Source organism: Notolepis coatsorum (genome assembly GCF_963971535.1).
Source record: "Notolepis coatsorum genome assembly, chromosome: 8".
Taxonomy (NCBI): domain Eukaryota; kingdom Metazoa; phylum Chordata; class Actinopteri; order Aulopiformes; family Paralepididae; genus Notolepis; species Notolepis coatsorum.
In genome coordinates this window covers 101,982,084-102,126,262 of record NC_140172.1, presented here as the reverse complement: position 1 = coordinate 102,126,262, position 144,179 = coordinate 101,982,084, and the positions used below count along the sequence as shown (strand labels likewise).

The 144,179-nt window shown below is 44.4% G+C and overlaps 2 protein-coding genes across 5 annotated transcripts; one reads left to right on the top strand and one right to left on the bottom strand.

Moving 5' to 3' along the window:
- Positions 1 to 7,634: 7,634 nt before the first annotated feature.
- LOC311233521 (trafficking protein particle complex subunit 14-like) lies at positions 7,635 to 41,880 on the top strand (the record flags this gene model as incomplete). Its single annotated transcript, XM_084320487.1, has 14 exons — positions 7,635 to 7,833; positions 9,066 to 9,251; positions 11,380 to 11,549; positions 18,479 to 18,574; positions 29,091 to 29,220; positions 31,204 to 31,290; positions 31,793 to 31,913; positions 33,035 to 33,182; positions 33,482 to 33,564; positions 35,213 to 35,364; positions 36,160 to 36,296; positions 36,862 to 36,940; positions 39,716 to 39,830; positions 41,724 to 41,880. The coding sequence occupies 14 exons, from the start codon at positions 7,635 to 7,637 to the stop codon at positions 41,878 to 41,880; spliced, it is 1,860 nt and encodes a 619-aa protein (XP_084176613.1).
- Positions 41,881 to 49,528: 7,648 nt separating this feature from the next.
- LOC311233195 (polyunsaturated fatty acid lipoxygenase ALOX15B) lies at positions 49,529 to 131,090 on the bottom strand. Of its 4 annotated transcripts, none has more exons than XM_084320116.1 (16): positions 131,012 to 131,090; positions 118,096 to 118,280; positions 115,906 to 116,062; positions 115,468 to 115,539; positions 110,343 to 110,424; positions 106,537 to 106,626; positions 104,826 to 104,941; positions 104,249 to 104,421; positions 88,337 to 88,480; positions 87,482 to 87,685; positions 87,226 to 87,312; positions 73,006 to 73,175; positions 66,506 to 66,633; positions 62,629 to 62,729; positions 59,901 to 60,071; positions 49,529 to 51,040 (listed from the first exon to the last, which is right to left on the bottom strand). In XM_084320116.1, the coding sequence occupies exons 2-16, from the start codon at positions 118,276 to 118,278 to the stop codon at positions 50,861 to 50,863; spliced, it is 2,058 nt and encodes a 685-aa protein (XP_084176242.1). In that variant the 5' UTR covers positions 118,279 to 118,280; positions 131,012 to 131,090; the 3' UTR covers positions 49,529 to 50,860. The 4 variants fall into 4 exon arrangements, with proteins under 4 accessions (XP_084176242.1, XP_084176244.1, XP_084176243.1 ...); XM_084320118.1 differs by having other exon boundaries at positions 66,512 to 66,633; XM_084320117.1 differs by having other exon boundaries at positions 88,337 to 88,477.
- Positions 131,091 to 144,179: the final 13,089 nt, after the last annotated feature.

Here is a 144,179-nt window from a genome sequence, read left to right as displayed (position 1 = left end):
TGGGGGGGGGGAAACACTGTACAAACAGGCAAAACTGTACATTGGAATATTGACAAACCATACTAGGTAAATTACTGTACATTGGAGGGGGTTGGGTTAGGACATTTACAGGGGCATCTTTGACAAGGCAACACGCTTGTCATCCGCAAGGCTCAACTTGGCCCTATATTTTGTTTTCAGAGCTGTCATGGATGAAAAGCCAGCTTCACACAGATATGTGGTGCTGAATGGTATCAACACCTTAACTGCTGCATCATGAGATACTTGGTACTCAGCGCCACACTCTGAAACTAGCTCTCCAGGTGGTATCAGATGAGATTTCAATGAGTTCTTCCAAGAGTTTGGATGGAGATGTGTCAGAAAGCTTTGTCTCAATGTTGTCTGTAAATTTTTTTTTATCCAGAGTAACTTGGTGATCCTTTTCTGTGTTTTATTAACACCAAGTTTCATAATGATTTTCAGATTTTGAGAAATGGTCAAACTTATCCGAATATGCTATTTTCATGAAAAACAGTGCAGCTGCAACAGATAGCACTTTAGTGATAATTTTCTGTAATCCAAAAATAATTTAAAAAAAAAATGTATTTATTTTATAATGTTTTTAAATCTCAAGGCACCCCTGGCAGCTCTCTCCGGCACCCTAGGGTGCCGCGGCACCCCTGTTGAGAACCGCTGGTCTAGACCCATATTTTGAGGGTCAAAAATCATAATAAAACTATTGTCAGAATGATCACCTGTTTGTGGCGAGCTAGTATGCAAATTAGTGGCACCTTTACAAAGAATAAAGCATTTTTACCAATAAAGACACATCATATAGGCGCCCCAGTGGCAAACCACATAACGCGCTGAGTCGCGGCACGGCCGACCTGGGTTTGATTCCCGGACCCGTTGTTATTTGCCGAATGTCTTCCCCCCCACTCTGTCTCCCGTTCCTCCTCTCTCTCTCTCTACTGGATTGCCCAGTAGCAAAAAGCAATAAACGCAAAAAAAAAAACATAAAAAAAAAGACACATCATATTGTAGGTGACTGAACAAAAAAAGATGTGGACTCATGTTTTGAGGGTTAAAGATAGTAATACAATTTCTGAAGTGGTCACATATATCTCTGGCATGCTTATATGCTGCTTTCAATGCCATTTCTTACGTAGGACTACATGTATGTAATGCGGTAAATACGTCCTCTGTTCTGGATATCTTCTTTGTTGACACAACATTCAAGTATTTTTTTCTATTTGTATTTTGTGCCCTAAACTACTAATCATCATCATCACTAAAACAATTGTCAAAGTCTATCGCTTCGATCTCCATCTCTTCCTCTGCCTCATCACCTCGTACTCTCCATCCTCCTCATCCATGTTATTTTTTGTTACATATATACTGATGATCCTCCTCTACCAGCATGACCAACCTCTCTACATACTGATGATCCTACCATGTCAGCATGACCAACCTCTCCATATACTGATGATCCTCCTCTACCAGCATGACCAACATCTCACATACTGGTGACCCTCCTCTACCATGTCAGCATGACCAACCTCTATATACTGATGATCCTCCTCTACCAGCATGACCATGCTTTTAATATAAGTAAAAGTATATTCTATATTGTAATATACTAAATTATGTTATATCTAGTAAAATTAATGGAAGAACAAATATAAATGTAAGGGGGTAGGGATCAATAAGCTTAGCTTCCCTCTACTCCTTTTTTGGACATGTCTGCTAACCAAACACATTGCTCTTGACCTTTTGTTTATAATTCCTTTTTTTTAATGTTTTTTAATTTGTTGTTATGATTGTTTAGTTTGACGGAGCAAGAGACCGTGAATTGTTTGGAGGAATATGGAGAATCACATGTTCAAAAATAAACGTTTCATTCATTCATTCATTCATCCATATACTGATGATCCTCCTCTACCAGCATGACCAACCTCTCCATATACTGATGATCCTCCTCTACCATGTCAGCATGACCATTGACCAACCTCTACACATACTGGTGATCCTCCTCTAACATGTCAGCATGACCAACCTCTATATACTGATGATCCTCCTCTACCAGCATGACCAACCTCTCTATATACTGATGATCATCCTCTACCATGTCAGCATGGCCAACCTCTCTATATACTGATGATCTTCCTCTACCATGTCAGCATGACCAACCTCTATACTGATGATCCTCATCTACGATGTCAGCATGACCAACCTCTATATATACTGATGATCCTCATCTACCATGTCAGCATGACCAACCTCTCTATATACTGATGATCCTCATCTACCAGCATGACCAACATCTTATATACTGATGATCCTCATCTACCATGTCAGCATGACCAACCTCTCTATATACTGATATATGTATGTTGTTGGACCCCAGGAAGACTAGCTGCCGCTAAGGCATCAGCTAATGGGGATCCGTTTAAATAAACAAATCCTCATCTACCATGTTAGCATGACCAACCTCTATATACTGATGATCCTCATCTACCAGCATGACCAACATCTTATATACTGATGATCCTCATCTACCATGTCAGCATGACCAACCTCTCTATATACTGGTATATGTATGTTGTTGGACCCCAGGAAGACTAGCTGCCGCTGAGGCATCAGCTAATGGGGATCCGTTTAAATAAACAAATAAACAAATCCTCATCTACCATGTTAGCATGACCAACCTCTATATACTGATGATCCTCATCTACCATGTCAGCATGACCAACCTCTCCAGATACCTGGACCACGGCACTGGCTCCCCGACCACGACACTGGCACTGCAAGCTAATACATGTGTCCGAACTGACTGAGTCTCTGGGCTCAGAGTACTGCAGCACTCTGCTGGGATACTATGACTTTTCTGGGGATGACTGTGCCAGCGCTTTAAAAGGAAAGAGACAGGTGAATCCGTTGAATAAGCTGCAGAAGAACCCTAGATTCCAGAAGGTTTTTAGTCAGCTTGGCGCATTGTCGCTGGTAACAGATGAGCTCCAACAGGAGATGGAGTCCTTCACATGCATTATGGATGGCCATGGTCGGATGAAGTCAGTTGATGCTGTGTGAACCAAGATGCTGCAGAAAATGATGGGTGCTGATAAAGTCCTGGATGCAATCTCCAAAGTAGACCTTGAACGCCTGCCTCCTCCCAAGGTCTGTCTCATCCCACATGTACAGCAAGCCAACTTCAGGGTCGCCTGCTACAGAAGAGCAGAACAGCCAATATTCAAGAGGCCCAAAGCCTATGATCAAAGTATGGACTGGGAAAAACAATGGATGAGAGGAGGTGTTAGAGCCTGTCTGGATGGTTGGACCCATCCTCCGTCCTTCTCTTGTTGAGGTACTGGCCCAGAAAGTGGAGTAAGAAGAGCAAGAAGCTCTTGATAAGGAGGCAGATTATGCAGAAAATAACATGGATGAGGAGGATGGAGAGTACAAGTGTGATGAGGCGGAGGAAGAGATGGAGATCGAAGAGATAGACTTTGACAATTGTTTTAGTGATGATGATGATGATTAGTAGTTTAGGGCACAAAATACAAATAGAAAAAAATACTTGAATGTTGTGTCAACAAAGAAGATATCAGAACAGAGGACGTATTTAAGATTATACAACGGCATGCAAATTTCTCGATTCTGATTGGCTGAAACAGTCATTTTACACGTCTTTATTGGCAACAATTCCACGCTGCTGGCCCAGGACCCGCCCACAACCGAACCACATCACATCACTCCGCCGGATCACAAGAAGGTGGACAATAATCTTTACAAATGGATATGTTGATAGCGACTAAACAACTAAATATCAAGCGATTCTGTCACAGCGAATGTCTTAGTCGTTTAAACAATGTTAATTGATGGGTCTTGAATCATTCTGTAACAAAAGAAAAATCGCGGATTGATTGATTGATTCATTTTCAATTTTCTTTTCAATTTCTTTTTCCTTTTGACTGTCAGCGCTCGCTCTAGTCTCCACCCACCGCCACCCCCCCCCCCCCCCCACACACACACACACACACACACACACACGCACACACACACACGCACACACACACACACACACACACACACGCACACACACACACACACACACACTCTGCCTGCAACGCGGGGGATAGTCAGAGAGCTGGGTGCTGCGCTGTTCTAAGTGAGCATGGCCTATTGAGTTGATTGATTGATTGATTGCTAATTTTATTACTGTACGCTTGGTTTCCAACTGGTTAAGTTTAGGCCCTCTACAGTAGGTTTAAAAAAATAAATAAAAGAATAGGGTGAAGAAAACGTTTTTTTCCTATAGGGCAAAGAAAACTTTTTAATTTGTTTTACCTACTTTATATAGAAGCATCTAAGAATGAAGTTCTATGGAAAGTAGGTCTGCATTCCCTTAACAATTGTGTGTATTGAGCCGTACTGTATTGTACCCATTCTGCATCTGGTAATAAAATGTTCAATCAATCATTCCAATAATACACAGTTGGATGTGTTAGTTGGTTGGATGCACTTCAAGCTGCTTCCACATGAGGCAACTTCTCTCAATCATTCCAATAATACACAGTTGGATGTGTTAGTTTGGTTGGATGCACTTCAAGCTGCTTCCACATGGAGGCAACTTGTCTTTTTTGTAGTTGTGGGAACTACTTTTTCTGGCGGATGGTTTTTTCAATAAATCTTCGATTAATGTGTGTTTATTGTATAGAAATAAGGTTGGATGAATCTGGCAGTTGTATAAAAGCTTTACACCACTTGCAGTCGTGATTTGTGAACAATAAACCATGCCCAGGGGGGTCTAACTACCCTCGGCTGCGCCTCGGGCCTAACGACCACCCCTAGGCATGGTTTATTGTTCACAAACCACTCCTGCGCGTGATGTAATGCTTAATAAGATAAGATAAGATATTCCTTTATTGATCCCCTTGGGGAAATTCAGGCATCATAGCAGTATGGGGGGAGGGGGGGGGGGGGGGGTACAGATAGTAAAACAACACAATGTACAGGTAGTAAAAAACAACACATGCAGTGTAAACAATTTGATCAATATGGTCAATATAATTTACTATCTGACTAGCTGAAGAAATATTCACATTATTCACAGTGTCACATAAGGTGCAGTATATGCAGTATATGATAGTGTTATAATTTACTATCTACTGAGTATACATTATTCACAGTATCACGGTAATTACCGTATTACCTACATGTAGACCTACGTAAGAAATGGCAGTGAAAGCAGCACTCTTGTATATAAGCATGCCAGAGATATATGTGACCACTTCAGAAATTGTATTACCATCTTTAACCCTCAAAACATGAGTCCACATCTTTTTTTGTTCAGTCATCTACAATATGATGTGTCTTTATTGGTAAAAATGCTTTATTCTTTGTAAAGGTTACACTAATTTGCATACTAGCTCACCACAAACAGGTGATCATTCTGGGAATGATCAAAATATGGGTCTAGACAACCTACTTGTTCAGTTATTTGCAATATTGACTGAAATAGCGACATTCATTTTTTGATGATGGCGTCATTAATTTGCATATAAATGGTACATGGGACACACACAGATTTTTAACATAGCCTATCATTTTCTACACATATTTTCCTATCTAGAAACACTGGTTAAAAATATATTTCTAGGGGGTGCATGATAGTATCCGCTTTCCTACTCAACTAATTAGTAAAAATGTGATTATTTTGTATTGACGGCACAGATTTGCATGGGCAAAATTACATAGAAACATGTGATCACTCTAGGGATAGTGTTATTGTGATCTTTGACCCTCAAAACATGGGTCTACTCTAGACACCTCATCTGAGATATATAAACAGATTTTTTTGCGATTTCTTGATAATCGCGTCCTTAATTTGCATATAAATGATACATGGGACACTCTGACAACTTGTTAACATAGCCTATCATATTTTTCACCTTTTTTCCATTATAGAAAGTCTGATTAGAAGTATATTTCCGGGGGGTGCATGATACCCCCCTCTATCTACTAGACTAGATCCACAAAGAATGGATTGCATGGAGCAAGTTGCACCCTTACTTACAATTCATTATGAATTGAAAATGGGGGACAATGATGTAAATGAGACGAAAGTCTTTCTCTGGTCTGCATTCCCTTAACAATTGTGTGTATTGAGCCGTACTGTATTGTACCCATTCTGCAATCTGTTAATAAAAATGTCCTTCAATCAATCACTGTGCAGATTGATTGAATGAAAGTTGTATTAACAGATTGCAGAATGGGTACAATACAGTACGGCTCAATACACACAATTGTTAAGGGGATGCAGACCAGAGAAAGACTTTCGTTTTGTTTACATCAGGGTCCCCCATTTTCAATTCGTAATTAATTGTAAGTAAGGGTGCAACTTGCATCGTGCAATCCATTCTTTGTGGATCTAGCCTGTGTTTTACTCTGAAACACTTTCCTGAATTTCCCCAAGGGGATCAATAAAGGAATATCTTATCTTATCTTATCTTATCTTATCTTATCTTATCTTATCTTATCTTATCTTATAACTACAGGCTACAGATACGATGTTCCCTGATCACAATTATAATTAATGGTTAGGTTCGTTAGCCTCATGAACCGTGTCCAATCCATTGATTATGGATGGAATAGTTACAGTTATGTTTGTGTGTATCCTGACATTGCACTGTTCATCTTCAATTATTTGGTTAGGTTGATTTGTGACCATGGAAAGCAAGATTTCATCCTTTCATATACGGCTCACCCGATATATGGATGTAAACAGGCTCAGATGGAAGCTGAAAGTCTCCTCTCTAAATGAGCACTGCACTGAAAAACAATGCTGATTTATTTTGCCCATAATCTCATGCATGTCCAAAAAGTTAAAACTCTAAAAATGTTTTGCAAACATTTATTTAGTTTGACACCTATCGAGAGTAAATTTGTTTGAATATGACCACCAGTGATGTAATCAGGAACATTGAATACTTGTGTTAATTACAGATCAATTACATTATAAGGTTACGGATACAGTCCCTCCCCATAAGTCCCTATCATTTCATGGAGCTGTAATTGACCAAACACAAGGATTATAGCCCTGATGACATCTCTGGTGGCCATATTCAAACAAATTTACCCTCAATAACTGTCAAACTGAATTAATGTGTGTAAAACTTTTTGGGTGTGAGATGATGTGCAAAAAGTCTGCTGGAACAGAGCCATATGTTTCACAGTGTACTCAGACATCCGGACTGCACTATACCTGAACTAAATTATGTCAATAGGCTACCTTAAAAAGTAAAACAGGCTGCCACAGTAGCCCAGTCTAGAATACTACAACAAGGATCCACGTATCTCTACCTCCAGCATCCTCTGGAGTCTGGTCTCCATCGCCTCCTGTTTGCGCATATCGCGTGGTCTGGTTCTCACTGCAGCCAATCAGAACAGAAGGACGATGCACGGGGGCGACCTAGTCAGAGAGATCCATCCTAATTATGCAACTGGTCTGAGTGAGAATAAGGAAAGAAAAAGAGTATATATATAGCGGTGATAATGATAGTCTATTTCTAAGCTATTTATTTATCACTGATTTATTCGTCATCCATTTTTTAATAGGCTACCGGTAGCCTAGTTCGCTTCTTTTGAGCGGCGATATGGTGCAAATGATGGAGTCGCAATGCGAGTATTTCATGTATTTCCCGGCGGTGCCCATCTCAGACCTCTCCGACCCGGCCCGGTACAGAACGCTGCCGCGCAGAAGTCACCTCTACCTGGGAGAGACGGTGCGCTTTCTCCTGGTACTGCGGTGTAGAGACGTGTCGAGTGGAGTGACACCGACGGATGATGATTCCGGTAAGGCCATGTAGACTATTGAACAGGGGTGCGACTGGAGACAGGACAAGAGAGGGTGCTGCCTATCCTTTTTGGCAAAAATAAGCTAATGATACCTATAGGAGGACTACATTTGAGGGGGAAATGTCATGTCCCCATCATACTAATTTCAAGACAAACCGTTCATCGTGCGCACAGACACCAATGCCCAAAACCTGCCTCATAGCCTGGATGAAATTCGATTTAAATGATAATATATAGCGAGTGCAAGAGTGTGCATTTGGAAAATACACTGGTAGTATAGATTACATTTCTCATCTAGGCATTTCACAAAGTTAAACATGAACCAATAATAGGCCTATATGTTATCAGACAATATCCAGAAACTCACCATCACTGTAACAGTGGGTGATATCATGAGTTCTAGATGAGATATAACCCAGGTCACAACAACCGCCCCCCCCCCCCCCCCCCCCCCAATAAAAAAAAAACATCAGTTGCATGCAAAAGCAGGAAAACATTATCCTGATACATAACATAACCCTAGTGGCCGACTAGCCTAAATTTGCTGCATCATCACTGGGACTTTGTTTTCATTTCAACTTCAACTCTGATCCATGTTACCAACCACTGTTGATTGTAGGCTAATATGTCAACGCGCACTATGATTTATATATTAAATACTAGCTGTGCACGGCTGACATAAGGGGTAAGAAGGTATTATTGTGTACACTTGTGTGAAGCAAATATACAAATATACCATGCATTAGCATTCCCCTGTATAGATATACCATAAAGAACCTCTGACCATAAGAGAGCCATACTGTAATCTAGGCTTGGGGCCTCTCCTGCCTGAGTCTTCTACCCTCAAGCCCCTGACAAAAGAAAATATGAATTTCCCCTCTTTCCACATCTGCAAATGTCTTTATGATCCATTATGATGATAATGTTTTGTTTCCCCCGCCTAAATTATTAAATACATTTCTTTAGGGTATCCTAGGCTTTTATCTGCAACTGCATGGAAACCCCCCACTGAATTAACACACTATACATAATAAATAATGTATATTGCTTAACACATGTGTGCATGTGTGTTACATGTGTGAATTCAGCATTCGAATACCTATCTGTAGGTTAAGAAAGACGATTGGAATTATTTGGTACAGTAAGATTTCCAGAGAGATTTCCTATTTTCCCTGCTCTTCATCATTATTCCCTAATACGTGGTCCTGAACACACCACTGCCTTCACAGCGGGGGGTAGCGGCTGCCCGCTGACGACAGCCGGGGGCTTTGGGACGGAGAGCCCCAGCAGCCAGGCCTGGAGGCAGTTGGCAGGGTCTCTGTGTGCGATAGCCAGCGTCAGTCCTGGGGAGAGCAGCAGACACCGCTCCCATCACCACCACCACCAGGATTACAGTGGGGAGGAGGGCAACCAAGGTAAGGACTGCTATTCCAGTATTCCAGTATTCCTATTCCAGTATTCCTGCACTATTCCAGTATTCCAGTAAATTGATTCGTCAACGGCTGTTATGTGTCTCACAGATGTTCTTCAAGATTTTCTTTGTTGTTGTTTGTTTTATAAGTTGTATTGGGTGTCCTGTAGGTCTATAGTGGTTTGCATGCTATGGACAAGTCGAGGAGGTGTATTACCTGCAGGGGCCTTCGGTCTGTCACACTTCCAGTTCCCGTGAGCTGCTCCTACCAACACCCAGGATATGATGTAACTCAGAGAGAGTAAAGCTGTAGGAGCAGTCAGATGTAACAGACCTGGGGGAGGGCGGGGTGACTGTTGGGCAGTGCAGAGAGCAGGACTGTCACTGGAGTTATCAAGCAGGTTCCCCCCATCACAGAATTGAGTTTGGCCCAGGACACCTCAAGAGAACACTGGCTCCCCATTGCTGCACGAATCTGCTTCAAGGCCCTCAACCTGGCATACCGTGCGGCAAAGGGAACCGCTCCCGCCTACCTCCGGTCAATGGTCTATAACTAACTACACACCCTCAAGACCCCTACGCTCTGCATCTTCTGGCCGCCGTCATCAAGCAGAACCTTGGAGAACATCAAGGAGAACATTTTTCTCAGTCCTTGCCCCACAATGGTGGAATGAACTACCCACCCCAGTTAGGACAGCCGAAACCCGTCCAATCTTTCGCCATCGACTAAAGACGCACTTCTTCAACCATTATCTGATTTTTATTTTTATTTTTTTATCTAACCCTAACTAACCTTACTGTCATGCACTTGTCCTAATAAACTAACCTACACTGTAGCACTCAACACTTTGATGAACATTGTTACTCAGCTGATAGAGTTGTGCCCTTCCTGAAGACTTGTCGTACATAACTTGTAAGTTGCTTTAGATAAAAGCGTCAGCTAAATGACTAAATGTAAATGTAATTGTAAATGAGGACTCAACAGTGAATTCCAGCATCCTAAAACCACCCTCCTCCACACCCACTCCCAGCAGGCCCAACACCACCCTCCTCCACACCCACTCCCAGCAGGCCCAACACCACCCTCCTCCACACCCACTCCCAGCAGGCCCAACACCACCCTCCTCCTCACCCACTCCCAGCAGGCCCAACACCACCCTCCTCCACACCCACTCCCAGCAGGCCCAACACCACCCTCCTCCACACCCACTCCCAGCAGGCCCAACACCACCCTCCTCCACACCCACTCCCAGCAGGCCCAACACCACCCTCCTCCACACCCACTCCCAGCAGGCCCAACACCACCCTCCTCCACACCCACTCCCAGCAGGCCCAACACCACCCTCCTCCACACCCACTCCCAGCAGGCCCAACACCACCCTCCTCCACACCCACTCCCAGCAGGCCCAACACCACCCTCCTCCTCACCCACTCCCAGCAGGCCCAGGTCCACTATTACAGTGGTTCTCAACATGGGGTGTGGGGACCCCGAAGGGCCCTTGAGGATGTTTCAGGGGGTGCACATAAATCATCTATATTTTTTTTAACCATAAAACCGTAAAAAGCCTAATTGAGATTACAAATAGTTTTTTCAAGAGCCCAATGAGAGAATATACTCTAAGAGACTCTAAAAAAGAGACTATGTTTTATTTATATAACTTTCTCCACTGTTATCCTCAGCTACAGCAAAGATCTTCTCTGATGGGGGTCCCTGAGACAAAGACTTCTGCTGCCTAATGTTTATCAATTTGGGGGTTCCTAATGTGTATCAATGTGGGGGTTCCTAATGTGTATCAATTTGGGGGTTCCTAATGTGTATCAATTTGGGGGTCCTAATGTGTATCAATGTGGGGGTTCCTAATGTGTATACATTTGGGGGTTCCTAATGTGTATCAATTTGGGGGTTCCTAATTCAATTCAATTTGGGGGTTCCTAATGTGTATCAATTTGGGGGTTCCTAATGTGTATCAATTTGGGGGTTCCTAATGTGTATCAATTTGGGGTTCCTAATGTGGATCAATTTGGGGGTTCAATGTGGGGGTTCCTAATGTGTATCAATGTGGGGGTCCTTGACATGAAAGAGGTTGAGAACCACTGTACTGAATGACACCCTCCTTGTTTTCTGCCCCTAGAAGGCAGTGAGGATGTGGAGGAGGACTACATAGCGGCGGCAGCAGCAGCTATTGCGGCAGTAGGGAACAGGGTGGACCCCAGGTGCCGAAGCTTCAGGGACTGTAAGCCACTCCTCATTCACAACACCACAGGGAATGGCACTCGGGAGTTCCGCAGGGCTCCTGTTCAGGTACAGTACACACTGTTGCTCATGTACGCATTCAACAGCATCAATACCTCCACTGCTGGAAAATTACCCTTTTTGCTAGAAGATAGATAGATAGATAGATAGATAGATAGATAGATAGATAGATAGATAGATAGATAGATAGATAGATAGATAGATAGATAGATAGATAGATAGATAGATAGATAGATAGATAGATAGATAGATAGATAGATAGATAGATAGATAGATAGATAGATAGATAGATAGATAGATAGATAGATAGATAGATAGATAGATAGATAGATAGATAGATAGATAGATAGATAGATAGATAGATAGATAGATAGATAGATAGATAGATAGATAGATAGATAGATAGATAGATAGATAGATAGATAGATAGATAGATAGATAGATAGATAGATAGATAGATAGATAGATAGATAGATAGATAGATAGATAGATAGATAGATAGATAGATAGATAGATAGATAGATAGATAGATAGATAGATAGATAGATAGATAGATAGATAGATAGATAGATAGATAGATAGATAGATAGATAGATAGATAGATAGATAGATAGATAGATAGATAGATAGATAGATAGATAGATAGATAGATAGATAGATAGATAGATAGATAGATAGATAGATAGATAGATAGATAGATAGATAGATAGATAGATAGATAGATAGATAGATAGATAGATAGATAGATAGATAGATAGATAGATAGATAGATAGATAGATAGATAGATAGATAGATAGATAGATAGATAGATAGATAGATAGATAGATAGATAGATAGATAGATAGATAGATAGATAGATAGATAGATAGATAGATAGATAGATAGATAGATAGATAGATAGATAGATAGATAGATAGATAGATAGATAGATAGATAGATAGATAGATAGATAGATAGATAGATAGATAGATAGATAGATAGATAGATAGATAGATAGATAGATAGATAGATAGATAGATAGATAGATAGATAGATAGATAGATAGATAGATAGATAGATAGATAGATAGATAGATAGATAGATAGATAGATAGATAGATAGATAGATAGATAGATAGATAGATAGATAGATAGATAGATAGATAGATAGATAGATAGATAGATAGATAGATAGATAGATAGATAGATAGATAGATAGATAGATAGATAGATAGATAGATAGATAGATAGATAGATAGATAGATAGATAGATAGATAGATAGATAGATAGATAGATAGATAGATAGATAGATAGATAGATAGATAGATAGATAGATAGATAGATAGATAGATAGATAGATAGATAGATAGATAGATAGATAGATAGATAGATAGATAGATAGATAGATAGATAGATAGATAGATAGATAGATAGATAGATAGATAGATAGATAGATAGATAGATAGATAGATAGATAGATAGATAGATAGATAAAAAAAATCTAATCTACGAATTCCAATCTGGCTTCAGAACATCCCACTCCACTGACACATGCCTTCTCTATTTGAACGACCACATCAAACAAGAGGTGGATGCAGGCAAATACTGTGGCATGGTCATGCTGGACCTACAAAAGGCCTTCGACACTGTCAATCACTCCATTCTGATTGACAAGCTAAAAGCAATTGGTTTTGATAGTTTATCAGTGAGCTGGATGCAATCCTACCTGGAGGGGAGAGAACAGATGGTGGAAGTAAACGGTACTCTATCCCCCCTTCCTCACAGTGAGCTGTGGTGTTCCACAAGGAAGCATACTAGGACCACTACTGTTCCTAATTTATGCTAATGACATGTCGTCAGTTTGTGACTGCAACTTGTTCCTGTTTGCGGACGACTCAGCCCTGCTGGTCTCTGACAAGAACAAGTTGTAAGTTGAAAAAACCCTCAGCTCCGAACTAGGCAAAATCTGCATATGGCTCGCTGATAATAAACTATCATTACACATGGGCAAAACAGAGTCCATTCTCTTCGGTTAAAATAACAAACTCAGCAAGACCGACGGCTTCTCAGTTACAGTGGGTGACAATATTGTCACAAGGAAAGATGAAATTACCTACCTGGGTTCCATCCTAGAGGCAAATCTTTCCTGTGACAAAATGGCATCCAATGTAATAAAAAAAGTCAACAAACGAACTAGATTCTTGTACCGGATCTCCTCTCTGGTAAACAAGAATACCCTGAAGAATACTGGCCACCGTAAATGTCCAAACCCCCCACCCCCACCCCCTCCTAATAGACAGTCTCCTCCCCACCGCATGTATATATTCTCTCCCACCCACCCACCCCCTCCAAATGTACAGTCTCCTCACCACCGTATGTATATTTCTCTCCCACCCACCCACCCCCTCCTAATGTACAGTCCCCTCCCCATCATATGTATATACTCTGTCAGGATCTATGGGTAACAGTACTGTATATTTGAATACTGTATATGTCACAAATGTATCAGTACTAAATACCTGTATGTCCCTATGCCATAAATGTCATGTATGTTGAGTATGTCATAAATGTCAATATTAATTGAAAATGGGGGACCCTGATATAAACAAGACAAACGTCTTTCCCTGGTCTGCATCCCCTTAACAATTGTGTGTATTGAGCCGTACTGTATTGTACCCATTCTGCAATCTGTTAAATAAAATGTTCATTCATTTATTTATGTTAAACCTAGATTCGGCTCAAACAAGGGACTAAACACGTTTCGCAATTATGCCACATCAATGTGGAACGCCCTACCCAAAGCTGTAAAGGAATGTGAATCACTACCCACTTTCAAAACCACTCTCAAAGAGCACCTACGGGAGACTGCAATTCGAAAACTGGCCCCTGTAAATGTCCTAACCCAACCCCCTCCAATGTACAGTAAATGTCCTAACCCAATAATACACAAGACCCTTTTCTTGGGACCAAATAAGGTTTCGTCGATATTCCAATCTACAGTTTCCCCCACCCCGCCTACCTACCCCCCCCCACCCCACCCCACCCACCCAACCACCTCCAATGTACAGTTCCCCCCCCCCACCCCACCCGACCTACCAAACCTCCTCCAATGTACAGTTTCTACGTCAAATGTATATACTCTCTTTTTTAGATGCTTTTTGTATCACAAACAGTACTGTATACAGTACTCAAAGGACAATGGCTGCCATACACTGGCACCAGGCACACTACACAATGGCTGAACGGCTCAGGAGACAGGGATTGATATCAGCCAATTAAGGGGAAGGGATGATTAGGTGGCCTTGATGTCAGAGACCTGATTGGGAATTTGGCCAGGAACTTCGGGGGAACCCCCTACTCTTTGCGATAAGCGCCCTGGGTTCATTAACGACCGAATTCAGTCAGGACCTCGGTTTAGCATCTCATCCGAAGGACGGCACTCACAGCAGTGTCCCTATCACTGTAACAGGGGCATTGTTACTGACTAGTCCTGAGGACAGAGTGCGCCCTGCTGGACAACAACACCACTTTCCGACAACGGCCTAGACCGGGGCTCGAACCGGTGATCTTTCGATCATGAGTCCGGAGCTCTACTCATGTAGCAACGCTGCCGGACACTAGGCCGGGTACTCAGGCCGAGACTGTGGTACAAGGGAGAAAAACGAAGTTACAACTCAAACTCAAAACAGAGCACAGAATATCAACTGGTATCTCAATATCTACTCTAGCCCTCAACAACCTGGCCCCCTCCTACCTCTCTGACCTCCTTCCCCACCACACGCGAGAGAGAGACAGAGAGGGGAAAACAAGGGAGCCTGGTGGCTTGGAGGTGCATGACAAGAATGATAGGTTGGTATAAGACCCTCTTAACTCATTCACTGCCAACGACGATTATACTCGTTATTGGCCGCCAATCGTTGAACGCCAACAACGAGTATACTCGTTATTTGATCGTTATTTCTTTTATTCGATATTTCTATTCATTACAGGCCCACTGACTCGGGGTTAACATTGGGAATCGCATTGAGAATGCCTAGGTGCAATACCGGCAGCATCACGCTAGACGGCGGTATCGAGCACCCTTTCTAACATTGTATCCTGGGCTGTGGGATGGCCAAGGGTTTCGGGTTACATTTTTCATTGTCGGGCAAGACGAACGGTTCTGCCGGTTACATTGAAGCCTGTCAAATATGCCCGATCCATATGTTATGGTGGATTATGCCATCGAGCAAATGGACATTGGATGTACCAGATGGCGATCAAGAAATTGGAATATTGTTTTTGGAATACTCCCGGTCGCAGGTAAGGACAATTCGACGTCAATTTTAGCTTGATCCTGCAAGGCTTTTGTACCGATCGGGCTGCGTTTTTAGTGTTGAATATGAATGCCATTACCGACAATCAAATAATCAGAAACGACCCCCCCCCCCCCCCCCCCCTTTCATGCATTCATGATGGGACATAATACCTATGATGTGGATTTGATTCCGGAACAATAGCAGGTTCAGGCAAGAAACGGCAACGTCTACAATGGAATCGACGTGTACTGCCATAACTAAGCATTTCATGAATTACCCTAGACCGCTCTAAAACCATACTTATATTCACCACGGTATAACACAGGAACATATGGATGGAAAAATTATCTCTACTGGCAGCTATGGGCAAAGATACTCTACCAAGTATTCTTTTAATACTTTAGAAAGTAAATGAGATTTTCTGCACATTCATTCAATCTTTATTTATACTCCATAATACACTGAGTAATTAAACTAATTTACAGTGCCGTCGAGATGTTACATTCACAAGTGGCACAGTGCGTTCATAAATATAAAGACATCAGACAATCAGAATAATTAAGAGCACATTATAAAATACATAAAAAAAAACGTTTTAACCTCTTCCACCCGTACCGCAGATGACATCACGTCATAAATCAATCTGTCTAGAATGTATGACATAATGTTTTTTTCCTCTCAAATGTATCCAAGAGTAAACATCCTAACCATGTCACAACAGCAGTCATAGTGTATATTTTCAGCAAAACGTTTGTTTACCAATAGGTTAACACATTGGGTGCCACGTCCCTTCCGGGAAGTGCATAGGCCTTGCCGCCCATTAACCCCATGTAAGCGCTCACCTTGTTTGTAGAGCTAAACTGATATTTTATATGGATCTAATAACGCCATCGATTGTCAGTGGGTTTCTTCCGGTCAACGTGCAAAAAACAGATAATTTTTTCATCTATACATTTCCGTTTTATACCGTGGTGAATATGAGTATAGTTTGAGTGATTCTGAGTAATCCCAGAAAAAGACACAAAAACTGCTTTTTTGTGTAATTCAATAAACACGTTGCCATTCTTCGCTTGGATCAACAATCAATCTGAAATCAACGCTAGAAGATCGGTATTATCTTTCATCATGCACGCATGAAATGGGGGTTGGAGCGGGGCGCACCTCCGTGCCGTGATGTGACCAACGCCACACACACACAGACACAGAGCGATCGCGGGGAAAAGAATATCGGATCAATGCAAGATTGGTAATATATAGTCCTTACCTTGTATCTGGTGTACTGCAAAAAGAATAATCCAATTATCTGATCGCCATTCCAAATACTGGTCGCGGTAGTCTGTCCCACGTTATCCAGCATTGCACATGGACGGGCGTGCGGATGAATTCGTCGAGGCAACCGTGGTGACCGCTTGTCTTGCCGGAGTCTTTAGAACCCGCCCCCACGCCGCAGCTCGGTAGAGAAAACAAACTACATAGTTTCAAATGGAGTGTAATACCGTCCGCAAGGCGTTAGGCGGCGGTATTGACCGTCTGCGATCTCAGACACATTCAGTACAGCATGCACAAGGTGCCTCGATGGATTATGAATGGCAATAGCGAATAAAAGGAAAACCGAGACAAAAACGAATGATGATGATTTGTAGTCATATGAGCACAGGGCATCCAGAGCTCTCAATGAGCGTTGAAATTTAGAAAAACTACAGTACCCAGGAAATTCTAGCCTCCTGCAAGCAAATTACTTGTGTATAAATTAATTTTATTTCTCTTATTTCTCAGGATACTATATCACAAAACTGAATGTTATTGGCATAGATTGGAGCACAGTTAGTTTGTCTACCTTCTGTGAACATTTAGCAACCATCTGTGTTGAAATCCGATCCAAAATGGTGGAGGCATATCCATTCTAAGAATCGAACTGTACATACAGTAGATTTCATTCTTCATTCTCGATGCACGCCTGGTGATACTAAATCCAAATTGAACTCTGCCATTTGAAAGAGGAGATTTGGCCCGATCCATAGATGTGCGAGTTGGCTATAATAAGGTAATTTATATGCCTCCTATTCTATATTCTATAATAATATTTCAAATTGCATGGGTCCGGATGGCAGAATTCAGTACTGTATCTACAAAACCTTCTGTTTAATCATCTTCTTTTTATTCATTTCCTTGTATTAATTTTTTTGTACATGTGATCTCAAGAAGGTATACAATGTCTGGTCATTGTTAGCATGGTGTTATTCACTGTCAAAGATGCAAAGAAAAATCATAATTCATATTCTCCTTTGTTTCATCACAATTTAAGCAAGCCTAGTAATAGACACAATATTTCTGAGACTGGGAATACTGAGGTCCATAGATGTCCCTAGATACCAAGAACATGCAAATGGACCTTGTAGAAGTGGAGCAATCTTCCATTTACTTAGGTATGTATTTTATGCGGATTTTCAGAAAATAGGGCTCCGGGCTTAAGAGGTTAAAAGAATAAAATAGCAAAAAATTAAAACAGAGGTAATAATTCAAAAACAATTACATATTGTGGTAACCTGATTGGTCATTAAGGTTCTAAACCGACCCATAGACACTAGAGGAAGCATATGGGCCCACCTGGTAACCAGTCACTAGATTACATTTTGAAGGAAACCTTCACACGACTTCACAACTGCCTTTGCATGTCTTTCTATCTCTCTGCAATATAGTCTCCGCTGGATGAGCCTGTGGTGTTGACCGACGAGGTCATCTTCCCCCTGACTGTGTCTCTGGACAAACTGCCTGTCAACACCCTCAAAGTCAAGGTCTGTAGGTCTGTCTTTGTGTCGTAGGAAAGTCTGTTTCTGAGCTATGAAAGGAATACAAAGGTGACAATGGACAATGGACCTCATGATCGAACAGACTTACGAGAAATAAATAAACACAACAATATTTGTATCATAATAATAATACATTTTATTTGGAGGCGCCTTTCAAAACACCCAAGGTCACCTTACATGGCATAAAAACAAAAAGAGGCAGTCAAAGTAAAAAATTGTGGTATTGGCAAGTTAAAGTTAAAAACAAAACAAACAACAGGAAGTATAAAACAGTGAAGTTAAAAACAAAACAAACAACAGGGAGTATAAAACAGTGACACACAGGTTACAGTGAATATGCCAGTTTGAACAGGTGGGTTTTTAGTTGGGATTTGAATATTAGTCAGACTGTCATGTTTATTGTTTATTTATTGTTTATTGTTATTTGCACTTACAAACATACATTTTGGAATAAATTAAGTAAAAAAAGAACAGTTAAAATGTGCAGGAAAGGTAAAAAAGCCCAAGGGCTTATAAGCAACCTCCCCTCTTAAACCTATATAGGATAACTACACAGAACCCCCCCCCCCCACATTATGCACAAACACACATGCGCATATCCCTCTCTCATACACACAGATACATACAATACAGCATTATACAACAATTATAACGGTCGGGGGGGAAAAGACTGCTCACAAATACACATGGATACTACACACTACAGGATCTGTAGTTCTTTTTTAACACATTCAGTGCCAGCCATGCGGGGGCGCTAAAGGGCTCCGTATGCCAGCGTCCACTTCAATGATAGAGCACTCATATTTGCATGTCTTAAATTCAAGTTTCACGTTTCAAGTTTCTTTATTAGTTGTCATACAGAAGTACAGAATACTTTTATACAAAATGCTTCTTTCTGTTACGCTCCAGAGACTGTGCTAGACAAAAATAGATTAATAGAGTATAAAATAAGTATAGCAAGTATAAAATAGAAGTCAAGTACGTAGACACAAGTGTTCAGTATGTATATACAATGTTCAATGCAGAGTAGAAGTAACTGAGTTACCATACACAGTGCCGTCTGGGAGAAATGCGAGGCCCTGTGCGTGATTTAAATAATTTAATAATTTAATAAAGTATGAGGAAAGAACTGTGGAAACATAATAAATAAAAGGCCAAATCAATCAAATAAACACCAAAATATATACTCTCTCTATTGGAATGGAGACTTTTCAGCACAGGATAAACTGCCCACTTTATCAACCAAAAACACACTTCTTCAATATCAGAATTTTAACTAATAATAACTGTCTTACTGCATTTTACTATTATGCTACCATGTCTATACTACCACCAACTATGCTAATATGTCTATACTACTACAGTATGTACTCAGAGTATAACACTCAAGCTCGATACTGCTAGACAAACAATACTAAGTATCCTTGGCTGCTAGATATGTACCACTCCTGCTGACTTGTTGTACACAATTTGTAAGTTGCTTTGAATGAAAGCGTCAGCTAAATGACCAAATGTATTTAAATATGTAACTCACAAAACATTCCATGGCCCCAAAATCATGTGGGGACCCCCCCTGGAGGTCCTGACCGACCCACAGGTTGAGAACCACTGCTCTAGGTGATCTTTTCCCTCTAGTGTATGTATTATTTATGTTAGTTTGTTTTTTCTTTTCTCCACCCCCATAATATTGTTCATTTTCTGCCTACAGTGAAACATGATAGCAGCTATCTGTTAGTTAAATCTGTTGACAAAAAGTGCACTGACTTGTGTGCTGTTTGGGAACAGTTGACAATGTTTATGTAAAGCTTTTCATCAGCTTACCTGAATGTGTTCTCAAGTTAGTGCTGGACGTGTGGGATTTTTTGGGTACAGGGATAATAGTGGACTTCTTCAGACAGGTGGGGATGACAGCCTGTTCCAAGGACAGGTTAAATATGTCAGTGAATACCGGGGCCAGTTGGTCGGCACAGACTTTTAGGACGCGGCCGGGGATACCGTCCGGTCCTGCTGCCTTCCTGATATTCACTTTCTTAAAGGTCCTCCTCACCTCATGTTCTGTTACCCTGAACACTGAGTCTCCATCAGCAGTGTCCCCCCCTCCATTGCAGTGGTTTGTAGGCTGGTGTTGTTATTCCCAGCCTCAAACCTCGCATAGAAGGTATTGAGATCATTTGCTAAGGAGATGTCACTGTTCAGCTTGAGGGAGGTGCCTTTGTAATCTGTCATCGTTCTGAGGCCCTGCCACATAGCTCTAGAGTCAGCCTGTTCATATTGAAGTTCAATTTTATCCCTGTAGCGCCTCTTTGCTTCTATTACTGCTCTCCTGACGTTGTATCTCGCCACGTTGTGGTCATTCATGTTGTCTGCCACAAGCCCGGCGTTGTATGCTGAGGTGCGCGCTTTCAGAGCCTCACGGACGGATTTGTCTACCCAGGGCTTTTGGTTTCGTCCAGTATCTGTGAGTGTTGGTTTACTGTACCAGAATGGCGTGTCCATTGACGGCGGCCTGGATATTGTTGCTCCATTCCCCGACGTCCTGTGGTGCTGGGTCCGACATCTGGTTGCAGTGTTCTGTGAGGAGGGGGGTTTTGCGGAGCCCAATAGCAAACACAGGAGGAGAGAGAATGGAGCGGTTTAGGGTGTTTTAATCGTTCTCCCCAAGCAGACAGAAATGACATCCAGAAATGTACAACAGACAGGAATAGGGAATGTTCTTGGGGTTAGTACAGGTGCACTCCTTGTGCAGTACGGGAGAATGTTCTTTAGGACAGGTGCACTCCTTGTGCGGTACAGGAGAATGTTCTTTAGGACAGGTGCACTCCTTGTGCAGTACAGGCTGTGTCGGGGGTGAGAGCAGGAACTCCTTAGTCAAGCTCCAGGGGTCCAGACGGGCTCGCTGGAACGGAGGTCCTGGGCACAAGAGAAGGAATGTTAGAACAGGGAATAATAATACAAGAGTGTCTAGCAGGTCTTCGGACTGAGGCGTCGTACCTAGGTAGGCAGTTTAACACTGCGACGAGGGACGACAGGATTCCCTCACAGCCGCGCTGATTGATGCTCGTCTGGCAGCGTGGGAATGCTGCAGCAGGAAGCTGCCCATATATGGGCACGGCAGGATGGGGACAGAGGAAGGCCCGAGCCCTGACCATGACAATATGTTTTGCAAGACATGGTCCCACATTCACGAAGAAGTTGTTAAAACTATTTGCAATTTGGGATGGCTCTGTTATCTTATCCGTACCATCCTGAAATTCAGTTGTTGATGGAGAAGAGGAGTGTCTCATATTGAGTAATGTTTTCAGGGTGTCCCATGTCGATTTAATGTTGTTTGAAGAGCTAATAAATTGGTCACTATAATAATCCCGTTTGGCATTTCTAAGAAGATGATTATGTTTATTCCTGTGTCTTGTATGAAGCATACTTTAAGGGAGTAGGACTTTTTTTTTTTGTATTTTATTTTTTTATTATTTTTTAAACAAACATATAAACAAACATGACAACACACAATAAGATATACAAGCATTATTAACAGTGCACATCCAATGAAATCACCATATAGTTAAATGTCTTATACAGGATTACCCTACACACATATGCTCTAGCTCGTACCCCCCCTCCCGGACCCCCCATTGGATAATACATCCATTATCCCTCGCTCCTAACCAGACACTACCATTATATGCTAGCTTTTATTTTCTCCACCACTTCTAACCACATTGTCATTTTGGATTCATTGAGACACAAAATTCTTGCTGTAGATATTTCTTGATAAATCACATCGAGATATGTAATAATCCAGACCTTTCGGCAAATTTTTTCCGGTTGGAACCATCGTGATGCTATCAGCTTTTTAGCCACTGTGATACCCGATAAAACCAATCTCTTTAGCTGTGGATGTACTGCACACTCAAAAACATCATTCAGCAGTAATACAGAGGGGTGTACAGGTATATTCAGAGTTAAGAGATTTGATAATTGCTGGGTCACCTCTTTCCAGAATATCTTAACTGGTGGGCAGTCCCAGCAGGCACGTGCATACATAGGGGTGAAGGGGTGCCCGGGCACCTGCCTTTTTCATTTCTCATTAGAAAGTGCCCTTTTTATGCCACCCTCTTTTTTTTTCTTTTTTACAGTTGCACATATATATATACTGCCCTGCCCTTCCAAATGAAAGATGTCACGATAGAATCTAAATATTAGGTAAAGAAAGTGAGAGAAATGCCACCCCTCTCGTAAATAATAGGTCCTTCCAGCCAACATGTAAACCGCGCAGGGCCAGCAGTGCACTGAACAGGAAATTGATATCCAGCTGTTGTTGAGCTCACAGTGCCCTCACACTCGAGTCGAGACCTCTTTTTTTACAGTTACTATTTCAACTAAAACAAAGCAAGAGTACACATCAGGTAAGGTATTTGCCCAACAAAATAAAATGTCGGGTTTGCAGTGCACTGTATATTTTCGTGAAACACGTCGCCAGCCCCTCCCTGTCTGCTGCTGCTAGTGCAGGAAAATCACGCAGCTCTCTCTCTCTCTCTCTCTCTCTCTCTCTCTCTCTCTCTCTCTCTCTCTCTCTCTCTCTCTCTCTCTCTCTCTCTCTCTCTCTCTCTCTCTCTCTCTCGCAGCTGTTGGTCTGGAGCGCATATTGTGTTATTAAAGGGACACTATGTAGTTTTGGTGACATCTATCGGTGAAACTGAATGTACCATGATATACTTGTATTAACCCCAAAAATCGGGCTTGCGCGCTGCGCGCGCTCGCATTACATTTACTAATTAATGCCCTTTTATGATTCCGGGCACCTGCCTTTCTAAAGTCTTGTGCACGTCCCTGAGTCCCAGTACATGTCCATAAATGTCCCCTCGTCCCCATTTGTAATAGGAGCATTTGGAGTCTTGTTTAAGACCCATTTTTCAGTCTTTTGGAGTCAAGTATGTCCTGTGAATATAGTTAAGATTTATTTGTTGATGGTCCGGGTTCCTTGATGTAAATCGAACATTTGCCCAGGCTTCTTGCCAACCAAAATCACTTTCCAGGTCACTTTCAAGGGAGTAGGACTTTGTAGATATTTTTTATATAATACATTTTTCTTTAGAGCAGATTTTCAGTATTCTTTCTTTACTAGACTCCACTGATTGATACTCTCATTGATACTATGTTTGTTTCTGACTCAAAGTGTGTGTGTGTGTGTGTGTGTGTGTGTGTGTGTGTGTGTGTGTGTGTGTGTGTGTGTGTGTGTGTGTGTGTGTGTGTGTGTGTGTGTGTGTGTGTGTGTGTGTGTGTGTGTGTGTGTGTGTGTGTGTGTGTGTGTGTGTGCGTGCGTGCGTGCGAGCGTGCGTGCGTGCGTGCGTGTGTGTGTGTGTGTGTGAGAGATAGAGAGAGAGAGAGGGGGGTGAGAGAGATGAGGAAGGGGCAAGAGAGAAAGAGAGCTGGGAGAGTGAGTGTGTGTGTGAGAGAGAGGGGGACGGGACGGGGGTGTGAATCCTCAGCCCTTGTGTGGGTGAATGTAACAAGTTCCTAAAGTTTTATTTCCCCTATTATTTCATGCACACTTTATTCATTGTTTTAAATTATTATTTTCTTTTAAGTTATTTTGTGCATCACTCTGTTTTGAATTTGATGCAAATTTGCAATGCATGAGGGTCATCCTTTTGTGCTGCATAAAGCAAGCATTTGTCGACTCATGTTGATAAGAGTATTAAAACTTGGAACTTGAAAAATATCTGTTTAAGGTAGAAAAAAAGGTTGCGAGTTAACTATGGACAATCATGCGATTAATCACATTAAATATTTTAATCGATTGACAGCACTAGTTTAGACATAATTGACTTATCATGGGGGGCAGGGAGTTCCAGAGTCTGGGAGCTGAGCGGCTGAAAGCTTGAGCACCCCTGGTGCTGAGGCGTGAGCTGGGGATGGATAGAAGTCCAGTAGAGGATGAGCGGAGGGTGCGGGAGGGGGTGTACTCCTGGAGTGATGTAGATAGGGGCTAGATTGTGGAGGGCTTTGAAGGTGAGTACAAGGTTTTTGTAACCGATCCGGTAGTGCACAGGGAGCCAGTGTAATTGAATGAGAATGGGGGTGATGTGGTCGGATGAGTTGGTGCGGGTGATGATCCTGGCGGCAGGTTCTGGATAATTTGGAGTCTGTTGAGGAGTTTGGTGGGAAGGCCAGTGAGGAGAGTATTGCAGTAGTCGATCCGGGATGTGATGAATGAGTGGACCAGGGTTTCAGTGCTAGATTGGGACAGAGATGGGTGGAGTCTGGAGATGTTACGGAGGTGAAAGAAAGCAGCCATTAACAATTACGTTTCACATTTATAGTAATGACTCAATGAGGCATTGTGAGCACTACACAAACACTGAAAATTACAGTGAATAAATAAATAAGAACTAAACCCAATCGTGCGGATATAGCTGTAGTAGAATAGACTTACAGACTCATACAGAAACAAGCATTTCATCATAAAGTATTCTGTATTTTGTTGTGACAAATAATAAACAAACTTGAAACTTGAAACTTGAACTTGACTTAGTGTTGCTTTGCTTAGTGTGCACATCGTAAGAGCCAGTGGAGAAACATTCCACTGTGCATCTTACTGTTCACGAGTTGAACCCACACAAATGACAACAGACACAAAGGATACGTTTAAACGAATTCCATATACAGTAAATCAATAGTTTATTAACGATGCAGCAGCCTGATGCAGGCGGCTTGGTGAGGATGCATACGGAGCACTCCTGGGAAGCTGCGCTCAGCGCGCACACACACACACGCACACACACACACACACACACACACACACACACACACACACACACACACACACACACACACACACACACACACACACACACACACACACAATATGGCATATCTATTGCTGCTGGAAGATATCGCTGATCGCACTGAGGAGCCCTGTGCCACCACACGTCCAGGTACTGTCCACCTTGGGCACATCAACCACCTGCTGTACATGGTCTCACGCTTCCCAGGAGGTGAACATAACTCCTACATCTTAGAGAACAGACCTGTGGGTGTGCACCTCAAGCAAGGAGATGCTGGAGACCCATGGCTAATTGGTACGTACTGTATATGTGCGTAATTAATCGTTCCCGCAACAGCAGGCGTCGATTATTCTAATGACTTGTTTTATTAGGAGATTGCGGATATGCACTGTCCCCCTGGTTCATGGCCACACTCAACAATCGTAGTAGAAAAGACTCACGCACATCCAAAGTGTAGTCACGGGTGCTTGACTCAAATAGATATGTAAAGTTGTGAAAAAAAGCCCCAGCAGCATCAGTTTCTTGGATGTTTTGGTCATCAAGGAGGGGAACACTATACATACTGATTTATTTCGCAAGCCTACTGACAGAAAAACTTTACTACGGGGTGACAGTTTCCATCCCACCCACCTCATTAAGAGCCTCCCGGTCAGCCAGTTTCACCGAGCCAGGAGAATCTGCAGCCTTGATAGTTTATATCAGAGACAGTCCACAGACCTGAGCAGGAGATTCCAGGAGAGAGGGTATCCTACAGAATGGATAGACAAAGCTGCTAACCGCTTCGATGTGGCCACACAGGACGAATGCCTGCAACCTAGCATTAGACCCACTAAGGACCAGTCCCTGCTGTGCTGCACTACATATTCTCCTGTAGGTTTTGAATTCACAAAGATCCTACATAAACACTGGCACATCATCAACTCTGATCCCAAACTCCAATCTGTCTTCAAGGAACCTCCCACCGTAGTCTACAAATGCCCCCCCAACCTGAGAAACCAACTAGTGAGATCCTACAGCCCACCCACTGCTCACAGACCCATGTGCCTAACACCCCGGATGGGAACTATAAGTGTGGTAACTGTGCACAATGTGGGTATACTATTAAGAGCAAGACCTACACACATCCACTTAATGGTAAAACCCTCAGAGTTCGTGGCTTCATCACCTGTAGCTCCACTCATGTCATCTACCTAATAAAATGTCCATGTGGCCTGAGCTATGTAGGCAAAACCAACCGGCAACTCAAAACACGCATCAGTGAACACCGCAGCAACATCAGATGTGGTGATGAACATAACCCGGTTGCAGTACACTTTAGACAGGCAGGACACAATATCAGCACATTAAGATACACAGGCATTGAAAAGGTAGAGAGACCAGCCAGAGGAGGAGACCATGGCAAACTACTTTTGCAGAGAGAGACCTACCATATACACACCCTGCAGACTATGGCCCCTCTTGGACTTAATGAAGAGTTTGACATTAAACCCTTGTCGGGCCTTACAAATAAATTTGATTTGATAATTGATTTAAACCTTGACCTGGTTCATCCCCTAATATGTATATATACCCACCCCTTTTCACATGTTGGTGACACTTGAAAAAGGCCACAGGCCGAAACGTTGCGTTATATTAAACTTGGGAACACGGCAGACGGTGTGCTGACTTTTTTTCACAACTTTACACACTCGACAATCCCCAGACGGAGCAGGAGGTGGCCTTGAGAGCCAAGCGCAGCATCGGACTGCTGAATCTTTTTTTGGACTGATTTCACATGAGCCCATTTCTTTTTCACTTCAGCTGCTGTGCGCTCCTCTCCTGTGAAAGATTACAGCATTGACAGCTTCCTCGTTGATTGTTATCACCGTCCGTGAAACCCCTGCGTTGTGTCTTTAGTTGTTGATGATGGTTATTTTACTGGCAGTCACACACTGTATCACCCTGTTGATGCATCCGGGCCAAATAATCAACTTTCTAAGTATTTATTTTCATAAACAAAAGGTCTCGTACAGAATGAAACAAATTGAAAGTATTTAAAAGGTGAAGAAACTAGATGAATTAATTCTATCTCTCTCTTTGTTGTTTTGCGGCCTAGCTCACTAGCTGAAGCCTGATCTGTTAGCCGGTAGCTATCTGCTCCACTAGCCGAAGCCAGCTCTGTCCTCATGGTCGTGGCCCTCCCTTCCCCCTCCCAACCCTCGTCCGAGAGCCGGGAGCTCAGCTCCTGTCTCACTGTCTCGCTTGCTATCCAACACACTTCTGTCTCTGTCACCGGAAGAATGATCAGTTAGTTACGTACACTTTCGATTATGAGGTCCAATGATATTAAAGATGTCTTCCCCATGTAGTCTATGATGTAATTTTGTCCTCCTCATTTTACCCTACAGTGCACAGCTTAGATCCTTATTTATAAGGCTATCCTTGGACTGCTGCCAACTTACCTACAGATGTACATTCTCCAAAAAAGTTATGGTCTTCGTTCCCAGGGCTTATTTTTATTAACTGTCCCTCGGGACCGTACTGAACTGGGAAAAACGGTGTTCAGGTATGCAGCTCCCTCCACCTGGAATCAGCTACAAAACCACCTGAATTAGCATGAGCTGGTCTCACTGGTTGCTTTTAAAACACTTCTAAGTGATATGGAATCCAGCACATCTTGTCCACGTGTGGTGGCACAGGGTTTGAGCGTCTGGTCCGGCTCCTCAGTGCGATCAGAGATATCTTCCAGCAGCAATAGATATGCCATATTGTGTGTGTGTGTGCTTCCCAGGAGCGCTCCGTATGCATCCTCACCAAGCCGCCTGCATCAGGCTGCTGCATTGTTAATAAACTATTGATTTACTGTATAATTAATTCGTTAAACTTATTCTTTGAATTCTGTGAATTGTCCTTGTTTTTTGTTTTAATTGCTATTATGTTTGTTTTTTAAATAGTTTTTGTCTGTAAACTTGAAATTGTAACTGTGCTGCTGCCTATCTTGGCCTGTCCTCGCCTAAAGAAATTTTTAGTCGACTAATAGTCATAGAATTTGTCAACTAATCAATTAGTTGATTTTATCAACAAAATAAAATGTAAATGTAAAAAAAATAAAATACATTGTCACATGCCATTATGCAGAAGCACCACTTTAAATCGCATGCTTACCAGAACCATCCTTATCATTTTTAAGGATATAACTCATTCAGAATGGTGAAAAGCATAAAAATCAGCACAAGAATGAGTATTTGCTGGGGCGACAGTGGGGCTCAGGAGGTATAGCAGGTTGTCTGGTAATCAGAAGGTTCCTGGTTCGATTCCGGCAGCGTGTGTCTTTGAACCTTTGACTGCTCCTGATGAGCACCTTGTCACCGTGCATGTGTCCCTCCGCCGCCGGTGTGTGAATGTGAGGCATAAGTTGTAAAGAGATTTATAAATGCAGGCTACCGCCTGTTACTGACTAACACTAGCTAACGTTATCATAAAAGAATTAAACACTACCAAGCACAGGACATAACCTAATGTTACTAGTTACCTAATGTCACTAGTGTTACATTTAACCATTCTAGTATTTGCTAGTAGCTGATTGAACCGTAAACTGTGTTTCATTGCACTTTGGGCTAGATCGGGAGGGCTGAGTGACATCAAACACGAGGGAAGAGATCTTTAATTGTGTTCATTGGCAAAACACAACTATCTTAGTCATTATGGGCTCACTATCTACTCTGTGTGTGTATTAGGTGATGGTGACGGTGTGGAAGAAGGAGGCAGAGAAAGAAGAGGTTCAGGAGCACGGTTACCTGAGCATCCTGCAGCAACACGTTCCCACACACACCTTCAGACATGACCTGAACACCTTTAAAGCCCAGGGTACAACACACACACACACACACACACACACACACACACACACACACACACACACACACACACACACACACACACACACACACACACACACACACACACACACACACACACACACACACACACACACACACACACACACACACACACACACACACACACACACACACACACACACACACACACACACACACACACACACACACACACACACACACACACACACACACACACACACACACACACACACACACACACACACACACACACACACACACACACACACACACACACACACACACCTTCAGACATGATCTGAACACATAGCCGGTGGGTAATCTAAGCCTTCCCAAATGTTATGCTGGGAATTCTGAAAATTATATATAATAATTATGTGCACAGCATTATATAGGCTACTATATTGTGTGTGTGTGTTGTCGCTGCAGACCCCTGGTGACAATCAGGTGATCATTCAGCAAGGTGATTATGGCTTAGGTGAAAAAATAAAAGCCATTCTATGTAGCCAATCACATCTTGATCCCACCACAAAGCATAATACATTTTTTGTAAACATCTGCATTCCGAATTTCCACCCGCCAATCGCTTTGTAGCGAACACCAGCGCGCTATTTTGAGTAAAATTTCAAAAAGCTAAATGGATATAATACAGTCTTTTTTCAAGGCAAAAGATAAACAAAGTAATTCAGAAGCTGCCAGCAGCAGCACCAGCGACCGGACCCTGCAGCCACACCCCAATAAATTGGTTAAAGTACAGTACGCTAAATAACTCATTGTGTGAAAAATATTATTTTGCGCGACTCCCAACTATAGCCTCGCCTAATGTTCAGCTCACCCGCTGCCTAAAGCCCAGGGTACCACACACACACACACACACACACACACACACACACACACACACACACACACACACACACACACACACACACACACACACACACACACACACACACACACACACACACACACACACACACACACACACACACACACACACACACACACACACACACACACACATGATCTGAACACATTTAAAGCCCAGGGTACAGGACACAAACACACACATAAATGCATACACTTTCCGATACCCAGTCCTATTATTGTATTTAATAACTCTGACAATGAATGAATGAATGAATGAAAACTTTATTTAACAGATTGCAGAATGGGTACAATACAGTACGGCTCAATACATACAATTGTTAAGGGGATGCAGACCTGAGAAAGACGTTTGTCTTGTTTCCATCAGGGTCCCCCATTTTCAATTCATATAGACATTTATGACATACACAACATACATGACATTTATGGCATAGGGACATATAGGTATTTAGTACTGATACATTTGTGACATAAACGGTATTCAAATATACAGTACTGTTACCCCTAGATCCTGACAGAGTATATACATATGATGGGGAGGGGACTGTACATTAGGAGGGGGTGGGTGGGTGGGAGAGAAATATACATACGGCGGGGAGGGAATATATACATGCGGTGGGGAGGAGACTGTCTATTAGGAGGTGGTGGGGGTTTTGGGCATTTATGGTGGCCAATTTCGAATTGCAGCCTCCCGTAGGTGCTCTTTAAGAGCGGTTTTGAATGTGGGCAGGGATTCACATTCCTTTACAGCTTTGGGTAGGGCGTTCCACATTGTTGTGGCATAATTGCGAAACGTGTTTAGTCCCTTGTTTGAGCCGAATCTGGGTTTAACATGATTTGTTGAGCTTCCTCTGGTGTAGTGGTTGTGGTATTCACAGACCTTTGGGAAGTATTTTGACATGTACATGGGCACCCCGGTCGTATAGTGTATCTTGTAGACCAGGCCCATTGCAAGTTACAACCCTTGGTTCCTCTCCTTTGTACAGTCAGCACCACTCAGAGCGGCTCGCCCCACAGTCACATTATTATATTGTATAGTTTGTATTATTGTATGGTATCTGTTTGACTGTGATTCTCTCTACAGTCAGCACCACTCTGACCGTCCTGCCCCCTCCCACAGTCTGCTGCAAACAGATGACAGTATCTGGGAAGCACCTCACTGTCCTCAAAGGTACCTAAAGAGATACCTACACCTGGTTCTCTCTCTCTCTCTCTCTCTCTCTCTCTCTCTCTCTCTCTCTCTCTCTCTCTCTCTCTCTCTCTCTCTCTCTCTCTCTCACAAATTCGTTTTTGACTGGCTCTCTGACTACATGGTTAGCTCTAGTTATATTTAGTTTGTTCTGTAACAAAGAAATGCACACAAAAGACTTGAATTATCTCACTCTCTCACACTTCTCCCTCCTCTCTCTTTGTCTGTGTGTGTGTCTCTCTGTGTCTTTCTCTGTCTCTCTTACATCCTTTCCCCTCTCCTCCCTCATCTCTCTCTGCCTCTCTCTTGGTCTGTGTGTGTGTGCGTGTGTGTGTGTGTGTGTGTGTGTGTGTGTGTGTGTGTGTGTGTGTGTGTGTGTGTGTGGTGTGTGGTGTGTGTGTGTGTGTGTGTGTGTGTGTGTGTGTGTGTGTGTGTGTGTGTGTGTGTGTGTGTGTGTGTGTGCCCCCCCCTATCTCTCTGTCAGTATTGAATGAATGCTCTCAAGAGGAGGTTTGTGTGAAAGATGTGAGGATATTACCAAACTTCAATGCCTCCTACCTTCCCATGATGCCAGATGGCTCTGTACTGCTTGTTGACAACGTGAGGTAAGACATCAAAGCAGCCTGTGTGTTTCTGTTTGTGTGTGTGTGTGTGTGTGTGTGTGTGTGTGTGTGTGTGTGTGTGTGTGTGTGTGTGTGTGTGTGTGTGTGTGTGTATGCGTGTATGCATGCGTGTGTGTGCGTTTGTATGCATGCATTCATGCGCGCGCGCGTGTGTGTGTGTGTCCGTGCATGCGTGGATGTGTGTGTATGTGTGTGTTCTTACCAAAAGGCTGTAGTAATATGTGATTGCCTATGTGTCTAGTTAGACAGGCAGATATATAGATGGATGGATGGATAGATAGATAGATAGATAGATAGATAGATAGATAGATAGATAGATAGATAGATAGATAGATAGATAGATAGATAGATAGATAGATAGATAGATAGATAGATAGATAGATAGATAGATAGATAGATAGATAGATAGATAGATAGATAGATAGATAGATAGATAGATAGATAGATAGATAGATAGATAGATAGATAGATAGATAGATAGATAGATAGATAGATAGATAGATAGATAGATAGATAGATAGATAGATAGATAGATAGATAGATAGATAGATAGATAGATAGATAGATAGATAGATAGATAGATAGATAGATAGATAGATAGATAGATAGATAGATAGATAGATAGATAGATAGATAGATAGATAGATAGATAGATAGATAGATAGATAGATAGATAGATAGATAGATAGATAGATAGATAGATAGATAGATAGATAGATAGATAGATAGATAGATAGATAGATAGATAGATAGATAGATAGATAGATAGATAGATAGATAGATAGATAGATAGGTGGATAGATGGATAGATGGATAGATGGATGGATGGATGGATGGATGGATGGATGGATGGATGGATGGATGGATGGATGGATGGATGGATGGATGGATGGATGGATGGATGGATGATTGCCCTAGTGGTTATTTCCACCCTGCTGCACACCCCATCATATCAGAGTGCCTATGATAGCACCGCCAGAGAGATGCTCTGACATTACAGATTGGGCAGAATGGTGGAAATATCAACGACTAGGGCAGCAAAATGAACACGTGTTTAGTTACACTTTAAAATAATCTAAAATAAGTTCCTCTCTCCTCACCAGCCACCAGTCAGGAGAGGTCGACATGGCCTCCTTCTGCAGGATGGAGAGTGTGGCCTGCCACCTACCCAGCATGCTCAGCGCCCTGGAGGAACACGACTTCCTGTTCCAAATGCATCTCAATGACCTGCCGCTGGATGACTCCAAAGAGGTGTGTGTGACGTGTGTGTGTTTTGCGATACTTCCATGCTACTGAATATATATACCTGTAATATTAAAGACTCATACTAGTATCAAAAGTACTAATGTTTACAATATATCATGTGTGTTTATGAGAGAGAGACAAAGAGAGAGAAGGGGAGAGAGAAGGAGAGAGCAGGAGAGAGCATGAGAGAGCAGGAGAGAGCATGAGAGAGCAGGAGAGAGCATGAGAGAGCAGGAGAGAGCAGGAGAGAGCAGGAGAGAGCAGAACTAAGACATGTTAATGCTGTTATCTGGTTGTGTCTTCAGGGGCTGGAGGTCCCCCTGGTCGCAGTGCTTCAGTGGTCCACTCCCAAGATGCCTTTCACCAACTGGATCTACACACACTACCGGCAAGTACATAAAGGAGATTAACCACCCAGTATAATAAATCATGCATGCTGTTCCTATGGGATGGTCCAATCAGTGTTTGTGAATATCAATTATTTTCTCCCAAAGCCAGAGACTGGAGAACACGTTGTACCTGTGATCAAGATGTACAATCTGGAGCTGCTCCATAGAAGCATACTAGACGTGAGGGTGATTATGTGATTGTATCCAGACAGTGGGATGTTCTGATTCAGACCTCTCCTATTCATTGTCTATAGGACCAGCTCCAGATTTGAGATGTTAAAGGAACACGCCGGCATTATGGGAAATGCATTTACCATCCTCTCCAGAATTAGACAAGAAGATAGATACCAATTTCCTGTGTGCGTTCAGTAGAAAGCTATCCGGATGCAAGCTAGCCTAGCTTAGCACACATGTGCTGGTTTCCTAGAGTAGCCCTGACCCCCTGTGCTGGCTTCCTAGCCCTGTCCTCCTGTGCTGGTTTCCTAGCCCTGACCCCCTGTGCTGGCTTCCTAGCCCTGACCCCCTGTGCTGGTTTCCTAGCCCTGACCCCCTGTGCTGGCTTCCTAGCCCTGACCCCCTGTGCTGGCTTCCTAGCCCTGACCCCCTGTGCTGGCTTCCTAGCCCTGTCCTCCTGTGCTGGTTTCCTAGCCCTGACCCCCTGTGCTGGCTTCCTAGCCCTGACCCCCTGTGTGAATTTTGGAAATAGGTTTATGTTAACTATGTGGCTGATGTTGACAATGACATGAAGTAACACTGGTATGGTCCTTTCCCTTGGTTTTTCCATTTGATAATTTGGGCTGGAGGGGCCCTTAGTTGTTGATCTTCCTCAGATGCACTCTAATTCTATGGTAGAGAAAGTGCCCCATCATTAAAGCTGCAGAATTAGACAAGAAGATAGACCAATCTCCTCTGTGTGCGTTCAATAAGTTCAGAAAGCTATCCGGATGCAAGCTAGCCTAGTTTAGCACAAATTAATGTTGCTTACATTAATAATGAATGAATGAATGAATGAATGAATGAATGAATTCATTCATTCATTCATTCATTCATTCATTCATTCATTCATTCATTCATTCATTCATTCATTCATTCATTCATTCATTCATAGCTATTATCTCTGTACAATGCATTAGACTTCATGGACATTATGGATATTAATCAATCCAGTCGTTGTTCATCATATTGGACTATGTGGTAATCTGATGTGTGATCAAACTGTCAAACTGACACGGTCATATTCAACTGATTCTCCTAATTCTCAAAGTTTTTGTGAGAAACTTAATATGAACTTTTCAGCAATTTTGTATCTCAATTCCACACGGTCAGACAAAACACACACTACGATACAAGGTTAATCATGTGCATGATCAAATCTTCATGGTTGATACACATTTATTGTTAAAACATTACTAGATCAGGTAGTTAGTTCAATAGAGGACTTGACTTTCTCTGGCCAGGAGTCTGTGAGCTTGCCTCTTAAGCTTTCAGGGAAAAGGGGGCGGGACGAACAGGTAAGGGGTAGAGGAAGGGGAGGATTCAGGGGGCAGAGGCCTTAAAGGGAACTTTCACAGTATGTTGCCCAGCCCTAGTGACAACCCTACTTGATGACTCTGAGTTCTCTGGTTCCTCTCTCCATGTGGTGACCAGGCTGCCCAGTATCCGTCTGGACCGCCCTCGGTTTGTGATGACAGCCAGCTGCCCCGGCACGGTGCGGGTAAAGGAACATTTCCGGGTCCGATACGTCCTGATCAACAACCTGCAGGACTTTCTGGCTGTACGCCTGGTCTGGACTCCTGAGGGTACATAATACTGGATTTATCTGTGTATGTTTGTCTGGGTCTGTGACCCAGATAGCAAAGTGCTGTTGATTCAATATTGAAATTACATCAGAATCATCATTTTGGTTGAGGTTGAAAATTACATTTCAGCAAAATTTCAACGTTGATACTTTGACGCTTCAACATTGATCCAACGTTGTTTTTATGTCAGTTTGCTATCTGGGAGGTGATCATGAGTGCTGAGTTTTCATAGCATTTCCTATGAATTGGTGAGTTCTCAACTCACCCCCCTAGTCCCAACCCTAACCTTAACCATAATGTTAATTTAAAGTCACAGAGAAGCGGCAGCCTGACAAACCTCAGGAACATGAGCTTTCCGCAGTTTGTAGGATATGTATGCAATCGGTACTCAACTACAAATCGCTCATGAGAATACATTGTCAAGGGACATCATGCAAATTGTAAAAAGAAAAAAGCCTACTACAAGTTGTACTCTACAAGGACATACAATACTCGAATAAGATACAGTAATCAAATAAAGTTAGTACAGTAGCTTTAAAGGAACACGCCAACTTTATGGGAAATGCGCTTACTGTCTTACTGTCAATTTCCTCTCTGTGCGTTCAGTAGAAAGCTATCCGGTTGCAAGCTCGCCTAGCTTAGCACAAATTAATGGAAATGGATACGGATCAGCTAGCCTAGGTTAAAACTCTGGGAGAGGTGTTTTTGGTCAACTAGTTGATCCGTATCCGCTTCCTGACTGCATTTCCCATAATGTCAGCGTTTTCCTTTAACAGAGATGTTTGTGTATCGCAGGCCGTGGTCAGAACGAGGACGCAGCCCTGGGAGCCGTGGTCTGTCACTCCCCTCTCAGTAACCTGGGCCACTGTCGCAAAGGCAGCACTCTCTCCTTCACCGTAGCCTTCCAGATACTGAAGGCAGGACTCTACGAGGTAAGAGCCACACACTGGGGGTGCTCCAGTAGCACACCATGTTACCGCGCTGCGTTGCGGGACTCCGTGCTGCGTCACGGATCTGGTTGACTCCGAGTTCGATTCCCGGACTCGCCATCATTTGCCGAATGTCTCCCCCTGCTCTCTCTCCCGTTTCACCCTACAACTGTCGGTCATGCTTGACCAGAAAAGCGATAAACGCTAAAAAATAAAGTAAAAAAAAAAAAAGAGCCACACACTGTGTTCTGTAGAGGAATACGGAGTGAGAGACTTTACTGCTGCTTACATAAACGGGCACCAAAAAGAAACAATGCTCATTTATTTCACACATAATCTCACAAACATCCACATAATTTTGAGAGTAAATTAGTTTGAATATGGCCAACAGTGAACCCTTGTGTTTTGTTACATACGGCTCAATGAAATTATGTGGATGAAGAAATAGCAATACCTTGCCTTATAGGGACTGCTACCTTATCATTTCATTGAGCTGACTCCTTTTCTTGTTGCCCTACCATCTCTCTTCCTCTGCTCCATCTGTATCCCTCGTTCCTCTTCTCTGTAGCTGAGTCAGCATATGAAGTTGAAGCTGCAGTTCACAGCCTCAGTGGCCAACCCACCTCCTGATGCCCGCCCCCTCTCACGTAAGACCATCAGTCATCATTAGTGGGTAGTTTGATTTATTTATATTTAAAATCAACAGGTGTTGGTGAGCAAGTCAATTATTGTTAAAGGACCATACCAGTCTAATTTCTGAATGAGCAGAGATTACCCCTATCTTCAACAGACTTTGTGTACATACCACAGTAGACACAACCATAGTAGATCTCAGCCTACTGTACATTATTAAACATCATTCACTGCACTTTATATTGAAACGCTGTGTAAAAACGAATGTTGCCAGGTATAGGTAATTCACCCTTTTGAAAATCACTACTTTGTTTGTTTTATCTAAAACTACTGTATTACTCTAATATATATACAAATTCTAATAAAAATGTGCTCATTGATATCAAAACACCTCTACTTACTGAGTCCTGTGGAGTTCTGGACGGGGTCAGAGCAAACTGGGAAGCTTATTAAATGGTATTGAACTACCACAGCCTTGAACCGCAGCACATGCAGCTCCTTTCTTCTTTCCAGCAGAGCGCCAGTCCAACTTCCTCTTCCTGTGTTTACAAATTCACACTCGTCTGAGGTGTAACTTTCAGCTAATCTGTCATGACTGCCTCTGCTATCTACTATAGCTGCAGTACCCTTCCTCTCCTGCCGTGACCCAGGGTTCTCTCTCCCTTCCTCTCTGGCTGTCTCTAATTTCACGAGTGGAGTCAGACCCAGTCCAGATTTCACTATGCTGCCAGATCATAGACTCAGCTACCCCAGTTAGTCGTGACCCTTTTGATTCCTGTTTATTTTGTGTGCCAATTTTTTTTGCCTGACTCCTGACGCCTACTCTGCTCCTATATTCTCCGCCTGCCCTGTCCCCCTGTTCTGGTTTCCTAGCCCTGTCCCCCTGTTCTGGTTTCCTAGCCCTGTCCCCCTGTGCTGGTTTTCTAGCCCTGTCCCCCTGTGCTGTTTCCTAGTCCTGTCCCCCTGTGCTGGTTTCCTAGCCCTGTCCCCCTGTGCTGGTTTTGCTCTATTGTTGCCTTGAAGTGCTATTCAATTATTTAAAAAAATGTGTTCACCAGATTCTGTGCTTGTGTTCTGCTCTTGGGTTTACCTGTACATCCTGACACAACCGTTGACAAAACATAAACAAACACGATATCTCAGAAATAAAGCAATTTTGGAAATAGGTTTATGTTAACTCACTGGAGGCCAAACCCGAGATAGTCTGTGTTAACTCGCCATGCTCTGGGCGCCAAACCCGAGAAAATCCGGGTTTTAATCCATATTTCTTTTATTTAGCGATATCCATTCATTTTTCATCCATCCAGCCTGATGTTATCATTGGGACTGAGTCTGAGCTCGCAAAGGGCAAATAACGCCCCCTATCGTCTCCCGGATGGTATTGCACATCATTGGATTGGATTGAGTGGGACAGTGCAGCAAGAAAATTTGTCCGGTCAAGGTTTTACTTCTCGGGGATGCAGCTGGATACCATTGCATTGACTGGGGACACTCGGAGCAGCGTGGATCTATGTAATTTTGGATATAACGTTGGATCAATAAACGCGATCAATATTTGGAATGGCAATCAGGAATTGGATTAATCTTTTTGCATGACATCAGATGTGAGGTAAGGCCTTTATGTTACAAGTCTTGGGGTAATCAGATGTTCCTATCACCGCCATCGGTGTGTGTGTGTGTGTGTGTGTGTGTGTGTGTGTGTGTGTGTGTGTGTGTGTGTGTGTGTGTGTGTGTGTGTTTGTGTGTGTGTGTGTGTGTGTGTGTGTGAGGTCACGCCGACCAAAGTACGGAGAACCGATTTTTCAGACCCGCTGCTCTTTGTGCATAAGTACACATATAACAGCGATAATCTAGCATTTATTTGAAAACGATTCATAAATCAAGCGACAAATGGCACGATTTCTAAGGAAATACATTTAAGCTCACTTTGCTGGCGTTTATTGAGATGAGACAGAATGCTCTAGAAATATATTGATATTCATCACGGTATAAAATGGAAATGTATGTATGAAAGAATGATCTGTTACGTGCATGTTGACTGGAAGCAACTCATTGACGACCACACATGTTATTTAGATCTATTGCTATTATATTTTATATGTTTTATGCACTCGCAAATAAGTCCTTTCCGCCATTGGATACAGCGCTGGCCCAGAAGGGCATCAGCAGAGGGTGCTGTTGGCCCTGAAAGAGTTAACTATGTGGCTGATGTTGACAATGACATGCAGTAATGCAGTATGGTCCTTTAAGCTGTTATTTCCCTTGGTTTTTCCATTTGATAATTTGCGCTGGAGGGGCCCTTAGTTGTTGATCTTCCTCAGATGCACTCTAATTCTATGGTAGAGAAAGTGCCCCATCATTAAAGCTGCAGTAGGCAACTTTGTAGAAATGAATGAGAGTTAACCTGCCCAGCAAAAATACAGTATGCTCTGCATGACTTGATGTGTCTGACATCTTGCAAATGTCTCAGAAGTTGCCTACTGCAGCTTTAACTTCAAATACACAGCAGACAGTGTTGCCCCTATACTGTCTTGCAACGCAAATTTGCTCGATTGTTATTACAGCTGACTAATGTTAGCAGTCCACTGAAAAAGCTATAATTGTGACCGCTGCGTCTTGATTGGCTTGATGACCAACTGTGAAGCGAGTGAGTCAATTCTGGATGAAATATTGGGGGGAAATTAGGCCATACTTTAGGCAGGTGAATTTCTAAAATGGCTACAACTGTAGTCGGATGATAAAGAGCCGAGGTATTCCTAACATAACGTCTTGCTGTATTTTTTCTCCAGGTAAGAATAGCCCATCCAGCCCTGTTGTCAGAGACCTGTTGGACCGCCACCAGGCAAGTCTGGGTCGATCTCAGTCCTTCTCTCACCAACAACCGTCTCGCTCGCACATCATGAGGTATACACACAGTCCTGTCCACAGACACTCACATATCATGAGGTATACACACAGTCCTGTCCACAGACACTCACACATCATGAGGTATACACACAGTCCTGTCCACAGACACTCACATATCATGAGGTATACACACAGTCCTGTCCACAGACACTCACATATCATGAGGTATACACACAGTCCTGTCCACAGACACTCACACATCATGAGGTATACACACAGTCCTGTCCACAGACACTCACACATCATGAGGTATACACACAGTCCTGTCCACAGACACTCACACATCGTGAGGTATACACACAGTCCTGTCCACAGACACTCACATATCATGAGGTATACACACAGTCCTGTCCACAGACACTCACACATCGTGAGGTATACACACAGTCCTGTCCACAGACACTCACACATCATGAGGTATACACACAGTCCTGTCCACAGACACTCACACATCGTGAGGTATACACACAGTCCTGTCCACAGACACTCACACATCGTGAGGTATACACACAGTCCTGTCCACAGACACTCACACATCATGAGGTATACACACAGTCCTGTCCACAGACACTCACACATCATGAGGTATACACACAGTCCTGTCCACAGACACTCACACATCATGAGGTATACACACAGTCCTGTCCACAGACACTCACACATCATGAGGTATACACACAGTCCTGTCCACAGACACTCACACATCGTGAGGTATACACACAGTCCTGTCCACAGACACTCACACATCGTGAGGTATACACACAGTCCTGTCCACAGACACTCACACATCATGAGGTATACACACAGTCCTGTCCACAGACACTCACACATCATGAGGTATACACACAGTCCTGTCCACAGACACTCACACATCATGAGGTATACACACAGTCCTGTCCACAGACACTCACACATCATGAGGTATACACACAGTCCTGTCCACAGACACTCACACATCATGAGGTATACACACAGTCCTGTCCACAGACACTCACACATCGTGAGGTATACACACAGTCCTGTCCACAGACACTCGCACATCGTGAGGTATACACACAGTCCTGTCCACAGACACTCACACATCGTGAGGTATACACACAGTCCTGTCCAGATGTTAGCACATCATGAGGTATACAGTCCTGTCCAGATGTTAGCATATCATGAGGTATACACACAGTCCTGTCCAGATGTTAGCCCATCATGAGGTATACACACAGTCCTGTCCAGACGTTAGCATATCATGAGATATACACACAGTCCAGATGTTAGCACATCATGAGGTATACAGTCCTGTCCAGATGTTAGCACATCATGAGATATACACACAGTCCAGATGTTAGCACATCATGAGGTATACAGTCCTGTCCAGATTTTAGAATATCATGAGATATACACACAGTCCAGATGTTAGCACATCATGAGATATACACACAGTCCAGATGTTAGCACATCATGAGGTATACAGTCCTGTCCAGATTTTAGAACATCATGAGATATACACACAGTCCAGATGTTAGTACATCATGAGATATACACACAGTCATGTCCAGATGCGAGCACATCATGAGGTATACACACAGTCCAGATGTTATAACATCATGAGGTATACACACAGTCTTGTCCAGATGCTAGCACATCATGAGGTATACACACAGTCCAGATGTTATAACATCATGAGGTATACACACAGTCTTGTCCAGATGCTAGCACATCATGAGGTATACACACAGTCCAGATGTTAGTACATCATGAGGTATACACACAGTCTTGTCCAGATGCTAGCACATCATGAGGTATACATACACAGTCCTGTCCACGGACACTCACTGTGTGTTGTGTGTGTGTGTGTGCGCACACATGCGTGTGCATGTGTATGTCTGTCTGTTTCAGGACGGGTAGCGCCATGGAGCGGCGTGCGATCACACCTCCGGTGGGGTCCCCTGTTGGCCGTCCCCTCTACCTGCCTCCCCAGGATAAAGCTGTTCTGTCTCTGGATAAGATTGCCAAGAGGGAGTGCAAAGTCCTAGTGCTTGACCCTATCCACTAGGAAAGAGAGAGACAGACAGAGACAGAGACAGATGGTGGTAAGAAGGAAGTACTAGTCCTTGACTCTGTTAACTGGGAGAGAGTGAAAGAGACAGGGGGAGACAGAAGGAAGGATGGAAGGATAGAAGGAAGGAAGGAAGGAAGGAAGGAAGGAAGGAAGGAAGGAAGGAAGGAAGGAAGGAAGGAAGGAAGGAAGGAAGGAAGGAAGGAAGGAAGGAAGGAAGGAAGGAAGGAAGGAAGGAAGGAAGGAAGGAAGGAAGGAAGGAAGGACGGAAGGAAGGAAGGAAGGAAGGAAGGAAGGAAGGAAGGAAGGCATGAATTAAGGAAGGAAGGAAGGAAGGCATGAATTAAGGAAGATATAAAGTACAGGTTGAACCTGTCAGCTTAGAGAGACAGGGCAGCTACGAAAGAGAAAGAAGGAGAAAGAAGAATAAAACAGAGGCCATCAGACGACTGTAAATTCCGCTTGCCTGCCAGTTCCTAAGCGCTTGTAAAATCGTAATGACATCTCAGTTACCTCAACCAGTACATACTGTGGTATGACCTTCTTCTTCTCTAGGTCAAGGTCAGGTTCTCATTTATTTATTTACATTTAAATATCTCCCCTGAACATTCTGTGTTTTGTTTCATGGCTCAACGATGCACAGTTGGACAGACATGTAAAAACAAACACAAAAACATCTCTGTGCATGGGGTGGAAACAAACAAACAAACAAACAAGACAAAGGAAGAAAAGAATATGATGAGGAGGATCAAGGACAAGAAGCTTCTTGCAGGGCAAAACAACAAGGATAACCATATCCGAGCATCTCTGGGTCATGTTGACAACACCATCTTAACCCGCTGTAAGACAAGAGGACAAATGTGTGCAAAATCACTTGAAGTGGCCACTGGCAGCCATCTTGTTCATCAGGGGACATGGTCTTTGTACGAGCTGGAGACGGCACCGACTGAGTTGATAGTATTCATGTTTTCAGGAGTACAATCTCACATTTGAGATACAATTTTGAGAACAACATACATCTATGTGGAATGAAAATGTAATTGTTGTTATTTTATTGTTTACATACAACCCTCTGAAACATAAATGCCACTATAGCTTGTGAGTTGTGACCACCGGTTATATAAGCCATTAGAAATATACATGTATTGCAGTTGAAATATTATTTAAAGGTATAATGGCATTGAACAGTGACCTTATGAGTCATGCTGTATCAGGGGTTCTCGACTCCCCCCACCCCACCCCACGGCTTGGCCAGGGAGTGAGGTTCTTGACCCACACAGCTTGGCCAGGGAGTGAACACAGGTTCTCGACCCACACGGCTTGGCCAGGGAGTGATTTGATTTGATTTGACATTTAAACAAATACAAGATTCCAGAAAACATCAAGGATGCAACACAAAAAAGTCAAGACTTATTTCCATTGTGGTCCTTGGTCTCAGACAGACAAGCAATACAAAACATGACCACAAATAACAATTTGACAAACTACATAGACATGAACATTTTAAATGCAGTACAAACATAGCCACAGACAACAATGTGTCAGACAACATTTGCATGCATTTTAAAATCTAGTTTTTAACATTGTCAAGGAGCCATGGTTTAACTTTTTTATTAAATTGTGTCGGCTACTAATGCATTTTAGCTGTAAAGGTAGCAAATTCCAATTTGTGGCTCCCCAGAATTTAAAAGAACATTTGCCCATATTTGTTTTGAACCTTGGAATACACAGGTCTGCAATGCTGGCTCTGGTGTTGGAGTGAGCACAGGTTCTCGACCCACATTTGCCAGGGGCAGGTGTGCCTTTGGAGCGTTGTACAGTAGTTCTCAACCTTCATATGAAAAAGGTTGAGGACCACCGACGTAGTTGATACATAAAATGTGAGCTCAATATATAGATGGTTTGCTAAGTAGCCCTATATATCATTGGATCAACAAACCGTTACTGTAGGCAATAACAATTCCATCAAAGCTCTGTTTGTGTAAAACTAAGTAAATATTCCATCTCGCCTAACATAAAAGAAAATGTCTAAACCACTCAACCATCATTACATCCATCCAAGTTGCCTTTATTAAACATGATTTTGGTGGTGTGTGAATACGTACCACTAACCAGATACTGTTTTAATCCTGTTTGTGGCTAAGAGGTCCACCAGTTGCTGTTCAATTATGTATGTGGCCTGCAAGTCGGTCAATTCTACCTGTCACTTTGGCAAATAGCCAGCTTGCCTTCAATCAGTCCACTTAAGAGCTGATCTGGCTGCTGTAGGAAATTAAATCGACTGGTGAAATGTTCAAAGTCGCTGTGGACAGTTGACAAAAAGAAAACAAGAGCTGAGCTCCATGCCCTGGTGGTTTAGCAGTATTTATATATGGGATTATTTCCACCAAGGAGAATGCTGTGTCTAAAATGTATGTGTTCTCTCTCTTTTTTTCATTGACAGTATTGCAGTTTTTGCACTTTATTTTGTGTCACATGGTTGTTACAGTGAATGCTGTATTGAATGCTTTGCTGATGACACTGATGATGAAGGCATATCTGAACCGTCTTGAATTTCACTTAATCTGCAGGTACAGAAGAATACTTTCACTTTTCACAATGTTTTGGTTTGGACGGTAGTCCAGGCTGTCTTTGGGATATGGTGTCACCACTGGTATCCAGCTTTGCTCCTTCCTCCAAACTGTGTCCTATTCTGGGTTGGTTTGGATGTGTGTGTGTGTCATTGTAATTCAACTGAATTTCCATTAAATGGGGATATTTTAATCAAAACATGCCACAAGACCTAGTGATGCCTTATTATGTGTCTTTCCCCCAAAAATAAGTTCACTATTATAAACCAAGATTCTTTAGAAAGAAAAATTTGGTAAAGGAAGCCACCTGGTTGCTGGTTCATTTCCTTGTTACTGATTGTGCCCCTGGACATGTTTCAAGTTCAAGTTTCAAGTTTCTTTATTAGTTGTCATACAAAAATACAGAATACTTTTGTATGAAATGCTTGTTCCTGTTCTGCTCCTGAGAGTGTGCTAGATAAAAATAAAATAGATAAGTTAAAAATAGAACGTAACAAGTGTAAACAAAAGTGTTCAAAACAAAAGTGTTCAATATACATATACAGTATACAATACAGAGTAGGAATTTTTTTTAACTGAGTTACAATACAATATAAAGTACAATGCAGAATGGGATGAGGTACAACTTAGGTAAGGTGCAATCTCTTTACCAATAAATATAATATAAAGTGTCTGAAGTGGGTAAAGTGAGTGTGTGCGTGTGGATGTGTGTGCTGTGAGTGTATTTGATGGTTTTTTACATAGTGTTATTGTCGTTGAGCATCCTGATGGCCTGGGGATAGAAGCTTCTTCTGAGTCTCTCTGTACTGGCCATGAGACTCCGGTATCGCTTGCCTGAACGCAGCAGTTCAAAGAGGCAGTTGTTTGGGTGACTAGAGTCTTTGATTATTATCTTAGCCTTACCCATGCAGCGCTTGTTGTAAATGTCTTGGAGAGTGGGAAGCCCACCTCCAATTGTGCGTTCGGCTGAACGGGCCACTCTCTGTAGTCTGCTACGGTCTTGTGCGGTGCTATTCCCAAACCAGGAGGTGATATTGCCGGTCAGGATGCTCTCTATTGTGCATGAGTAGAAGTTCTTAAGGATCTTCTGACTCACTTTGAACTTCCTTAGGCGCCTAAGGAAGTAGAGGCGTTGCCGTGCCTTCTTGATTACACTGTCAATGTGTGTGATCCATGTCAAGTCCTCGGATATGTGGACTCCGAGGTACTTAAAACTGCTCACTATCAACCGGTGCCCCGTCGATGCTGAGGGGGCTGTAGTCCCTGACCCCCGACCTCCTAAAGTCCACAATCATCTCTTTTGTTTTGCTGACGTTCAGGGAGAGGCAGTTCTCCTAACACCACCTCGCCAGATTCTTTACCTCATCCAGGTAGGCCCTCATCATTTGCAGAGATCAGGCCCACCACTACTGTCATCAGCAAATTTGATGATTGTGTTGTTCCGCTGTGCCACACAGTCATGTGTGTACAGCGAGTAGAGGAGGGGACTCAGAACACAGCCCTGGGGGGCCCCTATGTTGAAGGTGATGGATGAGGAGGTGCAGTTGCCTGCTCTCACCACCTGGGGTCTGCCCGTCAGGAAATCCAAGACCCACTGGCAGAGGTCATAGTTCAAGCCCAGGTCCCTGAGCTTGGCTATGAGTTTGGAGGGGACTATGGTATTGAATGCTGAACTGTAGTCAATGAACAACATTCTCACATAGTTCCCCTGCCTCTTGTTTTAATGTGATGCTGCTGTGAATACCGGGGCCAATTGGTCGGCACAGACTCATGGTCCTCCTCACCTCATGTTCTGTTATCCTGAACACTGAGTCTCCATCAGCAGTGCCCCCCCCCCCCTCCATTGCAGTGGTTTGTAGGCTGGTGTTGTTATTTACAGCCTCAAACCTCGCATAGAAGGTATTGAGATCATTTCCCAAGGAGATGTCACTGTTCAGCTTGAGGGAGGTGCCTTTGTAATCTGTCATCGTTCTGAGGCCCTGCCACATACCTCTGGAATCAGCCTGTAGCGCTGTTTTGCCTCTATTACTGTCCTCCTTACGTTGTATCTCGCCGCCTTGTGTTCATTCATGTTGCCTGTCACAAGCCCGGCGTTGTAGGCTGAAGTGCGCGCTTTCAGAGCCTCACGGACGGATTTGTCTACCCAGGGCTTTTGGTTTGGGTAAACTCTAATTGTGGTAGAGGGGATTGTTTCTTCTACCAGAGTACAAACAAAGTCCAGCACTGTTTCAGTGTAGTCATTAATATTGTCTGTGTTATCGCGGAACACATCCCAGTCTGTGCATTCAAGTGCAGCCAACCCCCATGGAAATGTGTACAATATGCAACAGGCCATTTGCAATAATTGTCTGGTCTCCAAAGCTGGTCTCCAAAGCTGTGTAATCTGAAATCAGGAAACACTGGACTAGACCTTTTCAGAAGGATTCCATTGCTATGGGAACAGCTTAATTGTCACCAGTTTATTTGCAACAGGAAATAAACAGGGGCCCTATCTCTCTACGTGCTTTGGCGTCAACATCTAATATCTAACTTGACATCCTGTACTCTTGACAACCATTGCTCAGTGAGGCTGCTGTTGACAAGAGAGATGCCCCGACCTGTACTTGTGTTTGCTGCTGTCACTTATTCTTTTTGATAAGGAGTGGGAGGTGATTTCCCAAAGTGTTGTGTCATCACCATTATCATTTCAGCAAATGCCATTAAATGTTAATCCACAGGGGCGCCCAAGTGGCGAACCATGTAACGCGCTGCGTCGCGGCACGGCCGACCAGGGTTCGATTCCCCGACCCGGCGTCATTTCCCGAATGTCTTCCCCCCACTCTGTCTCCCGTTCTTCCTCTCTCTCTCTCTACTGGACTGCCCAGTAGTAAAAATCGATAAACGAAAAGAATTTTTTTTTAATCCGCAGTGATTGTTTGCCTCGATGGGTCTGTGTCCAGAACCCAGAGATTGGCAGGGTTGTCAGGATGCAAAATGGGTCACTTGTCTGTCTCTGATGGGTCAAGAGACAGAAGTAGGCTACCATGTTTTAATATGACTGGGTCTCTACTTGATTACCCATATGTTTGAATGTGACTGGGTCTCTACTTGATAAGAGTACCAGTATGTAACTGGGTCCTACTTAATGAAGAGTATCATTATGTTTTAATGGGACTGGGTTGACTCTTGATAAGAGTACCAGTATGTTTTAATGTGACTGGGTCTCTACTTGATAAGAGTACCAGTATGTTTTAATGTGACTGGGTCTCTACTTGATAAGAGTAACAGTATGGTTTAATGTGACTGGGTCCTACTTGATAAGAGTACCAGTATGTTTTAATGTGACTGGGTCTCTACTTGATAAGAGTACCAGTATGTTTTAATTAGTGCTGGCACGATTAAAATATTTAACTCGATTAATCGCATGATTGTCCATAGTTAACTCGCGATTAATCGCAAATTAATCGCATTTTTCTTTTTAATTTCTTTTTTACCTTAAACAGATCTTTTTCAAGTTCCAAGTTTTAATACTCTTATCAACATGCGAGTCAACAAATGCTTGCTTTGTGCAGCCATTTAACACAAAAGGATGACCCTCATGCATTGCAAATTTGCATCAAATTCAAAACAGAGTGATGCACAAAATAACTTTTAAAACAATGAATAAAGTGTGCATGAAATAATAGGGGAAAGAAAACGTTAGGAACTTGTTACATTCACGCACACAAGGGCTGATTAATCACACACCCCCCTCTCTCCCTCACACACACACTCTCCCAGATCTTTTTCTCTTTTGCCCCTTCCTCATCTCTCTCACCCCCCTCTCTCTCTATATCTCACACACACACACACACACACACACACACACACACACACACACACACACACACACACACACACACACACACACACACACACACACACACACACACACACACACACACACACACACACACACACACACACACACACACTTCAGAAACAAACATAGTATCAATGAGAGCATCAATAATACACCTGAGTGAAGTCTAGTAAAAAAAATGTGTAGTTAATCTTGAGTCAAAAAAATTAGTGGCATTAATAGAATCGGGAGTTAACGCGATATTAACGCGATATATTTGACAGCCTTAGTTTTAATGTGACTGGGTCCTACATGATAAGAGTACCAGTATGTTTTAATGTGACTGGGTTGTCTCTTGATAAGAGTAACAGTACTGTATGTTTTAATGTGACTGGGTCCTACTTGATAAGAGTAACAGTACTGTATGTTTTAATGTGACTGGGTCCTGCTTGATAAGAGTACCAGTATGGTTTAATGTGACTGGGTCCTACTTGATAAGAGTACCAGTATGGTTTAATGTGACTGGGTCGTGACTGGGTCTCTACTTGATAAGAGTACCAGTATGTTTTAATGTGACTGGGTCTCTACTTGATACGAGTACCAGTATGTTTTAATGTGACTGGGTTGTCTCTTGATAAGAGTAACAGTACTGTATGTTTTAATGTGACTGGGTCCTACTTGATAAGAGTACCAGTATGTTTTAATGGGACTGGGTTGTCTCTTGATAAGAGTACCAGTATGTTTTAATGTAACTGGGTCCATACTTGATAAGAGTACCAGTATGTTTTAATGGGACTGGGTTGTCTCTTGATAAGAGTACCAGTATGTTTTAATGTAACTGGGTCCCAGGGTTAGTGTCAGTGACATATTAGAAAGCGACACTTGATTAATGCAAGCATGAATCCTTGCTTTATTGTTTTTTTACCCATGCAAAATTGAGTGCTAATGAGAATAAAATACAGAGTATTGGGGGTTAAATTGGGATGGGCCAGTTTATTCAGTTTGAATCCATTGCTGGAGAGTTTTAAGAACCCCTGGTCCAAGTTGAATGGTTACTGTAACCAAGTGTGTTTCTGTGTATACTGTACCTCAAAGAATACTGAAAATGTAGCAAAAAATAGCTAAATACTTTGATACAACACAGCAGGCAGGAGGTTTGTAATAATACAATGTCAGGGCAGTATATTGTATGTCCTTGTAAAAACGAACCTCACATACACACAATTGAGTAGAACAATTTATTGTTATGGTCCAATTGAAAAACCTCAAAGGTATGAAAACAAGCATGTGACCCTCCATTGTGCAGGAGCTCTCAGAGTAGCATTGAGCTTAACAGAATTGTAAGACCATCTCTACAGCGGAACTCTGCTGAGTCCAATGATGCCTTAACATGGCTAAATGGTGTGCGTGTGTGTAGAAGCAGTTGTCTGTACCACTTTTAAAACCAATTCAGTGTATTTTATTTGTATGTGCATGCGACCCCATTGTGCCCTGGGTTGCCATGGTTACTATCAGTGATTATCTGCACCTGCCCATATACACAGAAATCACAGAAAATTTTCAAAACCACACATCAAACAAACATGAACGACGCAAAAGAGAAACATGGCATTGTATTCAAAAACAGGTTTTGATATATAAAAAGAAATCTAGTTTGTGTGAAAACTGAGTGACGAGTTATATAGTTTATGTAGAATATAAACTGCCACATTCTCTTTTTGGTACATTCAGCTATTAACTATTTGGTACATTCAGCTATTAACCTTTCACAAAGTAACAGCACACCATTCCCAATGAAGCCGCTCGGTGTGCGAAGGATTAAAATGTTTTGAAATGGGATGGACTGACAGACAGACCAACAGACCGATTTATACTAGCTGCTTGGTCACAGCAAAAACAAATCTCATTCTATGTCCATTTCATACACAAAGCCAATTCTTAATCTGATTTCTTTCAGACTGATATATTCAAACCAGATTTGCCACTTTTTTGTTGCAGTGCTATTACAGTGCCACTCAAAATTTAGATTGGAGCCTAAGCCCTTTACCCACATTTTGCTGTTTGCTAAAATGGCATAGTTGAGATGATCCTCAAAACCTGGAGAAAGAGAGGTGTGGCCTACTTGAGAAAGAGAGGTGTGGCCTACTCTAGAAAGAGGTGTGGCCTATTCGAGAAAGAGGTGTGGCCTACTTGAGAAAGAGAGATGTGGCCTACTCTAGAAAGAGGTGTGGCCTATTCGAGAAAGTGGTGTGGCCTACTTTAGAAAGAGAGGTGTGACCTACTCTAGAAAGAGGTGTGGCCTATTCGAGAAAGAGGTGTGGCCTACTTGAGAAATATTACAATCTCTATTACATATAAATTGTAAAACCAAGTATGAGAAGTAAACGTTTTGCTGTATGTATCCACAGCAGATTATACTGTATCTGCTAGAATATGAAGATAAAACCAATGTACAGCTGTTAATTTTCACAAAGCTTCACAAAGTGGGCGTAAGGTTGTTGAAGACAAGTGTTGCTGATCACAGACCCCAGATCAGCACTCCTACTACCAGGCTTTGTGAATACGGGCGCAACTTCAAACAGTATTCTCAAATGGCCACGCTATTCTCAATGCGATCAGGTGACAGGTATGTGTACGGAAGCTCCAGTTTCTTGTTCCTGTCTGTGATGTCATCAGTAATGGCCTTGAGTTCAGCCTGCACCTCCTCCACCAGCTTGCGAGGGGCGCCACAACTGAATACAGCCTCACGGTAATGACACAGAGGTACCTAAGGATGGAAGGGGGAAAAGGAGCAACTTTAGTGAAGGACAAGGTGTGTGTATGTGTGTGTCTATACACCAAAAGTGCGAATGGGGTGAGAGAATCTCAATTGTTCCAATTCAACTGAACTTTCTTGAACCAAGTGACAATATATTGAAATTAGGATGGTCACTCCTTCAGTTTCAAGATTATTTAGCTTGTTTTGAGAAAATTAAACAAGCCTGTTTGTATTAAAACAAGAAAGAATATCTCACCATACTTGGAAAAGATGCATCTATAGTCTTAGATCTTAGATTACTCTAAAAGTTATGATATTTAGACCGGTATGACTTTCATTACCTTGACGTTTCGACTGTGAAATCGAAAGTCTTAACAAGCATCACTGGTGTTGTTGTGACGTCATATAGCAAGAAGACCAGTCTGACGGCACATGTCACAACAGCACCAGGGTTGTGGAAGACAGACTCCAACGCTCTGGCAGAGCTAACACCTTACTATGAAGAGAACCACCTAAGTGCTGCAAACCCATCTAAGACACAGGTGTGTGCCTTCCACCTGAGAAACCGTGAAGCCAAGCGCCAACTGAAGGTCAACTGGTCAGGAACCTCCCTTGAACACTGTGAGCACCCAGTCTACCTAGGGGTAACCCTGGATAGATGCCTCTCTTTTAAGACCCACACTGAGAAGACCAAGTGCAAAGTGAGTGCGAGGAACAACATCACCCGCAAGCTCACTGGCACAACCTGGGGTGCTGCTAACCCACAGACCCTAAAGATAACCGCACTAGCTCTCTGCTACTCAGCTGCCGAGTATGCCTGCCCAGTATGGGAGCGAGCTGCCCATGCCAAGAAGTTGGATCCTGTCCTCAATGCTAGCTGCCGCCTTATCACAGGCTGCCTGAAATCAACACCTACAGACTGTCTATACATCCTGGCAGGCATAGCCCCACCAGAGATACGACGAAATGCAGCAAGCAAGCAAGAGCGCCAACAGCAGTCTATTGACCAAAGACATCCTCTCTTCGGCCATGTGCCAGCCAAAAGCCGCCTTAAATCCAGGAAAAGTTTCCTGAAGAGCGTCCCGCCCCTCGAAATACCGAGCACAATCAGTGAAAGAGTCACTCGGTGGGAAGAAAGACTTGACAACCTACCACCAGCAACAACAATGACGCTAAAGGCGAGCGAGGCACTGCCTCCTGGGCAAGCCACCAACTATGCAGTGTGGAAATGCCTAAACAGAATAAGATCTGGTGTTGGATGTTCAAAAGCCACTCTCGCCAAATGGGGATACTTAAATGATGGGGATGTTGTGTGTGATTGTGGCACTGAAACACAGACCATGTAGCACCTCCTGATATGCCCCCTGCTAGAACAGCCCTGCACAGCATCGGACTTGGCAGAGTTCAATGAGAAGGGACAGCAATATGTGTTCAGCTGTGGTTGAACCACAGCTAGCCAAGCCTTGTCATTGACTGTCTTGTGGACACGACAAGAAGAAGACCAGGGATACTTCTGAAGAAGGCGGCGTATAAAATGCTTGAAACATCACACTAATGAAAATCACACCAGTCTTTGTTTACATGATACTGTGTATATGTCTGTGTCTGTGTATCTGTGTGTGTTGATTGATTGATTGAAAACATTATTAACTTGTAGAATGGGTACAATACAGTACGGCTCAATACACACAATTGTTAAGGGGATGCAGACCAGAGAAAGACTTTCATCTTGTTTACATCAGGGTCCCCCATTATCAATTCATAATGACATTTATGACATACACAACATACAGATACAGATATATCATGACATTTATGACATACATGACATAGAGATATACAGTACTGTTACATTTGTGACATACACAATATGCAAATATACAGTACTGTTAAACAGAGATCCTAACAGAAAATATATACATACGAGGGGGAAGATACTGTACATTGGGAGGGGGTGGGTGGGGGAAGGGGGGGGTGCAAGGTGCAAGCATAGGGAGGGGGGGGGGGGGGGTTTGGACATTTACAGGGGCCAGTTTCGAATTGCAGCCTCCCGTAGGTGCTCTTTGAGAGCGGTTTTGAAGGTGGGTAGGGATTACATTTTTTTTTACGGCTGTGGGTAGGGCGTTCCACATTGATGTGGCATAATTGCTAAACGTGTTTAGTCCCTTGTTTGAGCCGAATCTGGGTTGAACATGATTTGTGGAACTCCCTCTGGTGTTGTGGTCGTGGTATTCACTGACCTTTGGGAAGTATTTCGACATGTACATGGGTACCTTAGTGGTGTAGTGTATCTTGTAGACCAGGCCCATTGCAAGTTGCTGTACTCTGTCGTCTACTATAAGCCATCCTAGGTTGTCAAAATGGGCGAGGGGGTGAGGTGGATTCTAGGAGTAAGGTCAAGCAGTAGTCTGACCAGTTTGTTTTGTGATGTTTGTAATCTTGTTTTTAGTGCCTTTGAGGTGCTTTGGTACCATGAGGTGCAAGCATAGTCGTAGTACCCTTGAATGAGTGCTCCTGCCAGAGTCTTCAGGGTATTTTTGTTTACCAGAGAGGAGATCCGGTACAAGAATCTTGTTCATTGGTTGACTTTTTTGATTACATTGGATGCCATCTTGTCACAGGAAAGATTTTCCTCTAGGATAGAACCCAGGTATCGCTGCTGGCGGGACAAAACCTCATAACTAAATTTTTTAATATATATATTTTTATATATAAATCAACTCCATAGATCATCCTCCATATGTGTGTGTGGCTTTTACAAAGTTTAAACAATGGGAAAGCATTAAACCGATCATCTGTCTAAACCTCCTAACTCTATTCAACCTCAAATCTGTGTTCGTTTTTTTCATCTGCTGAAAAGTTGGGTTTTTGGAGTTATGAGGTTTTGTCCCGCCAGCAGCGGTATGTAATTTCATCTTTCCTTTTGACAATATTGTCACCCATGGTAACAGAGAAGCCGTTGGTCTTGCTGAGTTTGTTATTTGATCCGAAGAGAATGGACTCTGTTTTACCCAGGTGTAATGATAGTTATATTAGTCGTACTGGCGAATCGCGTCCTGCTCTTCGCCATCGAGATATACCTCATCTCCAGTACCTAGTGTACTCCATCAACGAATAAAAAACAATACACCCAGCACCTGCCAGGCCCCGACCTAGTGCTACGTACTATATAGCACTAGGCGTGGTCACCACTTGCTCTTCCTCTATTTTCGTTTCCATCATAGCGGATGCGTGCACCCTATGCAACTAGTTGTCATGAAAAGTTTAGAGAAATTAGGTTGAGTGCTTACCGAAGATTTGCCTACCCCTGGAATCTTCGCGGCATGTTCTGACGGTGCTCGTATGGGTCCTGCGACTCTGCAGCGGGATGCATTTCGATGCATCTCAGCGTCGAGTCTGTAGTCTCCTCGTCTTGTTGACAGCAGACAGAGGGACGGCGTGTGAGGTGTAGCTATCGAGCTATCTCACACAAGGTAGGATTTGCGCCACTAGGCATTATCGCTGGTGTTAGTAAATGCTGCTTGTTGTTTTGTAGACAACCGAGTTGTATATCGGCGCCAGGGGCAGGATGTTTGGGTAAACGTCCCTCTGAGGTGGACGTTTCCCAGGCTGTCCTGGAGCGCGCTGCTAATACTAAATGCTATAATGCTGGGTCACTGTTCTACTGTTCCCCGCTGTGGGATGTCACTAGGCATGACAATGCTGGCGTTTGTGATGTGCTCGAGTTGTCCCGGGTGACAACCGAGTTGTGTATTGGCGCAAGCGGCGGGATATCTGGGTAAACGTTGTTGTTTTCCCCGTTATCCTGGAGCGCGCGGCTAACGCTATGCTATGTTGGGCTACTGTTTCTGTTTTGTCTTCCTGCTGCGGGAATGTCTGTCTACACTACAGTCTTCCCTCCTCTCAACCATTCATGCTGACGGTCAATCGGTGTCTACTGGGGGAGCATCAGTGTTAGCATCAGTCCTTTGCTTTTGACATATTGAAACAGTGCCCCGCCCGGCCGACGCCATGAGGTGGGTCGGCCCGGCGAGTGGCTGGTGGGCTGCTAAAGCCTGTACCGCCACGGCACAGTGCGGGCTTCCCCGACCTCGCCTTCGCCAGGCCGGGTATCATGTTGGTGCCTCCCACTCCTGAAAGATTGGCAGTGGTCTCGCAGGCGCGCGTGATTTGGGTGCTAGTAATATCACTTCAGGGCTACGGTGTGTAGGAACCCATGGGGGCCTCACACCTTGCATGTCCGGCTGCAGAACAACTCCTCAGCATGTTCTGGAGGGGTGTTCAGTGGGGGAGCTTTTGTCACCTAGACTGATGTCAGCTTCCCCCGTATCAAACCGGCCATTTCTGTTGGGGTCCCCCCTTGGGTGCGATTGCCTCATGGATAGTGTCAGGGTCAGATGTCCCGACACGGAACGCTCTGCTCGCACGGGTCCAGGGTTGGCTACGCACAGCGGGTGGGACCGGGCCGCCTATCTACAGTTCCTAGCGGACCTGTGCCACATGGCGGCGGGTGCGTTGGGAGTGTCATCACATATGGCTACAGCAGTACCATATGTCGAGGTGGATGGAGAGAACGCTGAGGCGGGGACTTGTATTTACACAACCCCACCCGTTTTCGGGTTTGGTACAGACCCTATTGTCAGGGTCACCAGCAGTGACAGCTCTGGTCAACGAGATCCAATCTCTGTGGACGAAGCAAGCCACCGTCGTGGCGTTTTCCTCCCGGTGTTCTCTGGTGCCTGAGAAATCGGGAGGGGGGGTGTCAGACCCATGCTGGACCTGTCCCATGGGAAGGTTCAGCATTTTTTGGATCGTCTCCTACCTGTTGAACACTGTCAGGTGGGGGTCTGGTTCTCCTCCATAGACCTGTAGGATGCGTGTTCGCATCCCCGATCTTCCGTCCTAGGGCTTACCTACGCTTCCTTTGCAGGGTTAGCGTATGAGTAGCAGGGGCTGCCGTTCGGCTTTTCTCTGGCTCCCCGCATCTTCACCAAGTGCGTGGAGGCCGCACTGGGGCCTCTGCGTCGTCAGGGGTTACGAAGTGTATTCTGCCCTGACGACATTCTGGTCCTTGGCGGTCAAGGTGGATCGTCAGGTCTCATACCAGGCAGGTTTCCTACCAGCCTGGGGTTGCTGTAGACTGGAAGTAGAGTACTCCTCTTCCCAGTCAACGGGTGGAGTGCTATGGGCATCCCTCTCAGAGCGTGTTGCGACACGCTCGGGAGGTTCCGTCCTAGGACGGTTACGGCGCTGTCCGTGATACGCCTGCTCGGTATGAGGGCATCTGCTCATTCCGTGGTCCCTCTTGGCCTCCTCTTGGGTTTTTTTCCAGTATGGAAATAGACCCGGTGAGAGGCAAGTGGAAGCGGCTAAGGTTCCCGTGTCAGTACTGGGGGACCTCGCCCCTGGGGAGGGCCTGGGGTCCTCACCAGGGGGGTCCCCATGGGCAGTAGGCTGTCACACGTCACGTTTTTCACCGACGCCTCCCTCGCTGGAGACGCGTCGGGCCAACGCAGTAGGGGGCAGCTGGCAAGCCATGCTGCCCGGTTTGCGCTACGTTAAATGTGTTGGTATTGAAAGCGGTCCTTCTGGTCCTCAAACGGTGTTTGATCAGGACGGACAATACGACGTCAGCATCGTATATCGACAGACAGGGAGGAGTACGCTCCCCCCGTCTGCACCGGGCGGCAGGCGGCTGGCTATGGGCGTTCTCCATCTGCGCGGCCTGAGGGCTCTCCACATCCCTGGCAAGGTGAATGTGGGTACAGGTGTAATGTCGCGGGCGTTCCTCGCCCTGACAGGTGGGGATTACGTCCGGACATAGTCAGGCAGGTCTGGGACCAATGCCGTGCCGCCTGGGATTCTTTCCCCCATACATCTGTTAGGTCAGTTGTTGGGGCAGGTACGTTGAGGAGCGCAGGTCCTTGATCCTGATTGCGCCGGACCGGGGCGCAGCTGTGTGGTTCCCGGTCCTGATCCAGCTCTTGGTATCCCGTCATGGCCTGTTCCTTGGTCATCGTGGGCCCTCTCTAAAGCGCACGGGTCTCTGTGTTAGTTCCCTGTGCTGGGCCAGCTGCTGATGGTTTGGCTGGTGAGAGGGTGAGTCTGGAGAGGATGGATCCTTCTGTGGTTGGTACCATCCGGAACGCGCATGCTCCCTCCACTATCGCGGGTTACGCGGGTAGGTGGCATATTTTATGGCCACCCTTGTGTAAAGCGTTTCCTGCTTGGCGTTCGACGCCTTAAGCCGGTGACACGCTCTCTGGCTCCGAGCTGGGATCTTCAATTGGTCCTCGGTCGGTTGTCCTTGGCCCCGTTTGAGCCTCTTGAGCAAGCGCCGTTGGGACAGCTGTCGTTCAAGACTGCGTTCTTGCTGGCCATCACCTCCGCTAAACGCGTGGGTGAGCTTTGTGCTCTCTCGGTGCGGCCCGAGTGTCTGTCTATTCGTTCCGATAGCGGTGCCACTCTGTGGCCTAATCCAACCTTCGTGCCAAAAAATATCCGGAGTTCTTTCCGCTCCAGGGATATTATGGTTCAGGCGTTTCATCCGCCTCCTCACGCTAGTGAGTTGGAGGCGGGCCTTCACCTGTCATGTCCGGTCCGGGCTTTGGGGATTTACCTCAGCCGTACTCAGGGCCTCAGGGCTACCAATCAGCTCTTTGTCTGTTACGGTGGCTCTCGTGCTGGTAAGGCACTGTCGAAACAGCGCCTGTCCCATTGGTTGTGCGAGGGCATTGCCCTTTGCTACACGTTGGCCGGGCTGGCTCCCCCTGGGGGCGTCAGGGCGCACTACACTCGTGGGGTGGCGGCCTCTGCCGCCCTACTGGGTGGGGCCTCGTGGAGGACATCTGTGCTGCGGCTTCATGGTCCTCACCGGGTCCCTTCGTAAGGTTTTACCTCATGGACATGACCGGGGGTTCTGTCTCCCAGGCGGTTCTGAGGTCTGGGACCTCTCCTGCTTCCCGTCCTTTGGTGGGGTAGCAGGAGTGTGTGGGTGTGGGCCACAATGTGTTGAGTCACATGTGGTTCCGCCTGTGCTGTGCGTTCAAGAGGTTCTAGTTCCCTCTTGTTCGCACTCAGTGGAGTTGACTGCCGCCCCCTCTTCATTAGGAAGGATGGGGTGACGGGACTCCCCTCCCCCCTGATGTGGGCTTTCGGGTCCTCAGGGGGTGCATTTGTCGGTCCTCGCATCTGCTCTGTCCCCATATCTCGATGGCGAAGAGCAGGACGCGATTCGCAAGTACGACTAATATAACGATGGGTTGTGTATATAACCTAGTTATATGAGTACTGGCTGAGCATCCTGCTCTTAGCTTGCCCTGAGGTCCCTTGGGGAAACTTTTCTTGTGAAACGTTTTTTTCCGAGGAAGAGCGAGTGGTGACCATGCCTAGTGCTATATAGTACGTAGCACTAGGGCGGGGCCTGGCAGGTGCTGGGTGTATTGTTTTTTATTCGTTGATGGAGTACACTAGGTACTGGAGATGAGGTATATTTCGATGGCGAAGAGCAGGACGCTCAGCCAGTACTCATATAACTAGGTTATATACATAACCTATCGTTTGTTATCAGCGGGCCAGGTGCAGATTCTGCCTAGTTCTGAGCTGAGGGTTTTTTCAACCTGTAACTTGTTGAGACCTGCCGGGCTGAGTCGTCCGCAAACAGGTACAAGTTGCAGTCACAAGCTGTCTGTCTGTGCCTGTGTATCTACATTTGTACATTTACATTTACATTTAGTCATTTAGCTAGCGCTTTTATCCAAAGCGACTTACAAGTTTTGTACAACAAGACAGCAGGAAGGGTACAACTCTATCAGCTGAGTAACAATGTCCATCAAAGTGTTGAGTGCTATAGTGTAGGTTAGTATATTAGGACAAGTGCATGCATCTGTGTGTCTCTGTATCTCTGTGTCCGTCTATCTCTGTGTCTGTGTATCTATGTTTCTGTGTATCTCTGTGTCTGTGTATCTGTGTGTCTGTGTATCTGGGTGTATGTGTGTCTCTGTGTCTATGTATCTGTGTGTCTCTGTATCTGTGTATATCTGTGTCTGTGTATCTGTGTGTCTGTGTATCTGTGTGTATGTTATCTGTGTGTCTGTGTGTCTGTATGTATGTGTATCTGTGTATCTGTGTGTCTGTGTCTGTATGTCTGTGTATCTCCGTCTGTGTATCTGTGTCTGTATGTCTGTTTATCTGTGTGTCTGTGTATCTATGTGTCTGTGTGTCTGTGTATCTCTGTGTCTGTGTATATGTGTGCACAGAATGTATATTTACTAGTGTCATGTGATGCATAACCGATGAGATCCTAGAATACAGTTGAACTTTTGTTCTGTTCTGTAACCATATTCAAATGTTTTTTTTCCCACATACAAATTCTAGGCCACACATTCAGATATATTATAGGCTCTCAGCTCCTTTGGTGTGTGTGTGTGTGTGTGTGTGTGTGTGTGTGTGTGTGTGTGTGTGTGTGTGTGTGTGTGTGTGTGTGTGTGTGTGTGTGTGTGTGTGTGTGTGTGTGTGTGTGTGTGTGTGTGTGTGTGTGTGTGTGTGTGTGTGTGTGTGTGTGTGTGTGTGTGTGTGTGTGTGTGTGTATTTGCATGTCTGTGTGCTTGAGGTGGTCAGACTGACATTGTATGTGTCTGTCTGTCTGTCTGTCTGTCTGTCTGTCTGTCTGTCTGTCTGTCTGTCTGTCTGTCTGTCTGTCTGTCTGTCTGTCTGTCTGTCTGTGTGTCTGTCTGTCTGTCTGTCTGTCTGTCTGTCTGTCTGTCTGTCTGTCTGTCTGTCTGTCTGTCTGTCTGTCTGTCTGTGTCTGTCTGTCTGTCTGTCTTTTTGCATCTATCAATCTATATCTATCATCTATTGTGTATCTTACAAAGTCTGGAGATAAATTGGCAAGCAAGGCCAAGATGATGATGACACCGCAGGTGGAGTTGACGTCAGGGAGGAAGGAGAGGATGTTGTCATCCGTGGTGAGACCCTTGGCCTGGGGAGGGGGACGCACCATGGTGGCCGGAGTGTTGGGCATCCACAGGCCAAAGTCCAGCTGGAAGACAGAGAATTCCTGTTAAGCCTTAAGTTCCCCCTATAGGGGACTTTTCTTTTCTTCATCATAAATCGATCAATAGAGACCGTATTAGATCCCCAATTATCATATCATGGGGTATCATTGGAACGCCACACTCATTGGCTACAACCCTGTGCAAAGATCTTCGAGATCGCCAAATGATTGACGGAGCTAGAGCCCCGGGAGTCGGGGGTAGTAATGTGTACTTTTGCGTACTTTGGGGCACGACTCACATATCGGCATGTAACTTGAGAACAGCTGAACGGATCTTGTCACCTGAAAGGGCAATCGACAGGCAACAAATAGGGCTTTAATTCTATCTATATATTGTATTAAAATAAATGCACACCCGAGCCACTAGAGGTCGGCAAATAATCGTCCACATGTGGGCCCTTGGATGTTAAGAGGTCAATGTTTTTAAATACAAAAAAGTGTAGCCAAGAGTAAAGACCATAACCCTATCAAAAACAGTAGTCAAAGTGTATATTTTCATTTTTACCGATGTTTTATACGATTTATCGGAAATACAAATTTATCGAAAAATGCTAATTATCGTAAAAACCGCAAGGAAATTACTAAATCCAGATTCAACCCTGCCATTGGAAAGAGGAGCATTTTCCCTATCCATAGATGTATGATTTGGCCATAATAAGGTCAAGGTCAAGTTCAAGGTCAAATATGAATTTATAATTTAAATCGATTATCATTAATTACTGTATCTACAAATCCTTCTGTTTAATCATCTTCCCGCGGTTAATTTGCTTAGATTTCTTGTACACATGATCTCAATAAGGTGGTGAATGAGCTCAGTGAGCATTTTCTCCTACCCATATCAATTTTTTATCAAAGATGCAAAAATCATAAATCATAATTTATATTCTCCTTTGTTTCATCACAATTTACTCAAGCCTAGTAACAGACACTATTTCTGACACTGTAAATACATACCCCCAGGTCCCTAGATGTTCCTAGATACCACATGCAAATTGACCTTGCAGAAGTAGAGCAATCTTCCATTTACTTAGGCATTTAGGCTAAATACGGCTTACAGCTTATCAGGTTAAAGGGGACTTGTTATGGAAAATGGGTTTTGCCTAGTCTTTATATGGATTCATCAGTCTGAAATGTTATTTAGGCACTGGGGGGGAAGTGACATAGATACTCCTTGCCGGATGTTACTCTTGGGTGTGGGGCAGCCAGGCAGGGGCGTCCATTTGGTATGGCAAGGTATGGCACTCGCCATATGTTGATTTAGAATTCGAATGTCAACATTATGAACGAAGCTTCGAATTATTCGGTACAGCCCTAGCATGTTTTGATATTGTCAATTATCTCACTTTTACTAGGTGACTTTTACTGTGACTAACTGAAATATGCCCCAAAAAAAAGGAAAATGGACATAGGGACGTTTTTTAATCAAAGGGCAGCAGAGACAAGTGATACAGGGACACAGGTAAGGTCTGGCTTAGTGATTATAACGGTGCAGTTCAGCATTCAGTAACCCATACTTTTTGTGAATGTGTTTTTGATACTACATTCTGTTGAACACACACCTCAAAACCGTACCTAAGGAAAATTGTCTCAATTGCAAGAAAAGTAATAGACAGTTATGATATTACATTCTGCATAATTCGTATGCAAAATATTGTGGTTCCCTGCTTTAGTCTGTTGACACATTTCTATACTAAAAATGCTTGTGTAGTCCTGTGTCATACCTAAATGTCATATAACTGAATTGTATAGAAACAACTCACCAAAAGTGACTATTGCACAACTGATTTGACAAAAAAAATCCACCTTCACAACCCCCCGTCCCCCCCCCTCCTCGGCATACCTTGCCTTTTACTGAAATAACGCCACTGCAGCCAGGCAGGGAAATAAGTTATTAATTTAAAATGTGGTGTGTTGCTACATCCACCAGAAACAACATGTTCAATACAAGGGGATATAAATAAATAATTTAAATTAGATTTAGACTATTTTCTTTGCATAGAAAACTTAACAAACATGTTCCACAGGTTCAAAGACATTATATAGAATTGTTGAAAAGATACATATGTCCCCTTTAGAGGATAACTCCACTTTTTTAAGTGGCGTCCATAAGTGGGTCCTATGTTGTTCTTGCCTCCGTATGAACTCATACATCAGACTTTTGTTCAATATCCTTTTCCACCGGGCGGTGAGATATGTGGTAATTTTGTGTATCAGATACCTTTCATACACATCATCATGTGTTGGTCTATTGCTTTGCATACTAACATTAAATAAAAACAAACATTGATAGATAGACAGACAGACAGACAGACAGACAGACAGACAGACAGACAGACAGACAGACAGACAGACAGACAGACAGACAGACAGACAGACAGACATACAGACAGACAGACAGACAGACAGACAGACAGACAGACAGACAGACAGACAGACAGACAGACAGACAGACAGACAGACAGACAGACAGACAGACAGACAGACAGACAGACAGACAGACAGGCAGACAGACAGACAGACACACGCACACACAGACAGCCACCTGGGAGAAGTTGACGGCTGAATGTAAGGCAGAACAGCTGAAGATCATCATGGTGACGAATTTGCTCAGTTCTGATTTGGTCTGGAAGAAGCGAGGAAACCCTGGGGAGGCAGAGATGTAGATTATAGACCTGGTCTAACTTGACAATATGGACATTCTAAATTAGCCCAAGTTTATTTCCTTCAAAGCGAACAATAAAAGGCTAAACATTTATTTCCTGTTGCAATCAAGACATCAAGGAAAGAGGCAGAGTTTGAGAAGAGCTTCTAATGCTGCTCAGCTGATTCTAGTACTGTGTGAATTAGAGAGAGAGAGAGGAAGGAAGTAGCCAGGCAGTGACTGTGACAGTACCCCCCCCCCCTCAATGGGTGCCACCCGGCGCACATCTGGGAAGATCAGGATGCTCCTCATGAAAACTGGCCACGATGGACAGGTCCAGAATCAGCCACTGTGGAATCCAGCTGCGCTCTTTGGGACCGTACCCCTCCCAATCCAACAGGTATTGGAGCTGCCGACCCCGACGGCGCACATCCAGGAGCCGACGGACCGTGTAGGCGGGGTGGTCATCGATAATCCGAGGGGGGGGGGGGGGGGCAGAGGACAGGAAGAAACAGGCTTCATCCGGGACACATGGAAAGTCGGGTGGACACGTAGGGAGCACGGTGCCCACTGTAGGACAGCCGAACGAGCGGAGTCCGGGACAAACAGGCAGTTAGGCGGACCATTGCCGGGTCGGGTTGGGAACGTTGTGCAGCCCTGACAGTGCGTTCGATGTCCCAGGTGATGGCCGCTATAAAGCAGGAGGTCGACAGGATGGGGTCAGGGTTGGAACTGGACTCCTCCGCCAAAAAGAGACGGGTCAGGGCATCAGGCTTAACATTCTGTGAGCCCGGGCGATAGGACAGTGTGAAGTTGAACCTCCCAAAAAACAAAGCCCACCGGGCCTGACGAGTGGTTCTTGTGATCGGTCCAAACAATAAAGGGGAGAACCGCTCCCTCCAGCCAGTGGCGCCACTCCTCTAGCACCAGCTTCACAGCCAACAGCTCCCTGTTGCCGACATCATAGTTCCTCTCCACTGGGGATAGACGTTGAGAGAGGAAAGCACACAGATGCAGCTTATTTTCTGTATGGGACCGCTGGGACAGGACAGCTCCCTGTAAGTCTGTAAGTCGGGATCGGGCTGGACCAAGAAGCAGTCTTCCACTCGTCATCCTCCCGAATGCGAATGAGGTGGTAAGCGCTGTGCAGGTCCAACTTGGAGAAGACAGTGCAGAGGACCGAAGGCAGAGCTGATGAGGGGCAGCGGGTACTTATTATTTACCGTGATGTTATTAAGACCCCGGTAATCAATACACTGTCTTAAGGTTCCATCCTTCTTGCTGACAAAGAAGAACCCCGCCCCCCCGGGAGACGACGAGGGACAAATCAAGCCCGCCACCAAAGATTCCTGGATATACTTTTCCATCGCTTCCCGTTCCGGGCGCAAGACATTATACAGACGACTGCTGGGCAGGGGAGCCCCCAGCAGGAGGTCAATGACGCAGTCATACGGCCGATGGAGCGGCAGAGACATCACCTGTTGTTTGGAGAACACAGCAGCAAGGTCATGATACGGCCTGGGAACGGAAGACAAATCGGAGACCTCAAGTGGATAAGACAGAGTATCAGAGAGGGAGCGCAAACAGTTAGCGTGGCAGTAGCTGCTCCAAGACATCAATTTCCCCGAGACCCAGTCGACTTGCAGGTTGTGTCTTCTAAGCCACGGATAGCCAAGCAGCAAGGGTGAAAGAGGGCAAGAGATGACAAATAACTGAATCTCCTCCCGATGATTACCAGACAATAAAAACGTAACAGGCGGTCTGAAACTTGATCCAAGCCAACGGCATGCCGTTCAGTGCCTTGGCCTCTAGAGGTGAGTCGAGTGGATCTAACTTCAACTCCAAGGACCTGGCCACCTCGATGTTGATAAAGCTCTCGTCGGCTCCGGGGTCGATTTAGGCCGAAGAAACATGGGACTGATCTTGACACAACAGAGTAGCACTGATCTGAGGGCGAGATGGGATGAGAGAGCGAATATTTGCTTGGCTCGTACGCACCTCTCCGACTACAGACGAGCCCGGACTTTTGCAGGGTGCAACGGACATGTGGATATAAAATGCCCAGTCTGACCACAGTACAAGCAAGAGTTCTCGTTGAAACGGTGAGTCCTCTCCTCTGCTGTCAGATGGGCTCTGCCTAATTGCATGGGCTCCGATTGGGATATCCTCGGCGTAGCGAAACGACACAAACCCTCCTCGGCATGACTCAGCCCTTCCCGTCAGGGGTTCGTGGAACTCAACCACTCCGGCACGGGGGGCCGAAGAGGACGTGGGTCTTGACGCGCCACTCCTCCACACGGACATACGGTCCAACTCTTGTATCGCTGTTCTGATCGTCTCATCCAACGTGGATTCCTTTCCGTATAACGGCATCTCCCGACGATCTCCCGGTTCAACCCGCGTTGGAATGCGGAAATGAGAGCGCCGTCATTCCAGTCGGATTCCACTGCCAACCCTTGGAAATGGGAAACAAACTCCCGGATAGGAAGTTGATCCTGACGGAGATCGAGCAGACACTGGCCAGCTTGCTGGCCCCGTACGGGGTGGCTCGTTTGAGTTCAGAGGCGAAGACGTCGGACGACTGAGCGACTGGAGATCCTTGTTCGAAGAGCATTGAAGAGACTCAGAGGGGGTTAACCAGGTAAGCAATCCTAGCAGTATCATTAGCAAAATGATTTGGCTGAGCGTTAAAGGTGAGCAGGCATTGAGTCAGGAATTGCAGACAGGTGTTGGGATTCCCAGAATATTTTGCCAGGGCGGGAATGTGCGGCTCGAGATCTGGGGAGGATAAAGGTACTGACTGAGCAGGAGGAATATTTGTAGCGGTGGGTCTGAGAGAAGTAGGAGCTGTACCGAGGGGCTTAGGTGGGGTGGTAAGTGGAACTAATTCCGCAAGTTGGTCTCGCACCATGAGTATGGAGTCGAACAGTTCCTCTTGTTGGGCAAGCATGGCCTTGAATTCCCTGTGCAATTTGGACCAAAGATTGGTAGGGCGCCTTGTCTCTGGAGAGCCTGTCTAATCTCTTTATCCGCTGGGTTCGTTTCCATGGCCAGATTGTAATGTCATGGCTCGGCATATTTAACCCAATATGCAGACAAAGAGAAAAGAAGTAAAGACAGGTATCCAGGCAGAGGTCGATTTACACGGGGTAGAATCTCGTACAGTCCAGGGGCGTGTGCGGGACAGGATAGTCAGACAGCCAGGGGTCGATACACAGGTTACAGGGTAGTCAGCCAGGCAGGGGTCAAAACGAGTACAGGTCCTCATACGTTCCGGAAAAAGGCAATAGAGTTGTCCGGCAGGCGGAGGTCAGAACATGTTTATCCAGAGCCAGAGATCAGGATGAAGAGCCAGGTAAAGGGCTGCGGGGAAAGGAGGACAACAAGGGGTTAGGCACGGTCAGAGAACAACAGACTAAATAACTATACAAGAGCAGAATAACACGACTAACTGGGAAACACAAAGTTACGATCTGGCAGCATAATGACATCTGAGGCGGGGTTATAATACTGAATGTAATCGGCCCACAGACGTCAATCAGCTGCTCCGCTGACAGCAGCACACCTAAACTCCATACCTGAGTACCATACTAGAGAGAGAGAGAGAGAGAGAGAGAGAGAGAGAGAGAGAGAGAGAGAGAGAGAGAGAGAGAGAGAGAGAGAGAGAGAGAGAGAGAGAGAGGGGAAGGGAGTAGCCAGGCAGTGACTGTGACAGTATTATAGTTACAGTAATTATACACTATGGAATAATAGTATTGTTCTAATACTGTACACTCACACAGACCTGAGTTTGGGATGTCACGGAAGCCATGTATGTAGATCTCTCCGATCCAACTCTGAATCTCAGGGTCCTGCTGCACCTCCTTATCTCCATGGTACCACAGGTCAGTCCACCTCGTCACGAAGCTGCAACCAAGCATAAAATAATACCCATGATCAAGTTATGAAATTAATCAGATTAGATTATCTCAAACCCTGCCCTCTTTTCTTGATCCTCCAATCACAACTTGATATAGGTCAATTGACCGCAGACATGACATTCCATTAATTTATATATATATATTTTTACATGTATTTCCAAGAAACACACACATGTAGTTTATTTGATCTACAATACAAACTACCACCTGCAGCCATGTGATCTGCAGATACAGTAATGTGATCAATTATGATCACAGTGTCATACGCATCACAGCTGGGTAGCCAACCGTCATCCTAGCTGTTTGCTGGAGCCTAGCCAGAGACAGGCTATATAATGAGGACATGGAGCACTGTGGTAGTTTAACCAGAGACAGTCGATATAATGAGGACAAAGAGTACTGTGATAGTTTAACCAGAGACAGACTATATACTGAGGATACTGAGCACTGTGGTAGTTTAACCAGAGACAGGCAATATAATGAGGATACTGAGCACTGTGGTAGTTTAACCAGAGACAGGCTATATAATGAGGACATGGAGCACTGTGGTAGTTTAACCAGAGACAGGCAATATAATGAGGATACTGAGCACTGTGGTAGTTTAACCAGAGACAGGCAATATAATGAGGATACTGAGCACTGTGGTAGTTTAACCAGAGACAGACTATATACTGAGGATACTGAGCACTGTGGTAGTTTAACCAGAGACAGTCGATATAATGAGGACAAAGAGTACTGTGATAGTTTAACCAGAGACAGACTATATACTGAGGATACTGAGCACTGTGGTAGTTTAACCAGAGACAGTCGATATAATGAGGACAAAGAGTACTGTGGTAGTTTAACCAGAGACAGACTATATACTGAGGATACTGAGCACTGTGGTAGTTTAACCAGAGACAGGCAATATAATGAGGATACTGAGCACTGTGGTAGTTTAACCAGAGACAGGCTATATAATAATGAGACTGAACACTGTTTTGAACACTGGCGGCAACAACAAAACTACTTGCTAAAAAACAAACAGATTCAGAGAAAATCAATAAATGTGATGTGATTTAATGTTGAGTAAAATAATAATTTATTGCATTTTGAGGTAAATTGTGAGTTTTAAATATATTTTAAATGAATCATGATCTCTTCCATGGTACCAAAGGACTACTAGATGGAGCATGCGTAGAAGTTGGTCCAAGTGGAGACATTTTTATTTTTTCCTTTTTGACCAAATTAACCATTCTGTGTTGTCAGTCCACAGGTGTCAGTGAATATGAAAGAAATACAATTATATGTATGACAGATTCTTAAATACGTATGACTCCCCATTCAAAGAGACAGGGGTCAGGTCTTGTTAGTCCCCGTTATCAAGATGGAGGAAGAGTTAACCAACATTTCTTTAGACAGACTTTGGCCTAGCATTGGTGAAAGGGGACATATTATGGAAAATTGGTTGCCTAGTCTTTGTATGGATTTGGCAGTCTTAAATGTTGTTTAGGCACTGGTGAAAAAAAACATGCATGCTCCTTTCCGTTTGGCCAGGGTTTAAATTGACAAGTGAGCCTAAACTGGAGTTTATCACGATAAAATGTCGACCCTTCTTCCTCCCAAGAGAGTTAACGTCCATCATCCTCATCGGAGTGTACATTCCACCACACGCGAACACTGGGGTCGCACTTTCAAAACTTCACGACGAGGTAAACAAACTCCAGACAGCTAATGTTGACGCTGCCATTTTGGTTCTGGGTGATTTCAACAGCGCGCGTCTTAAAAAGGTGTTGCCGAATTTCTATCAGCATGTGACCTGTCCCACCAGAGGCGAGAACATATTAGACCATGTATACTCGCAATTTAAGAATGGGTACAAGTCACAGGCTCTTAGTCCATTCGGTAAAAGCGATCACGCCGCCATCTTTCTTTTGCCAAAGTACAAACAAAGTCTCAAGCGAACGCCGGTGGTCTCGCGAGAGGTTAAGCGTTGGGCCGTGACGTCAGAGGAGTCACTCCAAGCTGCACTTGAATGCACAGACTGGAGTGTATTCCGTGATAACACAGCCAATATTAACGAATACACCGAAACGGTAATTGACTATGTCTGTACTCTGGTAGAAGAAACAATCCCCTCCACCAAAATTTAAATCTACCCAAATCAAAAGCCCTGGGTAGACAAATCCGTCCGTGAGGCTCTGAAAGTGCGCACATCAGCATACAACACCGGGCTGGTGACAGGCAACATGGAAGAACACAAGATGGCAAGATACAACGTCAGGAGAGCAGTAATAGAGGCAAAACGGCGTTACAGGGATAAAGTTGAACTTCAGTTTGAACAGGCTGACTCTAGAGGCATGTGGCAGGGCCTCAGAACAATGACAGACTACAAAGGCACCCCCCTCAAACTGAACAGTGACATCTCCTTAGCAAATGATCTCAATTCCTTCTATGCGAGGTTTGAGGCTGTGAATAACAACACCAGCCTACAAACCACGGCAATGGGGGGGGGGGGGGTCTGCTGATGGAGACTCAGTGTTCAGGGTAACAGAGCATGAGGTGAGACGGATCTTTAAAAAAGTGAATATCAGGAAGGCAGCAGGACCGGACGGCATCCCCGGCCGCGTCCTAAAAGTCTGTGCCGACCAACTGGCCCCGGTATTCACTGACATCTTCAACCTGTCCTTGGAACAGGCTGTCATCCCCACCTGTCTGAAGAAGTCCACCATCATCCCTGTACCCAAAAAATCTACGCCCGCTTGCCTCAACGACTACCGCCCTGTAGCCCTCACCTCCATAACCATGAAGTGCTTTGAGAAGCTAGTGAAGGGCTACATCTGTTCCTCCCTCCCCATCAACCTGGACCCTCTGCAATTTGCATATCGCCCCAACAGGTCCACGGAGGACGCCATAGCCCATGTGCTGCACACAGCAGCATCACACCTGGACAAGAGGCAGGGGAACTATGTGAGAATGCTGTTCATCGACTACAGCTCAGCATTCAATACCATAGTCCCCTCCAAACTCATAGCCAAGCTCAGGGACCTGGGCTTGAACTATGACCTCTGCCAGTGGGTCTTGGACTTCCTGACGGGCAGACCCCAGGTGGTAAGAGCCGGCAACTGCACCTCCTCATCCATCACGCTCAACATAGGGGCCCCCCAGGGCTGTGTTCTGAGCCCCCTCCTCTACTCCCTGTACACACATGACTGCGTAGCACAGCGGAACAACAACACCATCATCAAATTTGCTGATGACACAGTAGTGGTGGGCCTGATCTCTGCCAATGACGAAAGGACCTACCTGGAAGAGGTAGAGAACCTGTCACAGTGGTGTCAGGAGAACTGCCTCTCCCTGAACGTCAGCAAAACAAAAGAGATGATTGTGGACTTCAGGAGGTCGGGGGTCAAGGACTACAGCCCCCTCAGCATCGACGGGGCACCGGTTGAGAGAGTGAACAGTTTCAAGTACCTCGGAGCCCACATATCCGAGGACTTGACATGGACCACACACATTGACAGTGTTGTGAAGAAGGCACGACAACTCCTCTACTTCCTCAGGCGCCTAAGGAAGTTCCAAGTCAGTCAGAAGATCCTTAGGAACTTCTACTCATGTACAATAGAGAGCATCCTGACCGGCAACATCACCTCCTGGTTTGGGAATAGCACTGCACAAGACCGTAGCAGACTACAAAGAGTGACACGTTCAGCCGAACGCACAATTGGAGGGGGGCTTCCCACCCTCCAGAACATTTACAACAAGCGGTGCAAGGGGAAGGCTAAGAGAATTATTAAGGACTCGAGCCACCCGAACAACTGCCTCTTTGAACTGCTGCGGTCAGGCAAGCGATACCGGAGTCTTAAGGCGAGCACAGAAAGACTCAGAAGAAGCTTCTATCCCCAGGCCATCAGGCTGCTAAACGAACAATAAACACTATGCAACAACCATCAAATGCACACAGCACACACACCCACACGCACACACTCACTCAAACAAACAACACTGCAGCACCCACTCTCCACACTTTAGATCACACAAACACACTTTACACTTTATATTTATTGATAAAGGATTTGCACTACAACTCGTACACCTACTGTGAATTGTACCTAAATTGCACCTCGTCCCATTTCTGCCTTGCACTATATAGTATTGTATATTAGTACACTGCACAGTATTGTATATTGTATGGTAACTACGTCTATTCTGCATCGAACATTGTACATATGTCTAAACTGAACACTGTGACCTCATTTTTTTACTTCTAATTTTACTATGTTATTTTATTTCATACTTATCTTGTCTTGCACAGTCTCTGGAGCGTAACAGTAAGAAGCATTTTGTATAAAAGTATTCTGTACTTCTGTATGACAAATATTAAATATTAAAGATTAAATTATTAAAGGGTTCCATCCTAGAGGCTAATCTTTCCTGTGACAAAATGGCATCCAATGTAATAAAAAAAGTCAACCAACGAACTCGATTCTTGTACCGGATCTCCTCTCTGGTAAACAAGAATACCCTGAAGACTCTGGCAGGAGCACTCATTCAAGGGTACTACGACTATGCTTGCACCTCATGGCACCAAAGCACCTCAAAGGCACTAAAAAACTAATTACAAACATCTCAAAACTAACTAGTCAGACTACTGCTTGACCTGACTCCTAGAACCCACCTCACCCCTGCCCACTTTGACAACTTAGGATGGCTTAGAGTAGATGACAGAGTACAGCAACTTGCAATGGGCCTGGTCTACAAGATACACTACACGACCAAGGTACCCATGTACATGTCAAAATACTTCCCAAAGGTCAGTGAATACCACGATCACAACACCAGAGGGAGCTCCACAAATCATGTTAAACCCAGATTCGGCTCAAACAAGGGACTAAACACGTTTCGCAATTATGCCACATCAATTTGGAACGCCCTACCCAAAGCTGTAAAGGAATGTGAATCACTACCCACCTTCAAAAACACTCTCAAAAAACACCTACGGGAGACTGCAATTCGAAACTGGCCCCTACAAATGTCCTAACCCAGTTGTACAGTAAATTACCAAGTATGGCTTTGTCAGTATTCCAATGTACAGTGTACAGTGTCCCCCACCCCCCCCTACCCAACCCCACCCCCCACCCCCCCACCTCCAATGTACAGCCCCACACCCACCCACCCAACCCCACCCCACCTACCCAACCTCCTCCAATGTACAGTTTCTACGTCAAATGTATATACACTCTTTTTCTGGACACTTTTTGTATCACAAACAGTACTGTATTTGCAAATCTGGTATGTCATAAATGTATAGATGTAGCAGTACTGTCTATCTGTATGTTGTGTATGTCATATATGTTATGATGAATTGAAACTGTGTATGCTATCAAGCTGCCATGTATTGGACCATGATAGGGTTGACCTATTAGTGACATCACACATGCAACTCAGATTGCAGGGAAGTACAGAGAAGCTCTCCATCTCCAGTGGAATAATGTGAAAAAGGCGGTCTGGTTGACAAGTTCTGCACAAATAACAATCTGTATAGTTAAAGAGCAGAAGAATTTTGCCAAAACAAACCAATAGTATCCAGCTGCAGAACGGCAGACCAGCCACACTCTCAGACCCAAATAAAACTATATATATATTTTTTTTTAATCCCAATTTCTCACATTACATTCATCCTGAATGTTGACGTTATCCAGGTGAAAAGTTAACTTCATTCAAGCGAGGCATTGCAATCCTTGACATAAATCATTTGATGTATAATTAAATCAAAGGAAATGCGTTTGGGTCTGAGAGTGTGGCTGGTCTGCCGTTCTGCAGCTGGATACTATTGGTTTGTTTTGGCAAAATTCTTCTGCTCTGTGTGACAATAAATAAATGAATGCTGATATGCAATTTAAAACCAAAACTAAGGCCTCAGTATGAGCTTAAGACGTGAACATGGTCATGTATGTTGAATAAAAAAATATAAGTAAAAAAAATAAAAATTAAAAATAGATTTTTATTTATTTTGTGATCGGATCGGGAAAGATCGGTATCGGTAGATACTCAAAATCACATGACGGATCGGGAGCAAAAAAACGTGATCGGGACATCCCTAGTTATAATATATTTATATTTTGGTATTGTTCCCGTAGGTCACTGACATCTGCTACTAAACTCTAACCTCCAGTTGGTATTTCAAGGAGCAGCATGACGCTACTTAGCCAAATAATATATAGTGTTGACATAGCTACAAGACACCCATGAGGACCAATGGTCACACGTTTATTGTCAAATATCAAGATTTTGTTTTGAAGTTTTGAAAAAGTATTGTTAAGTTTTTTGGCTAACCCTGCTTCCTAAAACACCCCCCATGTTTGGTGTGTTTGTTTACTTGTGCAGGGCGTCCCAAACTCTGCGTGCGTCCTGGGCGTAGTAGCACTGTGGCAGTTCATCCAGGCCTCTGTCGGCCAGGTCGTCAGGGAGACACAGTGACCGGTAACGCAGCCGTAGAGCAGCGCGGGGCAGCAGCACCGGTAACGTCTCCAGACCGCTGGCAATTGCCTGGACACACAGGCACACAGGTAATGAGTTACAGATCACAATAACAACAACAATAATTATACATCCAAAATGTTTTACTCACTGGATAATATAATGTAATAAGTTATTACAACAGAGAAGCTTCAGAAGTAAATGGGGTCTCGTAAACAAAAAACATGCAGACAAAATGCTTGATTCTTCTGAACTGGGTGACTGGGTAGTGTATAGGTCTAAGCACTTGCCTATCACAGCAGAGACCCAGGGTTCAAACCCCGGTGTCAGCAGTACCTCCGGCTTGGTCAGTCGTCCTTACAAACACAATTGGAAGCATTTGCAGGTGGGAAGCCAGTGGGGTATGACTCTGAGTCCTGGTCATTGCAACAGTGACTCCTACTGGTCATTCGGGGGCCTGTTGGGGAGCTGGGGGAGATAGCGTGGACCTCTCCCAGTGACTCATAGTTGTCGGGTGAAAAGCAGCAGGTGAAAAGCAGCACCCTCCCCAGTCCAACAGTAGGGGGCAGCACAACAGGGGGGAATTGGCATAACGACTGTATTGGAGGATGGGAAATGTATAATCAGATTTTGGTAGAACTATCCATGCCCTGAGGCTAGTTCCAATACATCATACACACAGAGGCTAGTTCCAAGACATCATACACACAGAGGATAGTTCCAAGACATCATACACACCGAGGCTAGTTCCAAGACATCATACACACAGAGGCTAGTTCCAAGACATCATACACACAGGGGCTAGTTCCAAGACATCATACACACAGGGGCTAGTTCCAAGACATCATACACACAGAGGCTAGTTACAAGACATCATACACACAGGGGCTAGTTCCAAGACATCATACACACAGGGGCTAGTTCCAAGACATCATACACACAGAGGCTAGTTCCAAGACATCATACACACAGAGGCTAGTTCCAAGACAGCATACACACAGAGGCTAGTTCCAAGACATCATACACACAGAGGCTAGTTCCAAGACATCATACACACAGAGGCTAGTTCCAAGACATCATACACACAGAGGCTAGTTCCAAGACATCATACACACAGGGGCTAGTTCCAAGACATAATACACACAGAGGCTAGTTCCAATACATCATACACACAGGGGATAGTTCCAAGACATCATACACACAGAGGCTAGGCTAGTTCCAAGACATCATACACACAGAGGCTAGTTCCAAGACATCATACACACAGAGGCTAGGCTAGTTCCAAGACATCATACACACAGAGGCTAGTTCCAAGACATCATACACACAGAGGCTAGTTCCAAGACATCATACACACAGAGGCTAGTTCCAAGACATCATACACACAGAGGCTAGTTCCAAGACATCATACACACAGAGGCTAGTTCCAAGACATCATACACACAGAGGCTAGTTCCAAGACATCATACACACAGGGGCTAGTTCCAAGACATCATACACACAGAGGCTAGTTCCAAGACATCATACACACAGAGGCTAGTTCCAAGACATCATACACACAGAGGCTAGTTCCAAGACATCATACACACAGAGGCTAGTTCCAAGACATCATACACACAGAGGCTAGTTCCAAGACATCATACACACAGAGGCTAGTTCCAAGACATCATACACACAGGGGCTAGTTCCAAGACATCATACACACAGAGGCTAGTTCCAAGACATCATACACACAGGGGCTAGTTCCAATGCATCATACACACAGAGGCTAGTTCCAAGACATCATACACACAGGGGCTAGTTCCAATACATCATACACACAGGGGCTAGTTCCAAGACATCATACACACAGGGGCTAGTTCCAAGACATCATACACACAGGGGCTAGTTCCAATACATCATACACACAGGGGATAGTTCCGAGACATCATACACACAGAGGCTAGTTCCAAGACATCATACACACAGAGGCTAGTTCCAAGACATCAAACACACAGAGGCTAGTTCCAAGACATCATACACACAGGGGCTAGTTCCAAGACATCATACACACAGGGGCTAGTTCCAAGACATCATACACACAGAGGCTAGGCTAGTTCCAAGACATCATACACACAGAGGCTAGGCTAGTTCCAAGACATCATACACACAGAGGCTAGTTCCAAGACATCATACTAATCTACGAATTCCAATCTGGCTTCAGAACATCCCACTCCACTGACACATGCCTTCTCTATTTAAACGACCACATCAAACAAGAGGTGGACGCGGGCAAATACTGCGGCATGGTCATGCTGGACCTACAAAAGGCCTTCGACACTGTCAATCACACCATTCTGATTTACAAGCTAAAAGCAATTGGTTTTGATAGTCTATCAGTGAGCTGGATGCAATCCTACCTGGAGGGGAGAGAGCAGATGGTGGAGGTAAACGGTACCCTATCCCCCCCCCTCACAGTAAGCTGTGGTGTTCCACAAGGAAGCATACTAGGTCCGCTACTGTTCCTAATTTATGCAAATGACATGTCGTCAGCTTGTGACTGCAACTTGTTCCTGTTTGCGGACGATTCAGCCCTGCTGGTCTCTGACAAGAACAAGTTACAGGTTGAAAAAACCCTCAGCTCAGAACTAGGCAAAATCTGCATATGGCTCGCTGATAACAAACTATCATTACACATGGGCAAAACAGAGTCCATTCTCTTCGGTTCAAATAACAAACTCAGCAAGACCGACGGCTTCTCAGTTACAGTGGGTGACAATATTGTCACAAGGAAAGAAGATATTACCTACCTGGGTTCCTGTCAGGATCCTAGGCCCGGTCCTGGCTGGACTGGGCAGGATGGTAACAGTGGGCAGTACCCTCCACCTAACTTTGGGCAATGCCCTCTATCTGACATTGGCCCTCGGCCTGACATTGGCGCCCTACCACCCTCTAGTGGTGACAAACAATCGGTGCGCTCCAGTACACTGGACATCCTGACTACTGTGATAACAATAATTAATAGTATGATTAATGTGGTGTCATGGTGTGTACTGTTGTTGACTTTCCCTTCCCTTGTGTGATGTGGTGTACTGTTGGGTTGTCATGAGTTGCTTTTGTGTTGTCATTGACTGGTGTCTAGGTGTCGTTGTGATTCTGTGTTGGCCAGGTGTTCTTAATTGTTAATTAGTTGGGGTATATAGGGTTCTGTCTGTCCTCCCTTCTGTGTGGCGACACTCCTCCAGTTACCCCCTGTTCCTCCACGTCGTGTCGCACCGTTCTCCCTCTAGTAAGTCTTAGTGTTTGTTGTTTTGTATTGTGAAGTTTGTTATTTAGTTTCTGTATTTTCCCTGTATTGCACTGGATTCTACAGTAAACACCCTTCTCCAAGCTTCACTCCTCGCCTCTGCCTCCTCCATTCTTTCCCTTTCTGTATTATTGCATTCTACCTAACCCCATCGTGACAGAATGTCGCCACCAACATTAACGAATGCAGCAGGAAAGGCAAGCGATACCATCACCGTTGTCCTGGCCCTGATGGCCGGTGACATGAAGAGTTACTCACTGGCCAAATGGGGGTTCCTACTCCGGAAGATCGACCAGGTCGCCACTGAGAACCCGACACTGCAGACGGCGATGTGGGAGATGGCTGAACATGTTGCTGTCCTCATGGAGAAACATAAGCCGAAGGCTAGTGTAGCTAGCCTGCCGACTGTTCTCAGGCTTACGGTCAGCCTAGATCCTCCCACAACCGCTGAGGTTGCTCGGATGTCCTTCGCCGGTCGGACGTCCACAGCTAACCTAGCTCCGCCGGTTAGCTTAGTGTCAAGAGCTAACCAGCCACTCCCAGCTAACCTAGCTCCACCCGTTAGCTTCATGCCAATAGCTAACCAGCCACTCCCAGCTAACCTAGCTCCGCCCGTTAGCTTCGTGCCAATTGCTGACCGGCTGTTCCCCGTTAGCACAGCTCCTCCTGTTAGCTCCGCCACTATAGATGGCCAGACGTCCCCAGTTGGTACAGCTCTACCCGTTAGCTCCGCTCATACAGCTAACCAGACGTCCACAGCTAACATAGCTCCGCCGGTTAGCTTAGTGTCAAGAGCTAACCAGCCACTCCCGGCTAACCTAGCTCCGCCCGTTAGCTCCGTTTCAATAGCTAACCGGCCGTTTCAAGCTAGCACAGTCTCCACTGCCAGACTAGGCTCCAGGTTCAGGGTGAGCCTAGTATCTGAGACAGACCAGATGTCTCCAGCTAGCACAGTCTCCACTGCCAGACTAGGCTCCAGGTTCAGGGTGAGCCTAGTACCGGAGACGGACCAGATGTCCCAAGCTAGCCAGGCATCCCCAGCTAACATAGCTCCGCCCGTTAGCCCCGTCCCAATAGCTAACCGGCCGTCCCCAGTTAGCACAGCCCCGCCTGTTAGCCCCGCTACAGTAGCTAACCAGACGCCCACTGCCAACCTAGGCTCCAGGTTCAGGGTGAGCCTGGTAGCGGAGACAGACCAGATGTCTCCAGCTAGCACAGTCTCCACTGCCAGACTAGGCTCCAGGTTCAGGGTGAGCCTAGTACCTGAGACGGACCAGATGTCCCAAGCTAGCCAGGCATTTTCAGCTAGCACAGTTCCCACAGTGAGTCCAGGGCCCACAGTTAGCCTAGCCCCCGAGGCTAGTATGGCTAGTAAGGCCTCCACAGCTGGTCCAGCTTCCACGCCCAGTCCAGCCTCAGCTCTGGGTCCTGGCTCCTCATCCCCGGATCCTACACCACGCCTCGCCGCCGAGACCGATCCGGTCTCCACGCCCTGGCCGGCCTCTCCACCTGGTCCGGCTGCCGTGCCGGCTCCCGGCTCTTCGACGGATCCTGGCTCCCCGTCTGGTCCAGCTCTGCGCCGTGATCGGCGTCCTGGTCCTCGCCGTGGTCTCCGCCGGGGTCTTCGCCGTGGTCTTCGCCGGGGCCTGCGTGGGATCCTGCTCCGGGGGTCGTCGCCGCCGCACCTCCATTCCGGCTCTCCTGAACCGGTCCCTAGTCCGGCGGCTGGAGGGCCTCTCGTCCGGGATCCGGCTCCAGGGTCCAGCTCCCCTTCCCGGGCTTCTACACCTGTACCCACCCCCCCTCGTCGGGCCTCGCTTCCCAGGTCCAGCCCTCCTCGTCGGGCCTCGGTTCTCAGGTTCTGCCCCCCTCCCCGGGTCTCGGTGCCCATCCCCACCCCCCCTCGTCGGACCTCTGTTCCCAGGTCCAGTCCTCCTCCCCGGGCCTCTGTTCCCATCCCCACCCCCCCTCTCCGGGCATCTGCGCCCGTTTTCTACCCCCCTGGCTGCTATGCCCCTCCTGGGTTTTTCGTTCAGCCTCCTGGTCCCTCGTCTTCGGGTCCTCTCCCTGGGTCCTCTCCGGGGTTCCGGCTTCCTCCCTCACCTGCTTATGGACGTTGTTTTCGGGTGTCTGGAAGCCACCCGTTGAGGGGGGGGTACTGTCAGGATCCTAGGCCCGGTCCTGGCTGGACTGGGCAGGATGGTAACAGTGGGCAGTACCCTCCACCTAACTTTGGGCAATGCCCTCTATCTGACATTGGCCCTCGGCCTGACATTGGCGCCCTACCACCCTCTAGTGGTGACAAACAATCGGTGCGCTCCAGTACACTGGACATCCTGACTACTGTGATAACAATAATTAATAGTATGATTAATGTGGTGTCATGGTGTGTACTGTTGTTGACTTTCCCTTCCCTTGTGTGATGTGGTGTACTGTTGGGTTGTCATGAGTTGCTTTTGTGTTGTCATTGACTGGTGTCTAGGTGTCGTTGTGATTCTGTGTTGGCCAGGTGTTCTTAATTGTTAATTAGTTGGGGTATATAGGGTTCTGTCTGTCCTCCCTTCTGTGTGGCGACACTCCTCCAGTTACCCCCTGTTCCTCCACGTCGTGTCGCACCGTTCTCCCTCTAGTAAGTCTTAGTGTTTGTTGTTTTGTATTGTGAAGTTTGTTATTTAGTTTCTGTATTTTCCCTGTATTGCACTGGATTCTACAGTAAACACCCTTCTCCAAGCTTCACTCCTCGCCTCTGCCTCCTCCATTCTTTCCCTTTCTGTATTATTGCATTCTACCTAACCCCATCGTGACAGGTTCCATCCTAGAGGCAAATCTTTCCTGTGACAAAATGGCAATCAATGTAATAAAAAAAGTCAACCAACGAACTCGATTCTTGTACCGGATCTCCTCACTGGTAAACAAGAATACCCTGAAGACTCTGGCAGGAGCACTCATTCAAGGGTACTACGACTATGCTTGCACCTCATGGTACCAAAGCACCTCAAAGGCGCTAAAAACAAAATTACAAACATCTCAAAACAAACTGGTCAGACTACTGCTTGACCTTACTCCTAGAACCCACCTCACCCCTGCCCACTTTGACAACCTAGGATGGCTTAGAGTAGACGACAGAGTACAGCAACTTGCAATGGGCCTGGTCTACAAGATACACTACACGACCAAGGTACCCATGTACATGTCAAAATACTTCCCAAAGGTCAGTGAATACCACGATCACAACACCAGAGGGAGCTCCACAAATCATGTTAAACCCAGATTCGGCTCAAACAAGGGACTAAACACGTTTCGCAATTATGCCACATCAATGTGGAACGCCCTACCCAAAGCTGTAAAGGAATGTGAATCACTACCAACTTTCAAAAACACTCTCAAAACACCTAAGGGAGACTGCAACTCGAAACTGGCCCCTGTAAATGTCCGAACACAACCCCCTCCAATGTACAGTAAATTACCAAGTATGGTCTTGTCAATATTCCAATGTACAGTTTTGTTTGTACAGTTGTACAGTGTCCCCCACCCACCCCTCCTACCCAACCTCCCCCCCCCCCCCACTCCTACCCAACCCCCCCCCCCCCCCCCCCCACCCACCCAACCACCTCCAATGTACAGTCCATCATACACACAGAGGCTAGTTCCAAGACATCATACACACAGAGGCTAGTTCCACGACATCATACACACAGGGGCTAGTTCCAAGACATCATACACACAGAGGCTAGTTCCAAGACATCATACACACAGAGGCTAGTTCCAAGACATCATACACACAGGGCCCGGGCTAGTTCCAAAACATCATACGACAAGGACTACTGTTTTCTGTTATGGATGGTTACGGTCTTTGTCTACATGATGAGGTGTGGATTCGAACTTTTTTGTTTTCGTGACCCTGTTTGATGCCTGTCTGAAACTTCCCTGTCTGCTTGGAACCTGCTAAGAACTAATAGCTTATGCATCGATTACACTACTGACAGTATTTCATGCTGGAGGGGATCTTTAACCCTTTCACTACCACACTACAGAAGGTTAACCTTTCACTACCACGCTACAGATGGTTAAGCGTCTGTAGTGTGGTATGTAGTGTGATAGTGAAAGGCTTAACCTTTTGTAGCATGGTTGTGAAAGGGTTAACTCTTTGTTAGGCCCTGTCCACACGAACGCTGGGTTTTATGTAACCGTGATTTAATGTGTGCAGTTAGTTCGTCCACACGAGTCCAGGGTGGAGTTTTGGGCTCACCCCGGTTGCATTGGTTGCGTGTGGACATAGTAACCGAGATTATTTCCAGTGTTTACGGCAGAGCTGTCCCAAGTAGCTGCGGCTACCAACTAAGCTCATGTGTTGTCAAGTTGTTATAAGGAACCCAGTCCAAACTACAACAGTCTGCGTCCCCTTAACACTCCGGTTACTTACTACTGAACGGACGTGTTTTTGCGGACCTCCCAAACTTTCAAACTTTAGACTGTTTTCTTTCTTTTTACCATCTTTTAACCAGTGATCTTAACTGATCACTGTGACTTTTGCTCTTATCGTTTATACTGTTGGATTTATTGGTTTTATGTGACTTTTTACTGGACGTGACCTAAAGCTATCGGCGCTTGTTGTTGCCATAGCTACAGCTACACGCTACAGTACTCACAGTGCTGAGCTCCCCCGAGGAAATGGCTCCAACATCAGATGTCGCAGAGATGCGAACGGAACTGAAGAACATCGAGATACTAGTAGTGGATCTTCTCAAGCGTCAAACGGAGCTAATGTCCAAGCTGGCTAGCATGGAAAAAGCGGACGCAGGCCGCACCGGTAGTCCCTCCTGGGCGACAGTGGTGAGGGGCCGACGGAAGCTCTCCCTTCCTCTATATGATCCCTTTGAATCACCTCAACTATCAAACCGATTCAATCCTCTTTGTAGTGATTCCAGCCTCCTTGGCTCTCCTTCGCTTCCGTCTCCTGCTGCTAGTAATGTAGCTTTGCTCAAAGACTATCCGTTGCTAGCTACTAGCCTAGCTACTAGCCAGGCTCCAAGCGAAGCTGCCAGGACGGCGGCCCTCTCCAGCTCACAACTCAACCATGGAAGTATATCTGCGCCCCGGAGCAGAAAGCGCTCTGCCCTGTTTGCTCTCGCATCGCCAAGCTCCCCAGACTCACGCGATGGGTCCGACTCCCCAAAGTTTAAACGCCCTCGTCTGCGGTGCTCTGCAGCCCATACCAGGATGATCATTCAAACGGCGAGTGTCATCGATGGAAATGCCGCTGTGAACGAGCCCCTCCACACGGCGCTGCTGCCCGACCAACCGTCTAACTCCGCCAGCAATGCAGACGCTACTCCTGCGGCTTTTCACCATAGAAACCTGGCCATCTACGACGGGGAATGCATCCAGGAACAGCCAGAGATCCTACTCATCGGAGATTCCATCACCAGGTTTTTGCAAATACCACACGGCATTACGTATTGTTTTTCCGGTTTAAAAGTTACTGACTTACTTGAGTGTACTCCCGAAATCATCGAGAGATATCCGTCCGCCCACACCGTTATTATTCATATCGGAGCAAATGACGTAATGGCTAGACAATCCGTTAAACTCCAATCTGACTTTGAATCACTAATACTCACTATTGAAAGCCTGGGTAAAATATGCATTGTGTCTGGCCCCATTCCATCCATAGGTCGTGGATCTGAGCGATTTAGCCGTCTGTTCTGGTTGCACAAATGGCTACAGACCCACTGTACTACTATAGGACTTTGCTATATAAATAACTTTGATCTGCTCTGGTCCAGGAAAGACCATTACAGACCCGATGGCATCCATCCAAACATATCAGGGGTAAATGTGCTAATACATAACGTCATACAAAGTATAGCATCACTGGCCTGACAACCAACCATATCTAGCTCTGTAGACTATATACAGAAGCATCCTAAACTACAAAAAAACACGTTGAGTGTCATCCCGATTCTGATCACCAAAAGACTAATCAATTACTCATTATCACGTCCCATATGTAAATCTAACCTTATCAATATCAGTGTTCAACCACAGACTATCTCACACCCCACTACAGAACCCGTACAGCTAAAACTAGCACTGTTCAACGTTAGAGCGCTGAAACAAAAATCATTACTGATAAATGAACTCATAGTAAAACATGGTGTACATTGTATGTTTTTAGTAGAGACATGGTTAGACAATATCACTGGTGTAGCAACACTGATTGAGACCTGCCCTTCCAATTTTAAATTCTATCAATCAAACAGACAGAGTGGGAGGGGAGGAGGAATAGCAGCAATCATCTCCACTCAATTTGTGTGCAATGATATTGACCTGGGGACATTTTTATCATTTGAATACCTTGCTATTGTATTGAAAACAGAAATGCCAGTAATATGTGTGACATTGTATCGACCACCAAGGTACTCGCCACTCTTCATACAGGAATTTTCAGAACTCATATCGATCTGCATTACCAGGTATGATAGAATCATTCTTAATGGAGATCTAAATATTCATATCAACAAAAAGGATGACCCCAGGGGTTGTGAGTTTCTGAACCTACTGGACAGTTTTGGACTGATGCAACATGTTCACGAGGCCACCCACCAACATGGCAACACTCTGGACCTACTAATAACAACAGGGCTAAACATTGAGAATATATCAGTAAAACAAATTCCAATTTCTGACCATTATTGTGTGTTCTATGGTACAAGCCTAATATTACATAAGACCAGAAGCGAATTCCTAGTTCACAGAAGGCTTCTGGACGCTAGAGCTGAAGCAAAATTCTCTAGTATGATGAAATCATACGACCAATGCAGTGAATCCTCCTTAAATCAGCAAGTGCAAAACTTCCACAGCACCTTGTCAACTGTGTTAGATACTGTTGCCCCTCTAAAGGTTAAAAAGGTAAAAACTGATAGAATCTCTCCATGGCTAAATAAAACCAATGTTAAAGATAACAAGAGAAAATGTAGGATAGCCGAGCGAAAATGGAGGAAACTCAAACTCACAGCTCACTTTAATTTATACAAAGACGCCATGGGCGCATACAATAAGGCAATACAACTTGCGAGAAAGGAATATTTTTCCAAAATGATCTCAGAAAATATGGGTAACTCCAGGGTACTTTTTTCCACCATTGACCGGCTGATTAACATACCACCCCCCCATATACCGCAGCAATCAGCCACAAAATGTGAAGAGTTCGCAGTTTTCTTTAATGAAAAAATATCATTGATTAGAGCAAGCATTACCGCTGATATGGATCTGGCTATGAGTGAAACCCCACCTAAGATAACTATGGGGGAATTCACATGTATTACATTACCTGACCTCTGTAAGATTGTCTCTGAGTGTAATTCCGCCACCTCCTGCCTCGATCCTATACCAACAGCATTTCTCAAGCGGGTGTTTGATAGTGTCTCAAATCATGTCCTTGAAATCATAAATATGTCTCTTCAAACAGGCATTTTTCCAGATGCATTTAAAACAGCTGTAGTAAAACCACTACTAAAGAAAACAAACTTAGATGTAAACGAACTAAAAAGCTATAGGCCAATATCGAACCTTCCATTTATCAGCAAGATATTAGAAAAGATAGTCTCAGTACAAATAAACTCCTTTCTCAAAGATAATAACATCATGGAGGAACTACAATCAGGTTTCAGAACAAATCACAGCACTGAAACTGCCCTTACCAAAATAGTTAGCGACCTCAGGCTAAACTCCGATGCTGGCAAAGTCTCAATTCTTGTCCTATTGGACCTTAGTGCAGCGTTCGATACGATTGACCATAATATCTTGATCAGTCGTCTAGAAAGACTGGTTGGCTTTTCCGATCATGTACTAAATTGGCTCATAACATACATTAAGGGGAGAAGGTTCTATGTTAAGCTTGGAGACAATGTATCCGAGGAACATGACAGCAATTTTGGAGTCGCACAAGGAAGCTGCCTTGGTCCATTACTCTTCTCACTATATATGCTGCCCCTCGGGGACATCATTCGAGACCACAATGTATGCTTCCATAGTTATGCTGATGATACACAACTATATATCTCCGCAGAACCAAATAACACTACAGCCATACAGTCCATTACAAATTGTCTGTTAGCAATAAACAAGTGGATGAACAATAACTTCCTAAAATTAAACGAAAGCAAGACCGAAATCCTATTGATCGGCCCAAAAGCGAAAAGGGAAGTGCTTTGTAAAAACCTGGGGAGTCTGTCATCCTATGTAAAGACTGAGGTTACAAGCCTAGGTGTCATCTTGGACTCAGACCTGACCTTTAAGTCTCATATAAATAAGGCCATGAAAACGTCATTCTTCCACCTAAGAAACATAGCGAAAGTAAGACCTTTCGTAAATAAAAAGGATGCAGAGAAACTTATTCATGCTTTTGTATCAAGTCGGCTTGACTATTGTAATGCACTGTTCACTGGTCTTCCCAAAGCAACCATTGGGAAGCTTCAGCTTATCCAAAACTCTGCAGCTCGATTACTAACTCATACAAGGAGAAGAGAACATATCATTCCAGTCCTGGCCACTCTGCACTGGCTTCCAATAACTCATAGAATTGATTTTAAGGTCCTTTTCCTAACATATAAAGCTCTTAATGAGCAAGGCCCAAAATACATAGCAAATTCCCTAGTTAGTTATCTGCCCTCAAGAACGCTACGGTCATCCACTACAGGTTTACTAGACACGCCCAGAAACCAAAAAAGGATAGGAAGTATGGCATTTGCCAACTATGCCCCAAAACTATGGAACACACTACCAACACACATCAGAAACGCCAGCTCTATACACATTTTTAAAGGAAAATTAAAAACGTACCTATACAGTCTAGCTTACAAATAGTTATGGCTTGGAAAAACCTGGTGGATCCATGAGGCTAGGATAAGCCTTGTGGACCCAACTTTTTAGATGAAGGAACGGGTACATAGGAGACACGCCTCCAGTTTTTCAAAAGTTTTTGACACGCCTCAGCTTCTGAGCTGAAGGCGTGTTTTTGCGGACCTCCCAAACTTTCAAATTTTTTAGATGAAGGAATGGGTACAATAGGAGACACGCCTCCAGTTTTTCAAACGTTTTTGACACGCCTCAGCTTCTGAGCTGAAGGCGTGTTTTTGCGGACCTCCCAAACTTTCAAACTTTTTAGATGAAGGAATGGGTACAATAGGAGACACGCCTCCAGCTTTTCAAAAGTTTTTGACACGCCTCAGCTTCTGAGCTGAAGGCGTGTTTTTGCGGACCTCCCAAACTTTCAAACTTTAGACTGTTTTCTTTATACGTTTTTCTTTTTCTTTCTTTCTACCACAAGACGCGGCCACTGATGGGTCCATGGGACTTGGATAAGTCCTGTGGACCCAACTCTGGCCACTGACCACATGAGCGAACGGGTACATACGCACACAATACACGGCCACTGATGGATCCATGGGACTTGGTAAAGCACTATGGACCCAACTATGACCACTGATAAAAACGTAACTACACTAGCATTATAAGACCTAAACATTGCTACCTACCATACAAGTGCATTGGTTTAGTGCACTTCCGGTTGCCACTGAGCGGAAATGTTTGTGCGGACCTGTTCTCCCAAACTGGTAAGCAAATGACTGTTTTTACGTTATTTTCATTTTTACGTTACTATTATTATTATTATTATTTTTATTAAACATTGATCTTAACTGATCACTATGACTTTATTGCTTTTATCGTTATATATGCCTATAATTGTGTACAGCACTTTGAGCTACATGACATGTATGAAAGGTGCTTTATAAATACTTACTTACTTACTTACTTAACAATTGTTTGTATTGAGCGTATTGTATTGTACCCATTCTGCAATCTGTTAAATAACGTTTTCATCCATTCATTCTACTAGCGTTAACGTTACTACGCTAATGTACGCTAGCCGCAATGCTATAATGGAAAATCCCAATCATATTAGCATGTAAGCTAACAACATCAGCAATATTTTTGTGAGACTTGGTGGTAAATTGTGTTGATGTTGGTTTTGTTTCATCAACGAATGAGGCAGAACACACAGTGAATGTATCCGTTTTTGTTTATTGCACTTTTATTGCACTTTGTTTCTTGCTGCAAATAAATGCTATGTTGCTAATGGTTCACGCAAGGTAATGTTTGAGCAGGTCGTTCAACCCTTCTGATTCGTTGAAAATGGCCTTCATGTTTGAACTACATCGCCACCTATTACATCAGTTTAAACCACTGTGTGTGTAATTATAAAACCTTGGTGTCAAAAATACCCGTGATCGTGTGGACTGGGCCTTAGTGTGGTAGTGAAAGTGTTAAAGGGAGAATCTGTAATACCGTCAAACAGCGACCTCTAGGCAAAGAAGCCCTGCTTGGTGCTGCATTCTTTGTTTACATTATTTTAGTGGGGATAGGGGAGGGGTTGCTATTGCTGGCCATACCTCAGGCTCTGCCAAGAGAGGTCTGGAGAAATCCACACTATAATAGATTAGACCAAAGCAAAATATGTAAACAAAGTGTAATATCAAGAGTGGCTCTTTTGCCTCAAGGTTGCTGTTTGATGGCATTACAGATTCTACCTTTAATGTAAAAAATATATATATCGAGTGTAAGTGTGTGTGCATATACAGTGTGTGTGTGTGTGTGTGTGTGTGTGTGTGTGTGTGTGTGTGTGTGTGTGTGTGTGTGCGTGCGTGCGTGCGTGCGTGCGTGCGTGCGTGCGTGCGTGCGTGCGTGCGTGCGTGCGTGCGTGCGTGCGTGCGTGCGTGCGTGTGTGTGTGTGTGTGTGTGTGTGTGTGTGTGCGTGTTTGTGAGAGAGACCTTGTCAAACACTCCTTTGGGACCCAGTAGAGATACTCTGGCCTTGATGTTGATCTGAAGTGTTGTTCCGACATGAGGCATCAGCAGCTGTAACAGAACAGCCAATCAGAACAACTCACAACTGATCATCACACTTTCAAAACGCCTTTAGAACGACGATCATGTGACCATGTGTGTAAACTCTAGTATCTCAAAATGTCTCTGGTTTAGATACTTCAGAGCTGCGCTGAAGCAGTCTTCTAAAGATATTCTATACCTGGTGGATCGGGTGTACTTCCGGCAGCGTCCGCAGGACGGCGGTGCAGCAGAGCTCTCCCATCATGTGGGTTTTGAGGTAATGGGAGATCAGCTGGTGGCACTGGAAGTCCGCGCTGCGCACCCACATCTTAGCCAGCAGCCAATCACAGGCAGGGTCAGAGGGCACAAAGACTGGGTTCTGAGGACCAGGGGTCTGCTGCAACTGAAGGACGGAAGAACACATTGTACTGTATATAAAGAACACATTATATATATAGACAGACGTGTGTTATGGAGCAAGCCCTCTTAAGACAACCTGGACTCCTCGCCCCCCCTTTCCCATGCCCCATCATGTGGATGGCAGGTAGACTTTTCTCTGATTTATATTCTTGGATATCCAGCCTCTGCGTGTTCATGTCAGAAATATGAACAGACAGAGCGGTTATGAAGCTCTGATTTGGTTGCTTATTTCCTTTTTGGTTTTGAGGACAGTTATCAAACAATGTGTCATGAATGAAACATTTGGTTGACGGGTCGCAAACAGCATTGTTTTAAGAGTTTCGTACCTGTCAACTGCTGTTGGTTAAAAGGTTTGTAGTTAAGTAACATAAAAACAGCAAGCAGCAGTTGGTTAAGGTGATTGCATCATAATTCAGTCAATTCATGTACCATCCCCAATTTCTCAGACTTGGCGTCCATTCCAAAGGTTTATAGATGCACTCGCATCTCGGGCGAAGAGATCTTTGGAATGCACCCTTGGACACCCGACATGGGAGAGCGCTCCAAGAGGTACTTTGTGGAGGGAACATCGTATATCTGATCATTCTGACACCACATGAAAGCAGAATTAGAACCAGTCCCGTCTCCAGCTCACCTGAATGGCGATCGGCTTCAGCTGTCCCTGCTGGTTGAGATGCAGAAGGCAGAGAGGAGCACAGAGGTGCTGCTGCTTTCCATTCACCACGTTGGCTGGGAGGCCCTCCAACACCTCAAAGTCCAACAGGTAAATGGTTCCCTTCTGCCACAAAACAGAAAGGGACTATTTATGAAAGGATTAGGTAAGTCAAGGGATTGGATAGTCACAGTCCATAAACTGTGGATCAGTTTAAAGCTGCATTATGTAGGATTTTCCATCATTCGGAATGAGAACATGGAGCGAGCGTGTAATGTTTCCACCTATAGAATATGTTGTGACCACCTTCCTCTAGTCCCCATAACTAGAGTTACCAAGAACTTGTGAATATGTCTTTATGTGATTTAAAGGGGACATGCATTATAAATTGCCTTTTCCAGTGTTTAGCATGTTTTCCTAGCAAGTGGGGATTATATCAATGTGGTCTGTGTCGTTAATTATCATATTGACTCATCAGTCTAGTCTCGAGTTCACGAGATCCTCCCTCACTCAACTAAGCTGTTCTGATTTGACGGTATTGCTGACGTGAATAGGGTACTGATTTGCCTAACTAACGCCCCCTCTATGGTTGACAGCGACAGCAGAGCGAGGCAGAGAGAGAACGAGCGAGCGAGAGAGAGGGAGAGAGAGAGAGGAGCTTCTGTCCGGGAAACAAACACACGCATTTTACACACAACCTGACGCGCAGGGCTTCTCCCTGGTAGAGAGAGAGAGAGAGAGAGAGGGACCACGGCGCAGGAGTGTGAAACACAAACACACACATTTACACACACAACCTGGACCGCGCGCAGGGGAAGCAGTGGAGAGATAACTTTATGCTCTGTGTCCCTCTCTCTCCCTCTCCCTCCCTCCCCCCCCCCTCTCTCTCTCTCTCTCTCTCTCTCTCTCTCTCTCTCTCTCTATCTCTCTCTCTGTCTGCCAGTCGCAGACTGTGGGTGACTCTCACTCAAAGCGCTTATGGGCGGAGCCCATCCAAAAATAGCCTGAAATCCTGAGGCTGGAAAATGATGCTTTTGAGTACTTGATCAAAAATATAAAACAATGAATTAAAAAAAAAAAAAACGTTCCGATGTGTTCCATAGACTCTCAGGAATTGTGTAAAGTTGCCCAAATAGTGCAAGGAATAGCAATGCATGTCCCCTTTAAACTAAAGTCACATGCTCTTAACTTTATTCACTGTTTATATCTGTACCCTAGCCTTAACCGTTAACCGTCTGTAGTGTGGTAGTGAAAGGTTAGCCTTCTGTAGTGTGGCAGTGAAAGGGTTAACCCTTTGTAGTGTGGCAGTGAAAGGGTTAACCATTTGTAGTGTGGTAGTGAAAGGGTTAACACAAGACCTGTGTGGTATTTATTAGAGCTGTGAATCTTCACTGGCCTCACGATTCGATTCAGCTGTCCACGATTCGATTCTACGGTGCATCTCAATAATATATTACATCCTCAATTTTATAATCTATATTACTGCACATGGCTACTTTTTCATCGAAGTAGATACATTTACCTTTATTTAGAAAGTTATTAAATCAGAATGTCAAAATAAATGTCTAGTGTTGCATGATACAGATAGAAAGGTATCTCGATACCCAGCTGTTAAAAACGGTTGAATACTATTTGTATTAGTATCAGTATTAGTATATCAATACTTTTAGAATAGCCTGATGTAGGGGTGCCAGGGTGGCGCACCATGTAACGCACTGCAGTGCTACGCGGTCGACCCGGGTTTGTCTCCCGAACCCGACTTACATTTGCCCCATATCTTCTCCTGACCTTCCTCTCTCTGCTCTCTGTCGGACATGTCCGACCTGGAAAAGGCTGTAAAAATGGTAAAAATAAATCTTAAAAAAAAAAAAAATAGCCTGATGCTGTATTTTCTATGAGTTGAGTGGATGCAATAATAATAATAATAATAATAATAATAATAATAATAATAATAATAATAATAATAATAATAATAATAATAATAATAATAATAATAATAATAATAATAATAATAATAATAATAATAATAATAATAATAATAATAATAATAATAATAATAATAATAATAATAATAATAATAATAATAATAATAATAATAATAATAATAATAATAATAATAATAATAATAATAATAATAATAATAATAATAATAATAATAATAATAATAATAATAATAATAATAATAATAATAATAATAATAATAATAATAATAATAATAATAATAATAATAATAATAATAATAATAATAATAATAATAATAATAATAATAATAATAATAATAATAATAATAATAATAATAATAATAATAATAATAATAATAATAATAATAATAATAATAATAATAATAATTGTTCTGAAGGATCAGATTAAACCGAATATATATATTTATTTATATATATTTAATTGTATTTGTATATCCCCTGATATCCCTTGTATATTCCTTGTACAATATGCATTGAATATCCCTTCTAGTCTACTGAACATCCCATAATAGTCTCCATTCTACCATTGGACGAGACCTTGGTGCCAGGTCGCCATACCCCTCAGACCAGGTTCAATCGTACCGCTCAACATGTATGGACAAGTCCTAGTTCCGCGTAGGAATATGTCTACCGCACCACTAATGGTACTATTTATTCATAGTGCGTATATATACTGCGCTATTAAAGTAGAACTTTCTTTTAGTCCAGTTCCTTACCCTCCAACAGAGTGACAGACGCAAAAGCCTCCCCGCGAACCACGTGTGGGCAGTAAGGCCAATTCGGCCCAGTATCGGCATTGAGACATCGTGTATATTAATATTTGAATAGTCATATTTGGCACTATATCGTCGAGTTGGACGTATTCTATTAAGCTAATAATAGTCTATTCATATATAGTGCCTCGTGCGGTAAGAGTTCTATAGTAATCAGCACCCCCATCGTTTCGGGCATCAGCTGGACGCTTATCCAGGGTGGTTGACCCCACGTGAAGCTGCACCCGAGGAGCTCCAGGCCAAAGAGCGAGTGGACCTGTATATTGGATTATTCTACCGACGACGGCTAGCCTTCCCCGGCTTGGATTATGCTTTGAGTACTTTGATTATTCTATGGATAAAGGCCAACACTGCGGTGTGTTGGAAATACCCCCCCCGGAGAGGACGACAGGTGAGACGGCGCTCTGCACAGTGAGGTCGCCTCACGTCTCTCCGTCGTGGACCGGAGGACGCCGGCCACAGAGGGTCCAACTGCATTCATCTGTGGATCGAGGATCGTTGGGCACCGTGTCGCACAACTGTGGACTCTCCCAAGATACCCTCGGCCAGACGGGATCCAGCCAGTGACTCTCTAACCCCCCCCCCCCTCCAGCTGTCCTACAAGCAGTCGGAACCTTCCCCTAGTGTATCCAGCTATATAATCATTCAAGTATCATCGCTATTGTTCCCTAAATATTCCAGGTTGTATATTTGCTTCCTGCGCAATCAGAGATTGGACATTCGATATTGATCTACCTACGAATACTCATTTGCCATAAAAGTGCATACTATTTCAAATCATAAATGTAATTAAGTGATCGTTGTACATACCTTTTGCTATGTATTAAAACTCAAACTTTCGATTTGGTACATTTGTGTTGGATCCGTTTATCAGGTGGGAGTGTTCAACATATTCATACCTAGTACTGGGTGGCCAGAGTCTAAAGTACAAGAGGTAGTGGTAGTAAGTATCATATCTAACCATACAGTCAGGGAATTGTACCCCTCAGTTACAATTGGTCCTTCGAGCCGGAGGGTAATCAGTGTAATATTAATATAGTGTTATTAATATTAAAATGGCCTATGATGAACACTCCACGAAACGATCCTCCTAACCAACAACGCCCGCGGCGCAAACGACAGCTCCCTCAGTACCTAGAGGCTTACGCTGTCAGTCAACAACCTAGTCTTCTACCAACAGTAAACGCGGTAAAACTAGAAAGTAAAATTATGTCTAACCCTAACGACCAGGCTACCCCGACCATAGAGGCCCCTATGGGTTCTAATGTAACTGACCAAGCTCACGGTGGGGACCAGGGGGAACCAGACATGACTTTACACCCCGCCAATACCGAAGAAGTAGTCCCCGACGAGTCCCGGGAGGAAGACAACACTACCGAGAGAGAACTCGGCACGGAAGAAGATGAGGAGAGCACCGTGGAGATAGAGCTCCAAGACTCCGCCCGGAGTACCCCAAGGGACGGCTCCCCTATACAACCGTCTTCTCCCAGCGAGGCAGAGAGGACACTACAGCAGGCATTCCTCGTCAGCCTGAAAGCCTCTACTGAACGCGATAGACTCCAGGGTGAACGCGATCGATTGCAGATACAGCAACGGAGCGAAGAAGAGCACATACGCCTGGAAATAAGACGCATTCAGATGGAAGAGAATATGGCAAGAGACCGGGCCGACGCCCAGCGCGCCGCCACCGGTGCCCAGAGAGAATCTGATCTCACCAAGCGCGAAGCCGAGCGCGACAGAGCACAAGCGCAACTAATAGAACAGCTGATCAGAAGGACAACACCCCCTCCCTCCACCAGAGGCTCCAGGAACTCGTCTAGACATCACTCCAGGGCGGCATCCCCTAGCCGAGTAAGCGACCCTGAACTTGACCAACAGACGAGGTCTATACCCCCCGCAGACCCCCTTCCCCAACCGGTCCAAGCGAGACCCAGCCACCGGGAAGGAGCAGCATACACTGCGGAGAGGCTAAATCAGAGACTACAAGCCCTGGATGACCTAACGGAAGACGAAGAGGAAGAGGAGGAGAACCACGCCCGACGACAGCACAGTACTCTACCGGACCAGGAGGTCCAGTACAGCCCAGGCTATACCCCCGCGGAGCTGCGCTACAGACCCCCGACGCTATTCACGGGTGAGCACGACGCACGACCCGCACCGAGGAACAGCACCTGGACCAGCGGGCCATGGTACACAGCCGGTACCAGCCCACGCCAAGGAGCAGGAGGAGACTCGCCTAGGAGGCCTCTCCCCCAACGCTCGCCGATGTATCAACAATCCGCGTCATACATTGGCACACCTATGGTACCAGACTTCACCCAGGAGAACCGGGCCCAGTATACGGAGCTCCGCATGTGTCTGGAGACAATGTTGGTGGATGTCATTGATGAACGCCATAAATACGCGATACTACTGAAGCATTTAAAGGTACCCGGCGCGCACAACATAGCGCTCGCCTACGCCACTTCCACAACCCCATACACCGCAGCGCTGATAGCGTTGGACCAGAGATATGGACGTATATGGGATTACGTGATCCAGGAGATCAGGCACATCGACCGCCTACCCCCAGCAACAGACAATCGAGCACTGGACGACCTGTCCATCAGAGTGCAGTCCCTGGTAGGGATGCTGGGAGCGCAGAGGGAAAAGGGTAGGCATGAACTATACGCCAACTCAAATGTAGAGAGGATCTTGGAGAAGCTACCGCCCGCCCGACAGGAGCGCTTTAGGCGGCAGAGAGACCACCGAGACCCTAATGGCCCCGAACCGAACCTCCTCGATCTAGCCGACTTCCTGGCGAGAGAAGTCAGCAGCTTACGGCTAGATACATTCGGACGGAGCACCCCTGGCTCCAGAGAAGGAACCAGGAGACTAAATGATGGAAGAAGATCGGTGACTGTCATGCACCAATCGGAGTCAGTGCCAAGCAGTAGGAGCCACAGTACCCCCTCAAGAAAGGAGAAGTGGAAGATAGTGTGCCCCTACTGTGAGAAAGAACACTGGCTGTCACAATGTGACTCATTCCCCAAGATGAATGCGGAGGAAGCGAGTCAATGGATAAAGTCCAACAGACGCTGTTTTCGCTGTGCGCGATCACACATGGCAGCCGAATGCCGCTTAAAGAAAAAGTGCAGTCGGTGCGATGGAGCCCATCTGGACATACTCCACGACAGTAACAGACGGCGGCCTCCACCCGCACCATCAAGCAGCAAAGCAAGCGTCATGTACATCGACCCCGCCAGCAGCAGCGGAGCCAGAGTGCTCTTAAAGGTAGTCCGTGTGACATTGAGCTACCAGAATAAAGTCATGGACACTTACGCCGTCCTTGATGACGGGTCAGAGAAGACCCTTCTGCTCGCGTCCGCTGCGGCCCAGCTAGGGCTGCGGGGGAGCGAAAACCAAATGACAATTCGGACAATAAGAAGAGATTTGAAAACGATAAAGGGCGAGAATGTCTCATTCTCTATCGCAGCAAGCGGCCAGCCCGAGCGACGGTACAGGATTACAGACGCTTTCACCAGCCAAGAAATAGGACTGTCGCGGTACACATACCCCGTAGCCAAGCTGATGGAGAAATATGTACATCTACGCAAGCTACCGATCCCACTCATAGACGGTGCTACCCCGACACTGTTGATAGGCTCCGACCATGCAGACCTCATTGTCCCGATAGACCGGGTTCATACCGGACCCAGAGGCTGTCCTGCAGCAGTCGAGACCCGCCTAGGATGGACTCTCCAAGGCCCACTCGCCAAATCTCTCAACCGAACCACAGCCACTAGCTGTCTCCACTCCAGAGTCACAGAGGGAGACACCGCACTCCTGCAGCATGTAGAGAGGCTATGGACCTTAGAACAAATGCCCTTTAAGAACGAAAAGAAAGACATTCGCTCTAAAGACGACATCTACGCCATTAACCTCCTCGAGACGGGAACAAAGAGAGTCCCAGTCAGCGGCGTGTTGAGATACGCCACGCCACTCCTGCGGCGGGAAGGGATGCCTACCTTTCACGCAAAGAAAGACGCCACAGAGCGGTACCTACTAAACACAGAGCGGCGCTTAGCCAAGGACCCCGCCCAAGAAAGTGTATACCGCGCTGAGATTGAGAAGCTCATCACAGCAGGACACGTCACAAAGATTGACATTAAAGAGGCCGACCAGACGACTGAATCGTGGTACGTGCCCCACCACAAGGTTCATCACAACGGCAAAGACCGCATCGTGTTTAACTGCAGCTACCAGATCGGATCCCAAAATCTGAATAAAGAGCTATTGCCCGGTCCTACACTCGGCCCCTCCCTACTAGGCGTACTACTCCGCTTCCGCCAGGACAAGGTGGCTATCAGCGGGGATATCAAAGGGATGTTCCTGCAGGTGAGATTAGTAGAGGAGGACAAGCCCCTGTTGCGGTTCCTATGGAGAGAGAGGCCAGGAGATGAGCACCCAGCCATCTACCAATGGGAAGTCCTCCCTTTCGGAACTACATGCAGCCCATGCTGTGCTACATTTGCACTACAGAGACATGTCGCAGAGGACCCAGCAGCGGACGAAGAGGTCCGACACAGTGTGAAGAACAGCTTCTACGTAGATAACTGTCTACAAAGCGTTTCGACCCAGGAAGAAGCCGAGGCTCTCCTACTTAAACTCCGCGCCTCTCTGATCAAAGGCGGCTTTGATCTCAGGCAGTGGGCCAGCAGCGATCCGCACGTACTGCGCAGCCTCTCCTCCGAGGACAAGGCAGCGAGCAGCGAGACCTGGATGGCCACAATCCCAGGAGAAGCCCAAGAGATGACACTAGGACTAGTGTGGCGCTTCAAAACAGATTCGCTCCACTATAGACACAAACCCCTGACCACGGAGCAGGGAAGGTCGACGGCAATACCGACCACCAGACGGAGTGTGTACAGAACACTCGCCCGACAATATGACCCGTTAGGATGTATACTACCGTACACCACCAGGGCAAAGATGATTGTACGAGCATTGTGGGACAAGGACCAGGGCTGGGACGACCCCATTCCCGCACACCTTGCATCCACCTGGAGAGAGTGGGAGATGGAACTCCACTCACTCCCAGGCGTTAATATACGCCGAAGCTACTTCCCACCCACGGTGAGGCCAGAGGCATGTAAAATGGATATACACGTCTTCAGTGACGCCTCCGAGGTCGCCTACGGATCAGTAGCCTACTTGCGGGCCCAAGAAGAGGGGGGAGAGATCTACACAGCATTCATCCTCGCCCGCTCGAGAATAGCCCCACGCAAGCAACAGTCTATCCCACGTCTAGAGCTCTGCGCAGCCCTCGCAGGAGCGCATCTAGCCACGCTCATCCAACGTGAGCTCACCATTCCGGTGCATAGAACAATCCTGTGGTCAGATTCCACGACAGTACTCGCCTGGATCAAATCGGATTCATGCAAATACAAAGTCTTCGTGGGAGTCAGAGTCACTGAGATTCAAGAGTTAACCGGAGAGTTAACCGGAGAAGCAAACTGGCGCTATGTTGATACAAAACACAACCCAGCTGACGTCATCACCCGGGGAATGTCCCTAGATGACTTAACCCGTCGTAACATCTACAGTGACGGACCAGCATTCCTCAAGCTCCCGGAAGGAGATTGGCCCACGCCCACCCCGAGGGAAGCAAGTGACGAGGAGGCTGAGAATAAGAAACCTATGTTCTGTGGATTGAGCACTGTTGTCTCCGCAGACCCCAACATAGACGATTGCATTACCATAGAGAGTGCGCAGCAACGGACATTCCTGCGGCACCACCCAGAGATTCAGTCCCCCGCTGATATGTCAGCAGCTGACTACGAGGAAGCAGAACTGCTTCTACTGCAACGAGCCCAGAGAGACTCGTTCCCCGATGAACTAGACTGTCTACAGGGAGGAAAGCCCGTCCCATCAGACAGCAGATTGATTCATCTGGCCCCCGAGAGTGACACACATACCCTCATCAGAGTGGGTGGTCGCCTGCGGAGAGCCCCCAATTTACCGGATGACATTAAGTACCCGATCGTATTGAACAGCCGACACAAGGTCACAGAGCTGATTATAAAGAAATACGACGAGGATGTACACCACGCAGGAGCAGAGAGAGTCTTCGCGGAGATCAGACGTCGTTACTGGATACTTCAAGGAAGAGAGGCGGTGCGACGCTTCCAGCGAACCTGTCTAGACTGCCGAAAGTGGCGCGCGCAGCCCAGCATACCACGGATGGCTGACCTACCTCCATGTCGCCTCCGACTCGGCGACAAGCCATTCCACTCAACAGGCATGGACTGTTTTGGCCCGCTGCACATAAAGAAAGGAAGAGGCACCGAGAAGCGGTGGGGTATTGTATTCAAATGCATGACCACCAGAGCGATACATATCGAGCTCCTTCCGACCATGAGCACAGACTCATTCCTTATGGCCTTCCGAAGATTCACATCACGGAAAGGAAAACCGTCTACATTATTGTCCGATCACGGGACAAACTTCAAAGGCGGAGAAAGAGAGCTGAGGGAGAGCTTCCAAGCTATGGGCCCAGAACTTAAGACCCACCTCGCTCCAGCCCAGATTGACTTCCAATTCAACCCCCCAAACGCACCCCACTTCGGTGGAACTTGGGAACGAGAAGTACGTTCTATAAAGACAGCCCTGTACGCAGTACTTGGGGCCCAGACTGTGGCGGAAGAAGTCTTAATGACAGTCCTCACGGAGATTGAGGGAGTATTGAACTCAAAGCCCCTCGGTTACGTCTCCAGTGATGTAGCAGATGTCGACCCAGTCACCCCCAACACCCTCCTGATGGGGCGGCTAGATCCCGCGTTACCCCAGACAATGTACCGGCCTGAAGAAGCGAACGGCCGACGAATGTGGAGGTACAGCCAAGTATTAGCCGACAAGTTTTGGAGCAGTTTCCTACTGCACTACCTACCGTCTCTACAGACCCGCCGGAAGTGGGTAAAAGAGAGAGACAATTTGACGGAAGGAACAGTCGTCATGATTATTGACCAGTCACTACCCAGAGCTATGTGGCCGGCTGGCCGCGTAAGCAAAGTGATCACCGGTGCCGATGGCAAGGTCCGAGCAGCTGAAGTACTCGTCCAAGGGCGCACTTACACCCGTCCTGTGGCGAGGCTCATAGAACTGCCCCGACTCCCAGACACAATCGATGATGACCATGACCCTATGACTTTGTGAGTTGACTGACCCTTACAGCGAACCCTTGAGTGGTAGACAGTGCGGTTTAATCTGTCTCTGCTTAACTAATTAGGTTGGGACCAATTAGGGGGCGGCTGTTCTGAAGGATCAGATTAAACCGAATATATATATTTATTTATATATATTTAATTGTATTTGTATATCCCCTGATATCCCTTGTATATTCCTTGTACAATATGCATTGAATATCCCTTCTAGTCTACTGAACATCCCATAATAGTCTCCATTCTACCATTGGACGAGACCTTGGTGCCAGGTCGCCATACCCCTCAGACCAGGTTCAATCGTACCGCTCAACATGTATGGACAAGTCCTAGTTCCGCGTAGGAATATGTCTACCGCACCACTAATGGTACTATTTATTCATAGTGCGTATATATACTGCGCTATTAAAGTAGAACTTTCTTTTAGTCCAGTTCCTTACCCTCCAACAGAGTGACAGACGCAAAAGCCTCCCCGCGAACCACGTGTGGGCAGTAAGGCCAATTCGGCCCAGTATCGGCATTGAGACATCGTGTATATTAATATTTGAATAGTCATATTTGGCACTATATCGTCGAGTTGGACGTATTCTATTAAGCTAATAATAGTCTATTCATATATAGTGCCTCGTGCGGTAAGAGTTCTATAGTAATCAGCACCCCCATCGTTTCGGGCATCAGCTGGACGCTTATCCAGGGTGGTTGACCCCACGTGAAGCTGCACCCGAGGAGCTCCAGGCCAAAGAGCGAGTGGACCTGTATATTGGATTATTCTACCGACGACGGCTAGCCTTCCCCGGCTTGGATTATGCTTTGAGTACTTTGATTATTCTATGGATAAAGGCCAACACTGCGGTGTGTTGGAAATACCCCCCCCGGAGAGGACGACAGGTGAGACGGCGCTCTGCACAGTGAGGTCGCCTCACGTCTCTCCGTCGTGGACCGGAGGACGCCGGCCACAGAGGGTCCAACTGCATTCATCTGTGGATCGAGGATCGTTGGGCACCGTGTCGCACAACTGTGGACTCTCCCAAGATACCCTCGGCCAGACGGGATCCAGCCAGTGACTCTCTAACCCCCCCCCCCCTCCAGCTGTCCTACAAGCAGTCGGAACCTTCCCCTAGTGTATCCAGCTATATAATCATTCAAGTATCATCGCTATTGTTCCCTAAATATTCCAGGTTGTATATTTGCTTCCTGCGCAATCAGAGATTGGACATTCGATATTGATCTACCTACGAATACTCATTTGCCATAAAAGTGCATACTATTTCAAATCATAAATGTAATTAAGTGATCGTTGTACATACCTTTTGCTATGTATTAAAACTCAAACTTTCGATTTGGTACATTTGTGTTGGATCCGTTTATCAGGTGGGAGTGTTCAACATATTCATACCTAGTACTGGGTGGCCAGAGTCTAAAGTACAAGAGGTAGTGGTAGTAAGTATCATATCTAACCATACAGTCAGGGAATTGTACCCCTCAGTTACAATAATAATAATAATAATAATAATAATAATAATAATAATAATAATAATAATAATAATAATAATAATAATAATAATAATAATAATAATAATAATAATAATAATAATATAATAATAATAATAATAATAATAATAATAATAATAATAATAATAATAATAATAATAATAATAATAATAATAATAATAATAATAATAATAATAATAATAATAATATATTTGATTTGTAGGGTGCTTTATAGTTGTGGACAGGCATGCGTTGCTGACTTCAAAGCTGGTTGCACAGTGTTTTAATGACGGCACGTGCACGCGCGCTCCCGGGCACGTGCGCACGCTCCCGCATATGCGCATAAATGTTCCCTTGTGTTTGCACTGACTAAAGACAATGCCTAATTGCCTCTACGAATGGAATGTAACACATTTCATTCACAAGTTTTGTGTGAATGTATCTGAGAACGTATTTGAACCTGACGACCGGCGCTATTGTTATGCAAAGTAACCAGGTGGGTACTTAGCGAGTTGGCACATCAGTCGAGTGCAGCGCATTCCTGTGTGCACGCGCGTGCACATCCGTGCGTGCGCATGCTTCTGCTCACAGAGCCGGTTGCACAGCGTGCAACCCCGTCCCATGAGCAACGCCCCACTGGTTGTGGAGCAAATCCCAAAGCGCTACATTGTAAAAGAACATAAAAGCGAGCGAGAGAGTAAAAAAATATATATAAAAAAATATATAATATTATTACATGGCGTTTTCACATTCGCCGAAATGCTTGCTTGTGATTGGTCAATAGCGCTCATCAGAGGTCCGATATTACTCGATAACGGACCTCTGCCAAACAATAATGACCGTTGTGCGCAGCTGGACCAATCAAGCCCACTACACACACCAGTGGAGGCTGCTGACCAAATTTTTAGGTGAAGCACAAATTATTATATTATATTATATATTAAATAATATTTTTAAAACATCCCCCACTGTGTGTCAGTGGTCAGTGGACACAGATGAAAACATATTAACATTAGGTGACAGCGGACCTGACCAGATGAAAACATATTAGGTGACAGCGCACCTGACCAGATGAAATCATATTAGGTGACAGCGCACCTGATCAGATCAAAACATTTTAGGTGACAGCGCACCTGACCAGATCAAAACATATTAGGTGAAGGTGACAAGGAAGCCACAGACTCATACCCCCCCGACACTCAACTAACCGCCTCGGACAGTCCTTCATACCAGTGGCCATCAGGCTCCACAACAGTGGGCAGCGACTGCTGCCAGATATCGACCTAGAACTAATAGGAACCCAAGTAGGACAATAACACTACCTTATGCATACTGCACCTTATGTGGATACTGTGATACTGTGAATAATGAATAATGTATATTTCAGTTAGTTAGATAATTATATTGACCTATTTGTTTACACTGCTTGTGTTGTTTTCACTACCTGTACCCCCCCTTCCCCCATGCTGCTATGATGCCTGAATTTCCCCAAGGGGATCAATAAAGGAATATCTTATCTTATCTTAAAAGGAAAGATGAAATTACCTACCTGGGTTCCATCCTATAGAGGCAAATCTTTCCTGTGACAAAATGGGATCCAATGTAATAAAACTAAGTCAACCAACGAACTAGATTCCTGTACCGGATCTCCTCTCTGGTAAACAAGAATACCTTGAAGACTCTAACAGGAGCACTCATTCAAGGGTACTAAGACTATGCTTGCACCTCATGGTACCAAAGCACCTCAAAGGCACTAAAAACAAGATTACAAACATCACAAAACAAACATGTCAGACTACTGCTTGACCTTACTCCTAAAACCCACCTCACCCCTGTCCACTTTGACAACCTAGGATGGCTTAGAGTAGACGACAGAGTACAGCAACTTGCAATGGGCCTGGTCTACAAGATACACTACACCACTAAGATACCCATGTGCATGTCGAAATACTTCCCAAAGGTCAGTGAATACCACGACCACAACACCAGAGGGAGTTCCACAAATCATGTTCAACCCAGATAAAATAATAATAAAAAAAAAAAAAAAAAAAAAAAAAAAAAACGTTTTTTTTAATAAAAGAAAATAGTCATAACTTAGAAATTAGATTGCATAGGTCTATGAATCGATATCGCGATTCTGTTTCAATTAATTGCCCAGCCCTACAGTGTGTACAGTAAGTTAGCTTGGTGATTATCATTGTGATGTAGGCTAAGCTGCCTAGCTACTGTTAGCATACAAGCACTGTAGCCTACTTACTTTTTCATCCACAACGTTTTTTCTGATCCAGATGCATAAATCCACTTCTTCATGTTGCTCAGTTGCTGGTTTATACTTCGGTCCTAATGTTGGCGCAAAGTTTAATTTAGCCTGACTTGTTATAGCTGTACAGCTTACTAACTACTAAACAACAACTTTCTCATAGTCTCAACTTTCACATAGTCAAAATGGGTCCAGCTGCATGTGAGGAGGATAGGTTTAGCTCGGGCCAATCTCAAGTTTCTCAAGTTTCTTTATTAGTTGTCATACAGAAGTACAGAATACTTTTATACAAAATGCTTCTTTATGTTACATTTTGTATAAAAGTATTCTGTACTTCTGTATGACAACTAATAAAGAAACTTGAGAAACTTGAGATTTTCCCGAGCTAAACCTATCCTCCTCACATGCAGCTGGATCCATTTTGACTTTGCAATGCAGAAATCTCTGATTGGATTTGCAAGGCTGCCAATCATATTCAACCTCTGTGTATTGGATGTCAAGGGCTGTCAATCAATCAATCCTCCATTCAATGGCAAGAGTTTAACTGCACAGACCGTTCTTAGATGAAGTTAATAGCCTATTTTGATTCGCTGTTATTTATTATTTATTTAACAATGGGTCACACCTGTGAAGTTTTCTTCACGAATAATTACTGCAGGCAATACTGCAGTGCAGGCCTGCTCAGAGCTGTCAATTTTTTTTGAAGAAAAAAAAATGCACTGGCATTTTTTTACAGAGGAAAACATTTATAATAAAAAAAAATAATAATAATAATTTAAAAAAAAATATATATATATATATATATATATATATATATATATATTTTTTTATATAGGTATATGTAAATTAATAATAATTATGAATTATGAGTGAATTTGTGTTTCACGTGTTGTCATAGAGAAACCTCCACTGACACACACTGTATCAGTGCTGCTCAGCATATGCACAGCTGCACTCAGTCATGCAATCAGACCACAGACCTGCCGGCTGCCGATAATAATAATCACTTTATTTGGGCTGACAGAGCCACAGAACAACTGCGTCTGCATTTGATCTCGTCTTGTCGATGAATTAGGTATATTGTTAGTAAGTTAGCCATGTAATAAGCGGGATAATGTATAGCCTATACTCTGTCATTGTCGCAAAATAATTGACCTTCACTGACGTTTAAAACGTTCTAAACTCTGTGTCAGTCAATTATTTTGCGACAATGACCTCGTAGCTATACATTATCCCTTACATAATTATAATCGATTATGTTCTGTCACTGCATCGATGCTGAATCGAGATGTATCCAGCTGCAGGACCGCAGAACCCATACGAGGCTCCTCCCACTAAGACACTCTCAGGACCGCAACACTCTCAGGACCCATACGAGGCTCCTCCCACTAAGACACTCTCAGGACCCTCGCTCCCATTGGCTGATTTGGGTCACGTGACCGTCACAGGGTCACGTGACCGTCCCACCCAATGGCTGAATTGGAGTATTGCACCGTGCGGGATTGATTGATTGATTGATTGAAAACTTTATTAACAGATTGCAGAATGGGTACAGTGACCGTCACAGGCCCGGATTGATTGATTGAAAACTTTATTAACAGATATTTATGAATGTTGTTGTGTACATGTTGCAGGCATGTATCCCCTCCCTACTTCCCATATCCCCACATGGAATGCACCTGATTAGATAAATGATATGCTGGTGCTCTAGTCCGACATCTAGTGGCTGAATGTTATCTATAGCCCCTTTAAGCAAAAATCACAAGACATGGTAACTGTAACAATAGGATTGTTCTATTTAAGTGCTGTTGCACGTAGGACTCTTTTAGATGTGACATCGAGGGTTCACTTGTGGTGGAACCAAGCTTATGTATAACGATAACAACGGTGAATAAAGTACAAGTAAGCAAGACTGCTTTCACCACATGGAAGGTCAGGATGTAGTATGGAACTCTCCTCTCCAATAAGGAATGTCCCCCAATGCAGTATGGAACTCCCAATATTTTTAAAGGAACACTCCAACATTTGGGGAAATAAGACTTGGAATTATTGGAAGGTGTATTTCTTTACTTCACCTGCTTCCAGTCATTGTAGCTAGGCTGCAACCGGACCTGTCTCTGTACTAAACACACAGAGATGGACTTGAGTAATCCCTCGAGTGTTCTGGGGACACTTTAATGAATCCATACCTCTAGCTCCTGTTCCAGAGAGGAGCTGTCAGGGAGGAAGGGGCTGAGCATGTCGGCAGTGACGGATAGGTTGGGAGGAAGGACGCATGTCCGGCGCACCACGAGTGGGTTACATCCGTTGAGACACTGATAGCCAAAGAACCAGTCCTCTGACCAATGGGAATGCACAAACTCTGGAGTAGAGAAAGGGGGGTGTGGTGGGTGGGAAGAGAGGTTATGAGAGACAGATAGAGATACAAGGGAACTGAATTATGTATGGCTGATGATGTTGATGATGTCACTCAGTGCTCCTAATCTACCCCACAATGCAAAGCATTTACTAGATCCTCTTTTGTTGTTTTTCTAGCAGATTGGTGCTATCATTAGCTACCAAATATTAGAGCTAATGTCAGCTACCAAATGGTGCAGCTAACACTAATAATCAAAGACCACCTTTGCACTAACTACTGTTAGCTATAACACTGATGTTTGGTAGCTCTAATGCTGGCTAACAGCCAATTATTGTTGGATATATGCAAATTTTTTAAACAATTATGTATATGCCACCAAGTGCATGATGGGTGTTTTTATCTCCTACCGGCGGTGGCGTTGTTTGTCCCATTGTGGGTGAATAATGTCTCCAGCTCATTGAAGCTCTTCCAGGGCTCAGCTTTCTCTGCAAAACCACTCAGATAGTGGATATTAATATCTGAGCTGAGAGTGAGATTGAAAGAGAAAGCCAGAGAGAAATACAGGGGAGAGGGTGAGATGGATGGAGAAAGAACACAGGGTTGAAAGAAAGAAAATATTAACAAGTATACAAAATATAAAAAACAGTCAGTCAGACAGACAGACAGACAGACAGACAGACAGACAGACAGACAGACAGACAGACAGACAGACAGACAGACAGACAGACAGACAGACAGACAGACAGAGGGTCCCCCATTTTCAATTCATATTGACATTGATTGATTGATTGATTGATTGATTGATTGATTGATTGATTGATTGATTGATTGATTGATTGATTGAAACATACTGACTGTACATACTATGAGACTAATACTAATACATACTATGCTAATATGTCTACTCAATGCACTATGCACTATGCACTCAAGAGTGTAGCACTCTTGACGAACAATATCACTTACCCTTAGGTGTCAGAGTTGTACCCTTCCTGCTGACTTATTGTACAGAACTTGTAAGTCGCTTTGGATAAAAGCATCAGCTAAATTACTAAATGTAAATGTTATTACTGGGTCCCTAATGCATCAAAGGAAAAATAAATGCATAAGCCTATGCATTAACCAATCTCTCCTAAAGCTATGCAATGTAAAAATGTAAACTGAATTAAGAGTTCATTTGGGTGTCAGAACTCACACAAACATTTGTCTGGCCTCATAAATCTAGAGTCCCATTGATCCCCAGATCTTATCCCAGTTACATCACCGATTGGACGGTTCTGTCCATAGAAAACTCTTTACACTTTAGGAGAGAGTGGTGCGTGTTTACAAATACTAACTGAACTGTCCTGGGGCACAGGAAAAACATATTTGAATTTCTTAAATGGGTGGTATTCCCCTTTACTATTTACTTTACTATATAAAATTGAATACATTTTCAAATTGTACAGTGAATTATGGGACAGTCACAGGGAAGGAGAGTGGTCACTTCACAACTAAGCTTTAGAGTTTGAAATGTCCTATTCAGATGTTTTGTATCTAGAAATACATCAGCCGATATTCATTTTGAAAACGTCCGATACTGACATACAATTCAAGCCTATTATTGACCTTTTTAAACCATCACACAATTGACATGTAGCTGTTTCAATGTATATCTACAGTATATAAACTATAACAAAATGTGTATTACCAAAAATGCTCTAAACGTGACATTCTGACACATTTGTATGTAACAAAAAAATTATCAGAATAGGGCCTATAAAATTACAACATATTGGAGTGCTATATCGTGGTTATTGCCACCGGTGTGCTGTGTCATAGAAACAACAAGGCCCTAGGCCTCATTGGACACCATGAACAGCCCTAGGCCTCATTGGACACCATGAACAGCCCTAGGCCTCATTGGACACCATGAACAGCCCTAGGCCTCATTGGACACCATGAACAGCCCTAGGCCTCATTGGACACCATGAACAGCCCTAGGCCTCATTGAACACCATGGACAGTCATAAGCAACCAGTCTTGGTACTACACTCAACTTGGTGCCTCAACTGATCTTCTCAACTGAAGACCAATTTCCGTGAATATTATTATTTCTGTAGTATTATATAACCTCACCTTTTGCGTGTATAGCTGAGATTAGGGCCAAGATCGTTCAAAGTAGTTACATCTGCACAGTGTGGAGCACCATCGATGTGTGTACGCCATCTACCATGGTGATCCATCAGCCATTATACATGGAGAGTGAGAGAGAGTGAGTGAGAGTGAGAGTGAGAGTGAGAGTGAGAGTGAGAGTAAGAGAGAGAGAGAGAGAGAGAGAGAGAGAGAGAGAGAGAGAGAGAGAGAGAGAGAGAGAGAGAGAGAGAGAGAGAGAGACCGTACTCCAGTATTAGAATAACAACAATAACTATAGGGATAACCTTGTTATATTATTGTATCTAATGTGGCCTATTCAGGGTGTGGGCTGGTAAATGATGGCAGTGGTTTACAAGGTTTTCAGCTCTTCTAGACAATTTGTAGTCAATATGCTCAACAAATTCATAATCTTGTCACAATAGGATTTTTTTCTATTCTAAAATCAAATTTAGTTGTGAAAAGATCTAACTGGCTGGTGGAATTCTGAATGCACTTACCACTGTGGATAGGTGACAAAATAGTTTCATGCACTTAATAGGAATGGGGAGGACCTTCTCTTATGTTTGATTATTTAATCTAATGTTGGTGGCTTCTTTATTTGTATTCTAACTACATTTACTCATTTAACAAACTGAATATACAAAGTAGTTAAATATTCAAAACGAGAGACCTGGGCCCTATTCCCCGTACCTGGTTCAACTAAGTCGATCAAGAGTCCCATTATCCAGATTCAGTTAACCCGATGTTTGAAGCCGGGATTTTCCTGTTCCTCGAAGGTGGATTCAGTCTCGTTAACTCAAACCAGACTTGAGACCCAGGATAAGTGCGCGCGGCCGCTTCAGTTGAAAAGCCATCACGTATCGATAGCAGAGATCCTGATTTTCTAACGGCATTGATTGATTAATTGATTTAAAACTTTATTAACAGGTTGCAGTACGGCTCAATCGCCTCGCCGACAAGTTAAATGCGTTATCTATAGGCTAATTTTAAGTCCCTCATTACCCCAATCAATCAGATTATATTTCTTTAAACTTGCCTGCTGGCAGTAGGTTTATGGAATGGATAATCAAATGAGATCTTGCTAGCGAAAATAATTAGTTAAACTGTTATGCAGAATAAGGATACGGCTCTCTTACCCATTGATTGATGTATGGTGGATCTTTTACTTATCTACACTGTGGTGTAATGGTTTCTGCTTTTGACTTTCACACAGGCGGCCCGGGTTCGAATCCCACTTCTCCTAGTCTTTTCCTTCTTTTTGCAATGTAGGAATAATTCTATTTGGTGCACGTTGAGAGCTATATAAAGAATGACATCCTCAATGCATGTAGATTTATAATATTTTAACTTAAAACTAGGCTACTTTTGCGTATAATCATTAATATTATATTCCAAAAAAATTATATTGGAAACACGGGGTTTCAAACACCGGTCGCCCGGTTGCCAGGATTCAGCACTAGCCGCTGCGCCACTGTGCCAGACGTGATATACTCATTGTTTATGCATTAATGGACGAGAGACCCGTGTTTAGAATATTTTTCTTACCAAAAAATGAAGTTTTATCTCTTTATTCTCAAATGCATTAATGTGACGTCAACGGCTCATTCAATTTCTCAAATCCGTCAAACAGCGCATCTCATCAGACATTTTAATCCCAGTTACAATATCACACAAAAACCACAATCCCCGCATAGACACTTCAATTTTATGCTTGAATGAAACACAATCCGGCGCTCCGTTAAGCAAATCTACAGCGGAGATTAATATATGAAACTAATCAGAGCCAAACGGCCGATAGGTTTCATTCATTAAAAATATCCCCGCGGGATTCACATTTGCAATGAGCCGTTATTAAAATAACCACATGCAGCGTGTATCGCGACTCCGAGCGCCGTATATGACGTGCATTATTTTATTTAGGACAAAGTAAATCTATAGGCTCAATATGATTTATTATCAGCATTTAGTTCTATTATTATACATTTCAAAAGCCCCCTCTAGGAAAACGAAGCACAGAAACGTAATTCAGAATGGTATAATGCAGATCCTAGACTGTAAGAATAATTTCAGGAAACAAGCTGTCACTTCTTTGCGGGGGCGTGGCCATGGTTCATCCGGCTAACTGAACTTAAGCCTGCTCTCGACCAGGCTCAAACTTTTTGATCTGTTGTCATGGTGATTTAGACCAGGGGTTCTCAACCTTTCTGCTGCCAAGGCACCCCTGTGTTCAATAAAATATTCCAGGGCACCCCTACATACGATAAAGACTTTTTCGGTCCTGTCTTTTTTGCTACAATGATGATACAATGATTCTTTATTTGCCGTGCTGTCGTTGAGATGTTTTGTTGTTTGTTTGTCTTTGTTGCTTGTTGGTGAATCTGCAAATATGAATTGCCCCACGCGGGATCAATAAAGTTGTCTGAATCTGATGACAAAAGTGCTTGCTTTCAAAATAATGTTTATTTAAGAAAAAACTGAAAATCATGTATTTTTTTTTTAATACAGAAAAGGATCACTAAAGTGCTATCTGTTGCAGCTGCACTGTTCTCTATAAAAATAGCATATTTGGATAAGTTTGACAATTTCTCAAAAACAGAAAATCATGTATTTTTTTTAAATACAGAAAAGGATCACCAAGTTACCATTTCTCAAAAATAAATACAGAAAATAAGCACTCGTTCACTCAGTGGACATTTCTAGCTCAATGCGAGGTCCGCTGCTGCTGGCTAATAATACGGTCAATACGTGGGGAGATCTTTGACAAGGCAACACGCATGTCATCATCAAGGCTCAACTTGGCCCTATATTTTGTTTTCAGAGCTGTCATGGATGAAAAGCCAGCTTCACACAGATATGTGGGGCTGAATGGTATCAACACCTTAACTGCAGCATCATGAGATACTTGGTACTCAGCACCAAACTCTGAAACTAGCTCTCCAGGTGGTATCAGATGAGATTTCAATGAGTTCTTCCAAGAGTTGTGTCAGGAAGCTTTGTCTCAATGTTGTCTGTAAAGTCTTTTTTTATCCAGAGTGACTTAATGATTTTCAGATTTTTAGAAATGGTCAAACTTATCCAAATATGGTATTTTCATGGAAAACAGTGCAGCTGCATCAGATAGCACTTTAGGGATAATTTTCTGTAATCCAAAAAATAATTTGGATTCACTATAAAGTGCCTGTTCACTATAAAGTGCCACGTTTTGATATATTGAGCTTTAAACTTTAAGTAAATTTTTTGGAACACGCAACCTAAAACACTTTCCTCTCCCAAACCGTTCCTGCAATTGTTTTATGTTGCTGATCATGGATACATTTATTATGTATTGTATTTTTTATGTTTAAATATCAACATAATCTGTCTGTCCACCCTCAGTACATTTACTATCAATATAATATAGTAGTCTGACTTCATCATATCTTTTCAAACGCACACACATAAGAGTATCATAATGACCTAAATGTTGCTAGCTTTCGGAGCCTAGTTATTTAGCTGGAGCTGCGCGTGGGCAGAAATGAGACCCGCTATAGGATTTTCAAAATAAGACTGTTGTCATTCTATATTTTTAAAGAACATTGCCAGGCATCTCGCGGAACCCCTGGCAGCTCTCCGCGGAACCCCTGTGTGCCGGGGAACCCCTGTTGAGAACCGCTGATTTAGACAATCCAGCTTCGGGGAATGGGAAGGTCCGGCTTAAGTCAGACTTGACCGAAAGTTATCCGGCTAACTCAGTTATCCAGGTACGGGGAACGGGGCCCAGACAAGAGAACACTTGTTCAGGCTGTTACCTGATGCGGTTCCGTTTGCGTTGCAGATCTTTATGTCTGTGGTCTCTCAGCTTCTCCTCTGTCTCTGAGTTGAGCAGACACACTGGGAAAAGAAGATAACCAAACAGAATGACATACTGTGAGATTTGAGATTTACAATTATATATACCTATTAAGCCAAATGATTCCTCCCAACTACAAAACCTTGAGGCCTGCTTGCTTTCCGTCAAAAAATGGATGTCGCAAAACTTTCTACTCCTTAATGCAGATAAAACTGAGATGTTAATTGTTGGCCCCCCAAACCACAGAGGCCTGTTTCAGGACATCTCCCTCAACTTTGATACCTGTCACGTATCCCAGAGCTCCACCATAAAAAACCTCGGAGTCATTTTTGATTCCTCCCTCTCATTTAATGCACATATAAAAAATGTCACCAAAATTGCATTCTTCCATCTTCGTAATATCGCAAAAATACGCCCCATTTTAACTCTGGCTGATGCTGAAACCCTGATTCATGCTTTTGTCTCATCACGTCTGGACTACTGTAATGCACTTTTTTCAGGCCTACCTAATTCAAGCATCAAAAATCTTCAACTCGTGCAAAATGCGGCTGCACGGATACTAACTAGAACTAGAAAATTTGATCACATCACACCAGTTTTGTCCGCCCTACACTGGCTTCCTATCCAAGCCCGTTCTGACTTTAAAGTGCTACTCCTCACCTACAAAATTTTAAATGGGCTTGCACCGCTCTATCTATCCGATCTCATCTCCCGATACTCGCCCGCTCGTGCTCTGCGCTCACAAAATGCGGGGCTTCTATCGACCCCTAGGGTTAAAAAGAAATCCGCCGGCCACAGAGCCTTTGTCTACCGCGCTCCCTACCTGTGGAACAAATTACCTGCCGTCATCAGGGGCGCCTGCTCTGTCGAAGCTTTTAAATCCCTGCTTAAGACTCATCTTTTCTCTCTCTCCTTCAACCTACCCTGATCTCACCTGGTCGGGGACTGACCTTTAGATTAATCTGTGTAGTTTAGTTATGGTACAGGGTACTACATGGTACCACTGGGTAGTTTACTACAGGGTAGTTTAGTTAGGGTACAGGGTACTACATGGTACCACAGAGTACTACATGGTACTACATGGCACTACAGGGTACTACATGGCTCTACATGGCTCTACATGGCACTACATGGCACTACAGGGTACTACATGGTACCACAGGGCACTACAGGGTACTACATGGCACTACAGGGTACTACAGGGTACTACAGGGTACTACATGGCACTACAGGGTACTATAGGCTACTACATGCCACTACAGGGTACTACATGGCACTACAGGGTACTACATGTCTGCTCCTTTGCAGCACCACAAACATGGGAACTCTCTAACTCTTCCCCCCCCCCTCTTCCCCCCCCCCCCCCCCCTCCCCCCCCCCCTCCCTCCCCCCCCCTCCCTCCCCCTTCTCTCTGAGTGCCCGTCTCCTGGCGCTGACTAAGGTGATGGATGCCTCGGGGTCTTGGCCAAGATTGTAGTGACTGCTCTACATGCACCTCCGAGGCCTTGGATCAGTTATTCACCGTCGTCTGTCCGTGGTCCTGTCAACTGATTAACAGTATTAACAGACTGTTAACAGATTAACAGTCAACGCGGTTTCATTGCTGGGTTAAGTACTTCTATTCTATTCACATAATATGCTTACTTCATATATCTACTCCATTCACATATATGCCTCTACCACTTGTATCTATTGCTATGTCCGCCCACTACAATCTCATGAGCTGTCTAACGCCTGTCCCGTCTCCCTGTCCCCCTATGACTTGCTGTCCTGGAGTGTTGACCGGAGTGTTGGACGTCCCGTGATGAAGGCCGGGAGGTTGCGACCCCCTCTGCGTGCCCCCCTGTCTCCGGAGGTCTCGTAGTGGTGACCGGAGTGCCGGATGTCCCGCGATGATGTCGGGGAGTTCGCGACCCTCTCTGCGCCGCCCCCTATCTCCCTGTCTCCGGCTGTCCCTGAGCAATGACCGGAGTGTTGAATGTCCCGTGACTAAGACGGGGAGGACGTGACCCTCTTTGCGCCGCCCCTGTGCCTCAAATAGATCCGCTATCAGCTCTATCTTTAATCTTTCAAAATGTTCAGTTGCTATCGCTATTAGCTCTATCTTTAATCTTTCAAAATGTTCAGTTGCTATTGCATGCACTCATCTGTGTTTCACTACACACATGAGTGCATGCTTACCAACTGTCCGTCTGCAACACTACTATCACCAACATCTAAGAAGGGAGATCCCCCCTTGAATGGCCCTTCTAAGGTTTCTCTCCTCCACACTGCCTGTGGAGCTTTTTTCCCTATTGTTAGGTTTTAGTGAGTTTTTCCTTACCTTCGCGTGGGGTATGTCTGGGAGTGCTTGCATTCTTTCATTTATTTGCATTCATCTAAAAATGTTTGGACCTTATGGTGTTCTTGTTCTGTTCTTGACTTATTGTTATGTTTTCTTCTTGACTTGTTTAAAGAAGACCTGTACGGCCCATGGGGACATTAACGAATAAATTTGATTTGATTTGATTTGATTTCAGTACTGCTGGGCTGCAGACATGGTGCTGTCGGTCACAATATAGTACAACATCAAGTGTTTCATTATTACACTTGTTTATTATTAAAATAATTAATTTTATTACACTTGTTTTCTGTGGGTTTGCTATTCATCTACGTTTGTTTTTAATTATTTTCCAATGACGAGTATCCATTTGTCGGACAGGGCTGATGTTGAGTCCATCTCCAACAGTTTTGTATCTATCTGATGGACAGAAAAGTTTGAAGAGGCTGAATTCCCCAAGGGAATCAATAAAGGAATATTTTATCCTAACCTTAACTTTTGGAACTGATGGGTATGTCACTATCCGTAGCGAAGCTCTTGTTTCTGCAAATGCAAACCTTCTGTAGTGTGGTAGTGAAAGCTTAACCGTCTGTAGTGTGGTAGTGAAAGCTTAACCTTCTGTAGTGTGGTAGTGAAAGGTTATAACCTTCTGTAGTGTGGTATAGTGAAAGGTTAACATTCTGTAGTGTGGTAGTGAAAGGTTAGCCTTCTGTAGTGTGGTAGTGAAAGGTTAACCTTCTGTAGTGTGGTAGTGAAAGGTTAGCCTTCGGTAGTGTCACTAGTGTGGTATTGAAAGGGTTAAAGCTGTGCTATAGTATAGAAGAAAAACAAACTCCTAAATCCTCAGAAGAACAGTTATAGTTTTGTTTGGATTAACAATGACATATGTCTCATATGATTGTTCTTGAGTGATTTTACCTCCCAAAGTGGTAAAGTGCAGTGTAAAGGAGTGTGAAAATGGAGTCAATTGAGGACCTAAACAGCCCACAACACAATCCATTAGGAGTAGATATAAGGCTATTGGAACTAATTCAAAAGGCTTTTATAGGGATAGATTAGGTGATATGCTGCAATAAATAAATAAATAAACAAATAAATAACAAACAAAAACTCCAGTCTCTATAAATCTATTTGGTTTGATTTGAGTTATTGAGTTAAGATGAGGCACTGCCATTGAAAATCGCAATTCTGCATATTTCGCCTCTACGACTACTGTAGTTTAATGAAGAAAATAAAGAAATAAAATATAAAAATAAACAAAAAATATTACGGTTTCGCATTTCTGTACGAGCTGCATCGTGTACATCTAATGGTCTGGCTCCGCTGCTGCCTCACTCGCCAGACCACAGACCGCCTCTCTCTTGCTCCACCTTGTTTACACTCCCCATGCCATTTATTTCCCTGCTCGCTTTATCTCTCTCTCCTTCTCTCCCGCTCCATGTATAATTTAGTTGTTTAGTGTTTCTCTGTCCATGTATTATGTTCCCCAGTCTCATTGAGTTATTTCATCTATCTATGTAAAGGGATAGCCTTGAGATGGACCCCACGTGGAAAGAGGAAACAAGGGAGGCCAAAAACAACCTGGTGGAGAGCCTGAAAAGGGCAAAGCTAAGTTGAGGCGAGGGCACAACATGCTACACAGGATAGAACCAGATGAAAGCAGATAGGTATGTTCCGCAGGGAAAGACAAGGATTAAGTACAGGTAAGTAATATGTCATGTTCATGTCTTGTCTTGGTTCAGTGTATTGTGTTCCCTGTCTAGTTGTTAACCCACCAGATGCAGGTTAACTATGCAGATGCTGTTAAATATGCAGGCTGACATAGTTGTAGTTCCCTGTCTCGTTTCCTGTAGTCCTTTGTTCCCCCGCAGGTGTCTCTTGTATGTAATCTTCCTAAGTGTGTATCGTTTGTCCTTTGCCCCCCTGTGTATTTTACTCTCTGTTTTCAAGTGTCTTCAATAAAATACCTACTGTTAGGTGTCAAGTACGTCTTCTATGTTAGTCTCATCTCCAGTGTATTCTCTAGTCTAGTCTGTTCTAATTTGTATTGCCTTTCAGTTTGTTCCTCCAGTTTTCACTTTGGGTTAGATAACCAGGCTGTCAACCCTTGTCTTCTGTTCCTGTTTTGTTTCCTGAGTTCTTCAATAAACACCTTTGGATACTTCCACTGCCTCAGCCGTCCTGCGTTTGGGTTCTACCACATTCCAGATCCAGACAGTAAACCAAGCAACTGAAAAAAGTCAATGTCCATTTTCTCACAATAACATGTTCCCTTTACGCAAAACATATTTTCCCCCACCTTAACTTGTAGATACTACCACCAAATATGACATGGTGCTTCTTAACTTAAGAATAGCTCTTTATTTAATTATTTGACATTTTTACAACACTGTCTTTTATCATTTCCATTTTATGTGGTATTTTACATGAAAGACTTGTGTTTGTGTTGACATTTCTTCAACAACGAACATCTGATTGGTTGTTAATATTCAGGCTTGAATCTTGCCAAGTGGTGTTCCTTGGGTCGCATCAGAAAACTAACACCACCATCTCGTTTGTTGTCAGAAAGTACACACAGGGTGCAAAACCACCCATCAATCAGAGGCAGGTGAAAATCCAGTTTAAAGCTGCTGGTGCCTCTAGCAGTCTTTGTTGCCACAGCGCCAGGCATTAAAAGTGATGCAGAGCTTGCTCTATTTCTGCTTGACATACTCTTGCATTTCTCTGAAGTTGCCTACCCCACCTTTAATAGCCAATCCCTTACTGTTCCCATTGCGCAGCTCCATGTCACCATCTGCCGACTGCAGCCACTTGTCGCATGGGAAGACCTCCATCTCTGGATCACAGCAACGACAAAGTTATTTTCTGATCAAGGGTAAGAACTTGAAGTATAGGCTCACATTAGTGGCAACAGAAAGTGAACCCGTTATATTCCATTTCAAATTGTGTGACACAAATGCATATTATGCAATTTAAAATGTAATTAAATGCCCCTGGTGACATCATTTTGACATGGTGAATCCTGCAATCCAGACTTCGAAAACTTGAAATATCTCCAATTGGTAATACTGACACTTGTACATTCGCGCAAGGCTCTTCGCCCCAGGCTCTACTAATGTGCACTATGTTATTTCACTGTGTTGCCTTCCTGTAAGGCACCCTTTCATGACGTGAGGAGCCTTCCTGATGTGGGTAGCCCTACCTTCTTCCCCCTGCTGCTGCTCGTGAGTCAGTCTGCGGACCTCCACCTTGCTGCAGTGCCAGGCCAGGTTCGGGTAGCCAGGCCGAGCCTCTAACCGGAGCCGCACTAGAACCACGCGTCCCACCGGACTCTCACACCGCACGCTGACCACACACGCCTGGAAAGACACGAGATTTTGCTGTGATCAGGCACCTTCCTAATGAGGTGGAAAGAGATCTTCTGTAATTAAAGTCAAACCTGAAGGGGAATGTTGCAGATTAAAAAAACATAAGAAAATGTCTATATTACCGTCAGGAGGTATTGTGGTCATAAGCAGAAAGTTCTAGTTGGTTCCAGAACTGGGATTGGCAGGTGGTTCAGGTCACATGAGCAAATTCACACCTTGAATGCAAATTTGGCACACCCCTCAGATGTAGTGCAAAAGAGAATCCACGACAAGATCTGAGGTCAAACTGAGAGCTTAGTTGAGTACCTGAATGAGCCACAGAAATCTAAAGACAAAAATCTGTGTCTGCTAGCCTAGCTAGCCTAGCTTAGCACAAATTAATGGAAGCGGATACGGAGCAGCTAGCCTAGCTGTTGGCCAAAAACACAGCTCCCAGCGTTTTAAGCTAGGTTAGTGGTCCAGCTCTTCCATTAATTTGTGCTATAAGCTAGCTTGCAGCTGGACATTGGTATCTATTGGTATTCTTGTCTAACTCTGGAGAAGACGGTAAGCACATTTCCCATAATGTTTGTGTGTTCCTTTAATGCATGTTAGCATTGTTAGCATTCTTCATTGAAACCAATGGTAACCACTACCTGCAAGCAGTAGGCCTACCCTATATGGTCTCAATAACCATGCCCATACCTGCCCCCCCCACCCCCCCCACCCCATGCTGCTATGATGCCTGAATTTCCACAAGGGGATCAATAAAGGAATATCTTATCTTATAAGTAATGGAACAATGCTACCACACTGCTTTTAGGGTAGGGAAATATCATTTATTGAATTATTATTATTATAATTTTTTTTTACATATTCCCAATTTAGTCATTATGCCAATTCGTTTCCTGGTTGTTACACTGCCCTACTCTCGTCTGGGGGGGATGTAGACTACCTCATGCCTTTTTGACATCCGACAGCTATGATATTCACTGGGAGAATGTAATGCACAGGGAGGTTCACACAATCTCTTCCAGATCCCCTCCCTGCTGAAGGCGTCCCGACCGACCAGTGGGAATCGCTATGATTGATTGATTGATTGATTGATTGATTGATTGATTGATTGATTGAAAACTTTATTAACAGATTGCAGAATGGGTACAGTACAGTACAGCTCAATACATACAATTGTTAAGGGGATGCAGACCAGAGAAAGACTTTCGTCTTGTTTACATCAGGGTCCTCCATTTTCAATTCATCATAACATATATGACATACACGACATACAGATAGACAGTACTGCTACATCTATACATTTATGACATACCAGATTTGCAAATACAGTACAGTTTGTGATACAAAAATAGTCCAGAAAAGAGAGTATACATTTGACGTAGAAACTGTACATTGGAGGATATTGGGTGGGTGGGGGGGGGGGGGGGGGGACTGTACATTGGAGGTGGTTGGGTGGGGGTGGGGGGGTTGGGTAGGAGGGGTGAGGGGGGACACTGTACAACTGTACAAGCAAAACTGTACATTGGAATATTGACAAAACCATACTTTGTCATTTACTGTACATTGGAGGGGGTTGGGTTAGGACATTTACAGGGGCCAGTTTCGAATTGCAGTTTCCCGTAGGTGTTCTTTGAGAGTGGTTTTGAAAGTGGGACTCATACCCGGCTCTCATACCCGATACTCATATCGGCTTCCCACCTGTCAACACTGACAATTGTGTTTGTAGGGACGACTGACCAAGCTGGATGTACTGCGGGTCCAAAATTAACGTTGGTGTTTACATGTTGCAGACATGTATCCCCACTCTACTCCCCACATGGAATGCACCTTATAGGATAAATGGCAAGCTGATGCTCTATTGTGACATCTAGTGGCTGAATGTTATCTATATCACCTTTAAAAGATAAATGAAAAGGCAAAAAGAGATACAGCATAATACATATAAAGCCTATGTAAAGACTTTACTTGTGCATCAAATTTAAGTTTAGTTACTATTTTAATCTAACTCTTTCCTTTGATGTGGGACTCACCCCCCCAGGCAGGAGATGCTGGTCAGCCTCATTCACAGTGATGGGCGGAGTCTCTCCTTCTGAGCCAATCAAGTTCAGCCTCAAGTAGCTGTAGGTTCCAGAAGTGGGTGAAGGTGACGTGTGAATAATCATCTCAAACTCCTCAATGGAACTCACCATAACTGAACCCTCTGGACTGAGCATTCCTGCGATACAGCAAAGACACAGAAAAAACACCAACCTTAATAATCATTATCGCATGTTCGGTCAAACCAAGGTGTTTGTTGCGCTAACACATTTTGTGCATCGTGCATTTTTTAATATGAGGCAATACGTGCCACAGTGTAATGGAGTTGGAGAACTCTTTTAAATGCTAGCATGAATGACGCATAACACATCAACCTGATTTCACTTCAAATATGTAAATAAAGTACTAATCGACCACAGAAAAAAGGTACATATTGTACATTATGTTATAGCCATAAGTAGTATGTATTTTATCAAAAATGTACAATGTGTACATATTACAAATAAGTACATATATTACTATTCAATTTTTTTTTTTTTTTTTTAGCTTTTATCTAGTGCTGTCAGGCGATTAAAAAAATTAATCTAATTAATTACAGGATTTGTAATTAATTAATCTAATTAATCGCATTTTAATCGCATAACCATTTTATGCCTGATATTCTATATTATATAATCATATTTCAAATTGCATGTGTCCGGATGGCAGAATTCAGTACTGTATCTACAAAACCTTCTGTTTAATCATCTTCCATCTATTAATTTGCTTAGATTTTTCAGGTCTGGTCAATTTGAGCATGGTGTTATTCACAGTCAAAGATACAAAAAAATGTATTGATATTCTCATTTGGTTCATTACAATTTACTCAAAATAAAATTTTCATTCAATCAATCACCGCGCAGATTGATTGATTGAATGAAAATGTTATTAACAGATTGCAGAATGGGTACAATACAGTACGGCACACAATTGTTAAGGGGATGCAGACCAGGGAATCCATTCTTTGTGGATCTAGCCCACAGTATTTCTGACACTGGGAATACATTCCCTGAGATAGATCTCCCTAGAATCAGATACCAAGAACATGCAAATGGACCATATTAAAAAATAAAAAAAAGTCTGTAAATGTGTATTCTACATTATTATGGAATGAATGAGATACAAAAAAAATATTATATAAAAAAAAAAAAAAAAAAAGATTTGTAATTAATTTTGAGTTAATTTTCATAACGCGATAATTTGCTGTGTAATTAATTAATCTAATTAACGCGATAAACTGACAGCCCTACTTTTAACATTTTCAGAAAACATGTGAGTTCCACTGCTGGGGAGGGAACCCATGGGTGCCCACATCAAGACTACAGAGACACAATTTTCTGATTGTGTTTCCTCACCCAAATCCTAAGTCTAACCTTAACCACACTGTTACCTCAAACTAACCATAACCATTTACCCTATCATTATATCTTAACCTGTTAATCTGTAGACCGTTTTCGCTTAAAGGTACATGCCTAAGTAAATGGAAGATTGCTCCACTTCTGCAAGGTCAATTAGCATGTTCTTGGTATCTAGGAACATCTAGGGACCTGTGGGTATGTATTTCCAGTGTCAGAAATATTGTGTCTGTTACTAGGCTGAGTAAATTGTAATGAAGAAAAGGAGAATATAAATTATGATTTATGATTTTTGCATCTTTGATCAAAAATGTATACGGGTAGGAGAAAATGCTCACTGAGCTCATTCACCACCTTATTGAGATCATGTGTACAAAAAATCTAAGCAAATGAATAAAGGGAAGATGATTAAACAGAAGGATTTGTAGATACAGTAATTAATGATAATCGATTTTAATTATAAATTCATATTTGACCTTGAACTTGCCCTTGACCTTATTATGGCCAAATCATACATCTATGGATAGGGAAAATGCTCCTCTTTCCAATGGCAGGGTTGAATCTGGATTTAGTCATTTCCTTGCGGTTTTTACGATAATTTGCATTTTCCGATAAATTCGTATTTCCAATAAATCGTATAAAACATTGGTAAAATGAAAATATACACTTTGACTACTGTTTTTGATAGGGTTATGGTCTTTACTCTTTGCTACAAAAAAAAATATTTAAAAACATTAACCTCTTAACATCCAAGAGCCCACATGTGGACGATTCTTTGCCGACCTCTAGTGGCTCGGTTGTGCATTTCTTTTAATACAATATATGGATAGAATTAAAGCCCTATTTGTTGCCTGTCGATTGCCCTTGCAGGTGACAAAATCCGTTCAGCGGTTCTCGAGTTACATGCCGATATGTGAGGCGTGCCCCAAAGTACGCAAAAGTACACATTACCACCCCCGACTCCCGGGGCTCTAGTTCCGTCAATCATTTGGCGATCTCGAAAGTCTTTGCACAGGGCTGTAGCCAATGAGTGTGGCTTTCCAATGATACCCCATGATATGATAATTGGGGATCTAGTACAGTCTCTATTGATCAATTTATGATAAAGAAAAGCAGGGGGTCCTATAGGGGGACCTTAAGGCTTAACAGTTAACCATAACCATTAAACATTGAGACAAACCATAATCATGGTATTGCTGTGTTTGTATCTGGGTGGGTGTCTTAGTATAGTGGTGAGAGCACTCAATCACAATCATTGTTGGTTTGTCTCCTGGTTGCAATGTTTGTTTTGGACTTTTACCTATACAAAAACGTAAATATATTAGTTATGGCTATAACATAACACACATTATGTACCTTTTTTTTCGTGTGATCGATTAGTACACTGTACACTGTACACTGTACAAGCAAAACTGTACATTGGAATATTGACAAAGCCATACTTGGTAATTTACTGTACATTGGAGGGGGTTGGGTTGTTAGGACATTTGCAGGGGCCAGTTTCGAATTGCAGACTCCCGTAGGTGTTCTTTGAGAGTGTTTTTGAAAGTGGGTAGTGATTCACATTCCTTTACAGCTTTGGGTAGGGCGTTCCACATTGATGTGGCATAATTGCGAAACATGTTTAGTCCCTTGTTTGAGCCGAATCTGGGTTTAACATGATTTGTGGAGCTCCCTCTGGTGTTGTGTGATTGTGGTATTCACTGACCTTTGGGAAGTATTTTGTCATGTACATGGGTACCTTGGTCGTGTAGTGTATCTTGTAGACCAGGCCCATTGCAAGTTGCTGTACTCTGTCGTCTACTCTAAACCATCCTAAGTTGTCAAAGTGGGCAGGGGTGAGGTGGGTTCTAGGAGTCAGGTCAAGCAGTATTCTGACCAGTTTGTTTTGAGATGTTTGTCATTTTGTTTTTAGTGCCTTTGAGGTGCTTTGGTACCATGAGGTGCAAGCATAGTCGTAGTACCCCAGAAGAAAATGGGTAAATAGTTTAATTTGACAAATTTCATTATTATCACTAATTAATACAATGAGAGAATGTTTAAGAATTACTATTCCGATCATAGGTTTCACTCTCTCCACTGTTATCTACTCTAAGATTTTGGTGTTTCAGCCTGGTCGTCGATCGTTATCAGCCTCTGTCCGTGCCATCTCTGCCATCTGCGTTGTGTTGTTTTTTCATCGTTCATGGTGGACTTCTGTACTCCCACGGCTTACTGGCTGAGACACCACTATCTATTCTCCGGTGCATTTTGATCAATCATATGCTGAATCGAACTGTTTATATAAAAAAGGATCGTTTATTTACATAAACAGAGGTCTAATACAGAATGAAATGAAGGAGGAAAAACAAAAGTCTAAAATATCTATCTATCTGTCTCTTTCGCTCTCTCTCCAAAACAAACTCGCCTAGGGTGCTCCAGCTTTCTGGAAGCAAATAACTTCCTGATTATTATTTTTAATTTCTCTTATTTCTCGGGTTTTCATAGTGTAGCAGCCTGAAGATATTGCTTATTATTCAGAGCTGCTGACTTGCCTTTTTGTCTCCCCTTTCTACACCAAGACATTCTAACTAGTTTCATTGATATTCGCACGAACAATGACACAAGCGTCCCCTTCTGAAGAGCACTGGAATATGGATTATAAACGACATTACTGGATCATATTCTACAATGCTTTTCCCTGTGGAGCTAGTAGGCGACCAGCAGGGGGCGGTAGCAGGCAGAGAGTGTCAGGGAGAGTTGGGAGGAGATATATGGAGGAGAGAGACGGAAGACGCTCTCTTCGGCAGTGAACTTGAACACGAACAGTCGCAACGGACGGGGGCTCTGGAGAGCCCTGTTGCAGAAGTTATGCCAGAGGGCCCCGTGGGATAGCAACGGGTGATAGGAAGTACTTGCTAGTGGACACGATATCCTAGCAGTACCAGCGATAGTGTGTGAACAATTAGTGCAGAGCCAGGCACTAACAATCGGGTTATAATAGTTACTGTGTGCGGTATAAGTAACGTGCGGCTAACAACGTATCAAAGTCCTTAACAATCGAGTTATAGTAGTTACTGTGTGCGGTATAGTGTGCGAGCCCCAAGACGAGCATGGGCCAACAACCGGTCTGCTCCGGCTGCCTTCAATCAGATCTGCACCCGGCTGCCTGCAGCCCACGGGAGTTCGTACCGTCCAGCAGGGGTCGTCATCGCTCAGCACACGCTCTCTGCCCAGCTCCGCCTGCTAGCATCCTCACCGAGAGCGTTCGACGCCATCTTGTTTTCCGGACAACAGTGGCGTGGCGAGGCGGCCATTTTGGATGAGTACCAATGGGCATTGATGCTCCCGAGTTATTATACAGTATACAGTGTGGTGCAGCCTGCGGGCGAAAGTAACGTTACTACTACCATTCCATAGGGGTACCCCAAACAATACATGCCGGCATTAAGATAGGACTTTACTGGTATTTTGTGGGCCCACTCTTTTGCTTTCTGTTTATTTCTTTTGGTTGTGATACCGTGTTGGTGTAATAATATTTTCCCATTCAGTGAACCCTTCTATTCCTCCCCTATGTCCTCCCTTCTTTCCCCATATTACGGAGTACTAGAGCAGTATATGTAAACCCTTAGGGAAGGTATTGATACTGTGTCTAGCCCAGACGTGGGCAGCACTTAGTCTGGGTACAACGAGAGCACTTGGTGCCTAGGGCGTAATTACATAATTATCAGACTGTAATTATTGTGTAACAATAACCATGGTGCAATAATCACCAGACGTAGCTATTGTGTAACTAGGCCAATGATATAATAATAATCAGACTGAATGGGAGCACGGTGTGTGTGTCTTTTATTGAGCCTATCTTAACCCTTTTGGTGTGGGTAATGTTAATATAATTAACTCTTTCCTATTCCACCTTTCCCTCTTCATTGTAAGGTTTCTAGGGTCATTGAGGGAGGGTACTGCTTGCGGGGGGAACTCAGAGTATTTGATTACAATTCAGTCACGAGGTGTGGGAGGGTTTAAGGAGCAACTGGGAGGAGTGGGAGCGTGTTGGGGAGTACTGCTGACCGCCCTGCGGCAGGGAAGGAAGACCAGAGTACCAGACCAGGTTGGTAAATCCCGGGCCCCATCCACTCACACTACCAGCCTCCAGTCGACGCCCCAGGCCCAAAGACGATGGTGCAGTCAGACAGAGTTCTACTGTGTCCAGCTACCTCCTGACTGCCAGCAACCGTTCCCACGAAGCAGGGATAATCCACCCTGCTACAATAGTTTTAATTTTTTCGATTTTAATATTCTATACACTCTCATGGACCTCAGTGTTATCATTGGAACTCATTCTGAGACCCTGAAAGTGCAATACCGGCCGAATCCTGCTAGGTGGCAGTATCGCCTACCCTTTGAAACCTTATTTCACACTGTGTGTTACATTGTATATGGTCCGGGCGGATAATTTAGACCAAGCCAAGTGAAACGCTTCATTTGAGCAACTTGGAACGCGTGGAACACACTTGATGCATATTTTGTGCCATTTCATGTCAGGGACCCGATGGACATCAATACTGGAAATCGCGATCAGACAATTGGAATATTCATGTTGGGATACCTCCTAGTAAAGGTAAGGACTATATGACATCAATCCTACTTTGATCCAACAATGATTTCACATCGATCGCAACGATCAACCTATGTAGTATTCAAAACGTATGCCGTTGCTGACGATCAGAGCATAACCCCCCCCCCCCCTTTTGATGCATTCATGATGAAACATAATACCTATTATACACCTTTGATTTGAAAATAGTAATGTGTCCAGGTGAGCAACGCGAATGACTTTAGCAAAATTCACATAACGCTCCATAACGCAGCTTCCAGGAATTAGCCCGGATCACTCTGAAACTATACAATATTCACCACGAGATAACATGCAAACATATAAATGAAAAATGGGACTCTTTTTTACATGTTGGACGAGAGATAGTGACTGTCAAATGAGCCATAGTATTGTTTCCATAGCTATAATATAGAATATAGATATAGCTCTGTAAACATCGTGACGCACAGTGAAAATCTTTTAGCGTGGCCCATTGACTACAGGATGAGGATAATAGCTGGCGCTGAATGAGTTTAACCTATTGGTAAACAAATGTATTGCTGAAAATATACACTATGACTGATGTTGTGACATGGTTAGGATGTTTACTGTTGGATACATTTGAGGAAAAAAAACGAACATTATGTCATACAGTCTAGACAGATTGATTTATGACGTGATGTCATCTGCGGTACCGGACCGCATGGGTGGAAGAGGTTAAGCATCGGACAGCCCAACGGCGGGCCGTCACGCACTCGCGTGCACATCGTGGCACTTTGCTCTCGTCTGCCGGCTCTGGGCTGCATTTTTCGCGGATCAACCAATACATTGTTGGAAAGTTGAATTTGCCATCTTTAGATCGTCACCTACACTCATTGCGTGCTTCGGGTCTCGAGTTACAAGACGAAATATCCGGCGAGCATCATTTGACAAGCCGTTCTGACGAGTGACCATGTCCGGTTGTGAACGGTCCTGAACTGACCAGTCACCGCTGATGGCACCGTTGTAGCCAATGAGCGTCTGCTCTGAAAGCGATCCCAGACGGGCGCTCAGAGTGGGGGAAGGTCACACAAGAAAGCGAAGAAGTCCTTTGTTTTGACTCGAGAGGCGAAATTAATGGAAGTGGATGGCCATTTTGGATAATCACGCTGGATTTTTACCGGTACACATAATACAAAAACCTTTCTGAAACACACATTTTCCGTGGGATCTTTATAAACTTTGGACCTGTACTACCTAAGACTTCAGGCTATGGAACCGTTATGTTTTCCAGCTCCTACCATCTGGCAACCACTAAACAGAAATGTGAGTACACAAAATGTTTACTTCAGTGTGTTCAAACCTTAGCACTCAAAGTGATTTTTCTTTAGAATGTTACCTTTCAAAAGAGACCAGACTCATGCATGTGCTATAAGTATAAAGTATAATAAATAGCAAATTACTTTGGGTATGCACTCGTAATTTTTTTTTTAAATAGCCCCATAACCCCCAATCATATCAAATGTCCTTATGATCGGACCAGTCTCTTCAGATTGTGTTACATGACACTTTTTTTTTTTCTTATAGAGTTTTTATTTTGATCAGGCTATTATTCAGATGACTATAATGGAATATTAGGGTCCATGTAAACGCACTTAGTGATAGCAATAGACAGTGAATAACAAGTTGAGTGACGAAGAAGCCAACTGTCCACTGTCACTGAAAACAATGCGGGAGTGTTTAACAATATTGTATTTCTTATTTGGCAAATGAGAGCGCAGTCCTCTAGTGAAATTCTGCTTCTAATTTGCTTGGTTAGCCACAGTCGCATTTGACTTGTAAATCACTAGGTCACTGTATCCTAGGTAGTGTGTTACAGTTCCTGTCAGCATTTACTGACCTTATAATGGTGTCAGTCAGTAAAACAGGCTTCATTCACCCACCCCAATATCACCCCTTCCCTATCTCTGGACTTCTGTACTGTATACCATGGGTACTGTTGCTTTTTTTTTTTTTTTTTTTTTTTTTTTACTTTGGTTGCATAATGTGCTCTTTTTCACCAACACTGTGGTTCACACACTATATAAGTCTATGATTCACACTCATTTCAGAGGATTCCTGTCCTGCAGATAAAGAAAGAGCATAGGGGGTTAAAAAGAGGACATTTAACCCCAAGAGGTCGCAGAACCTGTAGGCAGGTTTACAATATGTGACGCGGCGCGGTCTAGGCCGCCATATCTCGGCGGAGAAGATTCTTCAGAAATGCTGAAAACATTGCGTGATTCAGAAATAGGTCAAACATTTTATATTAGAAATTTCTAGTGCTTTGAAATGTTCTCTATCTGTTTCCTTATTTGCGAAATTTTATACGACTTGTAAATGTGTTAATTTTTGTTAACTTGTCCGGCTGTATAATTTCCCTTGCTGTTTAAAGAACTACAGTTGTATCGTAGGGGAGGGGCTGAGTACTTTCAGTCTCAGGTGTCCGGTCCATCGCGCTTTGGAAACATGAGCATGATTACAAGTTTCAAGTTTGCTTTTATTGTCGTTGTGGTAAAGACATGATCATAATCAGGTTTTTGTGCACATGAGTCTCCCGAACACGTAAAACCAGAGCTTCCTACTAGGGATGCTCAATATTGGATTTTTTACCGATACCGATATACCGATATTGTCCTACTCTTAATTTCCGATACCGATATCAACCGATACGATATATGCAAGGTTTCCCCCCCAAAAAAACTGAATAATTTCAGGTAATTAACATTACATATCTCTTGTCGTGGAATTAACACATTATGCATACTTTTGATAATAAATAAAATCAGAATCTGTTCTTACTTGCTTGCCTGGGTAAATAAAGGTTAAATAAATGTTAAAAAAAAAAAAAAAATTAATTTGAAAACAGATACAGATATTTTCCGATATCACATTTGAATGCCAATATCGGTAGGCCGATAATATCGGACATCCCTTCCTACGCTTTGGTAACTTTCACGCACCGGATAATACCTCCGGGAATCCGCAGAGGCATGACTCCTACCGGAAGGGTAGGTGCAGGAAAAGTGACCATATCTCAGCGTAGGAAGCTCTGGCTCAGGCTTGGTTTTTAAATTGTTCGGGAGACTCGTGTGCATAAAAACCTAATTATGATCATGTCTCTACCACAACGACAGCCCGAGCTGTGAGTGAATTACGCAAAGGGTAGCAAAGCCTTGTAAATGGTATCTGAGGCCATGTCCAGACTAAACCGATTTTGGTCGTATCAGTCAAAGTATTTTATCGTATGCACCTTCTCCCTTAATCCGCATGCAAACCCAGCCAACTAAAAAGAAACATGTATGTCTTATATGTCCAGATATGTCCTGGGTAGAAGTTCACAGGAGGCTACTGTGATTAATAAATACATGATGATACTAGCTAGAGATTAGCGTCACATAGCAGGCCTTTTTCTGAAAACCCAAATAAGCTAGCTAAGTAGCCAAGCACATAGACTGTTCCATAGCATACGCCTTCAGTTGATCATGACAAATCCTCTCTTACCTTGACGATTAAAAAGCCTCCATAATCTAGTAAATAGTATTCCCATGGCTGGTGTTGAGATTTTACGATGCCAGCTTATGAGAATTTGTTGTAGCCAGCCAGCTAGCATTGATACTATTCAATGCTATCAACATTAGCACTAGCATACCCAAGTAACGTTAATGCCATTCAGATTTTTTATTTTTTTTTATCCACTTTTTCTCCCATTTTTCTATATTTTCTCCCATCCCAATTTCGTATCATCCAATTCAACCCTCCCCAGTCACGGACGCTGTTTCTTGCCTCCCACAAGCCGGCTGCAATGTGGACTAAGTCATACATAGCACAAGTCCCCTCCGGTACTTGAGGTAACAGCAGTCGCATCTTTTCACCTGCGCAGCTCGATCTCTCAGTGGCGAGGAGTAACGCGTGGGAGGCTCACGCTGCCCCCGACACTTCCTGATTCTACTGCGCAGGCGCACCAACCGACCTGTAGGAGTCGCTGTCCACAACGCCCGATCCCCACCCATCAGTTTCCCACCCCCTAATACGGCCAATGTGTATTAGTACGGACGACCAGCTAAACTGAAAGCAAATGTGGAGCGCTGGGCTCGAACTGACGAGCCCAGCGTCTCCAGCATTTCGTGGCGAGCGCCTTGCCCACTACGCCACGTAGCCACCCTTCCATTCAGAATTTATTAACATAGCTACAACACACAGTAATGTTAATACAATTACATGCATCATTCATTGTTTACAATGCGCGGGTGGAGCTAGTCGAAAGGACTGGACACAGAGACAAGTTAAACATCAATCAATTAATTTAATACAACAGGTACTTCGAGCTGCCTCCGACCGCATACTGGGCTATTATATTATATACGGCTTTGACACGCTCTCTCTCTCCTGCCGATTAAAATCAGCAGCTCTTCCTCCTCCTCATCATCGAATGCCTTGCGCAGCGGTATGTCTCTCCTATATCCTTTGGAAACTAGCATCAGCTCAGAACCGGACGACACAAGTTATTCTGCTAGCGAAAACAATGATAACACTTCCGGTCGGGGGGTTTCAAAATAAAAGAGCGACGTCTAAAACAGGAAAGACATTTATTTTGTACATTTGTGGCACGCACTTATTTCTTGAGACAATTACGTTTTTACAGAAACCTTTTTAAAAATGAAAACGAAATGGAAACGAAAAAGATCAAAATAGTTTTCGTCTGGACATGGCCTGAATCTCTCCGTCCCATAAAGGAGTCTGTCTCTCTCTCTCTCTCTCTCTCTCTCTCTCTCTCAAGTAGCCAAACGTTACACTATAAAAACGAACTGGATAGTTGATATAACTTCATTAGCTGAAATATTCTAAAACCATTAAGTCTCCTATAAGCCATTTTCCTGTGTGTGTGTGCAGTGGCGCTGTGAGGGTCTATTGGGGCCCTAGGAAATAAGTCTTAGGAGGGGCCCCCAACCAGTGTTCATCTCCATTATTTCACAAATAATGTGACATGGACAAAAATATACTTTAATTACAAATGTGCAACTTTCAAAGAGTACAGTCTATTATGATGGAAAAGTATTTAGCTTGTTTCACCTGTTTGACTATCTCATCACTTATTTAGTCTCCAATCAGTGCTATGATTTCATAGAAGGTTGGGTTAGTGTTGCATAGAGTCATTGTTGAGCATCCTGATGGCCTGGGGATAGAAGCGGGTCATAAGTCATTAGACTAACAAAGGCAGGGCTGCTCTCAGGCTGGAAGGTGTTAAGTGGGGGGGGGGGGGTTACATTGCTTTCTGGGTAAAGTAGTCATTATGCATAGCAAGAGAAATGGCTCCGGTTTCTTTGAGGCCCTGTAGCTCTGGAATAAATAAGTGTGTTATCAGCATGATTCATAAGACATAGATTGAAAAGTATCCGCTTGATTTGTACAAGTGATGGCTTCTTTTGAAGGTATGAATGTCTACTTTCATATCATGTAAAATAAATATTCTTAAACAGCCATTTAATGCCAATAAAAGTTTAATTACTATGAAAATATAGTTGAATCTCATTCCAGTTACCGGTACCACTATACATTTTTCCAGTTTGCCAACACAGTTGCCCAACAATGTGTAACTCATATTAGTCACTTGACATCCTCCTGATTGTTGAAGCATTACACTTGCTCCCTGGTGACCTTAAAGCTTCCATTATTGACACTATTTATTACTGTGCTATTTATTTTAGCTGTTTGCAAAAGTCTTGGGACAATCTTTATTGATCCCCTTAGGGTAATGCAGGCGTCATAGCAGCAAGGGGGAGGGGAGGTACAGATATGGGCAGGGTAATAGGAGACAATCAATACATATATTTTATCTGAATATACAATATGAATAAAAGTAAACAGTAGACACAAATGTGCTAAAAGTGTTCAGTTTGACATTTGTTGATGTTACCGTGAACGCAAAGCAGGTTACCAAGATCCACTTGGAAAAAGTGACCTTCTCACAGGCGCATGCAGGGAGAATAGATTAGTCTAACTAACTTCATGGTTACAACAAATCGGAAATGTTAAATGACAAAATCGAAAACAAAATATGCTATTTCCTCATGTTCTATTTTAAACTTCAGAACAAAATCAGAAGAACAAAAAACTATTTTTGATTTGTAAACAAACAATGAAATAACGGTCGTTATTTGTTTTCAGATTTTGGATTTTAATCGGATATGAAATGATCGAATGATACACAGATAGTTATAGTCATGCAGGGTTTAGGGGTTAAAGTCAGACATTTCTAAAGATTCTGTCACCTTAGGTCCTCATCATCAAAAATCATCATTATCATAGATTTGGGTGAGTATTGTTGCCTGCTGTGCGTTTTATAGTAGGCAACGATATTCACCCAAATCTAAATGGAGCTGGTCCACCAGAGGAAGACAGAGGACAGATGAACAGCCGTTGTCCGGTAAGGTAATACAGGTAAGAACAGCTGGTCAGGCTAGCAGCTTCAGGCTCCCTAATGATAGATGCTAGAATATTCAGATCTGCTTAGAGAAAGCAGACATGTTATATGACTTCCTTGAATCTGTGGAACATTGTTTGTAATTTTCTTTAGCAAAGAAACGACTCTAAATCTCATTTAAATAATTTATTTTCTAGCAATGGGCAGTACATTAGGTATAGGCAGTGTTTCTGGCTAAAAAAAGCACAGCTAATTCATCCCATTGTGACATCATTGAGGGGAAGCAATTCAGAACAGCTTGTTCAGCTCATCAATCTGAAGACTTCAAACCCTGGCCAAATGGCAAGGTGTACATTATGTAATTTCCCCCCCGCGCCTAAATAACATTTCGAACAGCCAAATCCAACGACTAGGCAAAACCCATTTTCAACAATATGTCCCCCACAGGGGGTAAGAGAGAGAGAGAGGAAGAGAGACACTATACACAATGAACATACCTTCAAAAGTGATGCTTCTCTTTTCAAAATAGCCTCTGGAATGTAAGCAGCCTGCAGGACATCAGCAGCTATCAGACAACCTGCATCTTGTGCTCATATAACACCCTGCACAGTCCCCACCCTCATAAATAGTCTCTTCCTGTTCAGCCTTGCCACAACTACTGCATAGTAAATTAGCCCAGCATGTTGTGCACAGTCAGATAAAAATTACGGCCATTCAGTTATATTATACATTACAATAAATATGGTCAATAACACTTAGAATCTGAATATGTACTATGAGTAAGTAAAGTATACAGTATACACAGGTGCAGTATACATAAGGTACCCTAACTGGCATGATATACGCCATACGTTGTAGTCCATACATTTTAGGTCAGCCACACTTAGTGATCAGACATTCCAATAGACATTACTTTACTCTGTGATTATGAATTATGTTACGGTTTGGTAGGTGTGTTGGACCCAGGTGCAGTGAAGAACAGAGACGACGAGAAACAGATGTTGATTTCTGATTAAAGCACTACGTCTTTAATTAGAGTAGCTGAATGAACACGCACACGATGGTGATAAACAAAAGGGAAGTAATGTCCGTCTCCAAAACACGCTAAATCTATTTCATAATACATAGGTATTCATCACAATAATGGGGGAAAACAAAGGGGAGAAAGCAAGGTCTCTTGAGGTAACAAATTTGATTAATATGGCCATTGATTTAAGATTAAATTAAAACTAACACGCGCACACACACACACACAAAAAAGGCAATGGAAATATCATTTGACATTTTTATTTTTGAGCTCTTCCAGACATTTAAATGAAAAACAATCTATTGCTATTAATACAAATAGACCTCCTGTTCACTGTTTTTGGTTCGTTTTTTTTCTTTTATATATTAATATCATATTCACTGTCACAGAGCTGTATTTTGGCTGGAAAAGGCATATTGGGAGTCCGAAGGTGCAGTACCGGCCAGATCCTGTTAGTGGGGCTATCCCGAGAATGCACCCTCCTTCCCAGTCCCCACTTCTCTCTGCCTATGGCTCTGGGTTAGCTTGTTAGCTTACGCTTACGCTAACGTAACGTTATCTTCGATCTTTAACGCGACGTGGGCATAATGGAGTGGCGAGGATTGCAAAGCAGGTTAGATGCATTGGACCCGTTGCGGAATAAAACAGCAGGGACATGTTTTGGGTCACAGAATAGGCACACTAGTCTTGCTCTAGTGACGCTCTAGACCAGTGTTTCTCAACTGGTGGATCGCGACCCAAAAGTGGGTTGCGGGGCCATTTTGAGTGGGTCACGGATGTGTGTGTAAAAAATAAAATAAAAAATTATATAATCTTTTTTTTTGCACTACCTATCTTTGTGAAAGTGGCTTCTCAGCTCTGGTCCAGCTGAAGACAAAGCAGAGGAACAGATTGGACATTGAGCATGACCTCAGAGTTGCTTTGTCTACCATCACCCCAGACTTTGAGACTCTTGTCAGGAGCAAACAACATCTGCAGTTATCACATTAGTTCCCTGGGATGTTAAGCTAAGAAGTCTGCTAAGAAGCATATATTATTTATTATTATTATTATTATTTTATTTCATTGTGTTTTTAGCCCTAGTTGCACTTTTGTTGCAACCCCAGTTATCCCATTAGTTCCCCCAAACGTAGGTCTGTTATGTTAAGCTAAGAAATCGCTAAGAAGCATATTATTTATTATAATTTTATTTCATTGGGTTTTTAGCCCTAGTTGCACTTTTGTTGCAACCCCAGTTATCCCATTAGTTCCCCCAAACTTAGGTCTGTTATGTTAAGCTAAGAAGTCTGCTAAGAAGCATAATTATTTATTATTATTATTATTATTATTATTATTATTATTATTATTTAATTTCGTTGGGTTTTTAGCCCTAGTTGCACTTTTGTTGCAACCCCAGTTATCCCATTAGTTCCCCCAAACTTAGGTCTGTTATGTTAAGCTAAGAAATCTGCTAAGAAGCATATATTATTTATTATTATTTAATTTCATTGGGTTTTTAGCCATAGTTTTTGTGTTTATTTCATGTTTTTAACAGTGCATGAAAGATTGCGTATTACTGCAAAAAAGAAAATTGAAATAAATCATAGTGGTTAAAAAATTTGGGTCGCGACTTAATGACTAAGGAAGATGTTGGGTCCCGAGGCTAGACCAGTTGAGAACCACTGCTCTAGACGCTACTGCTGTGTGCTGTTGATCCGAGCCGAGCGGATACGACACATGGGATTTTCAAAATAAGAGTATCGCAATATGAATCGATCTTTTTACGTTGCATCGATCCTATTTGATTATTGATAATAGATCGATATATCAATCTGGATCGATGTATCGTCCCACCCCTAGTAATTACCCTGATTGTTGTCACCTGCCTGTAATTATGTCACTGGTGCTGATTGGGTCTGCTGGCTGTACTGAGGCCTTTATAGTAATACTTTGCCCCTCTCTCCCTGTCGGTTCTTCAGCAGTGTTACTGGGAACAGCCGTCCACGGGCAGAAGTCTTCCTCTCCTTCCCTCCCTCAGATATCCACGTCTCTGAGCGGATCTCGGCCTGTCTGTCCGACATCTCCGCCTGGATGACGACCAACCACCTCAAACTGAACCTAAGCAAAACAGAATTGCTCCACCTGCCGGCCAAATCCTCCCCCCTGACCGACCTTTCCATCACAGTCGAGAATACAGCTGTGACCGCGTCCCCGACCGCCAAGAACCTTGGTGTTGTCCTCGATGACCAGTTGAACTTCTCTGCTCACATCGCAGTGACAACCAGAACCTGCCGATTCCTCCTGAGCAATGTCAGAAGGATCCGCCCCTTCCTGACAAAAGAAGCCACCCAACTCCTCGTCCAATCAACAGTCATCTCCCGCCTCGACTACTGCAACGCACTGCTCGCTGGCCTCCCGGCCACTGCCACTAAGCCTCTTCAACTCATTCAGAACGCAGCGGCCTGCCTGATCTCAAACCTACCGAAGTCAGCCCATGTCACCCCACTTCTTAGGGACCTGCACTGGCTCCCCATTGCTGCACGAATCCGCTTCAAAGCCCTCGACCTAGCATACCGTGCGGCAAAGGGAACCGCTCCCGCCTACCTCCGGTCAATGGTCTCTTAACTACACACCCTCAAGACCCCTACGCTCTGCATCTTCTGGCCGCCTCAGACCTACTCCTATCCAAGCTCCGGGAGGGTCATCAAAGAGAAGTCGCCTATTCTCAGTCCTTGCCCCACAATGGTGGAATGAACTACCCACCCCAGTTAGGACAGCCGAAACACGTCCAATCTTTCACCGTCGACTAAAGACGCACTTCTTCAACCATTATCTGAATTAAAAAAAATAAAATAAAAAATCTAACCCTAACTAACCATACTGTCATGCACTTGTCCTAATAAACTAACCTACACTGTAGCACTCAACACTTTGATGAACATTGTTACTCAGCTGATAGAGTTGTGCCCTTCCTGATGGCTTGTCGTACAGAACTTGTAAGTCGCTTTGGATAAAAGCGTCAGCTAAATGACTAAATGTAAATGTAAATGTAAGTCGGATATCTCGCCTGTTATCATGATTTAAGTTATCCTTGCTTTAGGTCGAGAAGTCGGATCTCTCACCGCCCTATTCTCTTTTGTTGTTTAAGTTATCTTCTAAGTATCGTTCCTTGTTACTACTTCCTGCTTTACCTGGTAAAGTATTGTTATCGCTCAAAGTGTTTCTGATAATAAAAATAACACGTATTCGAGAAGAGCAGCACCCTCTCCGTCTCCATTCTGCCATGCCATACTTGAACTCAACATTCTTACCTGGATTCCTAACAGAAGAACCGACCAAACAAACATGAGTTCCATGGAGGAATTGCGGGAGGAGCTGGAGGTGCAGAGAAGGCAGCTGAGCGTCGTCACCACCCGTCAAGGAGAAGTAGGATCCGAATTAACTTGCTTAGGAGCCCTGTCCATTGATGCCCAGGACGGGGTATCCAGGGCAATGTCTGCAGCCAACTCGGCGTTAGCGGTGGCTAACGCCGCTACCGTAACAGCAGCTGACGCAGTGGCTGGAACAGCGCGTCACGTCGGGGAGGAGGGGACGCTACATCCTGCTAACCATCGAGAGGTTCGTGAACCACGCCTGCCACCACCAGAACGCTACGGGGGAGCCCCTGTAGGTTGTCGAGAGTTTGTTACTCAATGCTCATTAATCTTTGAATTACAACCACTCACGTTCACTACCGAACTATCCAAGGTAGCATATATAATCACTCTGCTTACAGGTCGGGTGTTGCGACGTGTGTTCGATACCTCCCGGGTAATTTCCATATATGAGGCGGGCGGACGCCTCACCGCCTGCCGACAGGGCGGTCGCTCTGTGGCGGACTACGCCATCGACTTCCGCATTGTAGCCCGAGAGGCGGCCTGGGCAGAGGTATCGTGTTGCGTGTTGTTTCTACAGGGGCTCTCCGAGCGTATGCAGGACGAGATGGCGTCACGTGAGCTCCCCGAGCAGCTGGAGGGAATGATCAACCTGGCGATTCGTCTGGACAATCGCCGCCGTGAGAGAGGCTGCGAGAGGGAGGCTTTGTTTTTCAGGTACTCTCGCACCCTCCTCACGGTGATTACAATTATTTTCATTTTTCACAAGATACTTTGGGGGATGAACCTATGCAACTGGGGGCTATGCGTCTCTCGGACACAGAGAGGCAGAGGCGCATCGAACAAAAACGTTGTTTTCACTGTGGGCGCACTGGTCATCGTCTCAATAACTGTCCTGCGGTATCGGGAAACGGGAGGGCTCGCTAGTCCGGGGAGGGGTTCTAGCGGGTGGGTTATTCTCCTCTGTCACTGATGAGTCATGCACCTTTTTTTATGTCACATTGGGTGGGGGGATTCCATACAGCAGGCTCGGGTGCTAGTGGACTCGGGAGCTGCAGGCAATCTAATGCATGTGGGCTGCTGCGTCTGCAGGTGGCTGGGGGTGAGTGGGAATTATTGTATTTTTTTGTGGTTATTTCTCCCCATTCACCCATTGTTCTAGGCCATCCCTGGCTGGCAGCTAACAACCCTGCCATTAACTGGTCTACGGGTGTACTTTCTTTGGATAGGAGTATTGTGCCGATTTCCAATGAAAGTTCACCCACTCTGTTCTCTTCTCTCCCCTTGTCTCTCTCCAGGATGGCGGTTGGCATTGCTGAGCCTACAGTACTTCCTAATTCCGATTTAACAGGGGTCCCCGAAGTCGCGTGCCAAAAGCACTGCCACCTCATAGGCCCTACGACTGTACCACAGATCTTCTACCTGGTACCACTCCGCCCCGCGGCCGCATGTTTTCTCTCTCTCGCCCTGAGACACTGTCTTTTTTGGGCTTTGCAATTTTTTACAGCTGTTTTATTCGCAATTTCAGCGCCTTAGTCAATCCTCTGACAGCTCTCAGTTGTTAGCAATCAAGTTGGCACTGGAGGAATGGAGACATTTGTTAGAGGGCGCGGCACATCCTTTCATTGTTTGGACTGATCATAAGAACTTGGCTTACATCCAAGGGGCTAAACGCCTTAACGCTCGCCAGGCCAGGTGGGCGTTATTCTTCACTCGATTTCGATTTTCCATCTCCTACCGGCCTGGTTCCAAGAACGTCAAACCTGACGCTCTATCTCGTCAGTTTGATACTCCGGACCGGGAGGAGAAGCCCCACCATATTATTCCACAGGACCTTATTTTGGCACCCGTGTCATGGGGCATAGATAGGGTGGTAAGATCGGCTCTGATCCCGGTGGGGGTCCTCCGGGGCGGATGTATGTGCCCAAGGCTGCGCGCTCGCGACTGCTGCAGTGGGCACATACCTCTCCACTCACCGGCCACCCTGGGGCCGCCAGGACCCTGGAGTTTATCCGTAGGAGGTTCTGGTGGCCTACAGAGGTGGGGGATACACGTTCCTTTGTGGCGGCCTGTCCGGTGTGCGTGCGTAGTAAGACCTCTCGCCGTGCACCGGCGGGTCTCCTCCGACCGCTTCCTATTCCTAAATGTCCCTGGTCGCACATATCCCTGGATTTTATTTCTGGTGGTGCAGCACGTCTTTCGGGTCCACGGGTTACCAGTGGATATTGTCTCTGACCGGGGCCCTCAGTTCGCTTCCAGGTTCTGGAAGGCATTTGCCTCCAGCCTCTGCGCCTCCGTCAGCCTGTCGTCTGGGTTTCACCCGCAGTCGAACGGGCAGACGGAGCGCACCAACCAGGATCTGGAGGGCGTCCTGAGGTGTTATGTTGCCGGGTGTCCGGCAACTTGGAGTAGGAGGTTGGCCTGGGCGGAGTACGTGCATAATACCCTCCTCTCCTCCTCTACTGGTATGTCTCCCTTTCAGTGTCAATATGGTTTTCAACCTCCTCTGTTTCCCGAACAGGAGCAGGAGGCTGAGGTACAATCGGTCCAGGCCCACATGGTTCACTGCCGCAGGACGTGGAACCGGGTTCGGACAGCGCTGCGGAAGGCCTCTGTTAAGGCTCAGCACCAGGCTAATCGCAAGCGGCGTCTGGCTCCGGTTTTCCGTCCTGGGCAGCGGGTTTGGCTTTCCACCCGTGATCTCCCTCTCCGGGTGGAATCCAGGAAGCTGGCTCCCCGCTTCATAGGACCATTTAGAGTGGTTCGTCGGGTGAACCCTATGGCTTACAGGCTGTGGCTCCCGGCCTCTATGAGGGTCCACCCGACGTTTCATGTGTCCCTGTTGAAGCCATTCCTCTCATCGCCCTTGTCCCCACCACTTCCTGTGGTTCCTCCGCCTTGCATCCTTGACGGTCAAACGGTCTACACGGTGCGGAGGATCTTGGGTTGTAGGTGGAGGGGTAGGGGGTTCCAGTTCTTGGTGGATTGGGAGGGGTACGGAGTAGAAGAGCGTTCCTGGGTGCCTCAAAGGGATATCATTGATCGCAGCCTAATAGACGATTATCGCTGGCTACATCCCGAGGCACCCAGATGAACGTCAGGTGCCGTTCGTCGGGGGGAAGTACTGTAACGTCTGGGCTTCTCTCCCTATTCAGGATTGGAGGCCCTGCCGCCATCTTGGAATTCTCACTCTGTCTCTGTATTATCTGATTGTCGTCACGTGCTGTCTCAGTAATTACCCTGATTGTTGTCACCTGCCTGTAATTATGTCACTGGTGCTGATTGGGTCTGCTGGCTGTACTGAGGCCTTTATAGTAATACTTTGCCCCTCTCTCCCTGTCGGTTCTTCAGCAGTGTTACTGGGAACAGCCGTCCACGGGCAGAAGTCGGATATCTCGCCTGTTATCATGATTTAAGTTATCCTTGCTTTAGGTCGAGAAGTCGGATCTCTCAACATTCTTACCTGGATTCCTAACACCACACACACACACACCCACACGCATAGACACACACACACAAACACCTCTAGCCACACACACACACCCACACGCATAGACACACACACACTAACACACACTCTCTCACATGACACATCAGAGACCACTGTCTCACCTAACAGAACAAACTGGTTTTAGTTTAAGTGGATCACACAAACACACACACACACACACACACACACACACACACACACACACACACACACAGACAGACAGACAGACAGACAGACAGACAGACAGACAGACAGACAGACAGACAGACAGACAGACAGACAGACAGACAGACAGACAGACAGACAGACAGACAGACAGACAGACAGACAGACAGACAGACAGACAGACAGACAGACAGACAGACAGACAGACAGACATATCAGGTGACACCCACACAAACCACACACACACCAAACCAGTTGACCAACTATTGAGGGCAATGGCAGGGGAGGACCAGACCCACTTGTGTATTGGAGATAGGATTTAAAAAACTTGTTGAGAACAGTAAAGGACTCAGTCTGATCGAGGCTGTGTCAAGGATGGACCTGTTGCTGTTGTGCTGTGCAACCTGTGCTTTTTATGCTGAATAAATCACCTTTTTCATCAATTGAGCCATTGCCTCTGAAACCAACCTCCTGTCTGAATTCTTCCGGGAAACCAGCGCTCTCACTCAAAGAATATACTTCACTCCAAAACACACTCAATAGTAACTCCATCAAACGACGGTGCTGCATATACATAGGATAAGAATAATCCTTTAAGCCAATTATAGAAATCACCCCACAGGGAGGGCATCTGACTATAATATATATATATATATTATATATATATAGATTATAATTACAATAGTTAATAGTTAATTTATGCAGATTTTGAGTATAACAGGCTCTTGCTACCCCTTTTCTTAGATGGATCTGTCTACGAGTGTTTGCCAGTTGCCTTTTGTCCGTCCTTAACACTTTGAGTGCCAGCGACGAGATTTATTGTTAGTTCATGCCAACCGTTGAGTGCCAGCGACGATAAATCCCGCTTTTTTTTATTAGCGATTGAATTCATATTTCATCAATCTAGTCTCACGTTAGTGCTGCAAACTCTCTCTGAGCTCCTTTTGGAAAATACCACACACACACACACATATGGCACACGCTGATATCTCTGTGAAAAAAGTTCTGATTTGGCCATCGCCCATATTACGACTGCACCCCTGCTTAGGATAATCAGAACTTTTTTCACAGAGATATCAGCGTGTGCCATATGTGTGTGTGTGTGTGTGTGTGTGTGTGTGTGCGATCAGGAAATAAGAGATTCGATTTTTCAGCCCGATTATATAGCATGCATAAGTACACATACTATCGATAATCTAGCGTTTATTTGAAAACGATTCATAAATAGGCCGAAAAATGACGTTTTTTGTGTATTCCAGAATATTCCAGTAAAGGGGCGTTTATCACAGAATCTTTATATTTTCCTGAAACTTTCAAAAAAACGAGTTTTTCAAAATGGTATAAAACGGAAATGAACCGATTAAAAAACAATCCGTTTCGACAATGTTGACTGCAAACAAGTCATTGATAAGCGACGGCCAGATTAGACACATAGCCATAATTTAAGACATAGATTATGCGTTTGCAAATATGAGAGCTCTATCATTGAAGTGGGTGGTGGCATTCAACGGGGGTAAGGCACACCGCATGGCTGGCAATCAAAGTGTTAAGGTCAAGGTCAATCATGTCGGGTTCTACTTAGCTCAGGGCTCAGCAGGAGTGCGTCCAGCTCCTTCCATCACAATGACTTTTATAACTTCTGGTTGGTGTTGGAGTGAATGAGGTGGCTCTTACCGACTATACATGGTGACAGTTAAGTGACAGTTAAAATAGCGAAGATCTAGAATTACAGTCCGTCTCCTGGTGGTTCAGAAGGACAGGCAGGGGTCATGGTGATAGGCCTTTGCTTGTTTTAATACAATATAATAACACATTTTAATGGTACAGACATTTGTAGATATTTGTCTATACATTCCTACAATAGATAAATGGATTGATTCATAGATATTATGCATTTACAGATCCTGTCCTTAGCTCCTCTGGTCAGCCAAAACCGTCGTCTCATCAGTCCTTGGTCTGTGGGCCTGTGACTCAGATGCACTGGCCTTCCGGTCACAAATAGATCTTGACCACTACAGTAGCTACAGACAGGCTGAGATTTACACAGGCTGAGATTTACATGAAGACATGATAATGAAAGACATGTGTTGTGAAGGATCAGATTAAACCGAATATATATATTTATTTATGGATATATATTTAATAGTATTTGTATATCGTTTGATATCCCTTGTATATTCCTTGTACATATACACTGAATATCCCTTTAGTCTACTAACAGCCCATAATAGTTTCATTCTCTCATTGGACAAGAACTTGGCGCCAGCAGCCAAGCCCCTTGGTTCAAGTTCAATCGTGCCGACGAACATGTCGTTACTAGCCCGGTTCCGCGTAGGAATACGTCTGGCGAAATACGAATGGTACTATTTGTTCACAGCGCATATATATATGGCGCAAGTAAAGTAGAACTTTCTTTTAGTCCCTTAGCCCTTAGTTCTTTACCCTCCAACCTAGTGGCAAGACGTTAAGCCTCACCCACGATACACGTGTGGTGCAGTATGGTCAACTTGGCCTCAGAATGGCATTGAGACATTGTGTGGATTAATAGTTGAATTGTCATAGTTTGGCACTATACCGTCGAGTGGGACGTATTTCTATTAAGTTAATAATAGTCTATTATGTATGGTGCATCGTTCGGTTAGAGTTATACAGTGAGTAGTACCCCCATCGTTTCCTCGCGTTATCTAGAGTCTTAACCAGGCTGGGCAGACCACGTGTGGTGCTTTCATCCGAGGAGTTCTGGGCTAGGACGAGTGGACCTGCACATTGGATTACCTTACCCGGACGACGGCGAGCCCTACACGGCTTGGATTATCTACTTGCTTTGGGTGCTTTGATTTATGCCATGGATAACAGCCAACACTGGTGAGTGTTGGAACTACCCCCCGAGAGGAGTCCAGGTGAGACGGCGCTCTACCCCGAGTGAGGTCGCCTCACGTCTCTTCGTTGTGGACCGGCAGCTACCGTCTACAAGAGGGCCCAACTGTATTCATCTGTGGACCAAGGTTCTGTGGGCACCGTGTTCAGCACTCTGAATTCTCCCAAGAAATCGTTGGCCAGATGGGATATCGCCGGCGGCTCTCCTAACCCCCCCCCCCCCTACTGACTTACAACCAGCAGGACCCCCCTTTAGTATATCCAGCTATAATCATTAAGTACCATCGCTATAGTTCCCTAAAGAACCAGGTTGTATACTTGCTTCCTGCGTAACCAGAGATTGGACATTCAATGTTGATTTGCCTACGAATACTCATTTGCCTTACAAGTGCATTCAAATCATAAATGTCATTAAGTGAACGTTGTATATACCCTTTGCTATATATTAAATATTCGACTTATACATTTGTGTGGACTTGGTTTCATGGTGGGAAAGTGTTCATCATATCTATATCATGTACTGTGTGGCCAGTAGTTAAAGTACATAAAGCGGTAGTGGTTTAATGATACCATACTTATCAATACAGTCAGGGAATTGTACCCCTCAGTTAAAATTGGTCCTTCGAGCCGGAGGGTAACTAGTGTAATATTAATATAGTGTTATTAATATTGAAATGGCCTATGATGAACACTCCACGAAACGGTCCTCCTAACGTAGAACGCCCGCGGCGCAGACGACAGACACCTCAGTACTTAGAGGATTACGCTGTCAGTCAACTACCTAGCCTTCGACAAACGGTAAACGCGGTAAAAGTAGAAAGTAAAATTATGTCTGACCTTAACGACCAGGTTACCCCGACCACAGAGGCCCTAGTGGGTTCTAATGTAACTGACCAAGCTCACGGTGGGGACCAGGAGGGAGCTGACATGCCTTTACCCCCCGCCAATACCGAAGAAGTAGTCCCCGACCAGCCCCGGGAGGAAGACAACCCTACAGAGAGAGAACTCTGCACGGAACAAGACGAGGAGAGCGCCGAGGAGATAGAGCTCCAGGACTCCCCAACGAGTACAGCCAGGAGCGGCTCACCTCTACAACCGTCTTCCCCCAGCGAAGCGGAGAGGATGCTATCACAGGCGTTCCTCGTCAGCCTGACAGCCTCTACCGAACGCGATCGACTCCAGGGTGAACACGATCGACTTCAGGGTGAACGCGATCGACTCCAGACGCAGCAACGGAGCGAAGAAGAGCGCATACGCCTGGAGATGAGACGCCTTCAGACGGAAGAGAATATGGCAAGAGACCGAGCAGACACCCAGCGCGCCGCTGACGGTGCCCAAAGAGAGGCAGAGCGCGACCTCGCTCTCATCCAGCGCGAAACCGAGCGCGACAGACTACAGGGCGAGCGCGACAGACTACAAGCGCAGCTAATGGAGCAGCTGATCACCAAGGCAACACCCTCTCCCTCCGCCAGGGGTTCAAGGAACTCGTCGAGACAACAGTCAAGGGCAGCATCCCCTAACCGAGCAAGCGACCCTGAACTTGACCAACAGACCAAGCCTATACCCCCCGCAGACCCCCTTCCCCGACCGGTCCAAGCGAGACCCAGCTACAAGGAAGGAGCGGCATACACTGCGGAGAAGCTAAATAAACGACTACAGGATCTAGAGGACCTGATAGAAGAAGAAGAGGGAGAGGAGGAGAACCAAGCCCGACGACAGCACAGTACTCCACCGGACCAGGAGGTCCAGTACAGCCCAGGCTATACCCCCGCGGCGCTGCGCTACAGACCCCCGACTCTATTCACGGGTGAGCATGACGCACGACCAGCCCCGAGGAATAGCACCTGGACCAGCGGGCCATGGTACCCTGCCGGTACCAGCCCACAGAGAGGCGCAAGAGGAGACTCGCCTAGGAGGCCTCTCCCCCAACGCTCGCCGATGTATCAGCCATCCACGGCGTCATACATTGGCACACCGACGTTTCCAGACTTCACCTATGAGAATCGAGCACAGTACACGGAGCTCCGGATGTGCTTAGAGACAATGATGGTGGATGTCGCTGATGAACGCCACAAGTATGCAATATTACTGAAGCACCTGAAAGTACCCCGAGCGCACAATATAGCGCTAGCCTATGCCACCTCTACGACCCCATACACCGCGGCTCTAGCAGCGCTGGACCAGAGATATGGACGTATATGGGATTACGTAATCCAAGAGATAAGGCATATTGACCGCCTACCCCCAGCAACAGACAATCGCTCATTAGACGACCTGTCTATAAAAGTGCAGTCCCTGGTAGGGATGCTGGGAGCGCAACGAGAAAAGGGTATGCACGAGCTATACGCCAACTCTAACGTCGAGAGGATTTTAGAGAAGCTGCCACCCGCCAGACAAGAGCGCTTCAGGCGGCAGAGAGACCACCGTGATCCTAACGGTCCCGAACCATCCCTCCTCGATCTAGCCGACTTCCTGGCGAGAGAAGTCAGCAGCCTACAACTGGATACGTTCGTGCGGAGCACACCAAGCTCCAGAGAGGGACCCAGGAGAATAAACGATGGAAGAAGATCGGTGACTGTCATGCACCAATCAGAATCAGTACCGAGCAGTAAGAACCACAGTACCCCCTCGAGAAAAGAGAAGTGGAAGATGGTGTGCCCGTACTGCGAGAAGGAACACTGGCTGTCACAATGTGACCTGTTCACAAAGATGAATGCAGAAGAAGTGAGTCAATGGATAAAGTCCAACAGGCG

Coding starts and splice junctions, on each gene's coding strand:
- LOC311233195 (XM_084320116.1), bottom strand. CDS start 118,278: ATGCTCAGTCCAGAGGGTTCAGTTATGGTGAGTTCCATTGAGGAGTTT. Junction 116,063..118,095: donor AGCATCTCCTGCCTGGGGGG/GTGAGTCCCACA, acceptor GTGTCTTTCCAG/GCGTGTGTGGTCAGCGTGCG. Junction 104,422..104,825: donor GACAAACAACGCCACCGCCG/GTAGGAGATAAA, acceptor TCTCTACTCCAG/AGTTTGTGCATTCCCATTGG.